Source organism: Leptinotarsa decemlineata, unplaced genomic scaffold (assembly GCF_025532065.1).
Source record: "Leptinotarsa decemlineata unplaced genomic scaffold, Ldec_3_MD MMD2_tig00026330_RagTag_RagTag, whole genome shotgun sequence".
Lineage (NCBI taxonomy): Eukaryota > Metazoa > Arthropoda > Insecta > Coleoptera > Chrysomelidae > Leptinotarsa > Leptinotarsa decemlineata.
Window position 1 is genome coordinate 4,958,402 of NW_027412690.1, and position 122,579 is coordinate 5,080,980.

A 122,579-nucleotide genomic window follows, 5' to 3' on the forward strand; every position below is an offset into this window, starting at 1 on the left:
AATTCGAAAGTCATTAACTTAACACTCACTTATTTACCTCTGTTTCTCCGTACTGGTAAGTCCTAGGAGGCTAAAAATATACCAACTGGAGCGCTGGATAGTTTGCAGAGTTCAAAGAGAAAATCTCGATATTTTATCCAATTTTCTTCCTCTTTTCGGACGATATTCGTCTCGCCAGGAGACGACACGACAAATATCGTCTTGCTCTGGTGGTAGAGAAGGACTACATCAGGCTTATTAGCTTGTGAGAGCAAATTGTACCAATAAATTCGGCAATTTCCGTTCCCCACAACAGATTCAATATTTCCTGGAGATTCAATACCGTAAGAGGACCGTAGATGGTAATATAGAACTTTTAGGGTCGCGTTATGTCGATGGATATAGGCTAAGACCGCATATGTTGGACATGCTGATAGAAAGTGCATTAGGGTCTCGGATGTCTGGCGGCAGGCCCTGCACCTTGTGTCAGGAACCTCTATACCCATCACGCGACTGCGGTAGACTAAGGTGTTGAAGACACCATCCTGGCAAGCCATGTTGAATCGCTCAGTTTTCGACTTCAGCTTACTCCACCTGAGTAGAGCTGAAAGTCAGGCGCTGTGGCTTATCCTTGTGTTTCCGCAGAAGTGAGGTGATCTCTGCGGCTTCTATGTGAACTTTTTGCTGAACGGGTTTGAACTCGGTGACAGAGTAGTAATCACCTCTTTCAGTGTCGAAAACTAAACCGAGTTCATCAGCTGTTCAGGCAGCTTCCCTAACGAGAAATGCTCCAATTCCTGATCTCTTATGGTCGCAGACAATTCAGAGAAGGAGATCCGAACTCTTGTCAACTTTACATCCAGTATCATTCTGAGTGTAGACACTCCAAACTTAAAAGTCCACGGCTCCCTGTTATCGGGGGAAGTACAACCGTAAAACGGACGATTTAGGATGCAAACTCCTATCAAGATGCATCATTTTTCGGGGCTTTACGTCGAGTTGATACAGCTTCTTCCGAGTCCACTTCACTACTCCAAACGAGTAGAGTAAGATTGGAACGGCACGCATATTTTTGGCAGCAACTTTTTTCTTGACCGACAGTTCCGATGACCAGATCTGTCGAAGTTTGTACTGATACTTGCCGCTGCTATTACATCTTGTTCCTCGTCGTGGTAAGTATACGTCTCTCCAGCATCCAAATGGTGTAGGATTCTTCAATCTACAAGCTGCACATCCTCTTCGTAGTCCCCGCATCGTCCTCTTTTGAGATGGACCATTGCACATTTGTCTATCTCGAATTTTATGCCAATAGCATATATGTACTCTTCCACCACCCTCAAGGACTGATGAAGATCCTTCTCTCCAGATGCATAAAGTTTAAGATCATCCATATGAAAGAAATGGGTGACCTTGTGCCTCTGGTCTCCTGGGGTGCCACAGTTATCCCTCGAGTATTTCTGAGCGCAACGAATAATGGCAATAGTGAGATGCAGAAGAGAAGGGGACTGAGGGAATCGCTATGAAATACACCCTTTCTGAAAATGACCCACCTGTTTGGACTCTAGCTTGACCAGATGTTATGGTGAAGCGAGTTCGCAAAGTGGTATCAGTTGTTCGATACATCTCACTACTTTTTCGGGTACCGCAAGGTGAGCAAATGCAAGATGAGCTCATGCAATGTTGGATCAAATGCCTTGCGGTAATCGATCCAGGCTATAGAGTGTTCACGCTTATATTGTTTAGAGTCCTGCTTTACACATATATCGATGAGCAGCGGATCAAGCATGTTATCCGCCTGTTATTCTCAGGAATTATTATTATTATTATTATTGTCAGCCGCTGACCACTATATAGTCACCATGGTTTTTTTGTTGGGTTTGCGCATTTGGAAAGTGCCTGGGTGACTCATTGGTGTCCAGCCACTGTCCTGAACATCTCCTGTGTAGAGGATTCACTTTCCATCACAACTAACGATTGACTGTTCAAATCATAAGGCCCCCTCTTTTTGAGCTCCCTGACCTTTTCATTACGTTTCAAACCATCAAAAACCGCATGGGAGCTGACGCCCAATTCTTCCGCCGTACCACTCACTTTTTGTGATGGGTTGGACTCCGCCAGGGTCCTAAATCCTCGTTCTGGATTACTGTAGGTCGACCACTTCTAGGCTCATCTTCTAGGCTTAAATCTCTGGAACGGAATTTCGCAAACCAACGTCAAATTGTATTTTTCATTTTTCTTTATTTAGTCAAAATCATCTTCAGAACGTTATGACAATAACACAACTGTGAAATAATAAATAAAATGGAATACTCGTTATCATATCAATTTTGATCATTGTATACAACTAATACATAGAGAAAATACTATGCTTCATTCAATAATTCATAAATTCAACATGAATTTTGATATCAAATGAATGAAGGAACAATGTTGTAGCGGTTTAAATTTCTGAATTCAGAAGAATCAGAAGAATGATAACCCGTGAGTAGAAGCCCTGATATTGTTGATATATTTTGGAGCGGTCTGAGTAGTGAAATCTACAGTTCATTCCTAAAATTAGAGGACAGTTCTAAGCATTTTCCTTTTCTCTGTGCACCTAAGACAGCTGTTAACGGGGGTAATAATTATCGAGTTTGATTGTTAATTGAAAAGTAGATTCTGGATAAATTGAGATTCAGGCAGTTACTTTTTACTGCTCTTTTGTTCCCTCATTTTAAATTTGCGTAGTAGCAAGGGAACCCACGATGCAAAATGGGGATTGACTCGAGTGTCATAGAGACCTATTATGATGCAAAGCTTAGATGATAAAAATAAAAAAATGTTATACAATGTATACCTTTTCATCGGTGGGGAAAGCTGCTATAGATTATTAAATATGAAAAAAAAAACTGTTGCATGGACATACTCGAGCGCGTCAGATATTGATACCATCAATGTCCTACGTATTTTTAATAATGTTGGTATGTTAATCTGATCGTTTGCATGATGTGGGTGGTTGTACGTAAGGGTTAAAAGTGAAAAAAAATTAATCGAGCGCGTCAGATTTTTTAAGGGGGTGTTAAGTGCACCAAAAATAAGCTCTCATTCAATAATCTGACGATTTCGATCTGACGCAAATTCGCGGCCATTATATAATGTGCAAAAAAAATCGGATGATGAAGGATGAAGGATGCAGCTATAGCTACCTTTCATGAGTGCTATGTCCGATATTAACTTCTGTTTCTATATATATATATATATATATATATATATATATATATATATATATATATATATATATATATATATATATATATATATATATATATATATATATATATATATATATATATATATATATATATGGTTCATCTTTATGTTTTAGACGTGCTGTCTCATAATCTGACGATTATCTAGAGGGATTCGCCTAATCTGACAAAAAATATTTTTTTAATTTTTTTATTAATCATTAAACTTAATTAATTGAAAGGCTCGAGAAATAAATAAGTGTATGTTTTTTAAGTAGAATACTTGTACCTATTTATAAAGAAATTATTTTAAAAATATGCTCAAAAAAATAATTTTTTTATAATCAATTGATTAATTAATGAAGAAAAGAGAAATGAAACTTCCTTTGTTTTGTACCACTTTCATTTGTAACTAACGTTACTGCAGTTACTTATACAATATATAAGTTTGAAAATGTCCTTATAGGACGAAACTGCAGTAACGTTAGTTACGAATAAAAGTGGTAAAAAACATAGAAAGTTTTATTTCTCTTTTCTTAATTATGATTTCCTACCTATATCCATTAATTAATTGATTAATGAATCATCATCTTCATCTTCATCACGAACGAGTCTCTGTGATCAGCTGACATGGCGTCATGGCAACAGAATTCAGAGTGGGGACGGAGTGAGAGAGTAATAGATAGAGAAAAAGTGAAAAAGGAATAGGAACGCGGGGAGGGAAATATAGGCATCACGCAGCTGTACGCATTAAACTTCCTAGACGAATTATTGCTATTTCGGCTAGCGCAAATCGTCAGATTATATATTTTTCGATATCCTTGAATCATTTTCTTCAAAATAAAAAAAAAATTTGCTACGCTCGAGAATATGGAGATGACGTTTTTTTTACAACTTTGCTGCCCTCCCCTTTCTTTACGTCACTCTCAAATTGTCAGATTACTGGAATATACACTTTTTAGCATGTAATTAACTCACCCTATCCTAATCTGACGCGCTCGAGATTTTCTGATGATCAATTTTTTTTTACTAATCTGATCCTTTATCCTTCATGGGCGGCCTTATATATGGGGCTCATATTTGGTGGAGGTACTTAACCGGGTACAAAGTATCCCCCTGTATATTAATCTGCCGCGCTTCAGTAAATCCCGAAATCCTCGCTTGGGCTCCCCTATTATAGAGGTATATCTCTGCCAGTTGAATACTCGAATCTTTTGATTCGATATTGTTCCGAAGTAAGAGTTCTCCAGTAGTAATATCGTGATCAAAACGGCCTATAGCGGCGTATTAATATACTGTGTTAATTTACTGTGAACGTTTTTTTGTATTAGGTATTGGTTCTTTAAACTTGATGTAGATATATTTGCCTGTTTTTTTACATTAGTTCGTTGCAAATAACATATGAAAATCAATTTTTGAGTTATTACACAGTTGGTAGTGAAGTTTGTGAATATTTCTTTCTATATATCAATTTAATATAAATTTCAAGCTTGGAGCTTTCTTGTTGACTTTTTGGTTATTTCTCCAACCCCTTTCTTGTTGAATCCGTTCAACTGGCGCCCCAGGGCTTACTTTTTTTCCATCTATTTCGACTGTAAAAAAAACATATTTTCCTTACCCACGTCCAGCCCCGACAATAATCGACTAGCCTGGGCCGAACTACCTTTTGGTAATTACATGAATACCAACGTAGGTTATAATGTACACAGAATGGATCAAGCTTGCATACAGGATGGTTTGAGTATCATTCAGAAGCTGTATTTTACCTAGATGACAGGAACATAACTTTGATGTGTCCCGTTCAATGTATACAGTGAGTGGCTGAATTATAGAAAAAAAATCCTAATTTCGCAGGCAATATACTTTTGACAAACGTTTGTGTTAGTGGGAATTGTAGTCTTGGCGAAATTTTGTCCAATCGCTTCTAACTGACCAGAATTCTTCGGTTGTACAGTTCATTACTATTGATTATTTTTTATTTGCATTTATAGCTTGCATTGAAGAACCTGGAATGATTTTCAACACTGAAATTTTTAGCGTTTTCAAAATGTTCTTGTTTGGACACATTATATAACCATCGCATTCGCCAAATCAGTTGTTTTTTGAAAACCGATTATAAAGAAAAAAGAATTGAAACTTTTTATGTTTTTGCCACTTTTATTTGTAACTAACGTTACTACAGTTTCGTCCTATAAGGACATTTTCAAACTTATGCACGAGTTTACTGTAGTTTGAAAATGTCCTTATATAGGACGAAACTGCATTAACGTTAGTTACAAATAAAAGTGGTAAAAAGTTTCAATTCTCTTTTCTTCATTATGATTTCCTACCATGTAATAACGGCTAGATCCATCAATTTATTAAAACCGATTGTATTGCGTATAATCTGATCTATATCCTTTTAAATTAATTCTAATCATCCGATGCAGCTTATCGACGTCAGCAAAATTTTCCCGAAACATAGTCAAAAGTACAAACAAGAGTACATGCATTGAGTGAGTTAGCAGTTTGCTAACTAAGCAATTTGCTACAGCCCCAGTCTGTCTTTCTCTCACGCATACGTCAGCGAAAGGTAGGCTCCTTCTCTCTCGTCGGACAGACGCTTAGTGTTTAGTGTGCGATAAACATTACTGTTGACAATTTTGTAAAAATCTAACCAGCAAGCACTTTTATTATGTGAAATGTGGCTTAAAAATGATGATATTAATTTTCTGTGTTTACATTATCAGTATCATTATTTAATCCTACAAAAATAACATTTGGTTTGTGGTAGCTATAATATATGTACATAAAAAATGATCAATAAAAGATTTTATTAATAAACAACTTTTCCCTACATTATCATACATGAACTTTAAACTATTTCAATAGTAAATAGGTCAACTTAGATATTAATTCCTCACTTCTATCGAGCGTCCCAAAACGCATACGTTTTTTTAAGCTTCTCAGGTAAATACGTTTGTTAATTATTATTTTTTTATTAAAATATAACCGAATGGTCTTGCTGTTGTAAATGTATATTAGGTAAGGTTCAAAAATTCATTTGGTAGAGTGAAACCCTGGGGAGAATATTTTCGATTCTGAATAACAAGATAATCAGTCGGCAGATTTTATGCATACTATATATTTCGAACGATATAAACAAATTAATTCATGAATAATTACTAACCCTATCGAGACAAACATCAACAAGCATGTTATGAGTTGTCTATTCATCATTCTCAGTAATAGTTTTTGGACAGTGGAATTATTGTTTGAATTGGGAGTTTCTAGAGGGAAATAGCTTCAAAACTTTGTTTACATTGCAAAAGTAAATATTATTATTTTTGAAGATATTCATTGTGAAACTGTGATGAGAAAAAGAAGGCATAAGGTAACATATACAACATCAATAGTACCTTTGGTTCGTTAATGAGCTCCACCTAAAACACCTACATCATTCGGTGACTCAAAAATACAAATTTCAGGCAATATGACCTACACGCCTAAAATATTTCAGACGAAGCGGCGTTGTCGCTTCTACTATAAATTAGCGGCTTCTTTGATTTTTCAAATGGAACACCCCATATATAATATCATATTATGATTCATTATCACTTTGTCAACAAATTCATATACTATTTCCCTATACCTATCTATTACCGTTTAGAAGATATAAATTAATTTCGACATTTTTTTACCAAACATGAACTTTTATAAATGCTGATAATCTTGAACTCTCTTGCACTAAAACGATCAAATTTGAAATGGAGTGCAGTGATACTATGAGGATCTTCACTCCGAGTCATATTTTCATTTGCCTCATACAGGGTCTTCAAAAAATGCAGATACTTTGATCTCATGAAAAAATGAGTGGAACTCAATTTTTTCAAATGGAACACCCTGTATATTTCAACATTGTTGAGCTCTACATCCAATTTTAGATTAACTTTGTTCAGATAATACTATTTCTATTTTGAACCGTTTTCGAGATAAACTGTTTCAAACGGAAACTGACGAGGTATTATTGCTGGTTTTTTTGAATTCATCACTTATTTTGGATATTCAACATTTTTGTTTATACTTAGTAATATTTCTTTTTAATCCAGTTTTTCAACTGTATCAGATCAGTCAATTCTAAATTGGTATGTACCTACCTTAGAAAAAGTTACAATTTGTATACATTGAGGTATATTGGTCTCTAACGTACAACAGTACACATTAATATTTTTCAATAGTGTGCTTTGGAAAAATAAATAAACCAATTATTTAACTTCAGACTTTCCTTGGTGGTTTTTACTGATTGTGATAGCTACCAATTATAATAGAATAATGTCAAGATTAGGTTACAGTAATGAAGATTTCTTGAATTTATTAATAATTCATGGTGAGTGCAATAGAATTGCAAGTAGAACATGCCGAGTATTTCATGAAAGATATCCGCAACTTCCGAAGTCGGAAGTTGCGGATAAATGGACTACTAAAAAACTGTAGGTTGAATGGAACCCTCCGTCCAAAAATCATGCGTAAGAAGACTAAAGTGGATGGTGATGACAATGGTATAACAGTTTTGGGATACTTTCATGCATTTCCAAATGCTTCTCTGCACGAGGCTGAAAGGGAGATGGTATACCCTACGTGACAATTTGTCGAATTCTTAATAAGCATAAATGGCATCCCTATAAGTTCTACTGTGTCCAACATTTGAAAGAGACTGATTTACTTCGTAGAGTGGAATTCTTTGAATGGTTACTTGTCAATACTCAAGAGGATGAACATTTCCTTGACAATATCATATGGACAGATGAGGCCAAGTTCACAAAAAATGGAGTTTTCAATAGACATAACAGTCATTATTGGGCGCCAGAAAATCCCCATGTTGTCCGCCAAAGGGGTTTTCAAGAAAGATGGCAATTCAATGTATTTTGTGCCATAAAGAATGAGTCAATTTTTTATATCGAGTTATATGATGATAATTTGAATGCATCAAAATATGAAGATTTAGTGAGGAATGGAATTCAAATGATTTTAAATAATAGACCAGGAAGAGAACGTGTATGGTACCAAATGGATAGTGCTCCACCCCATAATTCTCATTCAGTCAGCGAAGCTTTAAGCGAAATCTTCGAAGACAGATGGATTGGTGATAATAGTCCTTTTCGTTGGCCTCCTAGAACACCAGACGGCAATACATTAGATTATTTCGTGTGGTGTTTCATTAAAAATATGGTTCACTCTACTCCAATAACAACAATGGAAGAAATGAAATCGAGAGTTACAACTGCTTCAATAGTTTGACTCCAGACTTGATCAGAAGCGCTACACATGACAATCTTTTGAAGAGATTACATGTTTGTTTAAGTAAAGGTGGAGATGTGTTTGAACATATTCTGAAATACACTGACGATTGAATTAACTCATTAATTTATGGGTTTATTATTTTCAGTTCGTGTTTCAGCGTTAATAAAACTATTGTTTGAAGAGAAGTTTCATTCGATGGTTGAGGAGTATTTTAATAATTCAATAGTCACAGATGATACAATGAAAAGATGTATTATCTGTGACTAATTAAGAAACATCAAACGAAATCGGTTTCACAAAAATGGGTGATGATTAAGGAAACCATGTCAATTTCCGTTTGAAACAGTTTATATCGAAAACGGTTCAAAATAGAAATAGTATTATCTGAACAAAATTGATCTGAAATTGGATGTAGAGCTCAACAATGTTGAAATATACAGGGTGTTCCATTTGAAAAAATTGAGTATCACTGCACTCCAATTCAAATTTGATCGTTTTAGTGCAAGAGAGTTCAAGATTTTCAGCATTTATAAAAGTTCATGTTTGGTAAAAAAAATATCGAATTTAATTTATATCTTCTAAACGGTAATAGATAGGTATAGGGAAATAGTATATGAATTTATTGACAAAGTGATAATGAATCATAATATGATATTATATACGGGGTGTTCCATTTGAAAAATCAAAGAAGCCGCTACTTTATAGTAGAAACGACAACGCCGCTTCGTCTAAAATATTTTAGGCGTCTAGGTCATATTGACTTATGCATACCGTGGATATTTCAGATTGATCCGTTGAATAGTTTGCCAGAAACGGCTAATTAACGCTCATCATGAAAAGCCCTGTATAGCTTGTTAAAACAACATTTCCATTATTAGATTTACCTGACTATTACACAAGGATATATTGTAAAATTAATTGAAGACTAGTAGATAAGGCAATATTGTAAAATTAATTTAAAACACTCATGACGCAGATACCTAGAAGAGGTATCTATGTTATATATAGGGATAATATATAAGTATATTTAGTTTAATATTCCTCTTGAAGATGATCACTTGGTGATCGAAACATTTGTAGAGGTGTTGGGAAAAAACTTCAGTAATATCGAAAGTTGATATATTCCACAATTTCTACAGTCACAATATTGAATGACTCAAGTGGGCTGGCTCGTTTCGATTGGAATACAATAAAAATTGAATAATGAACATCGAAAAAATTGTACTGACTCTACTGGATATGAACAGCCATTCTGGATTTCAACTTATTCAAAATAAAAACAAGGTTATCACAAACACGATATAGTTTATTGAAGTTATAGCAGTCTGTACATGACATACCTGTTTGCATCAAATTCAGTTTTTGCTTTAGCTTCAGCTAGAACACGTTTCAAAAGGGTGTGAATGATTGGCTGATTTCGTTCATAAGAAATCGAAACAGCTAGGTATATTGAAATTGGAACAAAACTTTCCATGGGCGAAAAAATTGATTCAGGAACCCCCAAAAGGAATATACTCGGCCCTCCTATTTTTCTCTTGTACATGAATGATTCGTTCAACTTCATCAAAGGAGATAGGTTGTTCATGTATGCAGATGATACTTCAATAGTGGTTACAGGGGATGATTCCCAAGAAGTTTCCTTAAAAACCGACGATGATATTGAAGATTATGTACTTTTTTAAGGACGAAACACAAGCACTACACGAAAATCTTTAAGGCGCTCTAAGAGCGGTGCTTGTTCGAAAGTAGCGAATCACGTTGGATTTGAATCGCTGAATATTAAATCTATTTGGGAAAAAGTTCCCAGGAAGTTTATTCCATTTAAACGCAGTTCTCCAAAGGAAAGAGTTCTTGAGCAGTGGAGTTCGAGGTGTACTGAGTTGAACCTCATAACAATGACCAGCCGCAGTACGTCGCGTATTTCTGATATGTACCGCTCTTGGTGGAATCAAATGTGCCAAGTCACTTTTGAACACTTCCCGTGAAATTATCTACAGAAAATTTGGCCAGTGAAGAAATTAGTGGCGAAATAAAAGATTTTGAAGTACTTACCTATAAGCCTGAACTATGAATTTTTTGTCACGACGATTGATGAAAAATTCACTTCATCTCAACAAATCAACTATGTGTGCAGAAAATTCAACCAAACATTTTTCGCTATTTACAGACTGAAGTTTACTCACCCTGAGAAAAGCATCGCTAGTCAATGTTTACTATGCTCTCGCTTACACAGCAATCAGCTATAACATTATCACATAGGGACAAGCAATGAAATGTACCCGGTTATTCATTGATCAAAGAAGAATCAGTCTTTAAAGAGAACAAAATACATATTGTACTGGGAATTTATTTATTGAGAATATCATTGTACGTTCATAATAACATATAAAAAATCGAAAAATAATCGGATACTCACAGTTTTTCGACAAAAAATCACAAGAACATACACCTAAGAGATTATCAAAATATATCTTATAAGCGGTCGCCATTATGGGCTGGAAATTTCTACCACAGTAGAATAATATAACCAGTAGGCTCTCTTACCACGTGATCCACCCGAGTTGCCGGGGACCTTCAACTGCTCTTAGGATGAGATTCTCATCCAACGCAGTTAGTGCTGTAGTATCGAAGGATTCGACGGTCCCACGGGTATCGGATTAGTTATAATGAACGGTCGGAAATTGATATTGTGTTTAGTTTATTCCCTGTTGTTTTTATTGTTTTCAGTTTTGTAGTTGGTTATTGTTGTTTGTTTTATTATTAAGTGATTAGAAAATGGGAGATGTAAAAAAGACATCATTATACAAGCGCACGTCTATGGTGAAAGAACGAAATTGGCTCTGCACCTGAATTTATGAATGAAAGTAGTGGGAGTGGACCTGCCGGTTGATTTTTACTGTGTTTCTACAATAACTTGCTGTAGAGGAATATGAGAAAAACTTCTATAAACCAATTTAAAAGAAGTGTGAAAACACTTTTGACCAATGATTCTGTATATGCAATTGATGAATGTTCACATTTAGTAAATTTAGTGAAGATTTGTGTATGTATATATACATATATATATTGCATAATTCGTGCAAATTTTTTATGGTACGAACAAACGAATTTGAATTGAATTTTTTCAAAAATGACGGATGAGCAAGTCGTGTAATTGATCCGTCCATGGTGGCAACTCCGAATTTATTAGGAATTTTAATTTTTGGAGCATCTGTATAAAGTTATAAATAATAATTTCCCAACCCAGACGCGTCTAGATATTTTTCTCGAGAAAATTTTCTAGCGGAGTTGCATGGATGACGGTACTGCGAAAAGTAACGATGTTCCTCAGGCTTCCTAGAAAACTATTGACTATCAATATCGTTGATATCGAGGAAAATAATATTTGATTTTTGTAGTGAATGAAACGTGGATGGATCAAAAAAGCTGATTCACCCACTTCTCTACAATGCACAATTTGTATCTTAGTTTCTGTACATAGATTTGGACCATGTCAATTTTGCAACATTTGAAGGGGGCGTCAATAAAATTACCTTGAAAAGCCGTGAAAAGGTCACACACATGCCACGCTCCTATAAATATTAATTTTCCTTTAACGAGAAAGTCAGAACCTACCCGGTATGTGTCAGTGTTTAAGAAACAATAATTGATTATCAAGTGTGAAATTTTGCATGACAATGAAGCTCAGTACCTCACTAAGTTCGAAGTTTAATTGAAAGTTTCAATATTTCAAGTCTACATTAAGTTTGGGTCTCGCTTAGGGAAGGGAGATTTGAATGGGATTATCAACTTATTTATGAGATTTCCAACTTTTGCTAGCGAACTCTTTCGGAAGATGTGGTTGAGTCAGGGTCGGACTGGGACCACCCAAAAAGCACATATACGTGATACATTTGTAGGGCAAAAGGTAACTGATCTCGGTGAAAACAAAAGCAACCTTATCAGTGTCACTAATTTCGGGATTGAAGGCTGTCGATTTTAGAAATTTCTTCCTGACGTTTTGATGGCGTAAGTGACCAATATTTCAAAAATCGACGGCCTTTTAACCCAAAAAATAGTGACACTAAAAACCTTAACCACTTTGTTAAAAACAACGTTAAATTTTTCCACTTCTATACATAAACAGCGCTAAATGAGTAGAGAATGTGTTAAACTGTAAGAAAAGGCAAACTGAAAGGTTCATGCTCAAAAATTACTGCTGTAATATAAACCATCGAAGATTCCAATTAGTCAGTACATGATTGTGGTATATTTTTAGCAAGGGAATTTCAAGTAAAACTAATGAAATGACAACGTATATGAAAGTCAGAGTAGCTCCTAGCTCAACTACAAAAAGAGAAGTAGGACCTTTTGACATCGGGGTGAAACAAAATAACCTAGAATATTATATTTTTCTTTCCTGAAGTTTAAGTTGATAAAATGTATGTATGTATTTCATTTGTGCTCAAGAAGATAATAAACATTGCCGAGAGCTCGACATATAGCAAAAAGTTTAATTAAATATCCCCCTGTTAACAACTGAAACCTCAGCAAAGAAAAAAAAATCGTAGGGTTGCAGTTAATTGTGAAAATGCTGGTTGGCTGTCCTTATTCATCTTTCACTGCCTGAACCATTGTGCATGCTGTTTTTTGCGAGATCATTGGCTTGGGATGTGGGGGTTGATCAAACTGGCCATCGGATGCCTGCTCCCACGTAGCCCCGCTGGATACGGGAATGACATAATCACTTGAGGTTCTATTCTTCCCTAACTGAATGGCATCCCAAAGATGGTTCAATCCTGAAGTGTATTTGTATCCGTGCCGAGAGGATGAATGACACTGAGCCTATCAGCTGTCTCTACGGAACCTTCGAGATACGGGGCGCCCTCTCGTCGGTAACGCGGGTTTCTGCCGTGATTGACCTTCTTTCCCTAGCTACTCGTGGGACTACAGAGTGGACTTAAAAATTCTTTCTGACGCTGAATCTACAAAGGAGATGGATGTCGAGCTTACGACTCCAACTGACCTCCCTGTAAATTTAGATCAGGAGACTGTCTACAGAGGAGATGGATGTCGAGCTTATGACTCCAACTGACCTCCCTGACAGAGAAGCGAGAGCTTCTCAATTCTCCAACTCCTGATCCAATAACTGAACCTAAAAAAAAACGGTTTGGTGGTGCAGCCAGAAAACGACTGAGTCGTCTCCTCAAGAAGGGTACCTTATGAAACCGCCTTGCACGAAATTCTTAAGCGGCGAACGCTGAATCTGTCTCAGGTGAAGGAACAAACCCCCCTTGAGCAGGTTAACAAACGTTTGCGCTCAAATGATGATTCACTAAAACAAGAGGCGAATATTCCCTGCACGGTTGAAAATGAGGCATCGTCAGGTGTAGCTGACGTGCAAAAACCCTCATATGGGAAGATTGTCGCGGGTATCAAGGTGGGAATCTTGCACCTTGACTATCCAATTACCTCATTAACGATGAAACAGCAGGGCATATACTTTGTGCCTGCCCCGCTGGGGACCGAATCAGGTTTTTAGAGTTCGACAGAGCCGTACTCTTACCATCTGACCTGAACGACAACTCACCATACAAACTAATTGGCTTCGTTAAGAAGCTGGGTTTATTTTGTCGAGCGTAAATAGGTGTGAGCCACAGTAAACCCTTACAGGTTGCGGTGGAGGGTCGAATGGACCCACTCACTTTGGATCTAACCTAACCCAACCTAATAGTAAAAGGGCTATTTCGAAGACGACTGTAATATTTGTCAGTACAACTGGAATAGGTATATTGTAATTGTTGTAAGTGTTGTTGTGGAATTGGTCGCGGTGGTAGTGCGCCCGACTCACGATCGGAAGACCGTGGGTTCGATTCCCGCCTTGACCAGATATTTTTCCCGAGAGAATTTATCTGGTTGAAGCTGGAATGATTCTGCAACCGTGTTAGGAATCACACGTTAAAAGGTAAGACCTCGTTAGTCCTTAGCTCACACAAGTTTCTCAACTCCTGAGAGTTGTCGTTCGTACGGGAGCGACAGCTGATTAATGGAAAAACAGATTTTGAACATATTTTAAACATATGTAGATGAATGATAAAATACTTGTTAGCGTGAGAATGAAGAAGAAAATTGGTATCAATAACAAAAAAATATGATTGATGAGTATCAAAGAGGAAAATTTCGATCAGAAGACAATTTATTGGTATGAATATATCTAACTGAGATTATTCAAATCAGTTCATTCATTAAATTATTCGCATTGACATTACCACCTACTAAAAATCTCATTTTGAGTTCAAAACAAGCATAGTTAGCTCAATGGTCAAGTTCATTCTCATATTCAGATAATGCATACAGTTTGATATTTCTGCTACAATCTCTTTTTATGAAGTAATGCGACTTTTCAAAGGCCAAGAGATTTGACCAATATATATGATTTTTCATAATACAAACAAGGTATTTTATAAACAACATTCGATTTACTCATTACATTTATTGATGACTTAATATTATTCTCTTTTGTAATTTTCACACACTCGTTTTCAAAACATTAAAGAGTCTCGAATTATTGAATTACAATTTTGTATGGAATTTTCATCGGACATTGGTTCAGAAGGAGGTTAGTTGAAGTTCGAATCACAAAATAGTATTTTATTGATCAGATGCTATTCCTCTCTAGAACAAAAGTAATATCTCCTGTCGGGCGTTCCGCTAAATAAGCATCATCAGGAGATGACTAAAAGTAGGTTAGCGAAATGCGCCTCTAGGGAAAATATTTTTGTTCTGGTATGGAAAAAGTGTATTTATTAAAATTATTTTCAGTCTATTATTACTATCACTTGAACCAGAACTACTTTTTTTCAAAACTATATAGACTAGATAACAGTAAAGTATAATAACCTCAGAAAAAAAATTCAAATGAGAACAACTAAAAACATCCAACTATTGAATGAACACACTGTAGAAAACTAACGATGGATTGTTGAAAAAGAGGCAATATTACCACGTTTATTAAAATATCGTTCTAAGTCACTTGTTACTGCCGAAGTCCAAGCAATATTGACTTTTGCTGAGGTAACAGTACATATTGCTGCAGATTTCAGTGATGAGTGCAGGTGCTCTTTACGAACCAAGTCTTCAAGCTGAAACGACAAATTTGATGAGTGAAGTGATTGCCAATAGTTGAATATCCACACCAGGGATGAAGATGGTTTATACTGACACTAATGATAATGCTGAAAAAAAACAGTTGCTACAAATATGCTTGCATTCCAATATCATTCTACTTTCTCGAACTTGTGATGTAGAGTGGTGAAGTGAAGTAGTTTGCTTTTTGAATATTCCATTTCAAAGTTAATCTTTCTATGATAGCAGCAGGTCGAATAGACTGGAGTGGAAGAGCAAGAGATTCATCATGGTGTTTCCAACATCTGGATCTGTCGTAGTTACTTGAATGGTTGGTAAATTGATTAGGATGGAACCTCTCTAAACGTAGGTGTATCCTGCTGCATCAATTCAACTGAATAGCTTTACATTATTTTCTATGACAAACAACATTGTGCGTTGATAACATAGATGACAGTAAATTCGCTGTCTTCAACGTAGTGTTGATGGTTTTCCACGGCTGATACATGTATGGAACAATGCATATCATCATTTACGTGTTAGGAATCAGGAATGAAAGATGAGGCCTCATTAATCCTTAGCTCGCACAAGTTTCGACTTCTGAGGGTTGTCATTCGTAGGGGTGCGACAGCTGGTTAACGGAAAAACAAATTTTAAACAGATTTTTAACGTTTGTTCCAATTTAACATTATTTTTTCATATAAGGAAGTTCAATAATTTGAGCTTCTGAAGTTTTGAGACAAAATGTTACCTTGTCAACTTGTTCCTTAGTAGTTAACCTGTCCGCAATCTCTGACACTATGGAAGCCGCACTTGGATAGCTGAAAGTACACAACTCTAAATATCTTTCTTATTAGCTCAACACCAATACTCACTATCGATAAAGTTTTTCATAATTTTTCCACAGATAATCCAACGCCACATCAACACCTCTGAACTGGATGAAAACACTGATGACCAAACAGTAGGGACGTCATGGGTACGAATTCCATATGAATCGTTCACAGAATACTCCAGGTACCTGATGAAAAGGCAAGAATTAGTCCCAAAATATTTTTAGTACTTTTACATGAGGTTTTCGTCATTTATGCATTCATTGATCTCAATTTTTTTAATGTTCCGCCACTAGGCTCTGGCAGCCCATCATATTACTGAGGCACGCACATTGAGCATACATACGTGGCAAAAGAGAAAAGATGTCGAGCTAGTCAATAAGTCGATGTATGTTGGATGTGTTCTTAAAAAACGTGATTGTTTTTTAAGGGCAAAACACAAGCACTACAGGAAAATCCTGTAGGCGCTCTGAAAGCGGTGTCTATGCGGAAGTAGCAATTCACATTGGATTTGAATCGCTGGAAATTAAATCCATTTGCTAAGTCACTTGTACATTTTCCGTGAAAGTATCTATAGATAGAGACGAATCCTCAACATGTCTTCGATGTTTCAGACTTTCGAGGTTGCAAGTGATGTTCGCATGTCCAATCAGGTGGATGGCTCTTCTCTGGATGGCATCCAGCAGCTTCAGGTATGGGGCTTCATACATGAGAATAATACTCTAAAGAAGGTCTTATCTGAGCTTTATAAAGCATCAACAGTTGCTGAGGTGTGTACAGTTTTCTGGTTCAAAAGCTTTTTAAAAGCAACTTTTGCAATTTCAGAGACATACTTGTGAGATATATTGGTGTCCAATTCAATCCCCAATAAACTTGTCAAAGCGGTCAGCGAATTGTTTGTCCGGACATTATTATATCCAGTTCGAGGACGTTTATCTTTTTGGAGAAAACCGATGTCTGGATTTTCCTGGCATTCATTCGAACCTGATAACTTTCACTCCAATTCGAAATCACATCTAGATCCTCAATAAGGTATACCACTTCCTGCTGCCGGTAGAGATGTGCACCCGTAGCCAATGTCCTGGAATCCAAATGAAATGCCGAGACAAGTGTCCTGTCGTCAGCAAAGCAATTCATTGGATTCTTCGTTTTTTCCAATGCGTCGTTGATATACAATATGGATCTCTGAGGAACACCGGCGTTGATGATAAAAATATTCGAGAGATATACATCGACGGTCACTTGCAAAGAACGTTCTTTCAGGAAGCTGGAGAGCCATACACAAGCCATAGCATCGAAGTTCGGCCAGCAAACCCCTCATGCCACACATCAAGGGCCTTAGAAATATCAAAAGCACTCGACTCTCTATGTTTTTCGATTGCGTTATTCCAAATATGGCTGACATACGACAGAAGGTCGCCTGTTGATCTTTGTTACCGAAAGCCATATTGATGATCGCTCAAGATGTTGAAGCTTTCCAAATATTTAAGAATATGATGGCTTATGACTTTCTCCGTGATTTTTGATATCACCCATAGCAAAGTGACTGATCTATAGTTATTTGGAATAATTTTCTTGTAATGTGTGCTATTGATAAATTTCATTAGTTCAGACTTTCATTGTCTAATATATGAAATTCTGACTTGAAATTGACCATGAAACATTGTGAACCACCATCAAACATACGTATAATTGATTACTTTCGAAATAAATATTAATTGGAAACTGTCCTGGAGTGCCTCATTGATCGTTACACTGACGACGAGGTGAATACCAATTGCAGATTATTACAATAGATCCAGATTAGTGTTCATTCAGTGTTATAGTCCAGACGAATCCTGAACGATATAATGTGAAAAGCTGAAGCAGTATATTGAAAATAAAAAAGAAATAGCTGTACTTATGAGTCTGGTGGGAACAGCGATATGTACGCTGTCTTTTTCGCAACTCACCAAAGAAATTCTTACCACAACCTCTCACTGCTACTGACTGAAGAGTATAGTCCTCATGCAGCTGTGTTTAGAGAAATATTATTGTTCTATAAAGCTAGACAAACAGAAACAGTGCCAACATGTGAATGGTATGCCAGACTACTATCTTTAGCAGTGAACTGCAGATTTGGAGAGCATCTTAATTAAGCACTGAGAGGCAGACGTATTTGTGGCTGGAGGCTGGACAAACTGTGTGAGTAATCCGAAGAAAAAATGTTGGTGAAGTTATTGACCACGGTGAGCCAGCGAGAAGCAGTAAACAACAAGTTAGCTACCTTTTTTCTAGATAATATTTTTTGTAACCACTTAGAGGATTACTGGACCCACTGTCACTGCATGGACCATTTTCGGCTTGCTGAAATTGGTATCTCGAGTCATTGAAGTTCTTTGCGATATTTGTGAGTCAGCCTTTTTTCATTTCACTATTTGTCCAATTTCTGATTATTTGATAATAATGAAATTGGTGGACCTGAATTGGGCAGCTGATTTGAAAATAACAGCATCTATTCGAATATTTGAAGAACTACCCACCCAATGCTCGGCTTCATGTCATTGGAAGAGATGAATCTACTTCAACCCAATGATTCTATGAACTGCCATTGTGACGGAGGAGATTTCTCAATTTTTTTCAATTAAGTTACTGAAAAAGATTAAGTGTCATCAAGAAATCACACGAAAACTCAATTAAGTCAAGATTCTCACTTTTGAAATAGAAGTTGTGACTGTTGTTTGTTGTGGAGGAGATTTTATCCTCCTTTTTTCAATTTTATCACCATGTATATTTGTAAGTCGTTCATATGAATCCACTTGATATGAACATTTTTGATGTTATGACTTAGTGACTTTCAGAAAGCTTCAGCAGTATTTTAATAATCCATGAATATAATATCTTCATATTCTTTGATCATTTTTGAGATAAATATAATTTGTACTCACTTTTTCAGAATTGTGATATTCTTCGTACAACCAAGAGCCTCCAAAATAATTTTTTTCTCAATTGGAACCTCAGTACTTTGATATTTGTTCCATAAAAATTCCCAGTCTTCCTCGATATTGTTGCTATAGCGCAAACCATTGCAGTAAACAATCGGTTTGAGGTTTTTGTTAATACTGAAATAGAATTTCAATCGTTAATAAGCAATATGATCAATACATAACTTGTCATTTAAAAAAAGAATGGGAATCTATGTATAATAATTGATGCGGCTCTTAATGTTTTTTTTTCCATTTCATCGAATTCCTTCTTTATTATATTTGAAGATCCCTAGTAGGAATCGGATAATTTCCAGTAAGTTTATGTTTGCTGGTAAACTTCAAATGCCTGCATTTTAGCAACAGTTTGATGAATGTTTTCAATGATGATCAAATTTCTTAGCAACTAGAGATATTTAGTGTCCATTCTTTGATATGGATTATTTTATCATAAAAATTACAAATCATTAGTATAACTACAACTCTGCAACGAAATATTTTTCCAACATATAAACACAAGAATGTTCAATTAGTTAACATTTGCACAGTTAACAGAACAGAAACAGATTTAAACAGACATTACATCAATCAGACTGGCTGACAAATATGCAACGTAATAAACAGAAGTTATTTCAGAAAACAAATGCATTTCAAATTTCGCGTGCTACGAATTTGCATCAAATTTTGTGTACAAAATGGAATTAAGTGCTCAGAAACATGAAATAATTACAGTGGCATACGGTGATTGTTACTCTGAATCAGAAAAATGCCTAAGAGAGCCAAAACCAAAAAAAGCACCAAAAAGTTCAATCAAATGTCAAGGTTTCTCTTAGTGTTTTCTTCGACTATCGTAGCGTAGTGCATCAGATAGGAGTTCTTGCGATATGAAGAAAACGTTTCGAAAACAATTCCTGGCTTTTGCATGACTATAATGCACCTGCATTATTGTTTGTTCATGATTTTTTCATCAAAGACAACACCGTATCTAATCTTGCCTCTGCCACTATATTCACCAGGTTTGCCCTCCTTCGACTTTTTCCTATTCCCAAGATTGAAGAAACACATAGAAGGACGGCATTTTGCGACGATTGAGGAGATAAAAATTGAAACGCAATGAGAACTCAAGGACATACCAAAAAGTGCATATCAGAAATCCTTCGAGTATTGGAAAAAAGGGTGGCACAAGTATCGTACACCGAGGAAGACTACTTTGAAGGAGGCAATATGGAAATTGATGAATAAATGAATATCTTTCGAGAAAAATGGAAATTCAATATATTTCTTTTTCAACAGACCTGGTACACCAACAATTATCACCTCGCAAAATGTCGAACATTGGAAATTCTGTGATGCAGAAAAATTTCTGATAGCTAGCAAATCTTTTACTTTCATAGCAGATATTATTCATTAATGGCCAACGAAATTTCCTTTCAGAACAGAACCTTTTACCACAATATTCTATGTTCACTTCACAATTTTCATTTATATAAAATGAAGCTTTTTTCATTTTTTGCTGCTTGAAGCATATATATTCACCAAGACAAATTCAGTTGATTTCAAAGTCCATCTTTTGCGTTATATGCCCTGGCCTATGCATTGTGTTGCAAATGCCTCACATTCCCTTTCTAACTCATTATCTCACCTTTTTCCTTGTCTCAGATTTTTGAACAACTTCTTAGCGGTCTTCACGCAGTCTGGTTTTTCCAATTTGCAAGCTTGTCCCAACACCAAGTTAAGCTTCAGCATGTAAATATGGTCGTTTTCATCCAACTTCGTGAAAGACACGCTGTTATACACCCCTTCCATCAACTCCAACATGAATGAATCAACATTCTTTTCCAGAACGCTATTTTCCCCTAATCGTGTTTTCAATAGAAGTAAAGTTCTGAAGGCAGGCACCCAGGGAAAATATTCAGTTTCGCTTATCAGATAAATAACATTTTTGAATGCTTCGGAATACGTGAGGATGCGTGCTTTGGCAAGGTTGAGAGAGTCGTCCACAATCTGTGCTCTATTGAGAACATCAATTTCGGTGTGGTTCGTGTACAGGATGGTTCTGATTTCTCTCCACAGAGTGGAATCGTAGTTCACTCGATAGAAGGCTGTAAGATAATGAAACATCTAAGAACGGTGCTCAATATTCGGAAACTTATAATTAAGACTGTAAACAAAATTTTCTACCCTGCTATTCTTCCATATAACCAAATTTCTCATCTCAGGCAATGAATTTCTTGGAATTCATAATGAATCAAACACTCTCTTATAGTAATATGATTTGTCCAGTATTGTTAAGGTGGAAAATTTCTTTCTGTTTCTCTCATCACTGTCCAAAAACCAAACGCTCGCCCAAATGCTTGCCTGAAACTTCCGCCTGTTTCCAAGTGGTTGGCAAACTACACAAAGATCACTCCAAACCCGAATCCTACAGACCAATCAGTCTCCTAAGCTGCCTAGGTGGATTATTCGAACGACTACTGACTAACAGAACAACGTCATACCCCCACACCAACAAGGTTTCAGACCTGAACATTCTACTCAGAATGCCCCTATCGAATTTTATACCCACAACACTCAAAAAATCGACTCTTCTCATGGCAGTCCTGACACTGAGAGGCAAATTCAGAAGATGCACCAGTAAGACTTCACTACACACATGAAAAATGTTTATAGGACCGATCCTGACATATGAAGCCATAATCTGCGCAATCTTTTCGAGACAATCCCATCGCATACTAAATACTAAGATGAGGATACTCCGAAACATCCACACCCTCCTTGCATATTGCCCTTCAACGAACCTAATGGTGATGTGAAACTCATACCTGTCAACTAGAGGTTCCAGGAACTCCAAAGCCAATATGTCAACAGAACACTTAACAGCACCATTGAAACGCTGGTCACTCTCTGGAAGCCACGCTCGGGCTCTAGAAGGATCCTGAAGAAATAACTCCTGTTTTTCCAGCCAAGACTCCTAGGAGCCCTGAAGGATATCCCGGAGTGATTTCAGGATATCCTCGATGAGTTCCCGCTGGCGATTAGGTAGTAGACGATAGTGGACAGCCCAGAACCCGGAGCCACTCTAGAGTTCGAATCCTGTCTCAAATCCCAACCCGGGCCTAAGTAAGCCACAACACTGCCGAAAACCGACCATCTGCTACTTTGAACACGAATAAGGACAATTATCAAACTATATCATCAGGGCCATGAATCATAATGCCCAAGGACCAATAGAAAACTCAGTAACCTAGAATTGAAAGCTTCATTACTTTATTGAAATTTTTTCAAAACTAATCATCAACTCATCTACATGTAGGTTAGGTACTAACTTAGACTGAGAAAAACATTTTGAAGACGAATGAAAAATAATCATTGCAAACTAACCCCCTCTCTGAAGAGGCGTGAGCATTAAAAGGACCCCTACATCCATCCAGCCTACTAACAAAAAGCAATCAATATTAATTCAACAACCCTACCACTCTACATCTTTAGCTTCCCGCCATTCACTTACTATTCAAACCAAAGTTGTTTCCCTTTTTGACAAGCACTCAAAATGTCTTTCTTCGGATAGAGAATTCCTCAAAGAGGAGTCCTCCAAGAATATAGTCTAATTAATCATCAACATCTAGATTTTCCACTCACCGCTTTCTTTGCTGTTCAGAATTATCCATGAAGCGTTCTGAAGCACATTAGGGAGTGTCGTATTGATTCCAGGCTTCAGCCATACCATTGGATATACTGCTTCGAATTTGTTGATATCACTAGATAAAGTAAATGATATAGGCACAAACCATTGGATATCGTCTGTTCCATCATTGAGGAAGCGTTTCTGGAAAATATCGGAGGAAATATTTTCTTGACTTATTTTCTTATATTATTTGTATCTTACTCCTAATGTGATACTATGAGGGCTTCAGAAATATAACACAAATGCATTTCAAATTACCCTGACATATTATTGATTTAATTCAGTTTAATTCAATTCAATTTAATTGATTTAATAATTCAGTTTGACTGTCTTCATCACCGTTTTCAATATTTTCCTTCGGGTAGCATTTGTTATTTTTCTAATCTTCTTGTCTTCAATAACAACTGTTTCCGTTGTTTTGAAAATGTGATGTCTGTTTGTTTTTTTGCAACAAAATATTGCAACTCATAGAACAGCGTTTCTATGATGTCCGAAGTACATAGTATTATTTTTGGTTCATCGAATTATGAAATTCTGAATGAGAACGGATTGATGGATATGAAAAAATCACGGTCAGTTTACAATGAAGATCCCACGGATGTGGTGAAGGGTATTCATCTGTCGCATTTATATTTCTTCTTCATCATGTGTTGGGATATGAGAAAAAATACTATTGAAAAGAATCAAAGATCAACATAACTACTCAACATGTAATAAATACATAACCATACTTCTTGCTCAACCATTTTGTCAATACTTTGATTATTATTTATCTGCTCACCTGCGACAATATGACATCACTTCCATTTGAAGTCACCGTTACCAAAGGAAATCCAGGGTGATTGATCCAATTGTTCATGATCTGTGATAGATTTGGTTCTAGAAAATAAATTTGCAAAGCCCTCCATAGATCCTCTGGAACTGCAGAAGAAGTGGCCCTGAATCAAGTCATCAAAATGGGTCAGCATTCAACAGGTTTATTCGTATAATTTTTGGATTTGCTTGAACTGAATAGAATGCAGTTTCTTGAAAATATGAAAATTCGTAAACAAGGTGAGCAGAAATAATTGAGTTCCAATCAACTGTCATTACAGTTTATTATTAAGGTTAATGGTCATAGTTTTCGATTCAAAGAAAATAACTCACTTTGCTTTCAGGTAGTCACGTATACCATTATAAAAATTCTCAGTTCCCATGAAGTTTTCCACCATTCAGAAAATAGCAGCTCCTAAAAAATCGTGAGTATTGAAAATAATACAACAAAATATGGGGATCATCAAGGTTGATGTAGAATTTTTTTTGTTTTCTTATAAATCTTCAGATAATGATTTTTCAATCAGTCTATTTTTACCATATCCCAGAGAATAATGAATCCATCCAATCGTATCTACTCTGAATGTTATGGATGAATATATCAAAATATACACCCTCATATAGCTTTATTTGGTATCAGTATATCATTTTCAAAATTGAAATTCAATGAAATTTTGCCAAGTATATCTCTCACGTCCTATCAACTTTCTTTCTTTAATTTTTTATCAAAACTTGACACCTGGTTTAACGGAAAGCGAACAAATTGAAACCCTCTGTATGTGTATACAATTTCCATTATTTGTTAATTATACTTGGTTTTATTCCTGAGCAATTCGACTACTGAGTTTTTAAGGCTCAACTCAAAAATTATTAAAGTTTTTTGTACTGAATATAAATATAAAAGCTGGGTACTGTATGTTTATGTCCTATGCAAAAATGAGGAATATTTGATATTGAGGTAATCAATACCGAAAATATTTGAAGTACATCATTCAGTATTTTAGATACTTCAGTTATGTACTCTAAGTACTGAGTTAAAGGGGATATCGATACTTGAATTACTTCATATGTACTTCCATGTTTGAAATTGGAACTGAAGTACTTACTAATGATTTTTTACCCACCTTTCTCGTATGCTATATCATCAAATTTTTCTTGTACTTCTGAAGAAGTTACAGCTGCAGAAGCCAAAGCAAGCGAGTCCGTACTTGAGTCAGATATTAATGCAAGTTGATGTTCTTGGACAATAAACTGTTTATCCATTTCGTAGTATTTGAATTCGGATATCTAACGAAAATGATATCATTACTGATATGCTCCTGTGAAATTTATAGGAGTCGTAGGCACTCCTGAAGGTTTACCTGGGAGGGTACGAAAAACTGGAAATAAGACGCCAAGCCTTCATTGAGGAATAAGTAGTCCCACCACTCACATGTAACCAAGTTGCCAAACCACATGTGTGCTGTTTCGTGAGCTATTATTGAAAGAGTGATGTCCGTTCTCTCAAGTGAAGGTTGGTTTTGATCATGAAGCAATATGCCTTCCCTAAAATGAAGCAAAGTAAGATGCAGCGAGGATAGAGTATTTCAATGAATAAATTCAATAATCGCTGATATTATATTCCAATAAATGGCCTGGTGGTAGATAGTTGTTGATTCACAGATGGATCAAAAACACCTTCCAGTTCTGGTGCAGGTGTTTTCGGCTGTATTTAAAGCGGAAATTCACGCGGAGAGATTGGAAGAATCTAACCTTATACACAAGTCAATAAAAATATTCTAGTCAAGCGGTGTTGGAAGCTCTTGGCTCCTACCGAGCAACGTCTAAATTGATAGCAAATTGCCAAAAACTACTCTCCTCGATAGGAAGACTTAACAGATTGTCTCTGATCTGGATTCCTAGCCACACTGGCCTGGAAGGCAATGAGGCTGCTGACTTCCTTGCAAATGAGAGTGTTGCAAGCAGTTTCATCGGACCAGAACCTGTCATTTCCATCGCTTTAGGCTTTGCCAAAAAAAGATTGAACATCTGGATGGCAAAAAGATTTATGGACTTTTTGGCAGAATCTTCCAGGATTGGCTCATTCCACCCTTCGAAGCTTGATACCAAACAGGATGAACACCTGGATGGCAAAAAGATTTCAGAATCTTCTAGAATTGGTTCCTGGCAGAATCTTCCAAATTTAGCTCACTCCAAGGACTTTATTTACCCTTCGCAGCTTGATACCAAACAGTTGTTGGATTAGAGTAGGGATGAACTAGTTACTGTTATTTGAGTCATCGAATGCAGAGACTCGGACTGTCGGTAGACGGTGTGTATCGCCTCTGTTTGGAAAATGATGAAACCGCAGAACACATATTTTGTGCCTGCCCCGTTGGGGACCGAATGAGACCACTCACCATACAAACTAATCGGCTTCGTTAAGAAGCTGGGTTCATTTGGTTGAGTGTGAATAGGTGTGAGCCATAATAAACATATGCGGGTTGCGGTGGAGGGTCGAATAGATCCACTCACTTTGGATCTAAACTAACTTAACCTAAATGGCCTGGTGCGAGGAATTTACCTATTATCCAAACCAAGGAAAAATTTTTATAACTAGAGAATAACACAAAAACTACTACTTTTCATAGAAATTTTGTTTAGGTATAAATCAGAGTGCGAATAGAAAACATTTCACAAGAGAAGTCAGTGTGGCAAATGGAGCACACAGCGATCAACTTCGAGTGTTACTTTATTTCTCATTTGCCAATAACAAATCACTGACATCTTTGCCTGATCTCAACCATCTGCATTCTGATGGCCTTATTGAATACTTGGTCAAAGAATTGATATTGGATACCACAAATACAAATATTTGCTACAAGAGTCAGAAAAGTTTTGAACGTTTTTCATCGTATGAGTAGTATAAATCGGACTGTATAAATCGATTGGAAAGACGAGTCAATAGCAATTCATGGTTTATTCGTCATTTCCTCAGACTTGAATTTCTCTAGTTCGGACTTCCATTGTATACTATATAAAATGATTTGAAATCCCTGAAACAACTAAAAAGGAATAATTAAAAATGAATAGCTGAAAACAACAATTATATTAAGCAAAATAAACCTGAAATGAAATAATAGTGAAATAAACTACAAGTAAAAATATAACAATTTAATGAATAAAAACAGAATAAAAATAAAGGAATGAAAAAAAAATAAAAATAAAAAGTATAGAGATTCCAAGTAACGTTAATTCACGACGTTTCGATTGTTAGTATCTACAATCGTCTTCGGGTGATGACTGGACTGATTCCTCCGAGAGATGACTATTTATAGGTCGTTCAAGTACTTTCACTTATCCCCGCTTTCCATTTTCCGCTTCACTGGTTCCGTGGGAGATAACCGTTTTGGCGGGAGTTGGCCATTTCTTGCTTGATGATGGGTTTCCATATGTTGCGTATTTCTACGCTGGCCTGGCTGAATACGTTGTTGGACAACATGTATGCGGCTTCCTTGAATTTTCTCCTAGACCAATGCTCCTCTTTGTGCAAGATCTCAGCTTGGGACCTCTCGGAGGAATCAGTCCAGTCATCACCCGAAGACGATTGTAGATACTAACAATCGAAACGTCGTGAACTAACGTGACTTGGAATCTCTATACTTTTTATTTTTATTTTCTTTTTTCATTCCTTTATTTTTATTCTGTTTTTATTTATTCAATTGTTATATTTTTACTTGTAGTTTATTTCACTATTATTTCATTTCAGGTTTATTTTGCTTAATATAATTGTTATTTTCAGCTATTCATTTTTAATTATTCCTTTTTAGTTGTTTCAGGAATTTCAAATTATTTTATATAGTAGACAATGGAAGTCCGAACTAGTGAAATTCATCATGAAACATTTTCAGTCACCTTCAAACATTCCTCAGACTTATTGAGTTCGATCAAAACTATCACCAATACACTTTGGCTGGTACAACAAATCATAATCCTCATCAACGGGCTGTGTAGTATAGAGCAGCACGTCTTTGGTATCTGGTCACATCGGAATCCAGGGCATTGCAGCAATCGATGAAGCTGCTCGAAGGCCACCAGATGGGATGCTCAAGAAGCAGCAGATGCAAATGTATCAGACGGCTCAGTTGATTATGGACAATAGTATACACGAAAGTGAAATGAATCTGACAGGACGAATGGGATACGCATCTGCAGTGGAGAACAAGAGTAATCGAATGCCATTTTTCCCAAAATGCAAGGCACAATGAAAATAGGTCACACTTGCTGAATATCAACTTATTTACTACGAAGCGATCGATCTGAAGTATTCAACATTGTAGGTATTTTTCAATTCCCAGTCTAAGTAATGCATGTACTCGATTTTTATGCACCATTATCATTTGGGTATGAAATAGAAGATTTGCTGAACAAATACACAAACTGAAACGATGTCACCCTAAATCCAATATGATGAATTTCCAAGGATAGCGGACTATTACCTGGACACCTGGTTGTCGATAAAACAAATTTTAGCAACTTTGAAGTATTACCTATACCATTATTTAGAGTATTTTTTGTTGCGTCTCAGAGTTTTACCACATGTCAGTTGTTATATTTTATTGCCAGGAGCTGTAATATCAACTGCAACTGAAAAAATAAATGAAGTTCAATGTTGAAAGTATTGCCTTAAAAATTCAGTTTTTTTTTCAAGACTGTCTCAAACATATTTTCATTTCACTACTTACTCATATGTCACCACTCCATAATTCTCCATTCCTTCTGATTCAAAATCTGGAATTCCAATATGGTCGATTTTTCCTATATGATGATCATTGAATTTGTAGGCTGTTACATTCTCGAGAACTTTCAAAAATTTAGGACCATATTCGAGAGCAAACGTCCTCAAACTCGCTAATTCATTTCTTGAGCAAACCTACAAAAATACTATTAAAAGAATTCAACAGATATGAATTATTTATTATTATCATCATCCTTGCTTTATTTCACCTCAATAATAAAACATGCTTCAAGTTTTTGAGACTGATATATGACAACAAGCTTTCAGATAAAGGTTCCATTTCAAAGCTTGTTGTTTACTATCTCACAGAATGACTACGAATAGAAACCAGGCTGGAAGAAATATGTAGCGAAGTTCTTTCTAACTTCCTCTATGAGAGTTTCTGCATGAATCAATTGCATCTAAATGAATAAAGAACTAGGTTAATACATTTTCATAAAAATCAAAAACAAATACCTACCATTCATATAAATGTAACGATAAAGTTTTGGAAAATGTATAATGTGAAAGGTTTCTGAGTCTGGACGTCGATGAGTGTCTTGACTGGAGGAGACACTATTAGTCAGTTATTTCTAAACTCAACTCTGCTGACTATCTATTCAGAAACATAAGATCAATTTTGATATGTTTTTGGTGGTCATTCACTCGTTTCAATGATGTGGCCGTATTGCATAAAAAATTGATTCGTTGTATCGCTGGTATCTCTCGTACCTCTAGTTTTAGATAATTCTTCCAAACTTATCGAAATTCAACCTCCCCGTGGTTGTTCATATTTGAAGTGTGTGTTTTTGTATTTTGTAATGTATATATTCTTTTGAAGCGAATCCACACTATTGATACAAGACAGCGAAATGACTTACATGAGTTCTTTTCAAGGACTTTTTTATATAACACCTGGGATGGAAAGTCCTGCGCCTGAGAAAAAAAACGCGTTTTTTTTTGTTCATCAATGTAATCTCAATCAAGACCCACACAATCATTCTAGCGCCACTCTGACATTTCAATACCAACTTTGTAGAACAATTTATCATTTGCCTCAAAATAGGACTCAGTTTCGGCAATAACCCCTTCATTCGAGGAAAATTTCTTACCGGTGAGCATTTTTTTGAGGTCTAAGATATAAAACTCTATCAGATTTGTCAGAACAGTGCATAAAGCAACTGCGCTTATCTATAGTTGCAGTGTATATATACATGTTAGCCGTTAAGAGGACATATGAAAAAGATGCAAGAACAACGATTAGGTTAAATTAGTTAAAATTGTAAAATCTATATATTTGTACAAGTAAAATAAAGTAATTATACAATAATACTTAGAGTTGTAGAAATTCTTCAGTAGAATAAAATGCATTTTTTGTAAGGTAGTCAAGTAAAGCACTTTGGAATTCAGTGAAACTACATATCTTTCCAAATAGCTGAAGTGCTCTATTATAGCAGATGATAACCTGATAACCTGAGGATCCCTGAACAAAAGCCAGTCGAGAGTAGGGTAACCGCAGTTCATTATCATTCCGAGTGTGATATTTATGTATCATGTTACTTTTAATGTAGCTTGCTTCATGTTTCTTGATATTCATTGTTGTGATGAAGATATATAGTGAAGGCCATGTTAAGAGTGCAGTTCATTAAAGGTATTTCTACAGAGTTCTCTGTGACGTAGACCTGCCATACTGACAGTATGTCATTATGACACTATATCTTATTAGTCGATGAATATTACATCACCCACATCAAAAAATACCAAGGCCATAACTTTTCCAGACGATTGTTGTCCTTTATGGCGCTTTAGACGAGTTTCACTAGGTGCTCTCCACTCAGATGACGATCGATTTGATTTCGGAGTGAAGTGATGGATCCATGTTTCATCCATTATTACATACCGACGCAAACATTCCGGTTTGTCATGTTTGAACATGGCCAAACAGTGAGCTTTCGCGGTTATAGTCAAATACATGATCATTTGATCACCGAGGTTCCCTCGGTCCATTGCTATCAGAGAAAACAATTTTTTGAACTGCTCAAATTTTTCTGCAGTCATATCGATAAATACTATCCTTTAAAAAATTATTTTCTCGCATACTGGGTGAGCGTGGCCAACAAAAGGTATATTTTTTCTAAATAGAACACCCAGTATATGAATGCATCATTCGATTCCATATTTCTTAAGCTCTCTAAGGAATTTTTCTTTTCAAATTTCTTTGCGGGATTGCCAAGTTATTCCAGGAGAACCTATTTTGCAAAAAATATTTTTTAATCTTGCACCCGCATGTCTACAGCAATTGAGTGGATTTTTATCAGGAATAGTTGAACAACATCACTATGATGATTTCTGGAATCTCATCTTTTGGAAATAATATATAGTGTCCTCGGGAAAAACGGTCAAGTTTCATTTATTTTCAAACAGACATAATTCAACTTTTTCAAGTGGAACACCCTGTGTTTTTTCATTTGTATGAAATCTTTCAACATTTCACTACATTTTTATTGAATAGAGGAGTTCAATAGATGTTCAAAATGGCGACCATATTCTGCAACACATAATGTCAGTATTTTTTTAAACGAATTCCCTATACGTTCCAGCATGCCCTCTGGGATTTCCCTGAAAGCTCTAGCTATTCTTTGTTTCACGTCTTCTATAGATGTTGGATGAGATTGATAGAAAATCCATTTGATATAGCCCCATAAAAAAATTATTTTGGTCAGGTCAGGTGATCTGACAATAATTCACAAACTTATGAGTAGAATATCATGAAATTTCATCAGCTTTCTTTTAAAGGTTGTTACTCACTGAAAAAGCGCCATCTATGTGTTAGAACCGAATCTTTTCAGCCCAAGCATTCAACCAGTATCTCAGAAAGTACTTGTTGAAAGGTAGATTTTACTCCTTGGAATAGTTTAAGTTTTAGTTTCAGTTCTTTTTTTTGTTAATTAGCTGATGTTTTTTGAAAAATTCCATATATGGTTCTGCATGTCAGTAAGAAAATGAAGTATACTTATCATTATTATTATTATTAAACAACAACTTATGAATAAGGATATAAAAAATTAAGGACACAGTTATTCTAGAAACACATTTAATGAAACTCATTCAATGTTCTCCATTGCCAAAGATGCAGATATTTAGAAACGGCTTTAACTTGGTTGTAAGCTTTAGGGGAAACCGGAACGAAACGAATTTACGAACTTTCGTGGCCTCACGTCTCACGTCAGTCAGCCAGAGACAAATCTGTCGCTACATATGTCTCTACTTTGAGAGATAAAACCTGTATTTGTTTATGGTTCTGTGATAAATAATGAACCTTTATGATGTGAGTTAGCAAGTTTCATTACTGTTTTTAACAAAAAAACATACGTGTATTACTGAATTTCAATATTGGGTGCTGTTTACTGCTTTCTTTGTTTTAGGTTAGAAATGACTAGTTTAATTTGAAAATGTATATATTCGAGCAAAGCAATCGGGGCATATCGGGCTATTTTCCTCTTTTACGCCGTTTTTACTGAAAAATTTGTGAGACCTTTTTGTTCCTGAGCTTTTTCTTTCAAGTAAGAGATGATATGAGAAGAGCGGTCAACATGGTTATTTTTGAGGAAGTGGGACTTCTCAGAACCTCAAGCACTCATAATATGAAGTGAATAAAAAATAGTATTATGATATAAATGAAGACAAGTTCACCATACTAGATGTAGATGGCGAAGATAGGGTATTGCTACAGTTTATTTGCTGAAGACGTCTACTAAATACTTTTTTATTGTATTTCACTTTGGAATTATTCAATTTGTAAAAATAAATAATTTCGGAACACTCTGATCCACTACACGACAGAGAAATGCGTTTTAGATGAAATTTGTTGTGAATATTCTAAAATTTTATCATGGATAAATAAATCATTTATTTTGAAAAGACGTACCTGATATGGCATATCAATATCTGTATTTGCTGCAGTGCATGTGAATTTGGATACAATAAAGGCAATCAGATACGTGGACATAATGGGAGTTTCTTTGAAGGTTGCTGTTTCATAGACGGCACTGAAAAAAGTTACACTCACTCACGGGGAAAAACGTGACAATGCAATATTCCGTATTTGAGTTTTAAGTTTCGTTTGTATGAGAAAATAAATATCAATCCGTCCCAACGTACTTACACAGTAGGTTCTGCTGGATAAAACCACGGTTAATATCACGATGTACATTGAATTATATTCGAAAACATTGATGCAAGATACCTCACAGAGGTTAGTCTTGCTGGTGTTTCTCGTTTATTCAGTAGTAGGTCAATACTGATATCCATCGAATCATTAAATCTCATCAGTATAGAAAAGACCCGACTAGTAAAAACTCCATCCCGTAAACAAAACCCCAAGCACGGAAGTAACACATATACCAATACTCTAACAGAAAACGCAGGAGTGGTTGTTTTTCGCCAGCAATTCCCCAGAACCTACTATATACGTGAATTGGGATTGATGGATGTTTCCGGATTCCATTTTCAATAGTTACTTGTATTCTACTGATCTTGGTTGATATTTTCCATCAGCTAGCAAAACTTTGAGTGGAATGAAATGGATCCCATAACTACTTTCACTAATAGTTCAGTTGGACAATGACTAACTAAATTACGACCAAAAATACTGAACAAATAAATTACAATCATTGTAATAGCTGTTAATCATACTCACTCTCTATCAACTAACGGTGGCCCAACTTGTGGAGCATTACTCAACGCATTAAATCCTCTAGGATAGGTAATACTGATGACGAATCTAGCTTTGAACTTGGGTTCATCAAAACATGGGAAAGCCTTTCTTGCGTAGGTTGCCTGAAACTGTGTGGTAACCAGGTATTCAGGTATGCCATTAGCATTTTTGTAGCTGCTTCTGTATATTCCTTCAAAAACTCTCATACCTAACTGGCCTCTGTATTTTATGGTAATAACATAATTTGTTTGAGGTTGTAACATCATCTTCAACGGTATAGTCAAAATTTCTGTTGTGGTGTTCAAAGATGCATCTCCTATAGCATGTGCTATATTATCCAGTTTCATTGAAATAATTTTCACTGGAGCATGTATTTGTATGCTATCCCTTTTCTCTGTCACTTGAAACGTGATTCGGACGATACCTTCGAAAGATGTTTCATGTCCGTCAAAAACAGCAGCAGGAAAGGTCAAATTTATTTCATATCTCGACGGGATTTGAGTTGTTGGTAAGCGATAACCTCCATCGTTTACTGTTGTTTCGTCTACTGAAATATTGACCAATGGAGATGCCAAGATTTTTGTGAGATACACTATCACTAGACCCAGTGGCAGCATTTTTCATCTGGAAAGTTTTCATTAATATATTCTTCCAACAAATATTTTTTATTTTTTCTCATATACTGTTACATAATGTGTACAACTGAATTATAATTCTGTAATCAATTATAATAACATTGGTTTGAATGCATTTATTTCGATTACTCTGGGAAAAATAAGTTTCATTTATTTTAGCGTATATGATTTCTTATGTTATGGTATGTTATGTTATGCTGATCTACTTCAGCTATACATACAGTGCGAGTCTCTAACATGAAACAAATTCACTAAATCAAAGGTGTTATTTCTTTCGGAAATATGATCGGACACGTCGATTATTATTTTAAATTGCCTTTATTTTAATGTAAAAAAAATATACAGTGTGTCTCAAATATGAGATATGACGTCATCGATAATTTTTTTAAATGACAACCCTGTTTTTCAATGACTTTTATTAAAGTGTTCGAAAAGTTGCACATGCCTGCCAAATTTCAATTTTTTACTCCTTGTCCTCTAAAAGGTATTTAACAAACATTATCTGATTCAAAAAATGAATTCAATTCAATAGTCTTTCTTCAACAAGTGTTCAAAATGTTGTCCATTTACTAACTGACTATACCCTAAACGTAACTGAAACTCGTTTTGAACATTTCTGATTACTTCGCCGGAAATTAACCTACACTCCTGTCTCATTCGTTCTTTTAAATCCTCAATATTTGCCGGTTTGGTCTTAAAAACTTTGCTCTTCAAGTAACCCCATAAAAAAAGTTCAAAGGTGTTAAATCCGGAGACCTAAGTGGTGATTCATAGGGTCCTCTTCTGCCAATCCATCTGCCTGGAAATACATCATTCAGGTACTCACGGACAGGTCTTGCAAAATGAGGAGGCGCGCCGTCCTGTTGAAACCTGATGTTTCTATTCGGAACGTCAGCTTCTATAGGACAAGGGAACAAAATAGCCAAATTTGGAACTAGGTTCTCCTGCAAGAATTCTAAATATCTTGCTCCAGTAAGATTTTCTTGGAAGAAAATCGGTCCTATAACTCGATCACCAACAATCCCTGCCCAATCATTGACTTTTTCTGGATGTTGAGTGTGACCTTCGCTCATCCAGTGTGGGTTACTGTCTGCCCAATAACGACAATTTTGACGATTTACCACACGATTCAACATAAACAGATCATTTTAGGTGCGTTCCTGGAGGATTGTTATTTTATATAGATGAAATTTTTCAGCTTTAAGAACTCTTGCCACTGAAGACTGGCTAATTTTGAGTTCCCTAGCTATCTGCCTAGTGGGGAAATGGGGATTTTCTTTGACAGAGAGAAAAAAATTTGTTTTGACCTCTTCACTGAGCGCACTCAGTGAAGAGGTCAAAATATTTGTTATTTGTTATTTGTTTTTCTTAAATGCCCATTTTCCCGGAATTGTTTTTTGATCTTGCTTACGGTACTTCTCGATATGGGTGGTAAATCAGGATACTTCTCTCTGAATGACTGGGCAACTTCATTTTGTGTTTTTGTCCTATCTCCTATTATTTGTCCTATCTCATCATTAGAATTTCAATCTTATTCAATCTTATTATTCAGTTAAGTACGGCATTTTACTAATGGCGAACAAAAAACTGTGAAACGACTAACAGTTTTTGTTCACAAATATGATTGGAATGCGATACTACTCTCCTTACTTTTTTTGATAACTTTTTCATGACAATGTCACTGTCAGGTATCCCTGACATTCTAAGCATTTATTGAAGGAAGACTATTGAATTGAATTCCTTTTTTGAATTAGATAATGTTAGTTAAATATCTTTCAAAAGACAAGGAGTAAAAAATTTAAATTTGGCAGACATGTGAAACTTGTTGAATCTTTTAATAAAAGTGATTAAAAAACAGGATTGTTAGTCAAAAAAATTATCGATGAAGTCATATCTCATATTTGAGACACACTGTATATTTTTTTTTGCATGAAAATAAGGGCACTTTAAAATACTAATCGACGTGTCTGAGCATATTTCCGAAAGAAACAACACCTTTGATTTAGTGAATTTGTTCCATGTTAAAGACTCGCACTGTTTATGTACTTTTGTTTTCCCAGCCCTAGTGTTATAGATAATATTTTTTAAATGTGATTAACAATATTTCTTAGTGAATGTGAGGTGTTCGGATCTCGATATGCCTGAAAATATGCTTTTCCATTTGAAATTTAAAGTAGATAATGTTGTTTATAGACGTGATAGTGAAAGGAACCGATGAAAAGTTGTATCTCTGTATCTGTAGAGTAGGGAGGGTGAGTGTAGGCCCACAGCACTTAGGCCACATGTAACCCATTGTACATCCTCCCAAGTAGCTGTCCTTCTAGGTCATCGCCTATCCTGTTCTTTCCAGAAAGGTGGACAGGTCACTAGGAGACATCTCCTTTATATCGGCTGGTCTAGACTCGCTTAACACACACTCTCTTATTGACGATAACTCCGGACACTCGCATAGGACATGCCTGAAAGTTTCATTTTCCTGTTCACACATCCTGCATAGAGGTGTGTCCACTAGCCCCATATTATGGAGGTGTTTCCTTAGTTGACAGTGGCCAGTCAGAAATCCTTATGCGTAGGTTTTCCCTAGTCATCGCCAGATATTTCTTTGGTGCCAGCTTCCCAAGGTCGCACAGGGTGATCCTGGTAAGATTGCATCCTTTGATTCCATCTCTCTCTTTTGGGATTGAGCATTGGTGTAACGTTTGATTAGCTCCACAATTGTCGAAGTCATCAGGCCGTAGCTGCCACTGGGTCCTGAAATTCTTAGTCCAGCCGCTTTCTTGGCTAAAGAATCGGCAATGCGATTTCCTTCACTCCTGTCGTGCCCTTCAATCCACCTCAGGATAATGTTATTATCTACAGAGGCTTTGGCTAAATCTTGGTGGTACTCTAGTACTAGCCCTGAGGTAACATGTTGTCTGTTCAAGGCTAATAGGGCTTGTCTGCTATCAGTACAGATTGTTATATTTTTGCCAGAAATTTCTTTCCGGGTTATTTCTTTTGTAGCGATTGATATACCAGCCAGTTCTGTTTTAACCACGCTGGTTTTTTTCCCATTCCCCACGAAATCCTCAGGCTTAGTGATCTGAAGTACACTCCACATCCTGAGCCTTCTTTGGTTTTTGAGCCGTCTGTGGAATTGGAATTTTAACTGATCGTGCGTTAAATAAGAAATTGGACCACATCCAGATTGATCTTAAACAGAATACACACTTCAACAAGCTGGTAGAATAGACATTGGTCGGAAAATGACGAGCAACAATGGTTACCCACCTTACATTATTACCATCTTCCAAAAATGTACCTATCACCCAGAAAGATTAAAATATTGACAAGGCGAGCAGTATCTAGAATGATTCACATGAACAAGACTCACCTATTGAACTTATTCAGTTATTTTCTTCACAGTGTTTACAGATTACTGCTTTCTAATACATCCAATCAAAGTAACATAACGAAAAACAGAGATAAATAAGTAATAATTGATGATATTCCATTGATAGACTTTGTAGTTGGCACATGATGAATATGTTTATATTTTCTCACACGCGCAGTAGCGGAGAATATTACTTTTTCGGGTGGGGTACAAAAGTGTTTGTACACAGAATAAAAATCTGAAATTAATATTATTCCCCCACTCATTCTGGGACTACTCCTGATGAAATGAAAAAGAATTTGTTTCAATTGTAGATTTAAGTGTATATGAGTATCACGATGGATGTATGAATTTTATGTGTGTCAAATCTAGTTCCCACAATGCTAGGTTCTTCTTCTTAGAGTACCAAGGCTTTATCAGCTTTTGAATAAAAATAGCGAGACATTCAAGTATCTCACTGGCGTACTTACAATGATTTCGTTGTGACCGGTCCTCAATAAATTTGTAAATATCTGAGAAATCCAATAGGTTTATTTTTCGTAGACATAAAATGTAGTTCAACACATAAAGATTTGGATATTTTTCTTTTCAAGCAGAAAAATTGTTTTTTTTATTGATTCGTCCGTTGAGGTGTAGTTTATGAAATAAAAATTGTTTATGGCTGTTGGTTGTTAGGGAAATAATATATTTTTAAACAGTATTTCATAACAAATATAATTTATTTGTGAAGTTAGAAAAAACTACATATCATAAAATAAAATGTTCTAAGGGAAACATATATCAAAAATCATAATAACTATTATAGCCATCAGTGAAACTGATAGTGAAATATTGGCCGCCCCTGCAGGAGTTACAGGAGTGACGGGAGCCGTAGAAGTGGTGGAATTATTATTATCTTCGTTAAAATATTGTTCCAAGTCACTTTTGATGTTCGAAGTCCATTTAATATTAGCCTTCACTGAGTCGATAGCAGAAGTTGCTGCAGATTTCATTGATGGATGCAAGGTTTCCAGAGCAACAAATGATTCAAGCTGAAAAAGCAATATGAATTGATTGGATTTCACGAGCCAAAAACTCAAGCAATAATATGTATTCAGACCTAGAAACCGAGTAATAGTCTAAGTATCAGCTAACATGGATTTCCTGAATTCTATTTTTTTTTTGCAAAGACCTTACTTCTTACAAGAGGAAATCATGACAACACATTTTCTCAAAGAGGAATAAGAATTAATTATTTAAGTGCAATTGTATATCACAATTCCGCTTCTGTTGTTGAACAACAGAAAATGCCTATTCATTGTGGTCTTAGTGAGATTTTCACTAAACAGTTTAACAAAAACGCAACACGTGTTTCGCCATTCAATGGCTTCTCCAGGAGTAAAGACACGCCCGAAAAAGCCATTGTATGGCGAAACACGTGTTGTGTTTTCGTAAAACTGTTGAGTGAAAATCTCAAAATAGACTCACAAATAGCATACTCAAATATTAGTGTGTTATTACCAATTTCAGATAGAGCAAGTAATGTTAACGTCTATTCATATTATATTGTAGAAATTTGGGATTGGCGTTACCAAATCATACCACTTCACTGAAAAATACTAAATTTTGCAGAACGAAATTTATACTATATTGTGAAGTAATCATGTTAATGATATCTGATTCAATTTCATATCGAATGTTTCTTCTTTTCAACTATTTGCTGAAAAATTCCATTAACTATCTCAAATTACTCATCCACTGAAATACATTTTTCACGCCAGAACAAAAATACTGTCTTTCGACGCGCATTTCGCTAACCAAGCTAGCATCAACAGGAGATGACTAAAACTCGGAGATTCGTTTCACGCCAGAGGTTTCAATTCCACCTATCAAATCATTTTATTCATTACAATTGCAATTTGAACTCAATGATACCGATCGCTGTCTATAAATCCATGAAAAGAAACCTACGCTATAAATTCCTCCATTAGCATGTTTAACACAATAGACATCATAAACAAGCATGTAAATTCCCAATTAAAAAATTCCACCATGTATTTCAATGCATAGTTCTTCTATATATATATATATATATATATATATATATATATATATATATATATATATATATATATATATAATATTTCCACCAACTCTTGAATCTGATTCATGGATATAATTTGCGTTAATCTGTCTAGGAACCTATGTGCCCATATTTGAAGCGGAAATCAACGCTACTAATTTGTAGGGAGACTGGCAGAAACCAACCTCCCACATGTATCGGATTAGCCAACGACTTTGGAAGTTCTTGGCACCCTTCGAGCAACTAAGACGTTGATCGGTGGGATCAACCCGTCGATAAAAAAATTCAACTAATTGTCTCTAGTCTGGTCATAGGTTAGGTTGGGTTAGGTCTAAAGTGAGTGTGTCTATTCGACCCTCCACTGCAACCCGCAAGGGTTTATTGTGGCTCACACCTCATCACACTCTGCCAAATAAACCGAGCTTCTTAACGAAGCCAACTAGTTTGTATGGTACGTGGTCTTTCAGGTCAGATAGCAACACGGCTTTGCCGAATTTTAAAAACAGTATTCGGTACCCAGTGGGGCAGGCACAAAGTATATACTCTGCTGTTTCATCATTTTCCAAACAATGGTGACACAGACTGTCATCCGACAGTCCATGTCTCTGCATATGATGGCTCAAATGGTGACCTGTGAGAAGGCCTGTTAGACATCGTAGTTCATCCCTACTGTAGTCCATTAACTGATTGGTATCAAGCTACGAGGGGTGAATGAACGCCTTGGAGTGAGCCAATCCTGGAAGATTCTGCCAGAAGTCCATAAAGTCTTCTTGCCATCCAGGTGTTCAATGTTTGTTTGGCAAAACATAAAGCGATACCAATGACAGGTTCTGGTCCGATGAAGCTGCTCTGGTCATAGGACCAGAATCCATTATTGGCATCGCTTTATGCTTTGCCAGACAAACATTGAACATATGGACTACATAAATGGTTTCTTTCAAGAAATTCAGTCAACCTTCGAAGTATTTTACTAAACAAATGTTAGACTACAGCACGAATGACCTGCGTTGTCTAACAGGCCTACTCAAATGTCACTGTCGTGTAAGCCACCATATCAACCTCACCTTCCCCTCTTCGGTCAGAATCAGGTTTTCGGTGTTTGCTTCAGCTTCACTCTGCTGACCTGAAAAATCACTCACCAATAAGATAACAAGCTTCGTCAAGAAGCTCTACTCATTTGGCCAAGAATAGATAAATATACAATAAACCTTCGACAGGTTGTAGTGGAGGTTCGAATAGATCCCTTTCTTTTGGACCTAAACTATACTCTGCATCAAAAACCTTTTCGAGCTGTTCTCGCTGCGGACCGAATCAGTGTTTTATCCAGTTTCACTCTGCTGACCTGAGAGATCACTCACCAGTAAGGTAACAAGCTTCATCAAGAAGCGGTACTCATTTGGCCAAGTTTGAATAGATAAATTCACAATGAACCTTTGATTGGTGGTAGTGGAGGTTCGAAAAGATGCATTTCTTCTGGACCTAACCTATACTCTGCATCAAAAACCTTTTCGAGCTGTTCTCGCTGCGGACCGAATCGGTGTTTTATCCAGTTTCACTCTGCTGACCTGAGAGATCACTCACCAATAAGGTAACAGACTTCATCGTGGGGCTGTACTCATTTGGCCAAGTTTGAATAGTTGTGAGACACAATAAACTTATGAGGGATTGTAATGGAGGTTCGAATAGATTCATTCCTTTTGAACCTAACTTAACCTAACTTATAGTCTGCGTCAATAACCTTCTTGAGCTATTCTGGTATATGAAAAAGGTTATTTCGTATCGTACTGAAATTAATAACATATCCCAAAATACGGTTATTAGGAAATACTTTCGCTAAAATTCAGCTTCTCCAACACAAAAATGTGTGCTGTTACTGCTAATACTTCGGTACCTTTTTCACTTGATCATCTCTACTTAATCGGGCTGCGACGTTGGCAATCAAAGATGCTGCTTCTGGATAGCTGAAATAATAACATTTTGAGAATATTTCAATGCAAAATGTAGAACAGAAAACACTTACTACTGGTAGATTTTTTGATGATTTTCCACCAGATAGTCTAGTGCTACATCAACGCCTTCTGGGTTGGAAGAGTATACTGATGACCAAACAGTTGGCAATTCTTGGGTACGAATTCCAGATGAACCGTTTATGGAAAGATCCAAATACCTGAATGAATTATGAAAAATCGATGTTAGGGATAATAACATAATATTGAGAACATAGTCAAACTTCAACTTTTGTAATCTATGAAGTAAAATCATCAAAAAAATATTTTCTTTGCCAATCGCCACTAAGTCAGTCTTTGATCAGCCACTTTTTGAAGCCTCTGTAGCTCTAAAATTTTCTTCGTGATTCATTTATCATTTTTCTGAAAAGAGTAAAATTATCAACCAAATTTACTGGGCAACTTTCCACATCGCATCTAAAAAAAATTAATATTTCGTATTGAATCTCGAAAACATCCATAATAACTACTTTCCTGTTGGATCTGCCTGTTGTTAGTGCTTATATATGCCAATGGATGTCTTGGGAGTATTCTCAAAGTAACGCGACACCTAGAACGATCAAGAAACACAAGTAGAGTCGAGCGCGACTTTGGCCAGGTCGCAATCTATTGATGAAGAGCAGCGGCGGACGGCATTATTTTTTTCAGAGAATAATTCACAACAATATATTCATTATAACTTGATCAATGTCAAAATTAGTATATTTCTGCATAGCTTATACAAAACTCAATGCCACGGAGCGTTATTGAAGGCAATTGAAGCATACCCGATTAGTATCGGATTTCTTCATACTGCTAAACAAGACTGCGATCACTTTTACCCCGTATCCTTCAAAATTCATAACCTACTTTTATACTCACTTTTTCAGAAGATTTGTGTTATTTGTACACCCAAGAGTGGACAAAATCGTCACTTGTTCAGTGGACAGTGATGTGTTCTGGTACTTGTCCCACATAAATGTCCAGTCCGATTCGACATCTTCACTGTATCGTAGACCATAGCAATAAACTATGGATTTTCGGTTTTTATCCACACTGAAATCAAGAAAATTGAATTCAAATGTTAAATTTTTTAAAAACAAAATCAAGAAGTTTCGCTCTTACTTCACAAGTGGACAAGAAATTTCCAGTGAGTTGCTTTATTATCAAATATTGCTTTTGATGGGGTGACAATAAAGCAGACGTTATAGCAACATAACTTTATGAACGTGAACATAAGAAATTCTATTGTAATAATCATCATTTGGGGTAGTATTCTTTGGAAGCCTGAAAAATGTTTGATTTTTTGGTCATGTCAAAGACAACAAATGTGCTAGATGTATTAAACATTTTCCTCACAGCAAATCACCTACTACTTAATATTGACAAAACTCAAATAATTCACTCCGCAAATAAATCCTTGCCAGAGTTAAATACCTTTGAATATAATGATCAAAATATTAACATATGCAATCAGGTTAAATTTTTGGGACTCTTGATAGATAGGCGACTGGACTGGAAAAATCACATAGACTACTTATCAAAAAATACTGAAAAATATTGTTATGAATTAAGAATACTGACAGAACATGTCTCAACCGAAGCTGCCCTGTCTGCATACCATGCTTTTTTCAATCTAGGATAAAATATGGAATTATATTTTGGGGAAACTCTGTTGATATCTCTAGGATACTCATACTACAAAAAATGTATCAGGTATATCTATAAGATGAAAAAAAAGATGGCTGCAGAGAAGCTTTTATAAGGAGCAAAATTGTAACTTTGATAAATCTCTATATATATGAAGCAGTAGTATTTGTAACAGAAAATAACAGAATGATCTTATAAATGATAATGCAACTAAACATACATACAGAGAAATGTCAAATATAGTGTTATAAACATTTAAAATAAATTTCCACTCACTCTAAGAAATCTTCCAATTTCAACAATGAAATTTCGTTTGAAGAACTACCTCGTAGAAAAACCTTATTGTAGCTTGCAGGAATTCTTAAATGATAGTATACTAACTATATGAATGTTATTTATGTATGCCTGATTTTATTTTTTTTTTGTCTCAAAACTGCTTGTGTGATAATATTGATTATGTATCTGAAGCTTTGATTTGTTATTCAGTTGTTATTCATTACTGACATGTTCCACACTCATCGGAGTTTATATATGTACATTATATGTAACCGGAGCAAATAAAGATCTATCTATCTATCTATATTGGTCACGTCTATATTGTCATTAGATATAATAAGTTCAAATTGAAGGGGGTATATTTTTAAGAGGGATCAATTTCTGGAAAATAAAGGTTTTAGCTTTCTACGTTTCCATCTTTTTACAAAAAAATTGGGAATCTCCAGAGAAAGTAGTCAGTTTCACGGGTTTTTGTCCAGTTTGTATCCGAAAGTTACCTCTTTGCATGATCTACACAACTTTGTATACAGTTACTGAACTGAAATTCTTTAGAAAATTTCCAGTTTTTTTTGTATGAAGATGTAGATGTATAAGGCTAAACACTTTCTTTTCCAAAATTCTCTTCTTAAAATATACCCCTTTCAGTTTGACTTTTTTGGCTGGGATTTCGATTTCGAGAAAGCGAATAAATGACATTACACACTAGCATTTATTACATAAGTAGAATAAACTCATTGGTGACATGAAGTTGTAATTTTCCGAATGAATCAAGTGCATCGTCTTATAATGTTATCCAGATTTGGTGCTGAAGAGACATTAAGGCAAGTGTCTTACGGCGAAACATCGGATGTCCACCAGTGAGGATGACAGTGTTCCATGTAAGTGGAATTTCACCTCTTTCATTCACTATATTGTGTAGCAATCCTGTGAACGATAGCTGATTCAACTCCATCATGAATGTTTGGAATACAAAATGAATAGAGAAAATTGTTTTTGTATATATCAGTGTTCATATAAAAGTATTTGTTCCGAAAATATTTTTCTTTCGTGTCATTCAATGTTTATATGAAAATAGTTATTTTGAAAGGGCTTTTCCTCCAGTTTGTGTCTGAAAGTTACATATTTGCATGATCTACACATCTTTAAATTGAGTAACTTTTTTGAAATTGCTTCTTTCCTTCCTTCGATAGTTTCCCACATCTTTTTGTATGAAAATGGAGAATTAGAAAGCCAAAACATTTCTTTTTCAAAATATAATTAGTATGGGAGGTTGGTAACTGGGCGTTTCGATGTGGGTGCTTTGTTCGCTCTCTCAATCGACCGATGTGTGAGTCGGTCGTTCAACCCGCAAGCTGAACGATCGATTTTAACTTGCCATCATCCAACCCGTGTTAGAAATCACACGTTAAAAGGTAAGTCTTCGTTTGTCCTCAGCTCGCACAAATTTCGACTTCTGAGAGTTGTCGTTCGTAGGGGTGAGACAGTTGGTTGGTAATATATATATATATATATATATATATATATATATATATATATATATATATATATATATATATATATATATATTTCAGTTAGTGTCAACGAGGATCGATGTCTCAAATTTTAAAATTTTCGTACAGAGTATTATGAAATAAATTGAATATGCGATAATAAAAACCCATCAAAAACTCATAGAAGCGGTCAATTATCTTACCTTTTTCCGTCTTTGAAGTCTTTGAACAAAACCTTGGCAGTATTCAAGCAATTTGCTTTTGCCAACTTGCAAGCTCTTCTCAACACCAAAACAAGCTTAAGAGTATAAATTTGATCATATTCTGTCAAGTCTGTGAAAGACACAGAACGGTACACTCCCTCCATCAAATCCAACATCAGCGATTCAACCTTTTTTCCTAGAACAGACCCTTCTCCCAATCGTACCGTCAAAAAGTTCAAACCGCCAAGAGCAGAGCTCCAGGGGTAATAGTCCGTCTCGTTTTTCAAATAGTTCAGAATTTTTAATACTTCCGAATACTTGAGAATGCCGGCTCTAGCAAGATTTAGAGAGTCGTCTACGATCTGGGCTCTGTTGAGGACGTCAATTTGCGTGTGGTCCGTGCGTAAGGCTCTCTCGATTCTGCTCCACAAACTGGAGTCGTAATTGACTCTGTAGTAGGCTGGAAAAATAAGTTATCAGATTAGTGATTGCAAAATGAACTGTTCGAAAATCCCTCTCTGAAACATCACTGTAGGCAGTGGTTTAGAGAGTGCATTGCCTTTGCTCTTCAACAGACCACAAATTGCTCACTTTTCGATTATACAAGAATATATAATTTAAATATCAGCGGTGTCATCAGCTCCTCACCGTCAGCGGTCATGGAGAACCTTCTAGATCTACCTCCTCTCCACATGTAGCATAAACTGGACAAACATTTTTGTGTTCAGAAATCAAACACACGAACATTATTTTTAACATACATGAATTTTCGGAAATACTAATTATATTACACAAATAATGGTGCCATCAGTACCACACCGTCAGCGGCTATGGAGATCCTTCTAGGTCTACCTCCTCTTCAAATTAATTGCTCCTGGACAGAGACTATATGGAATGCATATAGACTTCTGCACATTGCCAATTGCACAAATCAATTTAATGCAGAGTGCAACAGACTGTTGGTTGACACTGGAAGTCACAGCATTCTGGAAATGACCTCTGACTTCATGCCTCCAACTCTCATCTACAATCTTCCTTATAAAGTAATGTTTCCGAGTAGAGAGGACTGGATCTTCTGGGAGAAGGAAATATTAAGAGCAGATAGTTGTTGGTTCACAGATGGATCAAAAACACCTTTCGATTCCGGTGCAGGTGTTTTCAGTCGCAGACCCATGACTGTATTTCAAAGGAAAATTTACTCTATTGAATTGTGTGCGGGGAGACTGGAAGATTCCAACATCATACACAAGTCAATAGGAATATTCTCGGACAGTCAAGCAGCGTTGGAAGCTCTTGGCTGCTACCGAGCAACGTCTAAATTGATAGCAAATTGCTAAAAACCACTCTCCTCAATAGGAAGACTCAACAGATTGTTTCTGGTCTTGGCCTGTGAGGTAATGAGGCTGCTGACTCCCTTGCAAAGGAGGGTGTTGCAAGTAGCTTCATCGGACCAGAACCTGTCATTGGCATCGATTTACGCTTTGCCAAATAAAGATTGAACACCTGGATGGCAAGAAGATGTATATAGACTTCTGGGAGAATCTTCCAGGATTGGCTTACTCCAAGGCGTTTAGTCACCTCTCGAAGCTTGATACAAAGCAGCTGTTGGACTACAGCAGGGATGAACTACCATGTCTAACAGACCTTCTTTCTGGTCACTGTCATTTGAATCATCATATTATTATACAGAGACTCGAACTATCGGAAGAGAGTGTGTGTCGCCTCTGTTTAGAAAATGATGAAACAGCAGAGCACATACTTTGTGCCTGCCCAGTGGTGCCTGCCCAATGTGGCATGAGCTGTGTGGTACGTAACACACCACGACGCTCTTGGATCTCGTGTGGATTGGTATCGTCCCAAATTCGTTTTGAAAATATTGATTCATCTGTATCACAAGTTATTCACTTTGTTGTGTTTATTCATTGGTCGTTCTTATACACTGTAATTATAGTTTTACGTGAAGTTTTGATGAATAAATTATATTACTACATAAAACACAGTCGTTTCCCGTTGTCTGTCCCTATATATGCTTAGATCTTTAAAACTTTGCGATATATTTTAAAGCGAGTTTTTTAATAGATGATTTAAGAGGAAGTTTTATATGTGAATAACATGCATAATATAGTAAAAAAACATTGATAATTTTACAGGTTTCTGATGTGATGGCAAACCACTCTAACAGAGTATCATTACGGACATATATATTAACTATCTTCGAAAATATTCATTCAAATATATGTTGTAAGAAGCCATATATATATAGTTATATATATATATATATATATATATATATATATATATATATATATATATATATATAGAAATACGGAATAATGTTGGGGATGCAGTCAAAATTGCTGGGCTGTTGTTTAAAGAATACTCTTTGTTATATGGTCGAGCTTTCGAGAATGTTTATTCCCTTTATCAAGACATCTACAATAAATTGATAACATTGAAGCAAAATTGTAAAACAATAGATAAAAAGTACTTACTAACTTGAGGTTATAGTAAAAAGTCGAAAATTTTTGTGTTTCTCAGTGAAATTTTCGACTTTTTACTATAACCTCAAGTTAGTAAGTACTTTTTATCTATTGTTTTACAATTTTGCTTCAATGTTATCAATTTATTGTAGATGTCTTGATAAAGGGAATAAACATTCTCGAAAGCTCGACCATATAACAAAGAGTATTCTTTAAACAACAGCCCAGCAACCAGCAATTTTGACTGCATCCCAACATTATTCCGTATTTCTCCTTAACTAGTCAGTCAAGACTACCCATCGCTTTATATATATATATATATATATATATATATATATATATATATATAAATCAAAAATTAAACAATTTGTGGACACAACACTCCAAAAAGGGGGGGCAAACCGCGGACACGTGTTTCTGGCTATTGGCCTTATCAGCGCGGTGCAGCCAAGTGTAAAGATGGGCAACACTTGTTTGCCGAAATCAGAAAACAACACAAACGCACGGAGTCAACAACAGGAGCCAACCGCACATTTGTGGTTCCAGTTAGAAGACCTAGAATTCCCAGGCTACATCTAACATGACCACGGAGGCAGCTATAGCTACCTGCGTGACATCCGGGTCCAGGATATAAATACAAATATAGATTTTATCGAGTGTGCATGATATAAATCAAAAATTAAACAATTTGTGGACACAACACTTCAAAAAGGGGACTGCACCGCGCTGATGAGGCCAATAGCCAGAAACACGTGTTCGCGGTTTGCGAGTATATATATATATATATATATATATATATATATATATATATATATATATATATATATATATATATGTATATATATATATATATATATATATATATATATATATACCCACTTATGTTTCGCAGCTATTTTTATCAAGTACTTTCTTGGTTTTTCTCATTTTGTCTTCAATCGAGGACCGCCTGTCCGGTACTGACGATGCCTAATAGGCTGAAACAGCTGTATACCGGTGGCTCTTAAATTGAAATTAATATGGCTTCTTACAACATGTATTTGAATGAATATTTTCGAAGATAGTACAGATTTGAAATGCAGGGACACACTGGTTGCGGCGATACCGGCCGGAGGGCGGCGACGCTTGCCTACAAATAGCGCTACGCTCTACAGCACTTCATGATTGGCAGGGATCCCACGCGTTTATATGTATATTTAGTAAAGGCATTGTATCCATGCCGAGTCGTGGCGGCTTGCTAGTTAATATATATGTCCGTAATGATACTCTGTTAGAGTGGTTTGCCATCATGAAAAAACGAGTTATTTGAGGTGAGACTCATAGTTTCAGAAAGTATATTAGTGATGGTAGTTTCAGATAAAAACCATTGCTCTTCCAGTCTTTGAATCTCACTCAAATGTTTCACTTACCACTTTCCTTGTTATTCAAAATGATCCACGAATTGGTCTCTAGCACATTGGGGATGGTCTCTGTAGTTCCAGGTTTCAGCCATATTTTTGGAGAAACAGATTCAAATTTGTTGGGATCACTCGATACTGTATAAGATATAGGTACATACCACTGGGTATCATCCTCTCCAGAGTAAAGGAATCGTTTCTGGAAAATTAGTGTATTTCAAAGGACTGCATTCTTCAAATTTGAAGGTATAGATCTGTCCCTGCTCATGTAAACAAACTGGTCGATTTTAATAACATTTCAATAACGATAGAGAATATTTTTCAAACACAGAAACGGCAAATGAACTGGACATTGTGTCTTTGACTGAACCAAATGGCATAACTAACTTCTATCTTCTTTAAGGCAAGAGACGTAATCAAGCTAATGTTATAGCGCAGTCCTCAGCTATTGTAAATGATATTCATCATAGTTGGTACACCTATGTCGTTCAAAAATTTAAAGATTTCCACGAATCTATGAATACCATTCTGTGCGAATGATTGCTGTGTCTCCATTCTATAATCTCAATCTCTCATTGGCTTGCGCAAAACACTAAAAGCCTTTTAAGAGAGCTGGTATTTTGTGTTTCCTCTCAAAGAATTGATTCGTGAATACTGATGAAAACAAATACGTGAAATTGTCATCAAATGTTTCAAATTTGAATATTTTTTTTGTTAGTATTACCTGCGATAAAACAACATCATTTCCACTTGAAGTCACCGTCACTAAAGGAAAGCCAGCATGAATGGTCCAATTGGTCATAATTTCTGATACGTTCAATTGTAAATAGTGAGGTTGTAAGGCCAACCATAAGTCTTCTGGAACTGCGGATTTGTTTGCCCTGTATGAATCCATAAAAATTTGAGTTTCGTGATCGATTATTTGATTTTCAAATACATCAATAGACATACATTTTAGGGACACATAATAGTTTCAATGGGAGAGTTCATGAGCAGAAAGCAAAAAGAAGACGATTCACTCAGTTCTGGCACAAAAGCAACTCCACTTGTGACCTACTCACTTTGTATTTAAATAACTACGAATACCATTATAAAAGTTATCTGTTCCCATAAAATTTTCTACCATTCTGAAAATAGCGGCACCTGAAATAACCACCATTTGAAAATTTCTCATGGAATACTAGAATAATCGATGATTGAAACTGACAGAGAATAATAATAGTGATAAATGACTCCGTTCTTTGATTGAACAAGTTACAGGATTAAAAAAATGAAGAGTATCTCGGTGGAAGGCGTTCAACTTGCGCTGTTTTTCAACTCAAACTTTCAAAAAATAATTACAAAGTATGTACTGAATATGAACCGAATATGTACTAAACATCATGAAATGCGTAGAACATTCAACTGTTCACAGTATACTATACAGGGTGTCCCTGGACTTCCTCTTTTCCTCTCGGGAATGTATAGATGGGGTCAAAATATCACCAGTACTCCACATAACTTTTTTTTCTAAAATCCTTCGTTACCAAGTAACGGGCCCTCGAAGTTACAAAATGAAAAATGTTTTTCTTTGATAACTTTTCAAGTGAATATTCAAAATCATCCAAATTTTGGTAATTGACTAAACAAATGAATTCCGTCGATGAGCTTTCATGCAGGAGTCAGTTGTTTTGCTACAAAGTCAGGAACGGACTACCCCCGATGGTCCACACCCTAAAACTTTGAAATGACAGATATTTTTCAATATTTTTCAACAAATTAAGGTTACTTGGACAATTTTATGAATAAAAGTACTCGTGTGGAAAGTCGATCGGAGCAACGAGTCTTGATAAAAATGTAGTTTCACTCGACGACTTCAAACCCGCTCGTCCACCATTATTTGAAATGAATAATTATCAAAGCAGAAATAATAATGATAACGTTAATTCAACAACATTTATCCTGAGATGTCTACCATTATTCGAAAATATTAGTTTTTAAGGAAAATGAAAATGATAGGTAAAATGTTCATAACGAATTTTTATAATGCAAACACGTTTAACTAACGAAACTCAAGAGCCTCAAGAGCAAACAGAAATGAAAAATCCGCTACAGAAACTGCTCGATATGACCACCTTCTCTCTCTATACATTTTCTTAGTCTGCAAGACACCCTCTCTGTACTTGAAATTCCAGTGTCGTTTCGTATGGCTTCACAATGTAATGTTATTCTATTCAACAATGCATCTCTTGTGTGAATAGGTGTAGCGTAAACAAGGCTTTTTAGATGCCCCCACAGAAAGAAATCCAATGGATTTAAATCCGGAGACCGCGATGGCCATGAATATGGCCCACCTCTACCAATCCATCTATTGTGGAAAATATGGTTCAGATGGTCACGCACAATCAAACTAAAATGAGGAGGAGCGCCATCATGCATAAACCACATATCTCTTCGGGTTTGCAATGGAACATGTTCCAAAAGTCCATTCAAATCGTTCTGAATGAACTCCAAATAACGTTCTCCATTCAATCGGTCCTGTAGAACGAATGGTCCTATAAGATGGTTTCCTATGATACCAGCCCAAACATTCACGTTGAATTTCCGTTGGTGTTTGGTTTGCAATATCCCATGGGGATTTTCTTCGGCCCATATATGGAGATTATGAGAGTTGATAACTCCATCTCTACTGAAACCTGCTTCATCAGTGAATAAAACTCGATTAATAAAAGTTATATCCTCTCTTTGCCTATCCATGAACCAATTGGCAAATTCTAGTCGTGCTGGAAAATCTTGAGGTGTCATGGCATGTACCTTCTGGATGTGAAATGGGTGGAGCAGTTGTTCCCTAATTATTCTATGAATAGTGGACTTGGATGTATGGAACTGTTCTGATAGATTTCTGATGCTCATTGAAGGATCATCAGCGACGGCTTCCAAAATATTTTCCTCCAATACAACGGGCGCTAGGAGCGCCCTCACCACCTCGTTTTGGCAAAACTGTACCTACAATAATATCGAAATAAAACAACGTGCTCAAATTAATTATCAATTATTACATACCTATCTCCCTCAAGCTGCGATCGACACGCTCGAATGTTTCTCTTGACGGTACCGTTCGATTGGGAAAATGCTCGGAATACAGACGACGAGCTTCTGCAGCATTACAAAATGCTCGTCCATAAAATACATGCATATCTGCATATTCATTGAATGTAAACTGTTCGGCCATATCAAAAAAATTCAAAATATCCTATAGAATATTGACAATACAATGATAGTCATATGACAACGCACCACTCAACAAAACAAAATCGCATTCCAGTTTCTCATTTTTTATCAAAACTTTCTAAAAGGTTTTTTTGTCAACATCTGTGAAAGAAATATTATTCCTTGAGTATTTTTCACCTGATCATGTGCAGCCGTTTTTGTAGTTCATTCGTTTGCTTTTTATTAGTATAGTAAATATTTTTTCCGATGTGCGTTTTTTCAGCTAAATTTAGATTCGTGTTAAAGAATTTTTCCTATAAAATTATAATTATCAGTGAAACTCCTCAACGGTTTAGCTGTGAAGAAGAATTTGAAACATTCAAATGTTGAGTTTCATGAGATTCAGATAACTGAGATTGAGATAACACGAAACGTGATTATTCCACACGTATTATGTACTTACAAAATATGGAATGAATTCGATATTTCATAGTAGAGTAGCTTGTTAGTTTAAAAACACCACGAATCTACAGAACTTGATATTTCTTTTGAAAAAATATCTGCTATCACAATTGTGACTTAAACTTCCATATAGGTACTGTACTTTTTGTTTACGACCTCATTTTAGCATACTTTGTATTATTCCTGTTATAAATGTTGTTGAATTAACGTTATCATTATTATTTCTGCTTTGATAATTATTCATTTCAAATAATGGTGGACGAGCGGGTTTGATGTCGTCGAGTAGAACTACATTTTTATCAAGACTCGTTGCTCCGATCGACTTTCCACACGAGTACTTTTATTCATAAAATTGTCCGAGTAACCTTATTTTGTTGAAAAATGTTGAAAAATATCTGTCATTTCAAAGTTTTGGGGTGTGGACCATCGGGGGTAGTCCGTTCCTGACTTTGTAGAAAAACAACTGACTCCTGCATGAAAGCTCATCGACGGAATTCATTTGTTTAGCCAATTACCAAAATTTGGATGATTTTGAATATTCACTTGAAAAGTTATCAAAGAAAAACATTTTTCATTTTGTAACTTCGAGGGCCCGTAACTTGGTTACGAAGACTTTTAGGAAAAAAAGTTATATGAAGTACTGGTGATATTTTGACCCCATCTATACATTCCCGAGAGGAAAAGAGGAAGTCCAGGGACAGCCTGTATACTTTTCCAGGAATGAACCTGTTACGAAAACTCTCGAAAACTACACAAGCGCTACAGGAAAATCCTTGAGGCGCTTTAAAAGCGGTGCCTGTGCCAAAGTAGCGATTCACGTTGGATTTGAACCGCTGGAGATTGAATTCATTTCAATCTGTCTATTGACTTTCCGTTCTTGAATTTTTTTTTTTTTTTTGGTTAGGCCGAATATGATCAATTGGGGATCATTTTAATGAGCTTGTACTCTTAATTAAGAATTAATTTGCATAAAAATAGCATTAAATGCAATATCATATAGTCACCTTTGTTGTAGGAAATCGTGCTAAATTTTCTGGAAACCTCCGAAGGAGTTGCTGCTCTAGAAGTCAGTGCAGTGGAGTTGACGGTCGAGTCAGACACGAATGCGCTCTGTTGTTGATCGATAACAAACTGTTTGTCCATCTCGAAATGATTCAGCTTCGATACCTGGAAAGAACAAAACAGCCATGACCGTAGCTTGAGGAGCTTATGGATCTATCTTGGTACTTCGAGTATCTGTAAAAACTTACCTTTGTAATCGCGAAGTACTCAAAAAATCTGGCGAATCCTTCGTTGAGGAAGGTGTAGTCCCACCATTCACATGTAACCAAGTTTCCAAACCACATGTGTGTAAATTCGTGAGCAACGGTTTCAAGAATACTTTGTTTAAATGCATTTGAAGATTCGTTTTCATTCCAGAGTAATGCTCGTTCCCTAAAACAAGTTTCATTCAATATGACGAATATGAAACTACCATTGATATACAGGGCTTTTCATGATGAGCGTTAATTAGCCGTTTCTGGCAAACTATTCAACGTATTAACCTGAAAATTCCACAGTATGCATAAGTCAATATGACCTACACGCCTAAAATATTTTAGACGAAGCGGCGTTGTCGCTTCTACTATAAAGTAGCGGCTTCTTTGATTTTTCAAATGGAACACCTCGTATATAATATCATATTATGATTCATTATCACTTTGTTAACAAATTCATATACTATTTTCCCATACCTATCTATTACCGTTTAGGAGATATAAATTAATTTCGATATTTTTTTTACCAAACATGAACTTTTATAAATGCTGATAATCTTGAACTCTCTTGCACTAAAACGATCAAATTTGAAATAGAGTGGAGTGATACTATGAGGATCTTCACTCCGAGTAATATTTTCATTTGCCTCATACAGGGTCTTCAAAAAATGCAGATTCTTTAATCTCATGAAAAAATGAATGAAACTCATTTTTTTCAAATGGAACACCCTGTATATTTCAACATTGTTGAGCTCTACATCCAATTTTAGATTGACTTTGTTCAGATAATACTATTTCTATTTTGAACCGTTTTCTAGATAAACTGTTTCAAACGAAAATTGACATGGTTTCCTTGTTCATCACTCATTTTTGTAAAACAGATTTCGTTTGAAGTTTCTCAATTAGTCACAGATAATACAATGAAAAGATGAATATTAAAATAATCCTCAACCATCGAATGAAACTTCTCTTCAAACAATAGTTTTATCAACGCTGAAACACGAACTGAAAATAATAAACCCATAAATTAATAAGTTAATTTAATCGTCAGTGTATTTCAGAATATGTTCAAACACATCTCCACCTCTACTTCAACAAACATGTAATCTCTTCAAAAGATTGTCATGTGTAGCGCTTCTGATCAAGTCTGGAGTCAAACTATTGAAAGCAGTTGTAACCATCGATTTCATATCTTCCACTGTTGTTATTGGAGTAGAGTAAGCCATATTTTTAATGAAACCCCACACGAAATAATCTAATGGATTGCCATCTGGTGTTCTAAGAGGCCAACGAAAAGGTCCATTATTACCAATCCATCTGTCTTCGAAGATTTCGGTTGAAGCTTAGCTGAATGAATGAGAATTATGGGGTGGAGCACCATCTATTTGGTACCATACACGTTCTCTTCCTGGTCTATTATTTAAAATCATTTGAATTCCATTCCTCAGTAAATCTTCATATTTTGATGCATTCAAATTATCATCATAAAACTCGATATAAAAAATTGACCCATTCTTTATGGCACAAAATACATTGAATTGCCATCTTTCTTGAAAACCCCTTTGGCGGACAACATGGGGATTTTCTGGCGCCCAATAATGACTGTTGTGTCTATTGAAAACTCAATTTTTTGTGAATTTGGCCTCATCTTTCCATATGATATTGTCAAGGAAATGTTCATCCTTTTGAGTCTTGACAAGTAACCATTCAAAGAATTCCACTCTACGAGGTAAATCAGTCCCTTTCAAATGTTGGTAGAACTTATAGGGATGCCATTTATGCATATTAATCTATCTCCCTCTCAGCCTCGTGCAGAGAAACACTTGGAAATGCATGAAAGTATCCCAAAACTGTTATCCATTGTCATCATCATCCACTTTAGTTTTCTTACGAATGATTTTTGGACAGAAGGTTCCATTCAACCTACAGTTTTTTAGTAGTCGATTTATCACATTATTATGCGGCTTCGGAAGTTGTGGAAATCTTTCATGAAATAGGTACTCGGCATGTTCTACTTTGCACTCACCATAAATTATTATTAAATTCAAGAGATCTTCATTACTGTAACCTAATCTTGACATTATTCTATTATAATTGGTAGCTATCACAATCAGTCAAAACCTCCAACGAAAGTCTGACGTTAAATAATTGGTTTATTTATTTTTCCAAAGCACACTATTAAAAAATATTAATGTGCACTGTTGTAAGTTAGAGACCAATACCTCAATGTATACAAATTGTAACTTTTTCTAAGGTAGGTACATACCAATTTCGAATTGACTGATCTGAGAGTTGAAAAACTGGATCAAAAAGAAATATTACTAAGTATAAAAAAAATGTTGAATATCCAAAATGAGTGATGAATTCAAAAAAACGAGCAAGAGAACCACGTTAGTTTCCGTTTGAAACAGTTTATCTCGAAAACGGTTCAAAATAGAAATAGTATTATCCGAACAAAGTTGATCTAAAATTGGATGTAGAGCTCAAAAATGTTGAAATATACAGGGTGTTCCATTTGAAAAAATTGAGTTCCACTCATTGTTTCATGAGATCAAAGTATCTGCATTTTTTGAAGACCCTGTATGAGGCAAATAAAAATATGACTCGGAGTGAAGATCCTCATAGTATCACTCCACTCCATTTCAAATTTGATCGTTTCAGTGCAAGAGAGTTCAAGATTATCAGCATTTATAAAAGTTCATGTTTGGAAGAAAAAAATATCGAAATTAATTTATATCTTCTAAACGGTAATAGATAGGTATAAGGAAATAGTATATAAATTTGTTGACAAAGTGATAATGATTGTCAGAAACAGCTAATTAACGCTCATCATGAAAAGCCCTGTATTATCTGACCAGTTTCAATGAAAGATTTTGATCTGGTATTTGAGATTGTCCCAAGGTCAGGATCGAGGCATTTTTATTTTTGATTGAAAGCTTTCAACTTTTTGGTGACAGGGTGCAACCGTGGCGTTGGAATAGAATTCGACAAGCACATATGGATTGATTCATGTCAAAATAAAATGACAAAGATAAAGACAGGATGAAGAAGAGGAAAAAGTTAATGAAACTACTACAAATTTTCTCATTAGTACACTTTGAAAAAAACAAACTGACTACTGAATCAGACTGAACCATAAAGTAGTTAAATTCACTCTATACGTGAAAGTTCTTTAAGGTTTTGGAGTTTCCATATGAAAGAATGATGGAAGTATCTCAATAATAAACACTTTTTCCCTCAGCAAAATGTCCAGTCTTCTTGTCAGCAACAAACCTCTACCTCCCTGGCTGAAGTCAAATTCCAGAGGAAACTGCCTATAGTTTTTGCCATATATTGTTAGAAATTCAAATCAAAGTTTTTTATATTCTTAGTAACCAACACAAAATGTGTTTATCGGATATTGCTCTTTTGCAAAGTTTGAAGAACCTTTCCAAATGCTATTGAAGTTTCAGTACCTGAAACGACGGAAAAGATGAAGAGGCAGTATTTTTTCCTAAAGGATGTAACAAAGCTGTAATAAAAATTAACTGAATAGAAGTTGAATGATTAGAGTAGTATCGAAATCATTAGTAGCGAAATTGAGAATTTCAACCGCAGCAGCAAACTTTGGTGAATATAAAAATGAGCACCCATCCCGACTTTTATTGTTCGAATATTTTAATACAAAATCAAAACATTACAAAGTGTATTTTCTACATAACAACAAAGTGAAGTAATAAAAAATCCATTAAAACCAACAAAACATCAAATTCATAAAAACTCTGACGCTGAACTCTGCGTAACCGCAGTAACCTCATTCCACTAGGTGGGCCATATCTAGATCGGATCGTATCGCTTCGCCTGTAGTTTTCAATGTTGGCATCTTTGTCGTCGTGGCAAACGACGGTGAATTGCCTGTACTCGTCCTCTGTTGGAGACTCAAGTCCAATCCAGACTCCAAAACCTTGATAATCTTCGTGCCACCGTCGTGGCAGTATTCGAAAACTTCAGATGCAATATGATGGTATCAGGAAGTTTGCAGAGCATAATTGGCTTCCACGCTTCGTTAGTTTGTGACGAAGTCGAAACTGTTATTGGAGACGAGTACCTTGAGTGCTTCCCTGACAATTTTTTCCTTTTAATTGTTGAGTGATTGGGTGAGAAAAGGCTGGATATTCTCAATAATGTGGTATCCGGTTCGATGAATGCTCGATTTTAGTTGCCCCCCGAAAATGTACCTTATCGGTGTAACGGTGAAGTCGATCCTTCTGTTTGGATTTTCTTCGTTTTTAAATTCCATCACGTTCCATTCATTATTTGAATCAATGCTCAAAGCAGAGCCAACAAGAGGTTCATCATCGTCAGTGTATTATTTAACCTTCCTTCAGCTCAAACGTTTCATCATGAGTCTATTCAAAAGTTAGATCAGGAGCGAATCTACAGAGGAGATGGATGTCGAGCTTACGACTCCAATTGACCTCCCTGTAAATTTAGATCAGGAGCGAGAGCTTCTCAACTCCCCAACTCCTGTTCCAATAAATGAACATAAAAAAAAGGTTTGGTGGTGCAGCCAGGAAACGACTGAGTCGTCTTCTCAAGAGCGGGGTACCTTATAAAACCGCCTCGCACCAAATTCTTGAGCGGCGTACGCAGAATCTGTTTCAGGTCGAGGAACAAACCCCCCATGAGCAGGTTAGCAAACGTTTGCGATCAAGTGATAATTCACCAAAACCAGAGACAAAAAAGCCCTGCCCGCTGGGGACCGAATCAGGTTTTTAGAGTTCAGCCGAGCCGTACTCTAACCATCTGACCTGAAAGACCATTCACCATACAAACTAATAGGCTTGGTTAAGGAGCTGGATTTATTTGGTCGAGTGTGAATAGGTGTGAGCCACAATGAACCCTTGCGGGTTGCGGTGGAGGGTCGAATAGACCCAATTACTTTGGTGCTAACCTAACCATTCAAAAGAAAACCTTGAAACTCCTCTGCATTTTTTATCTAGTCTCAATCTAGTCGGCCCGCATGTTAACATTTTATAAATCCACGTTTGACCGAATGAAATTGCCAGTGTTGATTATAACTGCTTGGTAATTCTTGGAATTTTTATTTTCTCTCCTGTCTTTCATCCTAATGTAAGAGGGTAAGTAAACAAACTGCTCCACTTAACGACACATTCCAACTATAACCGAGGTAGATTTTGTTACGTAATATTTTTTCCTTATTACTTATTTATTCAGTCATTAGTCCGTATGTGGGGTATTTTAGATATAAACAGGATAGGGTCATTTGCTCACAGTTAGCTTTTAGACAGCGAGAGGAGGGAGGGTGAGTTATACAAATGATTTATGTTCCAAGGGCGCCAACAGATTTACTATTAACCCTATATAATGTAATAGCAAGCAGATCCAAATCTATAAATTATCCACGATATAAAAATGTCCCAATAAAACTCAAAATTTGGCAAATGGATATATTGACATATTTTCACACAGGGTTTGGCAATGTGCAAGGAAACCCATAACTAATAAATAATAGCCAACCACGGAGGGAGGTCGCGAACGACAGAGAAAACTGGACATTGTGTTTGGGGAAAAGAAAACTACCCTTCCTGTCTCCTGCACAACGAGGGGGGAAACTTATTTTCTAGTTAGAAATTTCTGAAGAGAAATTTGACCTGAAGACATGATATTGGTAATGTGAAATGTGAAGGTATTAGTATAAAAAAATGATATATATTCAATTTTCACTCAAAAGGAAAGTCCTTAATGCCGCTATGCAGTACTTAGCCTCGATTCCAAGCGGCCAGCTGTAATACGGCACTATTGCGCTGCTCCATCAAGGAAGAGGATGAAAACCCATGTGACATTTCCTCTTTTCCTTGTTCCCAAATGACTGTTCGTATAATAATATCGGGTTTTTCTGGGTGGTACACAAAGTTATTAAAAAAACGCCTGACATTAAATTATTGTTGGATTCCTCGTATTATGGGATATATTGTTGTCCTGTGATGACACATAGAATAATACTTGAAAACTCACCTCCGATTATCGAACCCTAATAATTCGAAGACGTTTTCATATACAGTTGGAAAAAAACCTGATATAAATATCCTCCAAAGAGATAAGAAAAAGGAATTGTCAACCTTACAAATCAGCACTATTACGAATACGTTTCTGTGTACATGTGAATTACAACTGCTTATAGCGTTTACGAAAATCCCCAAGTTAAATTCACAGTTCGAGTATCATTGTCGATTCCCAACTGAAAATGATTAAAATACCTTGGTCAGCCATTGGTCAGCTGTTATTGGCAGCAGCTATCGGGTGGTTGCTTATGATCTCAATATGAGCTATTAATAGATGGGCAAGCGACAATAAATAGGTACCTTTTACGGATAACGTAACAATTTCATTCTCTATTAGTTCAAAGAGATGTTTTTGCTCAGGCTATTCAGTAAGTTATAGAGTGGTAGATATGCGATCAGGGCTTGCAAAATCGAGGAGTTGATGTAGCAGTAATTGCTTTGATTAAGCAGGCCCCTTGGTTGCAAGTTCACTGCCCTACCAATTATGTATGTAGATAGAAACTTGCCCGTATGCTCATCCTATAACAGTCTAGATCTACAAACTCTTATTGCAGAAAAAGACCATGTAGCAGCAATCTCTTGAAGATCGAAGATACATACTGTTTTTCTGAAATACGGTATACTAATCTTCAAGAAGAAATTATAATATGTTGAGACACAATAGTTCAATAGTTACTATGATCAGAGAGATCTTCACCACTTTAAATATCCGATATCAGTAGGGAATAATTTTCTGATTGATTCGGCCGTTACTTGATGAAGATTCATGGTAATTTCATAAACTACAACTCACGATATGATCTCCACAAATTTTGTGGAGTTTATAAAAGTATAAAAGTACACATCATAAAATCCCTACAAACGAGGTGTATTTATAATCATTCATCTACCGCAAAGTATAAATCGAATGTGTGAAAAATCTTCCTACCTTGTGGTAGGACTACCTACGCAGGTCTTCGATCTAAGGTTCAGGTTCAATTTAGGAAAGTTACAAGACAGCAGAGCTCAGTTTCCGTAACAAGTTGTCCACTTTTGGAAATGAATCAAATATATCGGAATGGTGCTGATGAAAACGACAGAGACGAGGTGAAAAGAAGGACACGTTAAACACCATAACAATCAATTCTATGGTTTAGTTTGTGAAAACAGAGTTGGATCGAAAAATTGCTCTATGTACAATATTAAAATAATACTGACACTTAGCTATAACTGGACCTACCACCAATAAGGAGGCTCCAATAATTTTTTTATCTTTGATGAGGAATACTTTCGAACAAGTTGTTTCAATGAAAATCAATACCTAAGCAGGCCTTTGATCATTTGAATGAATGAAAGGGTAAAACTGGAAACTTTGGCATAGAATAAATCCAAAACAAGCACAGAAACTAATTTTGGGTTAACGTAACATTCCTAATAAAAAAATATGTCTGAAAGGAATTACAAATAATAATCAACTATTTTGAAGATATTTCACCTAATTCGAGAACTGTCTTGATCTCAATATAAATTATCAAGTATTTTTGCTACCTGAATGTCACTAATCCCCAATTTTCCATCGCACCAGCGTCAAAATCTGGAATGGCAGCTAGATCCATCTTTCCTATATTATGATCGGTATATTTGATGGCTGTAATATTTTCCAAAGCTTCTATAAAAAGAGGGCCGTACTCTACTGCAAGATCCCTGTCGCTTAGGGATCCATTTCTGGAACAAACCTACGAAAAGTTATTTTGAAACAATTTTGAAAAACTGGTATGTGTTCAGATACACATCAGCAAGCCCACCAGAACTATATTAGTAGTCCATTCATTGAATTGGAAACAAAAAGTTAAATATCTAGGCTTAGCCTTGAATAATTAGTCAAGTCAACAGAGAATTTTTCTTGGAAGCCTTCAGAAACAGTTCCGATTTTGGTTAATTTTTTCAAATATTTGTTGTTTTTTCATATTATTTGAAATCAGAAAAATTTTGAATTAGGTACAAAACTACATACAGTGTCACACATAAAGTCCGCATCAAATGGGATTTTTTTTGTTCATCTCTTCAAACAACTTTTGATTAGGTTGTGCTTTAAAAATGATGTCAAATGACATGCATATGACCGATCAAGTAATTTTTCTTCCCTGTCAAATTTGACATTTTTTCCAAAAAATGTTCAGAAAAGCAGTTATTGCTCGAAATTTCGAAAATCGGTAGGCATAAAAGATGATTGTTTTTTCATTTTTTACCCATATACCAATTTTTAGCTCTCCAGTACAAATTAAGTTTTTTTACAGTTTTTCGAAAATTTGACATTTGCCGATTTCTCAAATTTAGCCAAACCTCAACAAAGTCAGTGCTTTATGCCTAACTTATCTTTCCAACGCATTTTTATTGCCAATTGCAATTCTAAATACAACTTATTTCGCAAAAATTTAAAACACCAGAAAAAATTATGCCAAAAATGATGCAAAGTTGATACAGTTTTTAAAAACAGATGAATATTTCAATTTATTTCTACTTTTTGCGAAATAGCTTGATACATAAGCATAATTAAAATACACAATCAATGAAAAGTCAATAATTTATTCTTTACTGCACTTTTCAAACAGTTAAACTTTGATTTACTAATTACGAAAAATTACAACGAAATTAAACTAAGGGTACTGTGGAAACAATTGAACTGAACTGAATAAGCAAAATATTTTATTGTCATATGACATTTGTTGAATAACTCAAAATAGTGTTTATCAGTTTTAGATTTGAAATAGTTTATTCGTTGTCTAGTGTGTTGTTAAAAATGCTGAATCTTCAAGAGAAAATTGAAATCGTTTTAATATGCGGCGAGAATACCGGTCACCGACAAGTAGCTGATATTTTCAATGCCAGACATCCTGCAAGAAATATTCATCAGTCAACAGTTAGTAGGATAATAGCTAAGTTTAAATCTACTGGCTCGGTTGAGAGTAATTTTAGAAAAGCACATCAGCCTTCTAGACATACCGAAGAAGTGGAATTTGAAATATGTTTGGATGTCGTAGAACATAAAAAAACAAGTATTCAAGATATTGCAGATAGAACAGATGTTAACCGAGAGAGTGTACGACGTATTTCACACAAAAATAAATTTACGCCTTATAAACCGAAATTTATCAATACCTTAAAAGAAAGGGACTGCGATATGCGCTTGTATTTTTCTTTTTGGTTTCAAGGGGAAAAAGAAGAAAATTTTTCCTTATCAAATTTTTGACAGATGAAGGCGACCTTCTCTTCAAATGGCGTTGTGAGCTCGCAAAACTGCAGGTGGTGGGCAAAAGAAAACCCACATTTCGTAATCGAATGTCGAGATCAATATTCGTTTAAGACGAATGTATGGTGTGGCATATTAAACGATCAAATTATAGGACCATACTTTTTTAGACATAATTTAAATTCTGCGGACTACCTACACTTTGTGAACACCGAACTATCTGAAGTTTTGAATAATATGCCCCTTCAAGTAAGAAATGTTGTGTGGTATCAGTGTGATGGTGCACCTATTCATACTACAAGGGTGGTTAAAGAGCGTCTTTTGGAAATATTTAGGGGCAAAGTAATCAGTCGCAATATGGAACACTTTTGGCCGCTTAGATCTCCTGATATAACCCCACTAGATTTCTTCTTGTGGGGTTATTTAAAACAAAAGGTGTATAAGCAAAGACCTTTTCCAGATATAAACCATTTAGAGGCAGTTATTCGAGAATGTGTTGTAAGCACGAAACCCCGTAGTATAAAGAATGTAGTTAAAGATGTTTTAAAAAGGACAATTGATTGCATTGAACGTGGTGGAAGGCACACCGACTTTTTATTTTGTATTTCTATTGGTATTTACATGGTTTAGGCATATGTTTCGATTTGATTTAGTGTTCTTAATTTAAATTATAACTTTATTTTAACAGATGTTTGTTAGAATTTTTTACGGTTTAGTTTTCTAGGCAACAAAATCTAAATTGATTTCTGAAGTAATTTTGTTCATTCATACCTCATAAAAGATATTTAGTAAATGTGAAATTACTTTCGTATAATTCCTTCCCTTAGTTTAATTGCGTTGTAATTTTTCGTAATTAGTAAATCAAAGTTTAACTGTTTGAAAAGTGCAGTAAAGAATAAATTATTGAGTTTTCACTCACTGTTTTCGTAATTAGTAAATCAAAGTTTAACTGTTTGAAAAGTGCAGTAAAGAATAAATTATTGAGTTTTCATTGATATTGTTTTTTAATTATGCTTATGTATCAAGCTATTTCGCAAAAAGTAGAAATAAATTGAAATATTCATCTGTTTTTAAAAACTGTATCAACTTTGCATCATTTTTGGCATAATTTTTTCTGGTGTTTTAAGTTTTTGCGAAATAAGTTGTATTTAGAATTGCAATTGGTAATAAAAATGCGTTGGAAAGATAAGTTAGGCATAAAGCACTAACTTTATTGAGGTTTGGCTAAATTTGAGAAATCGGCAAATGTCAAATTTTCGAAAAACTGTAAAAAAGCTTAATTTGTACTAGAGAGCTAAAAATTGGTATATGGGTAAAACATGAAAAAACAATCATCTTTTATCTTTACCGATTTTCGAAATTTCGAGCAATAACTGCTTTTCTGAACATTTTTTGGAAAAAATGTCAAATTGGACAGGGAAGAAAAATCAGTTGATCGGTCATATGCATGTCATTTGGCATCATTTTTAAAGCACAACCTAATGGAGATATCAAAAGTTGCTTGAAGAGATGAGCAAAAAAAAATCCCATTTGATGCGGACTTTATGTGTGACACTGTATATTGTTCGGACAACATCTATTATATTTATATGAAAAATTCAGGTTTGCACGGCTTTAAAAAAAAGTATATAAATTATTGAAACAAGAATAGATTAGATATTTATGTAATAACATGGCACCAACGGTATGTTGTTTTGATAAATATAATAATGATAGAACTGAAACATCTGGGGGTAATCCCAGATACATGATTATGAATATAACTGAAACAAAATATTCAGGAAACAGAAAAATAAAAATGGTTTCATCAGTTTGCTCTGCTAAAAAGAGGTCGAGGTGATATTGATATGGACCATGTTAGAAATCACACGTTAAAAGGTAAGACCTCGTTAGTCCTCAACTCGCACAATCTTCTCAACTTCTGAGAGTTGTTGTTCGTAAGGGGTCGACAGCTGATTAACGGAAAAACAGATTTCAAACAGAATTGTACAATTACTTGTAGATAGTGATTTCTATGACCGTTTTGACACCTGATGAGAAAATGTGTTTTCAAACCTGTCAAAATGACTGTTTCGTGATGAAGACAGTAGTTTTGAGATCAAATGGTCAATGTGGTATTTCTCTGAAAATACTATACAACTCGGTTCTTCACATCTGACAGAGAATGTAGCAAAATAACATATTCTAAAGGGTGACTTAAGAGTTCAACAATCAAAAATTATTTTCCAACACATCCTGAATAATCGGGTTAGTGAAAAAAGAATTGCGTAAAATTGAACAAAGTGACCCAGCCCGCAGGCATTTTCTAATGATGTCTCTTTAGTTGCCTCTACGATTTTTCTCAGACGCTTCAGTTCCATCATCATTTTATTCATTCAAAACAATTTTAACGTTGGTGCCATAGTTATTACCCAATCTACTGTGGTTGAACTAAACAATATTGTTTTGATTTCAAATAATGTGAAGAACAAAAATGTTTTAAATATCATCAAATCGGAGCTGTTTGGTAGAAGGGGCACTATTTTAAAGATGCTGATGTGCCATAATAATAATCAGGGGCTACTATAGAGTAAAAAGATTACTGGTTTGAGCAAAAAGGCATAGTTTGCTCAGTTTTTGATATATTGCTTTTGAAATATTTCTAACAAACTCAGTCATAAGAGACGATACTGCTGATAGTAATTCCCGTCGTAGATAATATACTACATTAATATAGATTTCTTGATACCTTCCAGACATTAATACAGCATATATTACTCTCTAGGTTTTTTGTTAGAGAGAAAACTCTTCATTTTGGTAGAGTTGGATCTCATAACATCATACAATTCATACAGTGCGGACTTAAATAGAACCCCCTCTCCTTTTGGGCGGAGAAAAGATATGAGTCGGACATAATTTTTGTAGAAAGAAATCGTTTTCTATATTTTTTGATGAAAGAGCCAACTATGTCACTTTTTTTAATGAAAGGGGGGTCCAGTGATATCTCTTCCTCTAACACATTATAACTTTTTCATAACCTGTGATAATAACTTTGGAGCAGTTTGAATAATTAAAATTGCAAGAAAATATTGATCACTGTCAAGCCAAGCCCGATACGGTAGTTTGAATGTTAAATATTAATGTAATCCTTACATACCCGATATGGTACATCAGTATCGATGTTTATTCCTCCTGTACATGTGAATTTGGATACAATGAAAGCGATGAGATATGTAGAAGTGAGAGGAGTTTCCTTAAATGTTGTAGTCTCATAGCCTGTTCTGAAAAATTACACAAGTTTGAAAAACGTGCACAATTGACAAAAATGCTAAAATAGCATTATACATGTCTCCACTTGAAACTGAAGATATATTCATAATAATTCCATATTTTCGAATGCATTTTCGAAATACAATTACTTTAATGGAATGAATAAAACATATTTGTCTAATTACCACTAGTTAATTTTATTTATACGACCGGTTTCGGGTTTAACCCCATTATCAAGTATAAAACTGAAATGCGAAATTTGAAAACTCGGTTATATCGAAAGTTTTTAGGTAAGAACCAGGGTGCCAACTTTAAAATTCAACACTGAAGATTATAGGGTTGCTAGACTTATAAATTCAAGAGTGGAGACCTATATAAAGCGAGTTGCTCGTTTAGGATTATATATTTCAGGTTTTCAATTAATTTTTTTTCTTTTTCCTTTCATCACATATATGTAGGATTTTGCGGTTATCTTTACTTATCTTGTGTTTTGATTCTTGGAGATGATAATACATTGTAGATTTTTTGTCCAAACAAGCGTGTTCATGGAACCTTTCCAAATTTCTAACGTTTGCAGAGCAGTTTTTACAGTATTTAAGGCAGAAACTCTGTTTAATGCAAAACCCAAACGAGATAGAATGAAAATATCAGGTATATATAGAATAGATTGTGGCAAATGCTTTAAATTAGAGAAAATAATAACCAGAAGTATTTATTCAAGTATACTCGTTTATACGGTATCAGGAAGTCTATACCAATGTCGCTGAAAGATATATAATGTTTTTCTTTTTAATGTCCGCCCCTTTTATTTTTTGAACGGGTCAACTCAAAAAATTGAAATTTGGGATAATGAAATTAATTCCTGAATACTTTATTTTGAAGTAAAATTGACAGATGAAATATCCAAGATGGCGACCGGGTGCCATCTGGGAAAAAAATTAAAGGAAAGGAGGGTCTTGTGACACATATTTTTGAAGCTCCTGACAAACCCTAGAATATGAAGTCAATATCTTCAACTACTACAAAATGGCGGAACTTTTAATAATTGCCTGAATACATTGACATTTAACTACATAATATGAGGTAATAAGCTTGAGGTCGGTTCAGAAGATGCTCGAAATGATTGCCTTGAACTTCCACATCTGAACAGCCTATCCGATATTTCACGCCGGACATTTTCGAACACAGTTACGTCAATATCTCTACAAATATTTATTATTCTCTGCCGTATATCCAATATTGAAGCAAGTTCAGTGTCGTACATCTTTTGCTTCAAATGGCCCCATAAAAAAATCCAAAGGTGTCAAATTTGGCGGGCGGGCTGGCCATTCTGTAGGACCTCGACGGCCAATCCAATGACCGGAAAAAGTAGTATCCAAATAGTTTCTTACTTGTCTGGAATAATGTGGTAGTGCTCCATCTTGTTGGAATACAATATCCATATCGAATTCTTAAGGATTCGCTTCGACCATTTCAATGATGAGAGGGTCAACAGTAGTTTCCAGCTACAATATGGTTTCCCAATATTCCTGCCCAAACGTTAATTTTTTCTGGATATTGGGTATGTGTTTCCCGGAAAATGTGACGGTTGGTGTCACTCCAATAACGGCAATTTTGTCTGTGAACATTGCCGTTAAAAAAATGTGCATTCGTCACTAAAACAAATATTATGGAGATAGATAGGATACCTTGCAATGGTTTCCTTCATGATTTCGCAGAATTCTGTTCTTCGATCACAGTCATGTTCAGTTAATTGGTGTACCATTTTAATTTTGTATGGATAATACCTATTCCTCTTCGAAAGTCTCCCTCCACACAGTAGAAGAAGACACCTCACAAACATTCGCGACAGAATAAGTAGATTGTTCAGGATTTACTATCATCTCACCAATTATTTTCACTTGCTGTTCTTCCGGAATGGACGGATGACCTGGGGGTTTTTTGTTATGTACACTACCGGTAGTTGTGAATTTGGATACAAGTTCCCTCAAATATTTTCTACAGATAGGACGATTTGGAAAACGTTCATTGAAAATCCTTTCGATCTCGTGAAAGTTGCGCGTCGCACCATAAATAAAAATCGCTTCAATTTTTCTTCCAATGGACGAGAATTGAACATTTTAGAGATTGTTGACGTGGTACCTTTCTGCTAGTAAAACCGAAAACTAAATGAGAATATTCTAACTGAACAATGACGTTCATTGTCGTACTGACATCTTCTGTCGATTTTAAAAACAAAAAATAACGCAACAAAGCCTATCGGGTTGTTGGAATTGCCATATGGCAGATAAAAAGGAATATTTCTAAACATATCGATATTAATGTGTTTGTCTTCATGAAATTAGTAAATGTTCCGCCATTTTGTAGTAGGTACATATATCGACTTCATATTCTAGGGTTGTGAAGTATCCATCAGAAGCTTCAAAATGATGTATGATAAGACCCCCTTTTCTATTCAATTTTTTTTCATAGATGGCGCCCAGTCGCTATCTTGAAAGTTTCATCTGTCAATTCCACTTCAAAATAAACTATTCATGCAATAATTTCACTATCCCAAATTTCAATTTTTTGAGTTGACCCATTCAAAAAATAAAAGGGGGGGACATTGAAGAAATGCAGTGTATAGACAAGACGATTAAAAAATTATCAGATAAAAACAATCAATGTGAAGGGGAAACTTTACTTTCTTGTTCTGACTTTCAACAAAAGGCATTCAAATATGACAAGCATTTCAAATAAATTGAATCCCTGCAATGTTAGCAATTCCCCGAACTTCCATATGAAGCCGTAGGCTAAAGAAAAACAGTATTTTCTGGACTTGTCATGTTCTTGTTTTTCTCAGTGTTCTTGATTTTCATCTTGACATATTTCAAATTCTCACTTTCATTTCGACAAATACTCAACAATAACTCAAATCACAGTATATTTCTTCATGAGCCAATGTTGAAGTATCACAAAAAGTGTTCTTCAACTTTCCCGAAAAAAAGTTATTTTTTGTATCATTCCGATTGACTCATTCAGTAACATATGAGTATTTATCGTCAGTGATATATCAATAAGAAATATTTCTGCATTGAGAGATTATTTGTGACAGGATTGACACGCTTGGAATTATTATCTGTTTGCTTAAAAAGTTTAAACAAAGATTAGTGAAGAAAAATTTCAGTGAAGATCCATCGAATAAATCTCTATTTACTTTGCTGTATCGAGAAATCAATCAATAAAATTATGATAATGATAATTGCTTTCTGCAAATACTATACTTCACAAAGATAAAATTTCAAAGAGTAAAATTCTAGAACTGACTAGTATGACTTAGACTTATTTAGTTGATTTGTTTCTTCAATAGATTTCTTGAATATTGTAGTGGAGAATAGTAGTCCCGTCAGTGAAGTCTCTTTTCCGTAGTTCCTCAACAGCTTCAATTTTAATATTTATCAAAACCTCCAGATTGTATAAACTCTATGCTAGGAATCGTACGTTAAAAAAAACATTACGTTAATCTTCAGCTTGTTATATTCCATTTTACAATCAATAACAATAATTAAGGTCTTAATTACATACACATTTTATATAATTTCAAACGAGACAAACGTTAAAGGAATAAAAGTCTTAAGAGACAAAGATATACTCAAAACCGCAGATAGAGTTGAATTCTGGTAGAAAACTGCCTTTTTGATGTTTTGGAAACCTGAAGAAAATCAGTAGCCATCATGCGTTTCGAAACTTTCTTTCTACTTTCAATTTTCTTAACCAGAATATCACATACAAATACAAACTCAGATGACCCAAAATCTGGGTGGGAAAAAACCGCTCGAGGTTTTTGGAGTCAATTTGACTATTGTTCAGATCTCGTAGTACCATGAATTAATGAATCGAATAATATTGATTATACTATATTGAGGATATTTTCAAATCCATGTCTCTACCTTCCATTTGTTGAAAGGAAATTCTCCAAATTCATTCAACGGAAAATTTCATTCTGAAGATTACCTAAACAGGAGATTCATTATTACATTCACTTAGATTAACACATGTTTACAGAATATCGTAATCATATTATGAAAATTTTATTGTGGCGTATGTCATAATATATAATGAATGACTGCTATCTTTATGAGCCGGCTTCAATTTGTGAACCACTATTGTCACCACTATTGAAAGACGTGATAATGATAAACATGAGCATTAGGAGGGTTTTGAGTTGGCTTTACGTCAAATTGAATTTAGGGCAGGTCAAATATTGATTTTGGTCAAAGTATCTTTCAAAAAATATATCAAAAAATTTACTAAAAAATTTTTCAGAATTAGTAGTTGACGTGTTCAAACGAAATGTCATGGCTTCGCACTCAAAATTCCATTCTTCTTCAAAAAATACTCAATTACATACTTCAATATTTTATTTTATTCATATAATCAACTTAGTCAGAATCGAATGAAAAAATATCACATTTTTTGTTTAATAATGAAAAAGTAAAAAGCCAACAAGCGTTTTTCACCAAAGAATATTACCTCTCCTGAAAATATCATCTTTTTAATTCAAATAATCAAATAACTTTTCCAAAACTTTCATCAAATTGAAGCATATTTATTCAATCCACTCCAATTTCAATTTTTAGGTAACCGCCAACTTCATATTTGTCGCAATTAGATTAAATTGTGAGTTTGTCACATTGCTTGGATTCTTTCACAAGAGAGGAAACTCTGGATGGAGATGAAAAACCAATGTGTTCGAGGTGCAAGCAAAGGAGAAAATGTACAAAGTCCTTATCAATCTATAAGTTTCCCCGTATTCTAGTAATTCATTTGAAACGATTCTCTCCGACGGAAATGTTCAGAGGCAAATTGAATGTTTCCATTGACTTTTCTTCAGATGGATTAGATATGAGCAGTTATGCAGCAGACAATGTGGCTCCTTGTCGTTATAATCTATATGCACTTTCAAATCACAGTGGGACTACTTACAACGGACAACATATTGCAGACACCCATATAGTGGCACGTGTCATGAATACAACGATTCACACGTGTTCCCAATTTCGCCAAAATCACTTGTAAGCAATGAGGCATATGTCCTCTTTTATGAACAGGAGGGAACGAAGCAGCACCTTTGATGTGATTTTTTTTTCTTCTTTCCTTTTTTTTATAATCTTAGTTATATGAATTGATTTGTATTTCATGATTGTTCCAAATTTCATTATTTATTGTTCATTTATATCATCAACATCAGAGAGAACAATAAAGCTGAAAATCCAGATTAAATTATGATATAATTCGAATATGAAGTGCATTTCTTTAATGCCCCCCCTTTTATTTTTTGAACAGGTCAACTCAAAAAATTGAAATTTAGGATAATGAAATTAATGCATGAATACTTTATTTTGAAGTGAAATTGATAGATGAAACTTCAATATAGCGACTGGACGCCATCTGGAAAAAAAATTGAATAGAAAGGGGGTCTTGTGATACATCATTTTGAAGCTCCTGGCGAATACTTCACAACCCTAGAATATGAAGTCAATATCTTCACCTACTACAAAATGGTGAAACTTTCAATAATTGCCTAAATATATTGGCATTTAACTATATAATATGAGGTACTAAGCTTGAGGTCAGGTCAGAAGGTGCTCGAAATGGTTGCCTTGAACTTCTTGACATATGATCAGCCTATCCGATATTTCACGCCGACCATTTTTGAACACAGTAACGTCAATATCTCTACAAATATTAATTATTCTCTGCCGTATATCCAATATTGAAGCAGGTTCAGTGTCGAACATCTTCTGCTTCAAATGGCCCCATAAAAAAATCCAAAGGTGTCAAATCTGGAGAGCGGACTGGTCATTCTGTAGGACCTCGACGGCCAATCCGACAACCGGAAAAAGTAGTATCCAAATAGTTTTTTACTTGTCTGGAGTAATGTGGTGGTGCTCCATTTTGTTGGAATACAATATCCATATCGAATTCATTAGGATTTGCTTCGACAAATTCAGTGATAAAAGGATCAACAGTCAACATATTCAAATACAGTTCCCCTGTTGAAACTTGATCAATAAATAGAGGTACTACAATATGGTTTCCCAATATTGATAGATTGTTGACATGGTACCTTTCTACAAGTAAAATCGAAAACTAAATGAAAATATTCTAACTGAACAATGATGTACATTGTCGTACTGACATTTTCGGTCATTTTTATAAACAAAAAATAACTTAATAAACCGTATCGGGTTGTTGGAATTGTCATATGACCGATAAAAAGGAATATTTCTAGAAATATCGATATTTTGGTGTTTGTCTTCATAAAATTATTAAATGTTCCGCCATTTTGTACCAGGTGAAGATGTTGACTTCATATTATAGGGTTGTGAAGTATTCGTCAGGAGCTAAAAATTGATGTGTCACAAAACTCCCTTTCCATTAAATTTTTTTCCCAGATGGCGCGCAGTCGCATTCTTGAAAGTTTCATCAGTCAATTTCACTTCAAAATAAAGTATTCATGCATTAATTCCATTAACCTAAATTTCTATGTTTTGAGTTGACCCGTTCAAAAAATAAAAGGGGAGTGCATTAAAGAAATGCACTGTACATTATTAACAAGACAAATTCTTTACTGATAATAATATGCCCATGACAAATTCTGAAATGAAGTATAAAATGTGTATTTCACAACTGCATTCGAAGTTGAACATTCGATATCCATCAAAAGTGTCACGGAGACATTAAAATAGTGATAGTAGTTTCAAAAACAGTTGAATATTACTGTTTTTTCCCAACACCAAATCGTTATTTTCAACACCTCGACACGTGTTTTGATCACCAAGTGATCATATTCAAAGAGGAAGATTATACAGGTAAACCATCCAGGCGTACCACCCATACAGGTATACCAACCTAAATTAATTTTACTATTTTGCCTTATCCATTATTTTACAATATTTGTTTATATAAAACAATTTACAGCTATATCAAAATTAATTTCACAATATTGCCTATCCAAATTTATTTTCGCATACAATTTCGCATATGGTCCGTTAGTAATTACTAACGGACCATATGCGAAATTGTACAGGAACCCGTTACCAAAAATGATTGCCGAAGTAAAAGACGTCGTCATAAAATGCGAAAACATACTTACCCCTCAAATGAAACGGAAGTTACAAGTTTCCAACCCAACCGTGTCGAAACTATATTGCCTCCCAAAAATCCACAAACCGGGAAAATCAATGCACCCCATCGTGTCAGCTATTGGAGCTCAAACCTACCAAATAGCAAAGTGGCTCACTAAGGAATTTGAAACCTTGTCTCTTGCGGAACCAAGTTTTAGTATAAAAAACTCTTTAGAGTTCATACAACATACAAAAAACGTGGTTCTGCAAGAAGGTGAGATTTTGGTTTCTTTTGATGTTAGTTCCTTATTTTCTAGCATCCCAATTCCACAGATCTTGCAATACCTCAGGGAATTACTAGAAAAAAATAATTTCAATAATAACGAAATCGATGAATTCGTTTCTCCTACTAATTGGTGTATGAAACAAAATCGGTTCCAGGTAGAAGGTTGCTTTTTTGAACAACAGGAAGGAACGGCCATGGGAAACCCCTTGTCCCCCTACCTGGCAGACCTGTTCATGAGCAGATTCGAAATGCAAACCAAAGAAAAGTCGAAGTATTTTCCTAGGATTTGGCTAAGGTATGTGGATGATATTTTCGCAATATTCGATACCAAAAAATCGAATATTGACGACTTTATTTCCATTTTAAATAATAGATGTCCATCAATAAAATTCACCTGAGTTAGAAAATAAGGGATAACAACCATTTCTTGACGTTTTGGTAATGAGGAGCCAATATGGAGGGTTAGCATACGATATATTTAGAAGAGAAACAAGCACGTACAGGTATATTCCTGACAGTTCACATCACTGTGGACAGCACAAACATGCTGGGTTGAATTTTTTAGTGCATCTTCTTTTGACTTTTCCTCTAACACATGATAGGTTCACAAAAGAAAGACGTACAATACGGGAAATAGCAGCCACTAACGGTTTCTCGAGGGATATTGTAGATGACATAATAAAGAAGAAGAAGTTTAGGTTAAGAATGAACGAAATCTCGATTTTCAGAAAGGACAAAAACCAAGATAAATACATCTTAGTTCCATACCTCCAATATACGAGGAACTTTGGAAAGATTTTCAAGGAACTAGGTATGAAGGTGGTTTTTAAAACAAGTCATACACTACAGAGCCTTTTGGGAAGTCCAAAAGACAAAGTCGAGAATTCGGAAAAGTATGGAATATACGAAATTGAATGTAAGGACTGCGATGCAAAATATTATGGACAGACAAAAAGATCTATTAAAGTAAGATATAAGGAACACATAGCACACTTAAAATATGGAAGTCCTGAAAAATCAGCAGTCGCTCATCATATTTTGCAACAAAACCATTCCATAGACTTCAGTTTATTAAGATTAGTTAGACAAGTTAACAACAACAGGCAACTAGATGCCTATGAGAGTGTAGAAATAAGTTAACACAATAATATCATGAATAACGGTGACGGACCTACACCAAAGAGCATACTATATAGCTTTTTGAAATAAAAGAATATTGTTGAGTTTACTGATTACTACATAAGGACACATTGCAAAAATGAATTTGGAAAGGCAATATTGTGAAATTGATTTTTATATAGCTGAAAATTGTTTTATATAAACATATATTGTAAAATAATAGATAAGGCAAAATTGTAAAATTAATTTAGTTTGGTATACCTGTATGGGTGGTACGCCTGGATGATTTACCTGTATGGGATACCTATATAGCATAAATAGGGTTAGCTTCGTATTAGTTTCCAGTTTTAATCTTCCTCTGTCGAGGTGTTGAAAATAACGATTTGGTGTTGGGAAAAAACTCCAGGAATATTCATTACTACACCAAAGGTTCCAAACAGTGCATCATAAGTTCAAAAACAGTTGGTCAACCAACTGCAGTATATTATTTGTATCTGTTCAGGTTTTCCACAAGACGGTGTACTAGGATCATCGAACATTTTGTGGATTATCAATTGTCTAATTATTACCTGAACCAATAAAAACTCAAGATATGACAAATCACAGTTCCAGTCATTTTATAGCATCATTTCAAATCAACATCAGATACGGTTATCTATTTCAAAATGGTATTTGGGAAATTTTATTGATGACACGTTGTTTCACAGTATATTGACTATCTTGAAAAAAACAGCTGAATCTTATTTGTTAGTTTGCTACTTTCTGAGAATTGCGATAATTACACCATATAAATATTTCATCATTAATGTTTGAACTTCAAAGCCGATATGTCATAATTCTATTTTACATCACTCGTTATATAGGGTCTCCAACAGGGACTTCCGAACTTCGACAATTGATAACGGCCACCTTGTTGAAGCTACATCTGTCAAATTAATTGTCATTTATTCAGTCTGTTTTGCGTAGAGGACTATTCGCAATGTAGTGAATGAATTTGAATCCACTGGTCCAGTAAACGATCGACCAACACCCGTACTTCAAAGAAACGCAAGATCTACTGAAAACATTGCCACTGTCTGTGAGAGTGTGCAGAAGAATTAGAGGCAGTCAATATCACGTCGCTCACAAGAACTCGGCCTTTCGCAGATCACAACTTGGCCAATTTTGCGTTCTGACTCGGGCCTACAGCCGTACACAATTCAACTGACCCAGGAACTGATGGTAAACGACCATAGACAACGACATGGGTTCGCTGAATGGGATCTGGAGCAGTTGGCAACTGACTCTTATTTCCATCGAAAAATCATCTTCAGCAATGAGGTCCTTTTCTGGATGAATGAGTACCTTCCTTAAAAAACCAAATTGTCGAATTTGTGGCGACACCAATCCACATGAAATCCAAAAGCGGCCGGTACATCCCGAAAAGTCACTGGTTGGTATGGATTTTGGACTGGCGGCGTCATCGATCCATCCAGGCCATCACTGTCAACGGTGAGCAGTTCTTTTGGCCTGAATTGAATGATCTGGTTTCAACAGGACGAGAAGAAATTTTTCCAGGATTCCCGAATGACTACAGGCAACTTTTCAGAACTTCTGGATATTCGAGAGCCTACCTTAACAAGCAACTCAATTTTCCCTCGTCCATTTTTATAGGAACCGTCTGATACTGTGCTGTCAACTGATGGAATAGCAAAACAGAGAGACATAAACTTCTCAGGAACGTTTGGACAAGTTGATACTGGCAAGCGCTGGCCGGCGACGCGTTCATTTGGCCAGTCCGTCACAGCACGTACCGTTATTTGCCGGACAGGATCGGAGAGCTGGAATCCTTTCCGGCGGCGGATGCTCTGGCTGTGTCGTGCCGGGCTAGTGGGCGTTTGTCCATTCATTTTCATTGTTCCAATCCTATCCGTATTTTGACGGAATGGGCCGTGCTGTGTTGTGCCAGACAAGTGGGCGACAAGCTTAACAAATGACCCGTAAAGTAACCGTGAGTATGTTACGTTACGGCTAGCGGAGACGGAGTACTGTTGCATGTAACAAAAGCTGAATCACCATTTGTCGGTATTCAGCCATCGAATTAAAGTACCGCTACATCACGCAAGGCATTATTTTCAAACCTCGTTATGGAATGATCAACGAAGCCCAAACCAAAATGCTTCTGCAAGCGAACAGTATCATCTTGCAAGCAGCCGAGCATGTTGGGTGTTAAATTATAGAGCATTAACTCATATAGATATGCGACATTTGAAACAGTCCTAAAAGGCCTATGTGGAGAGACTTAGGACCAGTGACCTAGCCGCCTAGATCATATAATTAATGGTAGATGCTAGTCCTACCCAGGGTCGTCCGGTGAGATACCATTACAGTGGTTTGGGCAGCGTTATGTTGAATCCGAGCAAAGGTTTTGTTATTTTGCCATCTATTTTCTGTTTTAAGGGTAGGAAAATAACAAAAAAATCATGATGAAACTTTTGAGTTGAAATACTCCGGAATCTATTTCGATTCGAGTTGCTAGTTTCTTACAGTGCTCGATTCTAGAGGTGTTATGTCTCTAGAATGTTCCCTCAGAGGTTATGTTAAATTGGGAATCTACGGTACGACTAAGATTGAAAAACTGAAGATGAACAATACTCGAATCTTTAGTCATACAAAAGTGGTCAAACTTAAAAAAAGATATGTATTGAATAGTTGATTGTATGTCAGTGTTACTTCATGTTGTACGATGATAAAACATGTCGCACTATTTTTTTTGTGCATGTTGCGCCCTCTTCGGAAAATACCCTAAAACATTGTTCAATTTGAAATCTGATCAATGGCATAAAAAAATGCATATCGGTTCACTGATCAGTTCCAGTATTACAGGCCAATAATAAGTTATAAGTGAGGAATAATATTAGAATACTGTCAATTCTTTTTTTAGGCCTTCTGTGCCATAGATTGAGATATTATAATGAGTTTTGTGGTCTATGCTTTTCAAGAGTTGAAGTATTTTTTTACTAACAAAAAATGCTGTTTCATTAAGCTGCATTTGAGTATGATGCCTTTGAAAAAAACGCAACAGATCCCGTCCCGAGTATCAAAAGATCACTCTGGGCGTCAACTCTATTGCAGTTCTGATAGTGACATTCAATGAAGATATGAATTAAATCAGTTTTTCTACGGATGCTATACAATGTGCCACTTCTCTCATCGCTTTCATACGTTCATAACGAAGATTTCTCACGCAGTGAGAAATATCCGTCAATACAGTGACTGTTTACAGTCACTGTTATCACCATAACCCAAGTCAGTCATAAATTGTCTCATGTCATATTGATATGGCACGTTCTCAATGTTGACAACGCTACGCGGACGATTCGCGTGCGATATCCAAGTAGCCCATTGTCGGCGTTTCCATAACAACAAAACCGAAGCACTGCATAATCATTGCTGTCAACTTACCCAACGAAAATAGTCTTATTGTTGATTGTTTTACTTAGTATAAACAGTTCAGATTCATTAAATATTGAATATAATGGAATACGAAAATTTAGAGTTGGAAAATACACCTCCAGAAATTATTCAGAAAGCAATAGATGTTTGCAATAATTTGCTACCAAGCACATCAAGAGAAAAATATGAAATCGCTTACAGAAACTTTATGGGCTGGAAAATGAAAGCCAAGGTAAATTCTTTTTCTGAAAATACTTTGTTAGTTCATTTTGAAGAGTTGTCAAAGAAGATTGAAATCATCAACATTATGGTCTCAGTACTCGCAGCTGAGGAGTACCTTAATTATTAAAAACTGTGTTGATATATCAAAATACGTAAAACTACGTGCATTTTTAAAACGCAAATCTGAAAAATATGTTCCAAAACAGTAAAAAACATTACCTTCTGAAGAAATGCAACAATTTTTGGAAGATGCACCTGATGAAAAGTATTTGCTGATGAAGGTATGAATTGAAATTTTTCAAATTGTTATGGAAAAATGAATGTTTAGTTTTGATTTCAGGCTGCCCTAGCTATTGGCCTTGCAGAAGCATGCCGTTGTGATAAACTTCGGAAATTAAAGATTGATGACATGGAAGATCTTAATTCGGCCCTCTTGATAAAATTACCCGATACTTAAACAAAGGTTCCTAGAAATTTCACAGTCACAGAAGAAGTTTCGACCATGCACAAATGAAACACTTTGCTTTTTAAATTACAAAAATAGCAAATGTACGAAACAGCCTGTAGGGGATAAATAAATTCGACACCATGGCGAAATAAATAGCGAAATTTTTGCAATTACCGAACCCTGAATTATATACTGGCCACTGTTTCCGAAGGTCATCTGCGACTATTTTAGTTAATGCAGGGGCAGATCTTTTTTGAGTTCAAAACGCCATAGGGGTTGGAAATCCAGCAATGTTGTTGAATCTAATATCGACAACTCCATAGCCAATAAAATGAAAATTTCAAAAAGTATAGTAGAATCCATTCAGCCTCCAGCGCCATTAGAACCTGAACACAACAATGCTGTGGAAGCTCAGTACGTTTCCCCATCAACTTCAACTTCGACAGCAGCTAATATTTCAATTACCGAAAACATGTTGAAACAAAACGACCTGCCAGAAATTGCTCTACAAAATTGTTCAAATATAACTGTTAATTACTATTTTAAATATAATATAAGAATGACTTAAAGACATACATATTATTATATATGTATTTTAATTTTCAATACTTGAAAACAACGCAACCGTAGAAAAAGTACAGTGTACAATCCGTAAGAAAATTACATATTTTTCACTCGCTTAATTTGATTTGCAACAAACTTTTGCGCTCGTGAGAAATATGTCGTTTTTCTCACTTGTTTTTTCATAAGGTTAGCTACGCTGTGAGTTTATTAATTTTCTGAGTAACTCAAGTATTTCAAATCAATCAGTCGTCAAAGCACTTCAACTACAAGTAGGAAATCAATTAGCATTATCTAAATAGTCTACCAAGAACCATAAAGTTCATACTCACCCCAGATCGACTGGTAGGTTCTCTCGTGGAGTATTGCTCAATGCCTTATATCCTTTTGGATATGTTATGCTGATTACAAATCTAGCTTTGAACTGTGGTTCATCGAAACAGGGAAACGCTTTCCTCGCATGCGTTGGTTGGAACTGTGTTGTGAGCAGATATTCAATTGAACCGTTTTCATTATTGAAGCTGCTTCTGTAGAAACCTTTCATCGTTCTAATATCTATCTGCCCCGTATATTTTATCACAAGAAAGTAATTTACAGAAGGTTCCAAAGTCGAGTTCAACGGTATTGTCAAGATTTCAGTTGTACCATTTAGGGATGGTGTTATGATACCAATCGTAGAATTTTCCAGCTCTATCGAGGAGTGAGTTACGGAAGAGTGGATTTGAATCTTATCTGTTTTCTTGGTAACTTGGAAAGTGATTCGAGCCGTACCGTTGAACGAAGTCACAGATCCATCAAACACAGATTGATTCAAGAATAAACTGACTTCATATTTCGATGGTATTTGAATATTGGGCAATCGAAAACCTCTATAGTCATCTGCAACACCATCTGATCTGACATCAACTATTGGATTCGCAAACATCGATGAAAGATTCAGTACTACTAGGATTATGAGCCGCATTCTGTACCTGAAATGTTCGATTTGAGAGTCTGTGAAAAAAATGGCATCCACGTGCATGAAAATCTTAATGTGTGATCCAAAGATATAAAGGCGTGAGCGAATACGTGAAACAGATAATCTTCGGAAATCAGACACAGTTCCAATTTTAATGTTTTTTATTAAAATGTTTTCATTTTTTTTTTGTTTGAAATCAGATTTTTGAAAATAATAATTTTCATCGACTTTATTCTTCACAAGAGATACGGTATACCTTATTTGCATTCAAATTAATCGAAGAAGCAGTGGCTTTGCGTAGTAGGGGCGGCACTTTTTAGGGGGCGGCACTTTTTAGGGGGCGGCACTTTTTAGGGGGCGGCAAAATTTCGCAGTAAATAATAAAATATATTTTGTAAATATTTGAACCATTTCATATTTTAAGGCAACTCTAAATTCAGACCGATTGAAGAGAGCACGGAATTTTTCATTACTTATTCTGTGACGAATTCGGAGAATTCCCTTTCTTTGAATGATATTTTGTAGCGAATGGTAACACCGTCTATACTGACTTGCGGGGATTTCCTTGGAGTGTTTATGACTTATAATCAGCGAGAATGATTTCTATAACATATTTATTAAGTTCAATATTGTTTATTACGTCCCTTCAAGAAAGTACGTGATGCTTTGACAATTGAAAAAAGTTTTATTCGTGGATCTTCGGTTGTTTAGTTCACACTCTTTCGTAACTGTGATATTTAAGGTCGACAATGAGTACTCTAAGACTAACAAATTGTTTCGAACAAGAGGTGTGTGATGCTATAGACATTGATGGTGCAATAAAAGACTTTGCTCTTAAAAAAAGTAGACATTTAAATTTTTAATTTAAGCTGGATATTTTGTTTTTAACTCTAACAAGTACCTACCTATATTATTTTTCAAAAAGATATAAATATTACTCAATAGTATCATCCTAGTTCTAATTAAAAACTGATTTTCGTTATATATTCAATTTGCTAATAATTATTTAATCATGTCGAATAAATAATACCTGTTATATCAATGGTTGAAGTGAAAATTTCTGTATTAATGAACGTTATTGTAAAAAAAATAAACTTTTTTATTTAAAATCCAACTTGTATAATGCAAAATAATGATGACTCTTCTTGCCGAAAAGTTCTCTAGAATTATAGTTTATGTATAGCATACATTAAATTGAAATACCTAATTAAGAGGGCGGCAAAATTGTCTTCCGCCCCGGGCAGCCGATACCCACGCTACGCCACTGCGAAGAAGACCTTATGACGAAACGTCGAAGTGTCAGCTGAAACTGTTTTTAAACTTATTCCTATTCGTACATTGCTTAAATCTTAGATACATAAGTAATACCTTGAGAATAAAAGTTTTTGAAGAAAAACTTTCAGACAAGACCTGTAGATTGCGTTATTTTGATTTATTAAGGTGGTTATCTTTTTGCTAATTTCATTCTTCAAAGGAGATCACAACATTATTTTTCTATTAGCAAGTAAACTTTTTAGTAGGTTATTTTTTCAAGGACAAAACACAAGCACTACAATAAAATCTTTAAGGCAATCTAAGAGAGGTGCCTGTGCGAGCTGTGCCAGCTTATTAACGAAAAAATAGATTTTAAACAGAAAGTAGCGATTCACGTTGGATTTGAAACGCTGGAGATTAAATTCATTTGAATAAACGTCCTCAGGAAGTTCATTCCACATAAACGCAGATCTTCAAATGAAAGAGTTCTGAAACAGTGAAGTTCGAGGTGTACTGGGATGAACCTCAAAACGATGAGCACCCACAGTTCGTCGCGTAATTCTGATATGTACCTCACTTGGTGGAATCAAATGTGCCAAGTCACTTGAACACCTCCCGTAAAAGTATCTATAGAAGAGAGACAAATCTCCAACCTTTCTTCGATGTTTCAGACTATCAAGGTTGCAAGTGATGTTCGTGTGTCATATCAGACGGATGGTTCTTTTCTGGATGGAATTCAGCAGCTTCATGGTATGCTTAGGGGCGAAACTCCATAAATGAGAACAATACTTCGAAGAAGGTCTGATCCGAGCGTTATAAAGCATCAGAAGTTGCTGAGGTGTGTACAGTTTTCTGATTCGGAACAGTGTTCCAAGCTTTTGAGAAGCAGCCTTTGAAATTCCAGCGATATAATTGTGCCAAGACATATTGGTGTCAATTTCAACCCCCAACAGACTTATCGAAGCAGAAAGCGGAATTGTCTGATCTGACATTATTATATTCGGTTCGGAGACATTTATCTTTTTGGAGAAAACCGATGTCTGGATTTTCGTGGCATTCATTTGAATCTGGTAACTTTCACTCCAACTCGAACTCACCTCTAGATCCTCATTAAGATATACCACCACCTGCTGCCGGTAGAGATGTGCATCCGCAGCCGATGTCCTGGAATCCAAATGGAATGACGAGACAAGTATGCTATCTGTTGAATTACAATAGCTTCGAGTCATATAATTAGACAACCAATACTACTTGTTTGCATAAAGCTGGTCACTTCATCCCTTCGTGGACAAAAATATAGAAAAGCCTCAGTCTGTTTTATGTAATGAAGTGATTAATACAGAAAGCATGAAACCGAGCAAATTAAAAAAATATTTTGAGAAAGTTCCCAAAGATTTCACAGGTCTGTCTGTTTAAAATCTGTTTAAAATCTGTTTTTCCGTTAATCAGCTACCGCCCCCATACGAACGATAACTCTCAGAAGTTAAGAAACTTGTGCGAGCTAAGGACTAACGAGGTCTTACCTTTTAACGTGTGATTCCTAACACGGTTGCAGAATCATTCCAGCTTCAACCAGATAAATTCTCTCGAGAAAAATATCTGGTCGAAGCGGGAATCGAACACACGACCTTCCGATCGTGAGTCGGACGCACTACCACCGCGGCCAATTCCAATAGAAGTATAGATTTTTTTAAGAAAAAGGAGAAGGTTCTGAAGTCTTCACGATTAGATTCTACAGGTAATATGCAGAAAGCAAATGAATAATTATAATAATTTATTTATTTCCAGAAATTAGTTTGCACATCAGCATTGTGATAATGCAGATAAAAAAGCAAAAAACGTCAGTGAATTCAGGTAGACAAATATTATAAGAAAATGTATATACATATGAAATGACTAGAATAATTAAATATCTCTGGATGTGTATAGGACATCCACGTCACAAACAATTACTAAAAATGATATAAAGTATAAATATTACGTATATTATTAGTTCATAATTCTACGTTTGTATAAATAAAAAAGGTGTATATTGAATAAACCGTACACCTCACATGAAAATAATGTTACGGTTAAAACTCCTCAACGGTGTAGCAGTTTTTTGACAATGAGAGTTGGCTAACTTTTTTCTTGAAAATATGGGCATTTCCTGAAACTTTAATGTCGTCGGGAAGTTTGTTATACAGTTTGCATCCCTGATAGTCGAAGCTTTTTTGGTATCTCTACCAGTTCGATGTAGGCTGGGTAGAAGTAAGTGGCCCATTTCGTGTCAAATGGGTATGTGAGGGTCTGTTGGCAGCCAATTTTTTTTTATTGCAGTATACATATGTACATGCCTCAAGTATGTATACTCCTGCAACTGTTAATATATTCAAATTCTGAAATGCTCCCCTAAAGGACTCCCTAAATCCGAACTTAGCAATGATCCTTACTGCATACTTCTGTATCATAAACACTCGATCCACAGAGGAGCTTGTGCCCCAGTTCAGTATCCCATACCTGAGGTGAGAATTAAAATTCGCATAATAAAGCGTAAGTAGACTCTCTTGACTGCAGTGAGTTGAGAGATACCTGAGAGAATACCAAGAATTTCTGAGCTTTTTACACAAATTATCTACTTGTGGCTTCCACTGCAAGTTGTTATCAAAGGTGACTCCTAACAATTTGGTTGTTGTTGTGGGGTCCAATTGTAATTCGGTATTCTGGTATACACTCACCTCATGGTGTTGTCGTCGTACCGTGAATTGCAACATACTAGTTTTTGTTTTATTCATTATCAAGTTATTTTTTTCACACCAAGTGATGACTCTACTGAAAGTGCTGTCAGCTATATTTATAACAGTGTTTAGGTCATCTTCAATAACCAGTATATTCATGTCATCAGCGTAACATATACAGTGAGTGGCAGAATATCCATTTAGAAACACTAATAGATCGTTTGCAAATACTAAATACAGAAAATGTCCCAAAATGGATCCCTGAGGCACACCATCAGGGAAGGGAAGTCCTATGTTTGCGCTGCAGTTGAATGAGTCCACAGATGTTGCTTCGTGTTCACAATTATTGGTGTTTACACGATATATTAAAGATGATGATGTAAAGGAGGAATATTTGTTCTGTAAGTCTTTGCCCACCACTACTCGCGAGAAAGACATATTTCAAACGCTAAAAGAGTTTATTGAGGAAAATGGCCTGGACTGGTTAAAGCTGGTTGGTGTTTGTACAGATGGGGCGCCTTCCACGGTGGGCATCCGTTCTGGATTTCAAGCACTCGTGAAATAAGTTGCTCCTCAAGTTTTCGGCTATCATCGCTCGATACACCGTTACGCTTTGGCTATGAAGATGCTTCCACCAGATTTGCTACATACGTTAAGTGACATAGTCAAAAATGGTTAATCACATTCGAGACAGCGCTACGAACTCAAGATTATTCAAAATTTTGTATGATGAAGTTGGTGCTACATTTAATGCTCTTTTGTACCATACAGAGGTATGTTGGTTATCAAGAGAGAAAGTTCTAAGTAGGGTTTACGAACAACGAGAAGAAATTAAATTGTTTTTTTAAAAATCAGAAAATACAAAAAGAAAAAGAATATTGTGCAAAAATTAAAGACCAAACATTTGTAGCAAAGATGGCGTACCTTGCTGATTTTTTCAGTGAAATTATTAGTCTGAATATTTCACTGCAAGGAAATAAAACAAACATTTTGACGTTGCAGAATAAAATCGCAAGTTTTTTGCGTAAATTGGAACTTCACCGACGAAGCTGGCGATGTATCAATGTCTACACAACTAAGTGAACAATTAGTAAATACTAAACAAGACAAAATCACGTTTGAAAATTCCGTGGTTCAACATTTAACTGCTGTGATAGACTCACAGAAGCAATATTTTCCGGACATTGATAGTCGTGAGTCCTACTCCTGAATTTTAAGACCATTTTCTACTTGCGTCGATATTTTCAAGGATGGAGATGTGTCAGCAAAAGTGGAGTTTCTTGGACTACGGGAGGATAACTCATTGAAAGTTAATTTTCAAAATGATGAATTTGGCACATTTTGGCGAAAAGCCGCTGCAGAATATCCTATTAAAGCTGACAGAGCTTTAAAAATGTTGATTCCATTTGCTACAACTAACAGATGTGAAACTGGTTTCTCGACTCTTGTTACATTGAGAACAAAAGCTAGAAACCGTCTGAATGTGAAGCATGACATGAGATGCGCGTTGAGTGAAACCGAACCTAATATTGTTAAACTTGCGAATGCAAAGCAATATCAACCTTCACACTAGTTAAGTCCGAGATTTATATATTACTAGTTACCTAAACCTGCAATTTCTTACCTAATAAAGATATTTTTGTTGGAATTTTTGTGTTTGAATTATTTTAAATTAGCTAGGGGTAAACCCAATTCTTATAGTTGTTCACAGGGGTAGTGGCATTGAAAAGGTTAGGAACCACTGCGATAGAAGGACGACTGTTGTAATTTGTTCCCGAAAGTCATACTTTGCGCGGCTTAGATTGTTCCCCAACATTTATCGGCAATTCACTCAGCACTGAAATGGGTTTAGGCATTTTGCTGCATGCTGTATTTGTAGGTGAATTTAAAACAATTTTATATACAGATGTTAACTGCCAATGACATGTGCCAATATTTCTCAATGTTTATATAACCTAATAAGCGTTTTTATGTATGTACTTATCTATTTATCGGTAATTCACTAAGTACTGATATGAGTTTGTGCATTTTGCTGCATGCTCTGTCGGAGGCAACGAACTGAGTTGTATAGTGTTTTCAGAGATATACCAAATTGACAATACGCTTCTGTATGATATAGCCAACAGGAAGGTATTCGACAGGCATTAAAGTAATCTATTGTAAATACATGCACATTTGTTTATAGGTGAATTCAAAGCAATTTTATGTACAAATGGTAACTGTCATTGATATATCCCACTGCCGATGACAATTTTCCTCGATTTTTATATAACTTTATAAGTATTTTATATGTATGTACCTATCCATTTATTTTAAAAGAATCACAAGTGTTTTTATTGTACTTCAATAATGTTTGTTACATTTTTTGCGGCTTCTCATATGTAACCTCACTTTTCAGTTCCTAAAGAAGCATAAAAAAGTCATGACAACTTGAACAGAAAAATGAGTTCTCATTTTCTCGTGTCTACGACTGCAATACCTGTTTTGATAATACTTGTTTTCACAACTTAGGTAGTCGAGCTAACACCTTTCACTCCAGGTTGAACCGCGTCTAGAGTTTTCAGTTTTTCATTGACACTTGGGTTTTGGGTTTTATGGGACCCCGGCGTCAAGTCACAAAACCCTTGAAGCTTCAAAACCAAAGCCTTCTTCATAGTTAAAACTGATGAAGTACTTCAAAGATTTTTGTATATTTTTCAAAGCAATTTAATAACAGAGAAATTTGGCATTTCCAAGTAATCATTATATCCAGGGCCGTAGCGAAAAGAAAAACCAGGGGGGGGAATCCAAATTTTCCCAACCCCACCAGCAAAATTTCCCAACTTTTGAAAAAATGAAAGCCGAGGGATTAGTTACTACTATAATATATAAATTTTCTTACTTAGCTATCCAAAGATTGGCTGAATCTTTATGCCCGTTAGGGTATGCACAAACAAAAATTTATTCTGGTAATTATAAAAATAATAATGGGAATTACTCTACTTTGGACCAAGATCCTTGGTCTTCCACCATATCCACCATGTATAGGAATATTCAATACAAGTGAAAGGAAACAACACTTAAATAATATTGTGCTTATTGTTTTCTACTATTATTTTTTCTATCTTCACGGCCCGAAATTTCCCAACTTTTTCAAGTCGAATAAACAGCGAAAAATTGAGAATTTTGTAAAATTGCTACTTCAAAATTCGTGGACTATTCAACTATTCTCCTTCTTGGAAGAAAAAACTTTTTTGGAGTTTTCAAACAACTCAAATTTTCAAAGTATGGGATATCCAAGTTATGCATGTTGGGAAATCCCAACCTTGTCCTGGTTCTTTCCCTTTCTTTATTACCTCCTTTCTTTTCTCTCATTTTTATCTCATTATATCTCTTGAAATGTTTTTATCCCTGACTACCTATTCATAACAACAATTTGAATGAAGTGCTTTCTAGTTTTTATCAAAAGTCTCAAATATAGCATCTACAGTGTGACCCATTTTCAATGGAAACACTCCAATACAATTTGAAGTTGTGAATCGATTTTAATAATTTTTTTTCAATGTCAAGTACTAAAAGGTCTACCTTGGGACAAAATTTGAAATGTTTATTAAAGTTTCAGGGCATACTACGATATTTTTTCTTAGTCGAAAATCGGAATTTTTTATTAGCGATTTTTTTATTGAAAAAATCAGTAAGCCACTGGATTCAGAGTGCCTCTAAATAGGTGTGGCCAAAATTTCATGAAAAAATATTCATTATTAACAAAGTTATGACAACTCATAAATTCGAAAACTTACACAGCTAACAGTCACAATATATAATTTTTTTTATGATTTTAACAATGAAGTGCCGTCTGATGAAAAAAAAAACAAATAGCGTAAATATTTTTAATGAAAATAACGGAATTATATTAACACAATTCAACTAACAATGAAGCAAAAAAATTCAATAAACGTAACTAACAACTAATTATTGAAATGTTTCGATTCAGTGCAACGATTAATTCTAACTCATATTCTAGTAGCCTTTACTAATCCACCAGGTATTTCGATACATGTGTCGTAGCGCTTACGAATGTTTCTGATTACGTTCCTTAGTTCTTGAGGGCTAATATCTGCACATACCTGTCGAATTCTTGCACGAAGTTCATTTCTATCTCTCGAGCGGTTTTTGTAAACCTTTTTTGTGAGAAGTCCCCAGAGAAAAAAGGCTAAAACTGTGAAGTCTGGAGATCTGGGTGGCCACTCTATAAAGGACTACCACGGCCTATCCATCGGTTTGGAAAATGTTCGTTAAGCCATTGCCTCACAGCTCTGGCATAATGAACTGAACACCCATCTAACTGGACAATTAAATTTGATCGTTCATTGATTTGCCGCTCGTGAATAGCATCCCAAAACTCTGTGTTTAAAAATTCCAGAAACCTCTGCGCATCAATGTTTTCCTCAAAAAAGAAAGGACCAATAATTCGTTCGTTCAATATCCCACACCAGACGTTGATTTTTTGGGAATAGGTACTGGCTTTTACAGTTTATTACCCAGTTAGGATTATCCGCTGCCCAATAGCGACAATTCTGTGATGACACTACTCCAATTGTAGTGAAAGTGGCCTCGTCGGTAAATAAAATATTTTTTAGGAAATTTCTATTGTTTAAATATTCCCCTTGGGCCCATTAACAATATTCCAGGCGTCTTGCTTCGTCGCTTTCTTGAAGTGTGTGTAAAAATTTTGGCTTGAAAAGTTTAATATTCTTCGCCTTGAGACATCTCCGAATAGTTTCTCGTGGAATATTCAAATCTAAAGTGGCATTCCTTATACTGGCATTAGGATTATTTCCGAAATAATCTAAAATGATTTGATCATTCCTGTCATTCCTGTTTCGTCTTTGTACAGGATTACTTTTTAACATCATTTTTGATACTGCACCAGTTTCATTGAATATTTTATTTATTTTATTTACCGTACCGCAGCTAATATGAGGACGATCTGGATGTCTCTCATTAAATACTCTACAAACCTCTCTAGCACTTCTAACGTCATCTCCCGAAAGGCGTACAATTTCAATTTTCTCTCGTACGCTTAATCTTGCAGCCATGACACAAAATAATTCAAAGAACTGTAAGGTGAATATTGTTGACAATAGTACACTTAAATCTGTAGTATCATTTCCATGGCAACTAAGATTTAAATTGAAATATTAGGTCTTAGTTTTAGTTAATTTGCGTGAAAACTTGAATGTAATTCCGTTATTTTCATCAAAAATATTTACGCTATTTTTTTTTCATCTGGCGGCACTTTATTGTTGAAATCATAAAAAAAAATATTCTCGTGGCTATATCTGTTGATATAGGGTGTTTTTTGTAACTGTTAGCTGTGTGAGTTTTCGAATTTTTGAGAAGTCATAACTTTGTTAATAATGAATATTTTTTCATGAAATTTTGGTCACACATGTTTAGAGGCACTCTGAATTCAGTGGCGTAGTGATTTTTTCTAATAATAAAAAATCCCGATTTTCGACTAAGAAAAAATATCGTAGTATGCCCTGAAACTTTAATAAACATTTCAAATCTTGTCCCAAGGTGGACCTTTTAGTACTTGACATTTCAAAAATAAATTATTAAAATCGGTTCACAACTTCAAATTTTAGGGGGGTGTTTCCATTAAAAATGGATCACACTGTATAAGAAATAATTGTTCAGAATTATCAGATAGTAAAATTTGTACCTGCTACTGGCTTTCAAAGGGTCACTATGTTATAAGGAATATACATTCATTCACTACTATCAGACTCACCTATTGAAGATATTCTGTTAATATTTCGACACTGTGAGTAGAAATGCAATGCCGTTATAAAAAATTAATATAACCCGTTATCTTATCAAAATATGTTGGCAAATATGGATCATAGGTAATTCCTGTGGAATGATACTTACGATATTTTTAGGGAAAAAATGAAATGATATTGATTTATTAATATATAATAATAATAATGAGTTTGGGTCCTCTTCTAAACTAACCATGAACGATTTTGAAGCGGTGTACGGAATAGGGACGCAGAAAAAAAAAGAAAAATGTTTATGAAGAAATGCAAAGTTGCAAACTATAATAAATCAAATATACCTAGTTATTTCGCGAGAAAAATTCAAGTTGCATTCAAAATTTATATTTTTGCAAAGTTTGAAACTACAAATCTAAATGTTGAGAAACTACATTCGACTTGAAGAAATACCATGAACAAATACCATGAACAAATGCATTCTGATGACGTTTGTCGTTTGCCAAAATTGAAGTTGAAAACATTTTCCGGTGACATGACAGAATTTCCTGCGTTTCATAAAATGTTTATGTCCTCTGTTCATGTCAATCGTTCAATTTCTAACGTAGAAAAATGCAATTACTTGATATCTTTGTTTGAAGGTGATTGACAATGTTTCATGATGAATTTCGCTAGTTCGGACTTCCATTGTCTACTATATAAAATGATTTGAAATCCCTGAAACAACTAAAAAAGAAGAATTGAAAATGAATAGTTGAAAATAACAATTACATTAACCAAAAAAAAACCTGAAATGAAATAATAGTGAAATAAAATAAAAGTAAAAATAGAACAATTGAATAAATGAAAATGAAGAAATAAAAAAAGAAAATAAAAATAAAAAGTGGAGAGATTCCAAGTCACGTTAGTTCACGACGTTTCGATTGTTAGTATCTACAATCGTCTTCGGATGATGACTGGACTGATTCCTCCGAAAGATGACTATTTATAGGTCGTTCGAGTACTTTCACTTATCCCCGCTTTCCATTTTCCGCTTCACTGGTTCCGTGGGAGATGACCGTTTTGGCAGGAGTTGGCTATTTTTCGCTTGATGATGGGTTTCCATACGCTGGCTTGGCTGAATACGTTGTTGGACAACATGTATGCGGCTTTCTTGAATTTTCTCCTTGAATTTTCTCCTCTCTGTGCAAGATCTCAGCTTGGGACCACTCGATGTTGTGTTGATGGATCCAAACATGGTCTGCTATTCCTGATTTGCTGGTTTCCCTTCGCTGTGTGTGTTTCTTGTGTTGAAAATTATGGGTTCAGAAACAGATAAATGGGATTTAATTTTATCGTATATGTTGCTAAATCGTTTAAATTCACATACTCGTAAATGTTTTGAACGAAAGCATGCCTCAAATGCTATTCCCAAATATGATGACATTCAATCATTTTTGGAAAAGCAGTGTATTTATTACTTTGGAATCTGCGGCTGAAACTTCTAGTCGGCTGCTGAATGTACCAAAAAATAAAAATGAATGCATTACTTCTAGTTCTTCCTGCAAAAAAAACATTAGTTTCAATTCACCTCAAAATAAATCAGCTTTTCTTGTTCAATCTCACAAACAGTATAAGTGTTTTTTGTGCTCAGATGATCATATTATTTTTCATTGTTCAATTTTCAAGTTGAAAGGTCCTTCTTCGAGTCGGATGTAGTTTCTCAACATTTAGATTTGTAGTTTCAAACTTTGCAATAATATAAATTTTGAATGCAACCTACATTTTTCTCGCGAAATAGCTAGGTATATTTGAGTTATTATAGTTTGCAACTTTGCATTTCTTCATAAACATTTTTTCCTTTTTTTTTCTGCGTTCCAACCTCATGTTCCAACTATCGTTCCTGAGAGTTAACTGACGTTTTTTTACGCAAAGTTTGAGATCAAAACAAATCTCAGTGGTGAACCTGCTTCCCTATTTCATACACCGCTTCAAAATCGTTCACCTTCTTTTCATGGTCCGCGATCATGAGAGAGAAGAAATTGGAACATTTCTCTTCAGACTATAAATGGACTGACTGTTACTTCATTAAAATAAAAACTGTATACATGATGTATATGAGGGGTACGATTCATTTCTACTGAGGAAGCTACTGTGTTGACGAAACGCATCTAGGAATTGAACTGTTTGTTAAAATTGTGTAACTATTATCATGGGTGATTTCCCTTTGGGGCAGCTGCCCGAACTCGGTTTAATTTTCGACACTGAACGAGGTGATCACAACACTGTCATTGAGCACGGGTTCCAACCCGTACAGTAAAAGGCCCTTATAAAAGCAGAGATCACTTCACTCCTGCGGCAACACACAAATAAGCCAATGCATGGGATCTTCTTCAACAACATTGAAGACCTCGGCTTATCAAAGCGCCTGACCTTCGCTTTCCTTAAGTCGTGTGGGTTGAAGTCGGAAACTGAAGGGTTAATCATGGCCTGCCAGGATGGTGCCTTCGAAACCTCAGTCTACCGCAATCGCGTGATAAGTATAGAGGTTCCTGACACAAGGTGCAGGGCTAGCCGCGAGGCGCCCGATACTCTAATGCACTTGCTGTCAGCATGTTCAGCATATGCGCGGTCTCAGCCTGTATCCAACGACACAACGCGGCCCTATTGTTTTGCTACCACCTACAGCACTGCCAAATTTGTTGGAACTATTAGTACCCCACCCTCAAGCTCATACAAGCTGATGAGACTGATGTAGTTCTCGACCATCAGAGCAAAATGATATTTATCGTGGAGTTTTCAGCTCGTGGCGAGTCGAATATATTGTCAGAAAAGAGGAGTAAAACAGATAATATACGAAATTTTCTCATCGAACCCCACATATTCTATCCAGACCACTCTGTCAAAATGGTTGTTCTGACTATGCCCTCTCTACTCTCGAATCTCAAGATCATACCGGCTTGATGCACTGAGGCAGAACTCTTAGCCGGACAAATGCAGAAGACTGTCATTCTTGGCTCACAGCGCTTGCTTAGGGCACATGATTCTTGGAGTCAATTATCACCTACCCCACGCTGTGGGGAGTGATCATTGATTGATAAAGCTGGCGCGCCATACTGACTGTATCGTGGCTTCGGGGGATAGAGCCGGACCAGCGCAACCTTAGAAAATTAAAAATAATACTCGTAGTTTATTGAAAAGACCAAAATTATATGAATCAAATAGGCATGAGAAGTTAGAAGAAATAGTCGTTTTAGGAGCTGTTGAAAATAATCCCAAAATGTCAACGCGAAATTTGAAAATATCAACAAGCTTAACAGAGCAAATGTTAGGAGGATTTTGAAAAAACACTAATTCAAGCCATACAGGACCAGAAGAGTTAACCAACTCGGAGGAGATTTTGAACGCCACATATGGCTTTTTGACAGTGATTCCTTGAAAGTTGAAAGTACGTGATTTTTCGTTAAATTGTTTTTGGATATTCGAAGATTACGTGAGCAGTGCCGGCATTTTCAACCGCTACAATGTTTATACTTGAGCACAACAAAATCCCCATTCTATCGTATAGTAGAGAAATCAAGGAAGATTTGGATTGAGTGTGTGGGCAGGTGTTTTTAGGGGTAAAATTATCGGACCGTTTATTTATAATGGCACTCTCATATCTCAGAGGTATTTGGAAATTTGAAGGCAAAATATTGAACTCCTTGTTGATGAATAGCCACCAAAGGAGCTCAAAAAAATAGGTTTTCAATAAAACGGGGCATCGCATCACAACACTGCAGTTGCTACCAATTTTTCGTCTGCAAATTTTGGGTTATAATTGGATAGCCAACCAAGGACCCGACCGTTTGCCGGCCAGGTCACCGGACCTAACGCCTTTAGACTTTTACATCTGGGGAAGGTTGAAAGATATTATTTAAATATATTCCATTGTTTATTCTTCATCATAATCATTATTTTTGCTGAAGTTTCATTTATGAGTAGTAAATATAGTATTAATTCAGAGTCAGGTTCAGAAATGCTTAATTATCATAAAAGTTTAGGTTTTATTGACAAAGCAGGCTTAAGAACTAAAACAATCTGAAAAATTAACATAAAGGTCAAGAATTTAAAACAAGATATTAATATGGCTCGAGCATACTTCAAAAAGTTTATGGTAAAAGTCTGTGATAAAAAATTTTATATGTTGACAAAACGGGCTTAAGAACTAAAACAATCAGAAACATTAAAATAAAGGTCAATAATTAAAACAAGATAATAATATGGCTCAAGAACACTTCAATAAGTCTATGGATGAAAGTCTGTGATAAAAAATGTTATAAGTTGGAATTATAAGTTGCGAAGTCATTCCTCAATAGAATACGCTTTATCTAGCAGAAGTTTTTCTACTCTTTTTCGAAACTGTTTGTAGCATGTTAACTTTCTGATTGAAAGGGGGAGATGATTGAAATATTTTTTGCTATTAGGTATAAAGAATCGAATTTTTAATTTGTGCTGTTGACGAGATAGGAAAAGGAATATTGAATGTGAGAGGAGTGGCATAACTCTGAGTTGAGTTCGAGATGTTATCTTTGTGCTTTTTGTGCATTAGATAGAGTGTTTCTAAAATGAAGAGGCAGTAAACTGTTAAGATGTGATGTGCTAAAAAAATGGGGCTTTTAGGAATCGTGCACTGTAGCTGCACTGTAGCGTGTACAAGTTTCCGAATCTAAACGATACGGAAATTCTACACCATGCAAGGAAGGGTTGCAAACTCAATTATTTAGAATCCTTGGAAATTCACAAACATAAACATTGCGGGTGCAACCTGTTGAATGATCAAATCGATTTAATTTACTCTCCGGTTTTTAAATTGGCACACCCGCATTGTGAACTGTAAATTCAGGTACTCAATCAAGTCGAGTACTTCTATTTCTATTAGTACATACAGGGATGGTATATAATGGCGAATGTAATGAATCATTATTAGTTTATTGTATAAATTTGAGAATGTCCGTATAGGACGAAACTTCAGTAACCTTAGTTACAAATAAAAGTGGTAAAAAACATAGAAATTTTCATTTTTTCATTATGACCACAAATGAAATGTTTCAAAATATTTACCAAACTGTTAGAGATAACAAGTCACATTAATATGAAAAATTACGGTCATGTAGAGTACTTACTAATGATAACCACTTGGTTAGTCTTGCAGATATGGAAAATCCTAGATCAAGTGTAAGGGAAAAAAAGCAGAGATTTAGCAATATCAATATGTCCAGGTGTCAACTGCACCTGGAGAAAATAAAAACATATTTTTTGAAGAGAGAGCAGTTTTGTCAGACGATGCAAAAAGTTGAAGAAATCAAGATTTCTGAAGGGCGTTCAGACTACCTTTCTCATTCAGAAATGTACTATTTGGTGCTCCTATCACACATACAATTTACATACAGTTTACAAAACCGCAACACGTGTTTCACTAAACAATAACTGCCTCAGACGCGTGAACGTGCCTAAAGAAGCTATTATATTGTAAAACACATGTCAAGGTTTTATAAACTGTTCAGTAAAAATTTCCCAACTAAGTGTTAGTTGTGTAAATTATAGATAGTATTGGTCAATTCAAGTACATATAGATATTGTCTTACTAGCAGATTCATCAGGAATGGAAAATTTGACCAGTGTTCCAAAGGGGACCCTTATGCTTATTAAAAAACATGAATGTAAATTAGGAAAAATAGATATGTATTTCTATTTATGGTAAAAAAATTATATCAAATCACTGAACAATTTCCCAAGTACTAGAACTATTGGAAAAAAGAAGTATTACATAAAATAACATTCAAAGAAAACCTATTCCTTAAAAACTATCTTGGAATTCTTCGCTGGTGTTTTATGTTCAAAGATTTTTCTCCTCTTTTTTCCTTCATTCCAAACTTCAGCAACGACTCTGGAATATTTGTGAAAGTTAATGAATCTCAATAGGATATTTTACAGCACTTACTCAACCACATCTTCTTCCGCCTCTCCAAATTTCCTTTTTATGTGGTCCATGAATTTTTCGGAATTTCCTAGGGTGTTCAAAATTAATTTTCTACTAGATTTAACCAAGGTATTTGCTTCAAACTTTCCAGTGATCAAATCACCTACAAGAAAACCATTTAAGACCACAAATTTACTACTCGGCAATTTTTAAAACTGAATTATGCGTCGTTATTTGAGTATTTAACCTTTCACATTCTGAAAGCTAATATAAACCACTGAAGAATTCAATTAGTCATTAACTAGTAAATCATAACCAGTGAAAAATAATTTTTCAAGAAAACGAATGAAAAGACTTAGGGTGGCAGCATTGCTTCAAGTAGGCAGCTGCGCCCTCGGACGAAGCTTCTATTAACTATGAACAGAACGACTCTGGCCAAATGCGCTCGAATGAGAAGCTACGGCCATAGAGAGATAATTTGCAATTTTTATTCTCGTTTTAAATATGTAAAGAATTTTTAAAATCTATTTTATAGAATATATTCACTGTCATTATTAAAGTCGGCAACATATGGGAATTTGTAGTTGTCTGTTTTATGTCATTCAATTGGATCAATTGAAGAAGCTGCAGCTACTCCTAGACATATGCATACGTTGTCTTACTACTCTTACATTTATCTGGAAGCAATGTGATGTTGAGGGGTCATGTTTCTGTGACCCATATTCTGTGTGTGAAGTATTAATGTCATTATTAGCAGGCCCTGCCATAGAAGAATCCTACGTTTATTCAAGGATATATATGCCTACTGACTCTTATACTTTGATTTCATTGAATTCGTTGTATTGTATTTTATTGATATATTGACATGTATTATATTGATATTTTTATTTGAATGAACTATATTAGTATTCTTATTATTATAATGTGATTGAAGCCGAAGAGTTATAATGATGTCATTTCAGCAGGTTGTTAGACAAAAATGTCAACCAAACTAGTTTTTACAATATTCATGTTTACTAACCAGTCAACAAAATGTTTAGGACTGTAATCACCTAGGGATTCTCAAAAGTTCATATTTCCTATTCCGTGCTGAGTATCCCTTCCATGAGGTACTCTGTGGTCTTAGTCCTTAAAGTTGAATTTCGAGAACTTTCAAGATCAAAGACTGAGACAGAGGCAAGAAACGTTTAAAATCTTATATGAATCAATACACGTTGAACCTTTTTTCTTCAGACTAAAATTAAGGGAGAGATAAGGGCTAAGATGTATAAATTGGCCCTTTGCATGTTGCAAAAGACAGTATTATGCCAGCCAAAAAAATATGTCAATCAACAGATTTCAATTTATGGGATGTAGATATAAAAATTGTATATTTTGTCTTTCAAATCTGTCAAGTGACTTGAATCTATCAATAGACATTTTTCTAATAGAATATATTTCTAAATAAATAGGATTTTAAATAATTTCAGGCTTAAATCAATCAAATAATAAAACTCACTCCTTGAAATAGCCCCCTTTTCCATCTGATACTCTTCCAATTCTCTATCTTTTTTCTCTATCAACTTGCACAACATCTTCTGTTGAATTTCTAAAAAATGTATGGTTTGAATCATTGGGATTGTCATCATTTCCATAAACTACAAAAAATAATGAAAACTCATTCTTTTTTCCTACCAAATCAATAGCAGCTGCTGTTGATTTGGTGGGAAAAAAGAATCAATAACAATGAAAATTTTTAAAAGAGTTTTGAAAAGTTATATGGCAGATAATTTCTATGAACACACATTGAATTTCCCTTTTTCAAACTGTTGATGAAAGTTAAATTGTCGAAAACACCAGAACTTCAATATGATTTATAAGCCCATTGATCTTTGTTGGTACTATATGTTTTCAATATCTGAAATACATCAACTCATCTGGGACAGTTGTGAAATTTAAAAAAATAGTAAAGAATTGGTCAAAGTCAGGTGATGTTTATAATCATGTATAAAGTTGTAGGTTTGTTGGCAAAATGAAAATATTGCAAGCGATGCTTTTTTTTCTTCTTGCAATCCAAAGTGAGAATCATATTTTTGGTAAAATTAATGCTATTTACAATCCTACGAGGTTTAAGAGTGATCAAAAATATAGAATTGACCGATACTTGATGAAAATCCATTATAAAGTATTCAAAAAGACACATTAATGTGAGATTTCCACCTGAATCTGTTTAAAATCTGTTTTTCTGTCAACCAGCTGTTGCACCCCTACGAACGACAACCCTCAGAAGTGAAAACTTGTGCGAGCCAAGGATTAACGAGGTCTTACCATTTAACGTGTGATTCCTATTGTATTGTAAAACACACGTCGCAGTTTTGCAAACTCTCAAATGAAAATCTCACATCAAAGTGTGTTTTCTTCAAAATTGAAGCAGAAATTCATAACAAATTCAAATTTCGAATAAAGCTATCAATAAAAAATTACATATGATGCAAACTTCAGTGGTCATACTGTATATCGAAAACGGCATTGGCTCGAAAATAAACACCCCTGCGTTTACAACCAATGTACTGGAACTAGAACTGCTAATCTTCACATATTATCGTCATTATCCCTTATTCCATAGTAGTAAAGTAATATTCTGTTTCATAGTCAAAAACGTTTGATACATCTCAGAAAAGTGCTGCTGTTGCCTCACCTAAATTTATATTGCTGTATGATTGCTGATGAAATTGAAATATTGAAACAGCTTTGCTTTTTTCTTCTTGAAATCTGAACCGAGAAAATTTATTACTTTATATAGAACCAGATTGTTTTTTAACATTGTAGGTATGTATTTTATAAGTGCAAGTAATTTTAATTATGTGAACTTCATGACCAAATTATATTTTTTTCTAGATACTTTTTGAACTATATTGTAGACAGTCTTAGAAGTTCTATAAAAAATATTTGGGCCTACTCCAAAATAAATTGTTCATTGCAATAGAACAACTTTGATACTTTATTACATCATTACTTACCAAAAGTTGAAACTGTTAAATAAATCATCTATTTCAAGAACTCAATTCTAGTATGAAAGACACATTAATAAAACCTTAATATGACTATCGCATACTGCGGACCTTCATTTGCATATCTCAAATGTTTCACACAATCAAACACTTCTGTTTTATCAAATAATTTTTTTTTGCACTATGTTCTAAATGATATTTTTGCTTTACCAAATTTTACTCGACTTTGCCTCAAATATTATAATTCATAACTCATTTCTTATTCATCAACTTTGGATGGCTGTATCTCCGAAAGTTTACTGAAGCACTATGTTTTGACTTCACAATCATGATCAGAAAATAAAAATATATGTCTAATGAGAAACGTTTTGAAAAAAGTGCATGCCGAATAATTCTAGAAATAATTACCACAACTTCAACTGTAATATAAACTTTCATAGTATTAAATTGTCAAACCTTTTCATCTTCAGTCTTGGTAAGAGTTACTTCGTATTTGATTTTGAAATCTGAAATATTCGTCTTGATACTCAAATTTATCATCGATTCAGTTTGAGTAACTTCAACTACTTGAACTTTATCAATGCTATGGAACATATTGCTAACTTGGGTAATTGCTTCATCAGGTTTGACATCAATCAGGGGGTTATATTCCTAAAATTTAATGCAACATTTGTTTTAGGTTTCATTCAAAGGTTGTGTACTTTACTAGAAATTTTTGAACTATAACGTCTATGGAAAATACACCAGTCCATATTTTTTTCAAATCAGTAAGATGAATTGTACATGTATCATTGGTGTGACTAAATTTTAACATATACACTTCTGTAGTTGTGGCAAATGGGTTCCACATCTTGATTCACGATTTCTACTAGTAGAAGTTCATATTCAGGTATTTTGTTTGAGTGAAAATAATGTTAGGTACGAATAATATTAATAATAATGTGAATATGTGAAGTGGAAAGTCAACAAGTAACCACAATCAACAGAAGACTTAACCTTAAAAACTACTCTCTCTCTTTAGGTTTAAAGACCAATCCCAACGACTATGGACGGTACAGGATTGCTTACTTTTGCGATTTTGTTAGACACGTCACGTGATCTCGTGACGTAACAGTGGTGACTCGATTGATTCGGTACTGTACTTTTAAATTAAAATAAACAAATTTCTTGAAAATTCCTTATTAAAATATTATTCTTATATATGACTGAATACTTAATATAAATGAATTGATACAAAGTGAACATTTTTCTTTTGTGGATGATAGGGCGACCTATTTTGTCCTTTTTAAAAGTAAGAGGTTTCATCAGTTTTTTCTTATTTTCGTGAAAACTGTAACTCTCACAAAAATTTTGTAATAAACTTTGTTTTAGATAATAGTATTATCTAAACAATTTTTCCATAACTTTCTGTTCCATCTTTTATAATAAACGCTTAATAATCAAAAATATATATTGATAATAAATTGTTTATAGGTATAACAACTTTTTTTATTCATCAAACAGAAAATACATAATACGGTTTTTATTTTTCATTATTCTCCTTGGATATTTTGTTGATCAGCTTGAGGTTGAGGAGATACAATATTATGAGGAGAAGAGCAACTTTGAGATGTGGATGGCTTAAAATTATCCAAATTTGATTCAAGTAACATACTGATAGTTTCATTGTATTTTTTCTGTAAGGCTCTAATATTGCGACTTGTATTCTGTAAAACTTCCTCTTTTTATCAATTGTTGGATAATTTAGGTTAACTAGGTACTGCACTTTTGTTTTTAATTTACGACGCAGAGGCATACCTATTAAAAATCATATTTATTTCAACCAGTAAATCAATAGAATGAGTTTTTACCTGACAATTCATTTTCAAGTTCTCGTTCATAATCATTTTCTGTAAAATGTTTGGAACAAACAAATCCATTTTTGAGAATAAAATTATCCCCTCTTTTGCAGCGACGAATCCATTCTTTTTGCAAAGTTGTGGAAACCATATCCTTAGCAATAGGAATAGAGTGAAATATTACATCAGTAACACCACTTTTCTTCAAAGTCAAGCGATTGCTTTTGCAAGTGGATACTGCACAAATACAACCAGTCATTTCAACTAAAAATCACAAGGTTATTTAATCTGTTTAAAAAAAAATCTGTTTAAAATCTGTTTTCCGTTAATCAGCTGTCGCCCCCATACGAACAACAACTCTCAAAAGTTGAGAACTTGTGCGAGCTAAGGACTAACGAGGTCTTACCTTTTAACGTGTGATTCCTCACACGGTTGCAGAATCATTCCAGCTGCAACCTGATAAATTCTCTCGAGAAAAATATCTGGTCGAGGAGGGAATCTGGTTAGACAATTATTGCTACTATTTACAAAAATGTGAATATTTCCAATTTTTACCTCAATTTAATTTGAAAATGTTCAAGAAACAAAAAAAAGTTCCACAATGGCAAAAAACAAACTTCAAAACGGAAGAAAATAACAGAATCTTATATGGCGTCTACTCGTTACACCAGTTTAAAAAATGTCCAAAAGCACAAAAAAAATACGACTTTAACAATAACAAACTCAATGTTTCAGAAACCTAATTGGTATAGTTGAATAAAAATTTAACCAAAATAAACAAAAACAATGTATTACTGTCCGAAAATAATCCCCAAAAAATGTTAAAATAACACACAGTCTTATGGCAGCTACTAAAAGTATCACCAGTGTTACGTCACATCTGCTCATCGCATGTTTACCGTGGCGATATATGTAAGTAAGCAATCCTGTATGTCCATAATCGTTGGACCAATCCAGCGACCTGTCAAATCGAATGCAATATGGCGGCGTAGGGCAAACATTGTATTTTATGATATGCGACAATAGTAGTTATTGTTTCTTTTTGTGATTTCCTGTGCGTATTTCGTTTGTGTTTTTGAATTTTAATCAATAATTAGTGCTTTAACTAAAGGGAAATGCCCATTACGTGCATTGCGGTCGGCTGTGGATCTCGTAACAACAGGGATAAAGTCAGGTTTTACTATGTTCCTACAGTATCAAAACACAAGTTTTTGACTAATACAAATGAGTTATCCAGAAAGCGAAGAGCCCTATGGTTAGCTGCAATCAAGCGAGATGATCTCATAGATTCGAAGATCAAGTATCAGAAAGTCTGCAGCGAATATTTTATAACAAGTGGGTCTCTGGATACTTCAGGTTTCCACTGAAAGCTATTTTGCGTTTAGTGAAAATTACTTGATAATATACATATTATTTTCAGGCAAATCTGCTTCTTTAGAGGATGAAACCAATCCTGACTGGGTTCCTTCGCAGAACATGGGACATTTGGCACAATATGTTTGAAAGACTTGATGTTGAAGAAAGAAAAGCGAGGTTGGATAAAAGAAAATTATCTCAAGTAAGTGGTGTTGTTTCAGGTGAAATACTTACGTATTAACATGATTTTGAAATGTTTCTTGTTGACAGAATGAACCCCAGTCTTATATGGATATTGACTTTGATAATGATGAACCTAGAGATGGACAAGAAACAGGCATTTTAACACAGACTGATTAAACGATGGAAGACCTGGCTCAAAAATTTGAACAACTGACTGAAAAGACTATATCATATATTGTATGTTGAGTGTTCTAATATTAAAACACTTACTATATATTCTTAATAAATTTATTACTTAAAAGTCGATATTCATGGTACACAGCACATTTATTAAATAAAAACATAGACAATAGATAAACATATCTCATGAAAACTCAAAATAGAGCTTTTCATACAAAACAAGTTCAACAATTCAAAATATTTTCAATTGACTCTGCCGTTGCTTGATGAAAATCCATAGTAATTGTAAACTCACAATCCATTTCATGTACTGGTACAATTGGGAACATCTGTGCCATGGATGGCATTGGCCACACAGCTTCTATATCTGTGCATGACATTGCCGCTTTCTTGGTATTTCCATAATCAGCATCAAATAATATGGCGCCAACGTGACTACAAACTTCACTGTTTCCGGCCATAAAAGTACAGTGAGCTGTACATAAGCTTCCATCTTTTGCTATGAGACACCAAACATCTAAAGGTTTCACATTGGCTTTCTGTGAATGCTTGACCTGAAAATAAGTTATTAAGATTAGTATCTACTGTAAGAATCACTCTGGGACGTTCAAATGAAAAATTGTATCATTCTCTTGATCAACAAAGAAGACAATAAACATAACAAGTATAGCTGATCGTGGATACACACAGTTTCACGTGTATCGCTTCTTAGATGAATTACAATGGTCTTAAAAACAACGAATAATTGAATTAAAAAACAGCAAAAATTTGTTCGTTTGTAAGTTGATAACAAATGTATCACCGAATAAACTGATACCGCTCCGTACAGTAATTTTGCTCCAAGAGGAACTGAAACTAAAATTAATTTTATTGTAGCGGCATGACATGGTAAGAGTAAAGTAAGCATATATTATATGTGAATTTTCAACTACAAAACTGAAAATCGTCAAATAGTATGAATAATATTATACTTGGAGACTCAAAATTTCTGTATAAAAAAAAGAAAATTGAAAGTCAGTTGTGTCTTAATTGTTCAGATTCAACATGGCATTGTGTAATTTCAAAACAAGGATTATTTTCAGCTAACAATCTCTGATATTAAGCGATACAGTCCAAACATCTGAAAAAGGTTTTCAACAAGGATTGTAGACGTGAGGGGTCCTCTATAAGTGATATAGAAGGTCTTGTATCCAATGTATTTTAATGAAAAGTAGAAGTGAAGAAACTTTCTGGAAGAAAGTAGGACACATTTCAAAAATATTCTTCAATATAGGTATATAAGCATTCAAAACCAAAAAAGGCCTCTGCGTCTCGAATTAAATTGTGAATATCCTTTATTTTTAATTTTATGTTGCTTGCCTCTCTAATTTTCATGAGAGCATTTACATTCTCTTCTGCTTTATTGACTATATATATGTACTTTTTCATTCATATAAAACACTTTCATGTTGAGGTTTGATAAATAACACGTCATGTTGAAATTTTCGAAATAAATGGAGTAAAAAATGGTACCTATTTGAAATAACTATTCGAAAGTTGTGAATTCATAAAAAATGGCAACTCTTAAAATTTGTTTTCGAAAACTGAATAAACATCATCTGATGTTTCTCACTATATAAAATTTTTTGACAATACTTCCGGTTACACCAAAATAGGTTTCCAATTACTTGCCTTAATGCAAAAACAACTTAATGTAGTCTATTAAAAAACATCGTCTCTACCTGCCGCAGGTAATAGTAAAATCAAATCTAGCCAATTTGATTTTCCATTCTGTTATATCTTTTCAGTTAAAATTTCAATTCGTATCCAATATGCACATGAAAGGGTCCCCATGCCTCCTCCCGGGGCATGAAAAGGTTTATTACCTATGCATACTTATACTTTCTCCTCTGTGTATATTCTGCATACCTCTCAAAGTTGCATGCCTTCAAAGCTTCCCAGGTAATTGATCATTTTGGTGTGTGGGTATAAATAGAATTGGAGTTTGTATTTTGCAAAATAGTTCAAATTGACCACCTGTGTGCATAGTGTGAGACATGAGATATAGAAGAGACAATAGATTCCAGAATACAGAAACTATAACTTAAAGATGTTTTCAAACGGTGATACAGTTGTTTGCGATATTTATCAAAACTCTTCAGTCAAGAACAATTCGTCAATAAAGAGGAACTCTTCATACACAAATGAATTGCAGATGAGCTCCGCATACAACAATGATTCTTCCGTCCAAAGACGGAATTCTAACAGAAGAAGATTGCATCATCAGGGCTTAATAAAAGAAATTGGAACTACCGTTCAGAAACAAAGATCGATCTGCATGGCAAATGCAGAAAAAACTCAGAAATGGACCTCGACGACCCTGCCCACCGATACACGGCGAGCAAGGAATTGTCTACACTGACCAGGAGAAGGAGGAAGCATTCGCGGACAACTTCAAAAGGCAGTGCAGAGAAAATGACGTCCCGTTCACAGACGAGGTAGACGAAATAGAGAGACAGATGAAAAGAACGGTACGGAGACTTAGACAACGGACAGATAACGCGCAACCACTGGCCCCGACATCGCCTGAGGAAGTGAAGGACATTCTGAGACGTCTTGCCACTCGGAAAGCACCAGGCCCAGACAATATAACAAATCGAGCACTGAAAGTGCTGCTGCGAAAGGGCATAGCAGCCATAACCAACATCATAAATGCTATACTCAGATTGCAAAACTTCTCGTACCCGTTCAAAGAGGCAACGGTAATCCACATACCGAAGCCCAAGAAGAACCACCTGTTTCCAGCAAACCACCGGCCAATTAGCTTACTGCCATTCGTAAGCAAAGTGGCGGAGCGTGTCATCCTGAAGAGACTGGAGGAACAAACCAGAGAGTTAGGGATCCTCCCCGACGAACAATTCGGTTTTAGATCAGAACACTCAACAGAGCTACAAGTCCTGAGGGTAGTGGACTTTGCGACAGAAGGCTTCAACCTTGGCAAAGGATACAATACCGGAGCTATCTTCTTAGACGTCTCCAAGGCGTTCGACAGAGTTTGGCATGACGGGCTACTGTCCAAGATGAGCGATTTTGGATACCCAAAACCAATGGTAAGATTAATTCAGTCTTTTCTAGCTGACGGGCGATGCCGCTGCAAAGTAGGAGACGAATTATCAATAGTTCGACTACTGGAGGCAGGAGTCCCGCAAGGTGCAGTCCTTTCGCCATACCTCTACTCCGTATACACGGCAGACGTGCCCAAGCCAGAGAACAACTTTAACAAATTGGCGCTCTACGCGGACGACACGGCCCTGGTGACGAGATCTACGAGTCAAGCACACGTTACGAGATACCTTCAACAACAGGTAGACAGATTGGAGGAGTGGGCTAACCTGTGGAAGATCAGTATCAACCCTGACAAGAGTCAGGCGATACTGTTCACTCGCAGGTTCGTACAACCGGAAGGCAACGTCACCTTCAACGGAGAAGAAATTCCGTGGACAAACAAAGCGACATACCTGGGGGTCATCCTAGACAAGAAACTAACATTCCAGGCCCACGTACAGCAGAGAATAGGAATGGCCAGACAGGCCAGACGACGCCTGGCGCCGATCATAGGAAGAAGCAGTAACATGGCATTGAAAGTCAAGTTACTAATGATCAGAAAGATTCTAATGCCAATAATACTGTATGCATGCACAGCCTGGGGCCAGTCTGCGCAGACATACAGAAAGAAGATCCAATCGTTTATGAATGCGAGCGTAAGGGCCGCTGTAAACGCACCTTATTATATACCCAATAGATTTATATACAGAGACTTACACCTGGACACGCAATATGTGGACGTGTATATGAGAGAACATGCAGAAAGCACGTTCAATAGAATCAGATCGCACTCAAATCCAGCGTTCCGCGATCTACACGATGCGTTAAGTATGAATGACCCCAGATTCCGAGAAAGGGACAAACATCCCAGGCCGACTAAACAGAACAACAGACCGCCACCGTTAGTTGCCGTCAGGCGACTCAGGTAAGTATGAAAATAAAACTAACCAGATACACTCTCTTCCAGGTAGGTTCAGCGAAGAACACTTCGACCGCGATCGCGACTCTAAACAGTTTTCTTGGATGCACTGAGAAACGCTCGATGCATAACACAAAGCCGCCGGTTAGTTTTTGGGGGCCCCCATGCTTAAATTCAGTTAGGAATAGTCAGATAAAACAACGATTAGATAAGAAAGTAAAAGCACCTAAAGGCTGACTTTCGACCAAAAGAGGTCAGATGTCAATCTTGCTGAAGTGCCCATCAGCAAGTTGAGGACCGCTCGGAGAGCGGGGGTGGATGGAGTGGGGTAGTCCGTTCTCCTCGCTAAATAGCTGGGGGAAAGCTTTTACTTGAGGGCACTCAACCCGGGAGGGGGCATGTGGGGGGGGGGAGTTCAGAAACAGATTCCAAAAAAAAAGCTCTTCAAACAGCGTAAACGTAATTCAAGAGTTGGTTTGAATAATGGGCTTTTCGCTGGTTGTAAATTTATAAACTCACCTAGTTCTTCAATGCTCCCTTTACCACCACACAACTGGGTGAATCCGATACCTGAGAATACTTAAGAGGTGACTAGCGAATATTTGAAACCAGTGATATATTATCAATTTATGGGATGTTTATTTTTCAAAGTTATTTGTTAAGTTATATCATTTCGTAGTAATATGAAAAGTTATTGTTATAATCAATTTACCAAATATATTACATTCAACAGATTGATTTATTTACTTTGAAACTCATCTGCTCAAGCGGATTTTGTAGACTGAGATTGTGTTCAGAAGGTTGATTTTACTGTAGAAATTCCACAGGGTATAGAAGATATTTTATTTTCTCTTTCGAAAAAATACTGTGAAAAGTCTCGGAAAATCAATCACCATGACGTGATACTGATTGAATATATCAGTTAAATAGGAGGTTGATCTCAATACTAACTTAAAGTGGGTTAACTTTGAATTCTTTCAATCATACACGCAGAGAATTTTCCCAGATGAACTTAAGATAGCTCTAATAAAACCTCTTCACAAAAAATGCATCAAATGAAATCAATAATAGTATGAATATTAATGGAGTTTTTTCCCAACACCAAACCGTTATTTTAACACCTCGACACGTGTTTCGATCATCAAGTGATCATCTTCATGAGGAAGGTTAAAATAATATTGTTTATTCACTGATAATCAATAAAATAATCAGAAAGTATACAGGAAGGTAAAAGTAAATGAACAATGTTCGTGACAGAAGCTCAAGTTTCAGTGGAACTATCGTTTGTACGTGACTTCCTATCCACATACAGCATCAGATAGTTGACAATAAGAAAATTTAATGAAGTATTAATAAGAATCTTATAACATTTATACATTCCATCAAACATTAAAAATTGAAATATAAAATGTTTCCAAAGAGCGATATCTGGGTAAAAGTTGCAGAAAAACGAGGAATACACGTGTGTTACCCTGAACATTCAGTGTAAAACTGAGTCTTCCTTTTATTTTGAACGTCAAGTTTCTTGATGTCATAGAACATTACAGGTGTCACAGAATATAAATTTCATGTAATTTTTTTCAGGTTTTCAACACATCCACTCAAAAAATACGAAATTATCTACACAAAACCAATTTGTTCGAAAACTTTTGACAACTCAAGCTAAGTGAGAATATTTTTCTGATTGATTCGGCCGTTACTTAGTGATGATCGATAGTAATTTTATAAACTATACCTTAAAATTTGATCTAAACAAATTTTATTTTTTTAAAATATCACATGTTTCGCTACCACAGTAGCTTTTTCATAGTGTATTCACTACGTATTAAAACGTATTAAAAACGCTTCAGAAAGCTATTGTACTTCGATACATGTGTTGCGTGTGCTTTGTGAACTGTTCAGTTGAACCCTCACAATAAAAGCACTTTACATGTTTTATTTTTTTAATCATTTGACCTAAACTGGTTTCATCTGTTAGTCATACCTATCACATTGGAACCAACAAACTTAAAGTAGTTGAATGCTGAACCGAAAATCAATGATTTTGTTATTAAACATTGATGAATCTATCACAAAGGTAATATCAATATCGTCTGAGAATGTATGTTTAGAACAGTGTTCCCAACTTAGGAATTTCTCCAACAAATTTAAGGGGTAAATGAGCGAGTTGGGATTTTTCAGGGGATATTTTCAAGGATTTCTCACATCATTTGCTTATTTTTTATTTTCGCATGTGATTTTTCTCATGTAATGAATTCAGTGGTTTTTGATGTGTGCTTTTGGGAGATTAATTTTTGAGAGTTGGGAACTCTGGTTTAGAATTTGTCTGTTATTCAGTTCAGCCAGTTTAGCACTTCAGTTCAAGGTGATCTTGATTGTTTGATATATTAAGATTTAAGGAGAGTATTTTCTAGAATTTTGCGCTCAAAAGCAGTATTTTGATCAGTGAGTTGTGTTGACTATTTGTGATAGTGCCACGCTTAGAAAATAAACTTTGGATATATCAGAAACAAGGAGATATTATCTCACATATGGATTTGCCTTTGTTTTTGATCTGCCTGCTATCATCGTCCATTTTGTGAAAGCTAATGCGTCATTGCGTCATTGGTATTTTCATTGGGATTGAATGTTTTTAAACGCAAAATTCCTCGTCTTTCATGTGTTAAAAGAGGTAAAAGTTTATAATATCATATATACAAAGAAAAAGACTTTGATTGTTTCGAACATTTGCTCACGATGACCATGTCCGAGAGGCATTTAGAAAGCGGAAGAGTAGTTACTTCTAACGCTCGCGCGATTTCTTATTCTCCCTTCCAGAAGTGCTCCCCGTGCAAGAGCGAATCTTCCGTTAAAAGACTGACTCCGAAAAGGGGGCATTCCCAGTCACCTCATCGTAACTCAGGGTTTAGTCTCAGCACTTCTCCTAGTTCCGTGGCCGCCCACTATGCTGGGTGTAAATTCTCAGAGCCCCCGCTCCCTTCGGCTCTCCCTCTGCCTCCTCAAGACTGGATGAAAACTAGTCGACAAGTTGTGTTGCCATTTCATACAAATATGTCCATTCTGAACGACGTAACACAACGCCACATGTTGATCAACGTACATGCCTGACCTGTAGATCAGTACGCAGCAAACTGTAGATTTGGCAGACGATCTCTGTACTTGCTGTTACGATAAAGTGAACAGATAACGAGAATATGTGATTAATTTTAGAGAGTTTGGTAGCGAGTGAACACGACAATATATCAGTTATATAATTCAGAACTTGATATATTTTATGAAGTTCTAACAATTTATTTTGAGATAGCATATACAAAACAATTGGATTCAGAATTTATTCACTATTATTTATTTTTATTAATGTGTTCAAAATCAATATTCCATTTCCATTAACTTGAAAAATAATTAGTAACACTTTTGATATTGGGTTGAATTTAGTCCCTCGAGTGAAGCTCTTAATACCCACGCAGTTACAAAAATGTCAGCCCCATTTTTTCCACTTCAGCACCTGTTTATTGATATTCATTATTTCATAGAGTTCCGTTTATATTTTTGTTGTCATTCCTGAAGGTGTTTTCTACTTGTGAACAATTTCAAAGTATTTATGGAAACCATTTTCAGGGACTATTCTGACAATAAAACAGTATTATAGTAAATGAAAAAAAAAAAATGCGTCAGTTATTGATGAAAATTATATTCGAATTATTATGTCGTTCCATTTGAAAATAAATTTATAAATATTAGTGAGGAAATTGAATTTTAAAATAGTGAGACTTGGGTTGATATTTTTAACGCTAGTCGTCAAAATATAATCTTAATATCAGATTTGTTGACCCAACCTTATAATTGTATGTGCATCTCTCATTTTACCTTTGAAAACAAAGAGAAGACGGTCCAGTAGCGATGTAAAAGTTTTGCTTCAGACATGATTGTCCTGTTCAGCCGCACTGTGATATAGCAATCATTCGTACAAAAAGTGATTGCCTAGTTTGTAGTTAGTTTTAAACTTTGACTTAGTCTCTTTCTAATTGTGATTTTGTACAATTGTTAAAAATTGTGAGAGTATAATTTTTGAGTTTGTAATTGTGAGCAGAAGCTCAAAGATGCGTGTGATAAATGTTTAGTTTGTAAAATCGTGTCGGCAGCGAGGCAACATTCGAACGTTCATCATTCCTAACAGTCTTTTTAACTTTCGATACACCGATAACTAATCGGAAGTACTGATTTTTTTATTTGAATGTTGCTGAGGTTTGTTGGGAATGAAAATAGAACATCTTTAAAGCGTTTTCAAAGTCCAGTCAATTTCATCTTTGTAGAATTTATTATCACTCAGATTTCAATTTGAATGCTACCTTGTTGCCTTGATTAAAACAGTTTATCTATTCTGATCGTCAATTATGGCGAGTATTTTTGTTAAGTACAGTACAAATGTATAATCATTCTAGAATTTAAGAGTAGTTGTAAGAAATCAAAGCTTTAAATGAGTGTACAATACCACGGTTTCCAGACATCTAGAACGTTTTTTCTAGATGTTTCCAAAACTGGATTTGTATGCTGTTACAATTTGTTTGTCATCATTCAATATTGTGCTATAATTTCCACAAATTGTATTGATGTGCAATAATCAATATTGGTGATAGTTTTAAAGAGTCATTAGAGGTTCCGTCATTTTAGTTTTTTGATTTTTGTTTTTAACAAAGAAAAAATTATAGAGATTATAATTTTCTTTATTATTGGGGCTTAGTAGGATCTCTGATGGTATATTTTCGCTTTAGTTTTTAGTTTTAGAATCTCAGATCTCAAACTGTTCACAAAATTTTCAGCCATTTGAACATTTGCAATATGTAATTCTGTTAGAAAAATATCTACCTATTTCATCCTCAAATCTGTGATACCTCCCATCCTTTCCTCTCTATTTTATGCTTTTCTGATAAATTGATATATAAAATAATGTTATCTGAATTTATAATTGTTGCAGAAGAAAGCAAGCGAGTCAACTAAATTCATTAATTTAGGTATGGGTTCATAAACATATTTATGTATTCTCTCAATATTCTAGTCAAAACTTCCAATTGGGATTTTCCATCACTGAACAATGTTTTTTCAAAATATGTTGAATTGCTACCCAGAAAGTCAAGTAAGTGTATTAGAGAGAAAAATATGTTTTTGAACTTTTTGAGAAATTTTCCGAAGAAATAATTTTTGAACAAATTTAAGGGATTTTTTTAAATTTAATTTTACTTTTCTGAATGAATGGAAACCTTTGTTGACTATTAAACTTGATATTCAAATCTGTCTGGATAAACTGGCTAGCTTGTTCTCTTTTGCAAATGTAATAGTATTTTTGTTGATATATTTGAATCCTTTTCCCTACTCTTAATCCTTGTCCTTTCTCCTTCATCCTTCCTTTCCTGGGGCAAAACCCCACCAAATATTTTAAAAAGAATTCGTTATGACCACAATGATTGGATCACATACTCAACTTTATAAAAATACAAGGTAAGTCCAGGTAAGTTTTAGAATTAAGGTGAATGATCAATATTTATTCTTTAACTTTCAAATACATATTAACTGCTTAGCATAAAAAACAAAACCATTTAGTTTTTCTAAGCATTGCAATTCGCAAAGTGATTCAAGGTTTTGAGTAAATTAACAGTTGCAAGAAATGTCTGATGATTTATGATTTTTTATTCATTCTCCTTATTCAATAATAGTGAAACCTCTTTCTATTCTTAAATATGCCAAGATAAAAACTGATCTAAGAATAATTATTTAAAAGGAATTTTCAATTTACGAGGTACATGCAAAAAATAATGTGAATATTCAATTTTTGCGAGCTACATACATTCAATTAGCTTTTTTTAAAATGTTGGTACACTCGTCTCAAACATATGTTCTCAGTTTCAGCTGTTGGAAGTGTTTTGTGTGTTCGGCTATATTAAAATATGGATAGTTGCATACAATGATTGTACTGAGTTAGAAAACTGTTTACAAACGGTATAAGCTTTTCACAGAAGGCCAAGAAGATGAGAATGACGCTCACCCTGGACGCTCCAGCACATCAACAACCGATGAAAATGTTGAGAAAGTAAGGAAAATTGTTATGAAGAATCGTCAAATCACTATCAGAGAAGTTTTGGAAATTTTGGGCATGAAGCATGAGGCAGCGAAATTCGTTTCTGAACTTTGACCTAAAAAACCGTTGCAAGAGCATCGCTCGGGAATTGTTGAATGTCGTCAATGGCGATCCAGAAAGGGTCAGAACTGGTGACGAATCATTGGTATATAGTTATTCGAAACCAAAGTCCAATCCTCCCAATCCCAATGGAAGAGTCCAGGTGAGCCATGACTAAAACAAGCTTGCCACTCCCTCATTATTTTTTTCGATTACTATTGTGTAGTGCTTGCCACATGGTCGTATGGTCGATAAGGAGTATTATCTTGAAGTTATTCGCCGCTTGCAAGTAGCAATACGGTGTTGTGTAAAAACAATTTATGGCTTTTGCATAACGATAACGCACCTGTTTAATCGTCATTGTTTGTTCGTAATTTTTTGACAAAAAACAACACTAATCATACCGTATTTACCAGATTTGGCCCCCTACGACATTTTCCTGTTCCCAAGATTGGAGAGACCTATGAAAGGAAGGCGTTTTGCGACAATTGAGGAGTTGAAAGCCAAATTCCAGAGAGCTCAAGGACATACAAAACAGTGCTAATTAGAACTGCTTGAAGGATTGGTAAAAACAATGGCACAAGTGTATTTAATCAAGGGGGACTACTTTGAAGAGGACAAAATATAAAATGAAGAATTGATATTTTTTGAGAAAAATGAAAATTCACATTATTTTTTGAACAGTCAGCGTATATAAATAATGGTTCATCATGACTTTTTTTCAAAATTTATTTGTGTTTTAGTTTTTGATAGGGATTCGGTTTATCTTGTGACATGATCATGAATGTCCAATTTCAGTAAAACTAAAGTTTGATTTATTTGTATTATTCTTGACAGAAAGAATGAAGCAGCTTATTTCGGATTGATACAGTAAGTTCAAGTCTAATGAATAGTTTGGTTTGTAGAAGTTGAATGTTGCTTCCAAATATGGTAATTTATATATGTTTCTAATTATTTCGTTTTGTAAGGTTTTTCAGAGGTTTGATTATGGATTTACTAGAAGTTCCCCAAATAGAAATAAAATATTGCAAATGTGCATAAATGAGGGTAAATATGTATTTTTTTAAAATCTAAGGGGTGGAAATTTCTTATTCTGTAAAAAATTCCATTAAGAGGAGATATGTTCTTTTCTAATTTTTTCAGTATTTTTATTTTATGACAATTCCTCATGTGTATAAGCATCAAAATGTTGAATGTACATGGGACATTTCTATAATTTCTGCAGTCATTTTTGAGATAAATACTGATTTTGCTACTTCAATCCCAACTTTCCTTGTATTCAAATGAAACATGTTTATACTTTCAAGTTCAAGGTATTTTGATGATGTTATCTGTCATTTGGCAAGCTGTACAACATAAATTCTTGGCATAATAACAATAGTGACATTTTTAGCATAATAACAGTAAAATACTGTGAATCATGTCACAAATTTTCCTAAAATATTGGGACATTATCAGATCTGCTGATATACTCTCTCATAGTTGTAGTTTTGTAGGTGATTCACTATTAATTTCGAAACGGGTAAACAAGCTATTAGGTAATATTTGTTTTGAACATATAATCTACATTTACATTTGTAAATTTTATTCAGTTAGGTGATATGGGTGAAGATATTTAAGAATGGAAAGTTTTGTGAGCAGTAAACATTGGATAATTATAACATCAACACTTAAAAATAATTTAAAGATAGTGAAGAATATCTGTGTCAGTTTACTAACAAATTGCTATAAATAGAAAGGATATTTACTTTTAGTAGTACAGGTGTATAAGAAGGCTTCTTTCCTTTCAATGATATACCATGGAATATTATTGAATGAAAATTAACATTTTATTTTTTCTATTTTTGGGAAAGTACACTACTTATCTGAAAAATACCAAGTTATCAGAGAACTAGGAAAGGATGTAGGTATCAGTATTATATTAATCAATGTTTTTGGCATACCCTATATTACACTATCCCTCATTATTTACATTTAACAAACATGAGTTTCATTAATCAAGTTTGACTTGTCAACCTAGTTGACAAAATAATATCCATTTTTCACAAAGTGCACCGGAAACTATTTCATTTCACAAACTTTATTTTTAAAATTTCATGACATGTTTCGCTATCACAGTGAAAAATATCATGAAATTTTTGAAATAAAGTTTGTGAAAATCAAATTTCACTTTGTGAAATTACTATGGATCTTCACCAAATAAAGACCAAATCAATCAGGAAATAATGTGCGTTGTGAAAAGTGCTTTCATGGTGGTTTCATAATTTGCTAGTCTCATTTAACACCAGAGGATACAGTACTACATACCAACAAAAACATTCCTTTATTTTGCTGGATTCATCTTTGCAGCTATGATGAAGAAAATGTTCTAACATTTCATCATTGACAAAATAAAATGACAATTTTCTGTTTCAACTGTGAGCATATCCAATAATATTTTGACCCTTACAACTTTATCATCACAATTCATTGGGAATAATTAATTTATCGAAGATTTTATAAAACTAATTTATTTACACATTTACAAAGAGAACTTAGGATAGAAAACAATTTTATTAGAGAAAAACGCATTTGCTGTCAGTCCAAGGGGATGTTAATGTCTTCAAAGTCATGCCGCAATGAAATCAACTACAACAAAAAGAACATTCAAGAATGATTAGAAGATAACTAGTAAGAATAAAAAACCAGACTAATTAAAATACGGTAATAAAAATGACACCATATTCTATAAAATCTAATATTATACTGTCATTGATATACATTTTAAACTCCTAAGCACTTAATGCTAATGAATGCTTCTCTGGAATCTTATAATACTGTAAAAATGAATAGGTGAGTGAACAAAAGCTATTGAATTTCATTCAGTAGTATTTTCAGGTAAAAACGGCCTTCGTCGACTTCATCGAATCCAGAGCACACAATTTATATACTGATGGAATGAATAACTTGTGTTGAGTTGGCAAAAGTGTACTGATTCGATTGGCGCTTATTTCCATTAAATTGAATGAGTATCTACTGAGATATTACAGCTAAAGTAGACAACTTAATACAAAAATAATTGATGCATCTCTTATCCATCAGATACTGAAAAACTAAGTTATACACAAATAAATGTTAATTCATCAACAATGTTAAAAGAACATTAGAAATTAGCAGGTTCCTGAGTTTTTTCAAATTAGGATGAATTGGATTCTAATTCAACTCTTGTTTGAATAAAATCCGAAGTTATAGATATAATAAATATGTTTCATCAATCAACTGCATTAGAACAGCTTCAGACATTCCCACACACACATTATCATTACTATGAATTGTTTTTATTCAACTTGATGTGTATTTTCAAACTATGCTCATGAATAACAATACGAATTTAAAAATTTTTCGTGGACAACTCCTTTGCACACTTGAATGTCAAATAGACAAAGTTTTTGCTAATTGAACAAATCATACATTAACATACCTGCTGTCTTTTGATCCTATTGCATTCAATTACATCTATAGTTTCCAATAAGGGCAAAGTGAGTGCTGCGTCTCTACAGCTTTTTATTGTTATACTCGTACCTCTCATATCGAGAGTTTTTAGTTGCGTGAACATTCGCAAGGCGGGTATGAAATTATCATCATTTATTTCTTTCCAACCATGAATAGATAACCTAGAAAATAATGAAAGGACAGAGTTTTATTCATATTGTATTTATTAATTAGTAAAATTATATAATTTTCAATAATTAATTTATCAACTTCAGGAAATAAACACAGCAAGTCAAGTAACTATACTATACTAAACTAATAACTTTAATGTATAACTTTACGGTTAAACCCTGTACAACTCACAACTGGTAGATTTCATCTGCTCTCTCTTAAAAACTTATTATCCATTATGAAACTGATGCCTGATACAGTGTTTGAGAATATGCTGAAGTATTCTAGAATCTTTAAAAATATGATAGAACTGACCAATACTTGATGAAAATCCATTATAACATATTAAAAAACACACTTTAATGTGAGATTTCCTCCAGGCATCACTAGACTCCACTATTGGCAAGGGGCATATTTCAATCTGTAATTGAGCTCTAATAAAAAAGAAATCGGTATGGAGACATATCTCCATGATTGCCAGATTCTTCAAATATACAAGAACTCTTTGGGAAATATACCATTTTTCATTTACATGTTTGAGGAAACTTTCTTACTCTATTGATGAATTCACAATATCATATAAAGCTTATCAAAAATACTGGATATTACTGAAGTTCAACCCCAACACGAAACCATTATTTTTAACACCTCAACACGTGTCTCAATCACCAAGTGATCAACTTCAACAGGAAGATTAACCTGTTTATTCTTCAAGAGAAAGATTAAACCGTTTAATGTTTCACTTGGTGATTGAAACACGTGTCGAGGAGTTAAAAATAACGGTTTTGATTTTGGGATTGAACTCCAGTAATATTCATTACTACACTAAAGGTTCCAAACAGTGCATACACAAAATACTGGAAATGATTTCTACAAGATCTTGCTTCTTAAAGAATATGAAAAAGAGAAACTGCAAACACAAAATCCAATAACTGTAATACTAAACCAAGACAACAGACAAATAAGGAATGACACTCTACTTGAACGATACTTGATATCCAACGATAACGAATTGAAAATAAAACAAAATTCCTTCATTTCAAATATTTCGAAAATCCAGATGAAGATATTAAAAAAAAATCCCAAAGATCACTTCATCTATTATCTTCTAGATGGCGTGACCAGCGAAAAATCTCACTTGAAATTTAGTAATGATTGGAGGAATACTCCACTTTATTGTGATATTTTCAAGGAACAGTTTCAAAAATCCCAATACGTGTTTTGCTATACAATAGCATATTGAAGCAGAGATTCATACCAAAGTCAAATTTCGAATAAAACTATTGATAAAAAATTTCTCATATGATGCGGACTTTACTGGTCACAATATAGATCTGTGGCTGAAATAAAACAGATAATTTCTCTTTCACTTCATTTTCTGTTCATTTTTTTAATTTCCATAGATTATACTCTAGATGAATTGAACTTTGACTTGAATTTTATGAATTTTGACTATACAGTCTCACCTAATGGGACGTAATTTTTCCATTCTTCCAAATATCAAGGTTACAAAGCATACACTACTTAATAGTGGAATATTTTTGATAAGTATCACTTACTTCTCCAAACGAGAGCAACCAGCTGCCAACAGTTCCAGAGCATCTTCAGGGTCACACTCAAAACCTGAACTCGACTTCAGAACAAGTTTTCTCAAATTAGTCAGTCTAGCTAGAGTTCTCAAGCTTTTGGCCCGCACTTTCTTCCTCTCATTGAAATATACTTCCATCATTTCAGGATTCTGTTTGGACATAATTTCGCAGATTTCATTGGCATTTACATTGATATTGTTTGCTGTAAACAGAAAGCACAATCTACTGAAGTTGACCATTCTCGCTTGACCTCTGGTAGTTGTCTATGTTGGTTGCATTGCGACCTCTCATTCTCTTTTGTATACATCCCAGAAGTCAAGCTAGACTAGTCGACCTTTAGGAAATCTCCAATTGAAAATACTTTGCTGCTGTACTTACATAAAAATAGGTACTTCAGATTTGGATTAGCCCTGATCAATTCACTGACTACTTTCTGTGGAAAATGGCAAGAGGTGAAACTAATGCTAGTTAAATGACAGAGAAACGCTAGAACATCGAATGAGCTCTTACACCTATACAGGGTCAGCCCTACAAAATTTAATAATATTAACAAGGGGTTTGTCTACACGGTTTTGAAGTATATTTACAAGAAAATAAATTTCTTACTTTTCAAACAGATACAGTCTTTCAGATTAAGTAATACTTTATCACTTCGACAACCTTCGATTTTCAGAGATAAAAGATGTTCTCCACATTTTCTTAATAATCTAAAAAATATAAACAGTAGATTAAAAAAAAATTGAATTAAGAATACTCAATGAAAATTAATAACACTATCTATATTAATAATTATTCAATTTTCACAATAAATTTTATTTAAAATGCGTTTTGCTACATGGTAGCTTCATCAGTTACTAATCCCAGTAACTGATCAGTTACTTCATCAGTTACTATCCCCAGTGATTGATGAAGCTATCTTGTAGCAAAATATGTTTTAAATATAATTTACTGTGAACATTCTAGAATATTATTATTGATAGTTTATTTTTATTAGAATATTCCGAATATCAATGGCTTCCTATAAATATTTTTTATACACTAAAAAATCCTTATGGAGATAATCTTGTACATTTTGTCAGGTCTTGCCTGAAGTTTGGATCAAGTTCTAATCGGTCTGGCTTTAGTAGCCTATCCTTCACTATGTATGTGAAAAAAGTCAATAGAATAGTACCTATAATCCTAGGCAAGAATAAGGCTTTACTTGACATTGAATGACACTGACAATACAAAATATTTAAGTAACATAAATACCTACAGACAATACAGTGCGAATTCTAAATCAATGGTATAACAGGTTTTTCTAAAATTAATTGTTGTTTAATTATTATCAAACCAAGTTGATGCTTTGTACTGAATGTTTTGCCTTGACTTTCAATATTTGAGTGATTAGATTAGATGAGATATTGACTAAAGTGCATCTAAAATAGTATCCGGGTATACAAGGATTTCTCAAGTAACTTCATATTAAATGTTATTTTCCTAGACGATAATTTCTGTTACTTTACTTGTGATTTATTTACTACATCGAATGCTCTGGCAAAAAAACGTGTCGTGGGTTGAACATAGGGGGTGTTTGATTAACAGAAATCATTACAATTTTGACTTTGCTGTAATCTGTATACATTTTTTTCTATAGTTCAAATGAATATATAAATATAAAGAAATACCTGAAGAACAAAAAAATAATTAGAAATCAAATCAATTAACCTTATCTACAAATTGTGCTAATGACTGAAACCCAAAAACTTACATTTCAACATATTTTTCAAATATCAAAAGGTTTTCTTTCTCAGCATGCTGATCTAATGGTTTATATTTGATGGAAACTGCTTTGGGACAAGAAACTTTGGCTATTAACGATTCTAAAAAATGAGGGGACATGTTGTACTGAAAATTAATGTGAAAGTTATTCAAAAATATTCAAAATTAAAATGTACGAACCTTCAATGTCACCGATGTATATAACGAGCTTTCTTTCGATAAATTATAGAATGTAGAACACAGCATGGCACAGTTATTTATGGATTGTAAATCTAAATATCCAAATATCTTAAGGAGAACATCTTTCTGAAACGAAATATTTGCATAAAAAAACATACATAATTCTGAAGGAATAGAAAATCCACAGTATACTGAAAATATCTGAATGCTTCCATATCTGAAAAACACTTTATTGTGAGAGTTTTAGTGAACAGTTTAAAAAAACTCAATACGTGTTTCGCCATACAATTGCTTCTTCGGGTGTGTCTTCACTCCACGCTTCCAAAAATTTATTAAACTAATACTTAAAATTGAGAATTGGAATCTCACTGACAAAAGTAATCCCAGCTCTTTTATTCTGACGCCTTTCAATGATGCACAGATCTTTACCATGATAAAAAAATTAAAAATAAAAACTTTATGGCTATCTACTCCTCCATCTTTGTACAAAAACTATGGGGATCTTTCAAAGGAAGGAAGAATGGAAATAAGTTCAAAATGAAGTCTTCACGAAGATATGTAGGTCATGTATAGAACTTTCATATAGGAACTGGAAGAAAAAGTTTTTTTTCTTAGCAAGTTTTCCGTTAAAATATAGACAAGTGGAGAATTGGTAGATACTTGATGACAATCAGTATGAAAACGCTAGTGAAAAATGTTGTATAAAAAATATGTTTTGCAGTTTTGTAAACTGTCTAGTTTACAATAATACACAATAATGTATTACTTGAAAATGCTACTGTTCAAGTGTGAGTGAAGAGATTGATGGAACCATCTTTATACATAAATATATAACAATATTTTTGGAGAGCCAAGCAGTGAAGCTCACATTGGAATGAACTGCTGAAAAACTTTTCTCAATAGTAAGACTCAACATATTGTATCCGGTCTGAATTACTGGCTACTCTACAAGAAAAGGTGCTGAAAGGGTTTTAAAGTACTAGACTCAGATTCTCAATATTTGGTAGAATTTTTGTCAGATCTGAAAGATCATCCATCCACCAAAAAACCACAATCAGTTTGCTTTATTAGGTAGATGGATTCATTTGGACAAGTTTGAATTAGTCTGGGCAGTGGAGCGTTGAATGATTACTTGGAACCTAATATTACAATCTCAATATGAAAAAATTCTTGGAAATCCATTTGTGAGATTTTTTATATGAACCAATATTGAAGTACCTATTTCTTGTGTTTTTATATAGTTTCGTAATTAGTGACTGTGCATTCATAGCAAGGGAATTTGTGTAATGTACGATTTTCTAGTGATTGACGTGTTGTATACTAAACAGGGTCATTGGAAGAAATGAGTAATTCTAAAAATGAAGAAAAATGCATTTTTTGCTTTTTTTATAGGGTACTCACTGGAAAGCTCGCTAAATCTCTTCGAGAGGAATCTCTTGGAGCGGAATGCTTCATTTTCTTTCTCGGTGGCCCAACTCCATTACTAGGACCTGCTAGTTCAAAATCCATTTTGTCCAAGTGTACCAAAGGATTCAATAATAACCGTTTGAAGACTATAAATGGATATTCAATTGCTAGAGGAGTCACACTAGTAGGGTTTCCGTGGTTGTCGAATTTCTCCAAAATAATAATGATGGAATCTCCATTTTTGGAAAAAAATTATTGTATTTTCGGTCAGATGATGTGAATATATTCGGAGAGAATGTTGATTGACTCAACAGACATACTATATTTCTACCAATGAATCTATACCGAGATTGTGAATCAACAAAAAATTCTTTCAAAAACATCAAGAATTGATAAAATATAAATAAATAAACACTACTTTTTCAGGTTAACACAAACAACATAGGCAGTGACGTCTATGAGCACAGGTTAATGATATGACAGATGACAGTTCACTTAGTGTCATTTCATTTTCATTGTTTGCGTCTCAGAGTAATAATATGACATAGAGTTGCCATGTCTATACTAATACTATACATGTGTTTTCAAACGGGTATCGTATTATCCTTTTCTGTACAACTTATTGGCGGGGGGGGGGTGGCGGGGGGGGGGTGGCGGGGGGGGGGGGGCGGGTGATGAGGTGTTATGGAGAGTTTGTTTACATTTGAAGTCGGTCCACAAAGACCCCTAGATACCAATTTTGAATGAAATCACATAATAATATCAAACCTCAATCGTTATTATAAATATTTATGATTTCTAATCGAAAATTCTTTATATCGGACCTCTCAAACCGTACCGCTTTTTTATCAAATCTGAGAATAAATCACAAATTTCTTCATCTGATTTTATGAAGCAAAGTTCATTACTTTTGAAATTAACATTTATCATTGTTATGAATTAGTTCATATGAAATAATTCAATTTCAACCCAGTAAACCACGCGCTTTATTATAAAATCATACATAAATAAAAATCTAGTAGGTAGTAGAAAAACTGGCCTCATTTCCATAATCATTAATAATAAATCAGATTTTCTGTAGGAACTATTTAAACAGATTACATTTTCACCT

At 34.9% G+C, this 122,579-nt stretch overlaps 4 protein-coding genes and 1 long non-coding RNA gene across 6 annotated transcripts; 2 read left to right on the forward strand and 3 right to left on the reverse strand.

Moving 5' to 3' along the window:
* Positions 1 to 15,468: 15,468 nt before the first annotated feature.
* LOC111510823 (uncharacterized) lies at positions 15,469 to 90,309 on the reverse strand. Its single transcript, XM_074182834.1, has 27 exons — positions 90,175 to 90,309; positions 79,871 to 80,509; positions 66,246 to 66,369; positions 61,408 to 61,595; positions 53,810 to 53,993; positions 53,564 to 53,726; positions 49,970 to 50,051; positions 49,633 to 49,789; positions 48,921 to 49,107; positions 45,032 to 45,491; positions 42,295 to 42,468; positions 41,448 to 41,594; positions 41,319 to 41,388; positions 38,136 to 38,396; positions 33,340 to 33,977; positions 32,569 to 32,689; positions 29,406 to 29,576; positions 28,609 to 28,796; positions 25,246 to 25,429; positions 25,005 to 25,171; positions 23,853 to 24,009; positions 23,026 to 23,212; positions 21,029 to 21,488; positions 19,351 to 19,524; positions 16,466 to 16,611; positions 16,342 to 16,411; positions 15,469 to 15,607 (listed from the first exon to the last, which is right to left on the reverse strand). The coding sequence occupies exons 2-26, from the start codon at positions 80,500 to 80,502 to the stop codon at positions 16,389 to 16,391; spliced, it is 5,445 nt and encodes a 1,814-aa protein (XP_074038935.1). The 5' UTR covers positions 80,503 to 80,509; positions 90,175 to 90,309; the 3' UTR covers positions 15,469 to 15,607; positions 16,342 to 16,388.
* Positions 90,310 to 95,908: 5,599 nt separating this feature from the next.
* LOC111512590 (uncharacterized) lies at positions 95,909 to 100,215 on the reverse strand. 2 transcript variants are annotated; one of them, XM_023168729.2, is made up of 5 exons: positions 100,154 to 100,215; positions 99,614 to 99,808; positions 97,666 to 97,804; positions 96,189 to 96,330; positions 95,909 to 96,134 (listed from the first exon to the last, which is right to left on the reverse strand). In XM_023168729.2, the coding sequence occupies exons 2-5, from the start codon at positions 99,749 to 99,751 to the stop codon at positions 96,038 to 96,040; spliced, it is 516 nt and encodes a 171-aa protein (XP_023024497.2). In that variant the 5' UTR covers positions 99,752 to 99,808; positions 100,154 to 100,215; the 3' UTR covers positions 95,909 to 96,037. The 2 variants fall into 2 exon arrangements, with proteins under 2 accessions (XP_023024497.2, XP_074039033.1); XM_074182932.1 differs by lacking the exon at positions 100,154 to 100,215 and adding an exon at positions 99,864 to 100,147.
* Positions 100,216 to 101,954: 1,739 nt separating this feature from the next.
* LOC141485693 (uncharacterized) lies at positions 101,955 to 102,810 on the forward strand. Its single transcript, XM_074182968.1, has 3 exons — positions 101,955 to 102,330; positions 102,416 to 102,553; positions 102,622 to 102,810. The coding sequence occupies exons 1-2, from the start codon at positions 102,111 to 102,113 to the stop codon at positions 102,496 to 102,498; spliced, it is 303 nt and encodes a 100-aa protein (XP_074039069.1). The 5' UTR covers positions 101,955 to 102,110; the 3' UTR covers positions 102,499 to 102,553; positions 102,622 to 102,810.
* Positions 102,811 to 109,820: 7,010 nt separating this feature from the next.
* LOC141485745 (uncharacterized) lies at positions 109,821 to 115,304 on the forward strand. Its single transcript, XR_012467405.1, has 2 exons — positions 109,821 to 113,052; positions 113,306 to 115,304. It is a non-coding gene; the product is annotated as an uncharacterized lncRNA (long non-coding RNA).
* A 79-nt stretch (positions 115,305 to 115,383) lies between these two features.
* Positions 115,384 to 121,943, reverse strand: LOC111512589 (uncharacterized). Its single transcript, XM_074183154.1, has 8 exons — positions 121,463 to 121,943; positions 120,062 to 120,187; positions 119,871 to 120,007; positions 118,727 to 118,827; positions 118,499 to 118,648; positions 118,091 to 118,322; positions 116,350 to 116,542; positions 115,384 to 115,517 (listed from the first exon to the last, which is right to left on the reverse strand). Exons 1-8 carry the CDS (start codon positions 121,568 to 121,570, stop codon positions 115,467 to 115,469), a joined length of 1,098 nt encoding a protein of 365 aa, XP_074039255.1. The 5' UTR covers positions 121,571 to 121,943; the 3' UTR covers positions 115,384 to 115,466.
* Between the last annotated feature and the right edge of the window lie 636 nt (positions 121,944 to 122,579).

What these genes read in the sequence shown, in the direction of transcription:
- LOC111512590 (XM_074182932.1), bottom strand. Translation starts at nt 100,007, where the DNA reads ATGTGGAACCCATTTGCCACAACTACAGAAGTGTATATGTTAAAATTT. An exon ending in TTATAGTTCAAAAATTTCTA is followed by an intron (nt 99,809 to 99,863) that starts GTAAAGTACACA and finishes ATTAAATTTTAG; the next exon opens with GAATATAACCCCCTGATTGA. An exon ending in GCGGAAGAAGATGTGGTTGA is followed by an intron (nt 96,135 to 96,188) that starts GTAAGTGCTGTA and finishes CAAATATTCCAG; the next exon opens with AGTCGTTGCTGAAGTTTGGA.
- LOC111510823 (XM_074182834.1), bottom strand. Translation starts at nt 80,502, where the DNA reads ATGCGGCTCATAATCCTAGTAGTACTGAATCTTTCATCGATGTTTGCG. An exon ending in TGGGGATTAGTGACATTCAG is followed by an intron (nt 53,994 to 61,407) that starts GTAGCAAAAATA and finishes AACTTGTTTTAG; the next exon opens with GGAACGAGCATTACTCTGGA. An exon ending in TATGGAGTGGTGACATATGA is followed by an intron (nt 25,430 to 28,608) that starts GTAAGTAGTGAA and finishes GCTTCATTTTAG; the next exon opens with GGAAGGCATATTGCTTCATG.
- LOC111512589 (XM_074183154.1), bottom strand. Translation starts at nt 121,570, where the DNA reads ATGGATTTTGAACTAGCAGGTCCTAGTAATGGAGTTGGGCCACCGAGA. An exon ending in TTTGAAAAATATGTTGAAAT is followed by an intron (nt 118,828 to 119,870) that starts GTAAGTTTTTGG and finishes TATATTTTTTAG; the next exon opens with ATTATTAAGAAAATGTGGAG. An exon ending in TCTGAAGTACCTATTTTTAT is followed by an intron (nt 118,323 to 118,498) that starts GTAAGTACAGCA and finishes TTCTGTTTACAG; the next exon opens with CAAACAATATCAATGTAAAT.
- LOC141485693 (XM_074182968.1), top strand. Translation starts at nt 102,111, where the DNA reads ATGCCCATTACGTGCATTGCGGTCGGCTGTGGATCTCGTAACAACAGG. An exon ending in CAGCGAATATTTTATAACAA is followed by an intron (nt 102,331 to 102,415) that starts GTGGGTCTCTGG and finishes TATTATTTTCAG; the next exon opens with GCAAATCTGCTTCTTTAGAG.